This window comes from Rhinolophus ferrumequinum, chromosome 3 (genome assembly GCF_004115265.2).
Source record: "Rhinolophus ferrumequinum isolate MPI-CBG mRhiFer1 chromosome 3, mRhiFer1_v1.p, whole genome shotgun sequence".
Taxonomy (NCBI): Eukaryota; Metazoa; Chordata; class Mammalia; order Chiroptera; family Rhinolophidae; genus Rhinolophus; species Rhinolophus ferrumequinum.
The window spans coordinates 22,371,365-22,515,543 of record NC_046286.1 but is presented as its reverse complement, the minus strand read 5'-3'; the positions used below and the strand labels follow the sequence as shown (position 1 = coordinate 22,515,543).

At 34.8% G+C, this 144,179-nt stretch overlaps 1 protein-coding gene and 1 non-coding gene across 3 annotated transcripts; both read right to left on the bottom strand.

The window, feature by feature from the left end:
- Positions 1-23,055: 23,055 nt before the first annotated feature.
- HCRTR2 (hypocretin receptor 2) lies at positions 23,056-117,915 on the bottom strand. 2 transcript variants are annotated; one of them, XM_033102637.1, is made up of 8 exons: positions 117,329-117,804; positions 59,136-59,314; positions 50,410-50,653; positions 45,810-45,925; positions 30,926-31,146; positions 28,083-28,204; positions 25,800-26,025; positions 23,056-23,271 (listed from the first exon to the last, which is right to left on the bottom strand). In XM_033102637.1, the coding sequence occupies exons 1-8, from the start codon at positions 117,549-117,551 to the stop codon at positions 23,217-23,219; spliced, it is 1,386 nt and encodes a 461-aa protein (XP_032958528.1). In that variant the 5' UTR covers positions 117,552-117,804; the 3' UTR covers positions 23,056-23,216. The 2 variants fall into 2 exon arrangements, with proteins under 2 accessions (XP_032958528.1, XP_032958527.1); XM_033102636.1 differs by lacking the exon at positions 23,056-23,271 and having other exon boundaries at positions 25,498-26,025; positions 117,329-117,915.
- LOC117020958 (U6 spliceosomal RNA) lies at positions 56,026-56,128 on the bottom strand. The gene has a single exon (XR_004422782.1). It is a non-coding gene; the product is annotated as a U6 spliceosomal RNA (small nuclear RNA).
- Positions 117,916-144,179: the final 26,264 nt, after the last annotated feature.

Genomic DNA, 144,179 nt, shown 5'->3' with positions numbered 1-144,179 from the left:
CTAAATGTTAAAACAGAAATCCAAATAACTCAAATTCCACGAGTAGCACATAAAATAAACAGTTTGTCCACGTAGTGCCTTTTTTTTTTGTATGTGGAAATTACTCAGTTTTCTTTCATAATTATATAAGTAAACATATAATCATTGTTAAAATTTTGGAAACTACAAAAACTTATAAATAAGAAAATAAAAACAATATGTAATTTTACCCCCAGAAATAAATGATGTTAAGATTTGATGTACAACTTTCAAAATTTTCTAGGCATGTTTATAAATATACATCATATATATTTTACCATCATCTTCCACATACTGTTCTATAATTTGGTTTGTTCCCTTAATGTACCATGAACACTTTTTCACGTCGTATGTCAATATTACAACTATCATGTATGTCTAGCTAGTATTCTATTATGGGAATGTTTTACACTTTATTTAGTGGAATACTCATCCATTTATTTAACAAATATTTATTGAGCGCTACATTGCAGGCATAGCTCTTGCTTTTGAAAAAGGCAATTAAAGACCCATAGCTCCTGCCTTCATAAAGCTTATATTCTAGTTGAAAAATACAGGTGTAAAAAAATAAAAAGCAAATACATCTCTACCAGGTATCTGCACATCTAACAAGAAAAATAGAGAGGATAAAGGAGATAAGAAACACCTGAGTTGCAGGACAGAGAATAGCTATTTTATATAAGGTATGCAAGGGAAGAATAAGACATGCTGCCAAACAAATGGGAAGAGATTCCAGGCAAAGGGAGGAGCAACTGCAAAGGTTCCAGAAAGGTAAGTGTTTGGTAGGCTCACACATCAGCTACTAGGCCACTGTGGCTGGAGCCGAGTGAGCAAAGGGGAGAGTGACAGGGCGGGGGATCAGATGGGCTGTGGGGCCAGCGTAGGTGGGAATTTGTGGGCTCATGGTAAGGCCTTCAGGCTTTTTCTGTTTGGTTTTGTTTTGCTTTTTAACTTGAATTAACATTGGAGAATATGAGTAGAGTAGAGAATTTGGTTTATTTTATTTTTTTAAAAACGATTGCTATTGTTGCTGTGTGTAGACTACAGGGAGTGAAGGAGAAAATAGGAAGCCTAGTCTGGAGCCTAGTTCAGTATTGTGGGGTGCACTGAAATATGAGGTCAAGAAGACAACAGGACACTGAGCAGGAATGGCTACTGAAGTGAAAGGAAGTCCATGAGAACAGGGCATCCTAGAAGCCAAGGAAAAATGTTTCAACTACTAATGACTCAAGCACAGTGACAAGAGAGTATTAAGTTAGCAATGTGGAGGTCAGTGGTGATGATATTAGGAGAAGTATTTGTGGAATTTGGGGGGCAAAAACCGAGAAGGAGTAGATTCAGGATAAAATGGAAGCAGAAGAATTTCTAATAGGCATCACCTATTTACAGGAAATTTGCTTTAGAGAAGAAGAGAACTGGGGAAGAATCTGAAGAGGGATGTGAAGGCAAGGGATATGTTGGAGATATTAGATTATATTTGTTCTGTACCTAAAGCACTTTTCCTGACTAAATAAAAACCAGATATGTTTTTGAATCACAGCTATAATCACAACTATTTGGCTCTTTCCAATAGCCCTTCTGTCTCTAACTTAGAAGCACACATGTGAGGTTAGCTTTCTCCTGTTGTGTTATTTCTAGTTTTTCTTTCATCCATAGTCTACATTTGTCTGCTACTTTACTGAAACAGTTAATATGTTATTTCATTTTAAGCAGATCATTGTATCCTTACTTCCCTTTAATCCTTTCCTGAAAAAGACTTTGTCTCCTTAATGGAATTATCGTTAAAAAATAAAATATTTTCCAACAGCTTTTGCTCTTTCCCTCCTTTTATAGATTTCCAAATAAGATAAACTTCTTTGTTGACGTAACGTTCATTTTCCTAATAGTTGAATCGCTACAAATAGAGCCTGGAATTAATGAGACTTGAACCTGAAGCTTTCCATGTAATGTCACCCTTTATTCATTAAGATGCTGAGTATAAACTTTCCTTTGAGAGCCATTCCATTGCCTTTTTTTGCAGAGTACTGTATTATTTTTTTAGTTTTTTTTCCGCCATGTTCTTCTACTTTGCATTTTTCTCCACGTTTTCAATTCATCAGCTTTTTTTCTAATGCAATGTAAAAATCACCCCAAAACATAGTGTTTTAAAACAATAATAATTCATTATAACTTACTGTTTTTATGAGTCTGGAATTTCGTACTGTCTTGGCTCCATGGTTCTGTTGCAGGACTCTCTCGGTGCAGAGTTTTTTCAAAGGGAGGATCTCAAAAGTCTCTTCATCACGTGTCTGGTGTTTGACTTGAGAAGACTTGACCAGCTGGTACTCATTGGACATAGTCTCTGCCTCTACATAGTTTCTCCACAAGCTCTCTCCAGCATAGTAACTTCAAGATAACTGGGCTTCTTACATGTTAGTTAAGGGCTCTCACTACACATGACCCAAGAGAAAGCCAGATGGATGCCAGTATTTTGCATTTTGTGAGTTGAGTTAGCCTCTGAAATCATGCAGCATCACTCAAACTGCATTCTATCGGTCCAGGCAATTACAAAGTTCTCCTTCGTTTCCGGGGAAAGAGACATCGACCCCCACCTCCTAATAGAAGAATGTCAGGTAGTATTGTAAAAACAGTATGTGAAACCGGATGTATACTGGTGCAGCCACCTTTGAAAGATTACAATCTGCCACACTTTGCAAGCATACCAATCTCCTTTCCAAATCTTGTTTCTCTTTCGAATTATGTTCTTGTACTTCAACATAGTCTCCAGTTCTGCACAGTTTCCTTAATCTCTCATTATTCTCCTGGCTTCACTAACATGCTTCCCATCCTGAAGTCTCTGGTAAAGAATTTCTTCCACACGCTTTATTTTCCTCAGATGTCTTCTATTTGTGATCCTTAAATACACTATGTCAGTCCCCAAATCAAGTTATCTCTGTCTCTCTACCACTGAATCATATTGGAGAAAATTGTATTATTGTGTTTGTTATTATTATTATTATTATTATTATCATCATTAGTAATGTCTATACTTAAAGTATTTTACACTGCCAAGCACTACTCTTTGTCAACTAGTTAAAAATACTCCCCATTTTCAAAGATAGTTACAAACATTTACCACTTTCTACAACTCTCTTATAAGCAGAAATTTTGGTTGGTTTTTCACAGAAATTATCTTATTTTCTGATTTAATACTGCCAACATTTAATTTCTAAAATTCAAATATTAGTTCGCTTATTTTCACCATATTTGAGAAATAAAAACATGTAATACTCTAATTTTCTATACATATAGCTATTTTGTATTCATTGTTTTTGAATTGCCCTTTTTATTTTTGAATAGCTATTGCTATTTCAGTTTTAATGCTCACAACCTATGTATAGCACTGGTTTCATTTATACCTAATGTCATTAAATTATTACTAAATTGGCTTGTAATATCTCTACCTGCCTAGATATATTAAGGTTTATGACCGGCCAAATAAATTACCAACTATTTTAAATGTTTCATCCTCTTAAAAAAAATACTTTAGGGATTTCTAGTCAAGATGGCAGAGTAGGTAAACACTGTGCTTACCTTCTCTCATGACCACATCAAAATTACAACTAAACTACAAAATAACTATTATTGAGAATCACCTGAAGTGAAGCTGAACCAAAGTACTACAACTAAGGACATACAAAAGAAGCCACCTTGTGACTGGTAGGAGGGGCAGAGATGCTGAATGATCTGGTCCTACACCCGTGTGTGACCATTAAAAATCAGGAAGGATATTTCAGGTATGGAGGTTCCCCCAGGATGAGCAAGGGGCCCCAGCATCACACCAGGCTCCCCAGCCCAGGGTTCCAATGCCAGGGAAAGAAGTCCCAAAAATTTATGGTTGTGAAAACTAGGGGAGATTGTGGCTGAGTGAGACAGAGGGTGGCTGCACTCCTAGGCACATCTGTTGGAAGGCCTGTACATGGACTTACCTGCTAGTGGACTTACTCACTCTGAGCTCCAGTGCTGGGACAGCAGTTCCAAAGGCAAAAGGGAGATACATGGAAAAACTAAATTGTCTCGGGACAGGGGGAGGGCTAAAGGAGCAGCTTTCTCCCAGATAGAGGAGCTGATGGAAGCTATTGTTTCTTTGTTGAGCCCTCCCCCTTCCCAGCATGCAGATGCAGGGAGCCACCATATCTGAGTCTCCATCAACTTAGCTAACACTATTCATTTGTCCCATCCTAATGATTCTGAGGCTCTGCCCCATCAAACTTTCAAGCACAACCAAGCAGCTTCCAGTGTTTATTTTTGTACAAATCACCTGCCTTGGCTTATGCTGCAGACTTTCCTAATATGTCTCAAAGTTTCACAAAACCCAAACAAGCAGCATCTGGCTTGAGCGTGTCCCATACCACTGGCTGAGCAGTCCTAAACCTAGCACTAGCAACAGGTGGCCTTGGTTCGTGGCTTGGCCTCTCAAGGCACCTCTAGCACAGGGCACGTGGCAGCCATCTGTGTATTGCTTTGTGACTCTTGCCAGATAGCCCTAGGCAGGGCACAGACTGCGGCTGAATTTGGCCTGCAACGAGTCCCCACACAAGTGTTTTTGGGGCTGGCATGCCCAGTGGCCAGCTTCACATCGAGTTAGAGCATTACCTGGCTGCTTTCAAGGATGACACACCCAAAGGGCAAACTGGGCAGGCACCAGAGCCCTCCACAGCAAATCCTTCTGTGTAGAGTCAGTCCCTCCACAACAGCTCCTTCACTGTAATAATAACCAGTCCTTACAACCAATGAGCTCGAAGTCAATCCCTTCTATTGATGTGCAAACAACAGGAGGACACATACAACCCATACAATGGAAACACCTGAAGGACCCAGGTCTGGTGATTAGGAAGATTGCACCACTGGGCCCCATGGGACACCTACTACATAAAACCATTCTACTAAGACCAGGAGACATAGCAGCACTACCTAATGTATAGAAACAAACACAGGGAGGCAGCCAAAATGGGGAGACAAAGAAAAAAGTCCCAAATAATAGAACAGAACAAAGCCCCAGAAAAAGAACTAAACAAATTGGAGACAAGCAACCTATCAGATGCAGAGTTTAAAACACTGGTTATAAGGATGCTCAATGATCTCAGGGAGAATTTCAACAAAGAGACAGGAAACATAAAAATTGAGATAGAAAACATAAAAAAAGAACCAGTCAGAAATGAATATAATAACTGAAATGAAGAATACATTATAGGGAATCAACAGTAGATCAGGTGAAATAGAGGATCAAATCAGCAATTTAGAAGTTAAGGTAGCAGAAAACACTTTTTAAAATTCTTTTTCTTTTTTTCTGTTTTTTCCTGTTTTCTTTAAGTGTTTTCTGCTACCTTTGATTTCCTGTAATGTAGTCTTCATTTTTAGCTCCATTGCCAATGCCTTTGTTTATATTTGATCATTATTCTGGAAGGTGGAAGGTGCAAGTTGAATAGTTCCATGAAACCTTCTGCCCAGAATGCCTCCTCATCTCCACGTTCAAAATCCAGCAAACCCTGTTCCTTCCAAAGCTACATATTTTTTAGGCAGAGCCAAAAGTTTCATCCTGTCTGGTATCTAGCACTTTAAATTGATTTTCAAACTTTGTTTACATTCTTCCTCACAAATGAGTTAGTTTACTATGGGTGGGATTTAGTCCTACTCATTTGTATATCCCCTCTCAGTACAGTGTTTAGGTAAATAATACACACAATTTTTTCCCTTTTGCTCCTAACACTTTTTCACAGAATTTAGTGAAATAAAGTAGAATAGTGGATAGGTTATTTTTCATTAATTAATTTAGTCAACAAAGGTGTTTTGAGAGCCTACATCTTATAAGGCACTGTGCTAGTCCCAAGTGCCAGCATTCAAATTTTATGAATAAAGTCTGGTTCTTGCCTTTAAGTAATGTATGTGCTAATGGGAAGAAAATGCTTAAATTAAAAGACACAAATAAACAATTTATTGAAAAGATAACTGATACTGCAGGACTCTGAAATAGTATCTAGTAGATTACTGAATTAATAATTTTTGAGAGGACAGTTGTTATCCTTTCTAGAAAGTGTTTACATTTACAGTCTTAAAAAAATCATAGACCTGAAGCTATAAAACACCTGGAAGAAAATATAGGCAATAAATTCCTTGACATTGCTCTTAGCATTACCTTTTCAGATATATCTCCTTGAGCAAGAGAAACAAAGGAAAAAATAAACAAATGGTACCACATCAAAATAAAAAGGTTTTGCACAGCAAAAGAACCAATCAACAAAATGAAAAGACACCCTATTGAGTAGGAGAAGATATTTGCAAAAAATACATTCAATAAGGGGTTAACATCTAAAATATATAAAGAACTCATACAACTTAGTATCAAAAAAACAAATAATCCAATTAAAAAATGGGGAGGGCCTGAACAGACATTTCTCCAGAGACATACAAATGGGCAACAGACATATAAAAAGATGTTCAACATCACTAAACATCAGGGAAATGCAAATTAAAACCACAATGATATATCACCTCACACCTGTCAGAATGGCTATCATCAATAAATCAACAAATAACAAATGCTGGGGAAGATGTGGAGAAAAGGGAACCCCCTGCACTGTTGGGGGGATTGTGAATTAGTGCATTCAATATGGAAAACAGTATGAAGATTCCTAAAAAATTAAAAATAGAGCTGCCATATGATCCGGCAATTCCACTTCTGGGTATTGATTTAAAACACACACACACACACACACACACACACACACACAAAACACTAATTTGAAAAGATATATGCATCCTTCTATTCATTGCAGCATTACTAGTAATAGCCAACACGTGGAAGAAATCTAGATGTTTATTTATACATGAATGAATAAAGATATGGTATGTATATACAATGGAATATTATTAAGCAATAAAAAGAATGAAATCTTGCCATTTGTGACAATATGGATGGAAAACAATAGAGAGTATTATGATAAGTGAAGTAAATCAGACAAAGGAAGACAAATACCATATCTCACGTATATGTAGAATCTAAAATAAAATAAGTAAATGAGTAAACAAAACAAACAGACACATAGATATAGAGAACAAGTTGACACTAGACAGAGGGGAATGGATGTGGGAATGGAAAATAAAGAAAATATAGATATTAAGTCAAATATACTTAATTGCCCCAAAATTAGTTTTTTTAGGGGAAAATATCACTGAAATTAAAAACAGAATTAGATTTACTGCATAGCACTGTAAAAAAAAAAAAAAAAGTAACTGATATGTTCATCAGTAGTTCAAACCCGTCAGTTGGAAAAGGGTTTAAATTTATTTGATAGTTCAAAAATCCTTTCTGGGAGATATTTTTAAAATAATAATGATTAAAGATTGTCTCTGTGATGCCGAGGATTACCAAATTCCCCTTGGGGGTTCTAAGATATATAAAGCAGGGATGTTCACACTTCGGTTGTGACATGGGATGGGACAACTTATCCAATCAATAAGCTGTGGAATTTTGAGCCAGCACAATCTTTTCCACAGAAGCCACATTTAGGGGAAAATGGGACTCAAAATATGCATTTGTAACTAGCTCATACGTATATATTTTAAATTCAAGTTCTCCCTCTGTGTTATAGGTTATTAACAGAAATCATTTGCTAAACTATATAAACTTATATGCAGTTGTAGCTAATTTTCAGTTTTGCTTAACATTAATCTCTTTAATTTTTTTCCAGTTATGTTTATCTTTTGTGTTCTAAAACAGATATATTTATATTTATTTGTTTCAAAAAGAATTTAAGTACAAGGTAAATATTTAAAAATTAAAATGCCAGGGAACGGAGGCAAATAAGGAAGGGAGGTAAACAAAGTGGAGCTACTTGGGGATTAGTCCATACAATGTTATTCATGACATCCTGTATATTTGCTTAAGTATGAGTGGATAGCTTACAAATGTGCCTCTAACCTTTCTAGCAGACAATTTGAAAAGTGAGCACAATTTTTTAAAACTAGCAAATCGTTCAATGTTCTTAAGATGAAAGCAAGCATTCCTGGTATTAAGAATGCTTAAGTATTAAGAATCCTGGTATTAAGTACATAAGAAATTTTTCCTTATGTACTCCTTAATAAGATACCTTGGAACACCTTGAACAATGTCCTAAACACTGCTAAGTGGAAAAAGTAATGTATTCTTACTAGTGCTCTTCCTTGAAATACTTCTCAGTGACCAGCGTTATCATCACAACAATGAACACTAAGACATACAATGTTTATATCAGTGTGAGTGTGTGTGTGTGTGTGTGTGTGTGTGTGTGTGTGTGTACTACACTAAGAAGGAATGAGAGGACACAGCTCCACAAGGAGATAATATAAGGATGAATTTTAAAGTAACTGGAGGAAGAAAAAAAGACTGCCTACCTTACAGAAAATTCTCCACAGGTACTGTTTTCTGTCAAAGGTTTTGATATGCAAAAGACAATAGTGAGTTCTATAAGTTCTTCTAATTATCTTCTGATTATCTCCAGTTAGCTTCTGAAAGACCATTTGGAAGTCTATTTATAGGTAAGTCCAAAGTGACACCATCTGGTGATGGTAGCAAAAGTTTTGCTTCGGCTTATAACTTTTTTATCATCAAATGTTGTTAGTTAAAAATTTGTGATTTTTCCAGTCAAGATGGTAGAGTAGGTAAACTCTGTGCTCACACCTCCTCACAGGACCACATCAATTACAACTACAAAACAACCATCATTGAGAATCGCCCGAAGTCTTGCTGAACAGAAGCCCTGCAAATAAGGACATACAGAAGAATCTACCTTGAAAATAATAGGAAGGGCAGGGACCTGGAAGGGCTGGTGCCACACCCACGTGTGACCATTAAAAATTGGGAGGGATAGCTCAGCTATGGAGGTCCTCCCCAAGGAGTAAGGCATTTCAGGCCCTCCCCAGCCCAGGGTTTCAGTGCTGGGAAGAGCAGTCCTTGTAACTTCTGGCTGTGAAAACCAGCAGAGATTGGGTTGAGTGAGATGGAGGGCGGCTGCACTGCGAGGTGCTCCTTGTAAAGAGACCGCGCACAGATTTACTCGCTGATAGACTCACTCGCTCTGAACTCCAGCACTGGGGCAGCAGCTCAAAAGTTGCCAGGGATATACAGGGAGGAACTGAATTGTTTAGTTTCATGGTGAAGGCTGGAGGGGGCAGCTTTCTCCCAGATGGAGAAGGTGGCAGAAGCCATTGTTTCTTTGTTCAGCCCTCCCCCTCCCTGTATACAGACACAGGCAGATGCCAAATCTGAGTCTTCATCAAACTGGCTGTCACCTTTCATCTGCCTGACCCTAGTTATTCCCTGAGAATGTGTGCCTCCCAACTTTTGGACACACACAAGCTGCTCTCAGAGGCTTTTCCATATAAACAGCATGCCTTGGCTCATGCTACAGACTTTTCTAAAATCTTTCAAAGGTTCACAAAACCCAAACAAGCAGCATCTGGGTTCAGCATGTCCCGTACCTGTGGCTGAGCAGCCCTAAGCCCAGTACCAGCGACAGCTGGTCTTGTTTTGTGGCTTGGCCTCTCAAGGCACCTTTAAGCACAATGAGGGCAGTGGTCATATCTTGATTGTTTTGTGGCTCATGCTAGGTGGCCCCAGGCAGGGCACATACTGTGGCTAAACTTGGCCTGCAGTGGGTCATCTCTCAGGACGCCCCAGGGCTGGCAGGCCCAGTGGCCAGCTTCAGATGAAAAGGAACATCACCTGGCCACCTCCAAGGAGCAGACTGGGCAGGCATCAGAGCCCCCCTAAAGCAAACTCTGCTCTGTAGGGTCAGCCCCTACATGACAGGTCTTCCATTGTAGTCACAGCCAGTCCTCACAACCAATCAGCCTGAGGGTCATTCCTTCCTATTGACATGTAAACAACAATCAAGTTTCAAATACAACCGGGGCCACACAGCCTACACAATGGACACACCTAGAGCATCTGGCTCTGCTGACCAGGAGGACTGCACCACTGGGTTCCACACGACACATATGACATAAGACCACTCTGCTAAGACTAGGAGGAATAACAGCTTTACATAAAAACAAACACAGGGAGGCAGCCAAAATGGGGAGAGAAAGAAACATTTCCCAAGTAGAATAACAGAACAAAGCTCCAGAAGAAGAATTAAACAAAATGGAGACAAGCAATCTACCAGACACAGAGTTCTAAACACTGATTATAAGTATGTTCAATGATCTCAGGGAGAACATCAACAATGAGAAAACATAAAAATGGAGGAGAACCAAGATGGCAGAGTAGATAAACACTGTGCCTGCATCCTTCCCTGTACACATTAAAATTACAACTAAATTATAGAACAATCAAGCTGAAGAACCATCTGAAGTCTAGCTGAACAGAAGTCTTACTGGTGTAACTAAAAATGTAAAGAAGCCACTTCAAGACAGATAGGAGGAGTGGAGACATGGAATGGGCCCCAAACCTCCCTCTGGCAGTTGAGAATCAGGAGAGATATCTCAGATATGGAGGTTCTCCCGTAAGAGCAAGGGACTCTAGCCCCCCAAACAAGCTCCCCAGCCCAGAGTACTGGTGCTGGGAAGAGGAGCCCCTACAACATCAGTGGGGATTCTGACCATTTGGGTGGGACTGCAGGTGGCAGGAAACCCAAATATCCTCTTAAACGGCCTTTGCACAGACTCACTTGCTTGCAGGCACTCACCTTAGGCTCCAGTGGAGGATCAGTGACTCTTGAAGGGGCCTTGTGGACATACGGGTAGCAGGCTGAAGTGTGTGACTCAGGGGGAGGATGGGAGGACAGTTGGCATTTTCCTGGTGAGAGGTCCTTCTCCCATGCAGCCAGAAGGTGGACGCCATCTTTCCTATGTTGAGCCCGCCCCAACGGGCCAAATCTGAATCTCATCGGCCTGATGGTCTCCACTGCTCCAACCCGTGGACTCAGCTGGGACCCCACTGAACACAACTCTTGCACCTCTGCAAGCAGCCAGCCCCTCCTGCATTGCACTGTTTCTTGGAAAACTATTGAAGTTCATGGGTCTCAGGTGGGTGGCAACTGGCCTTGGTATGCTCTGAAACTTTTGCTGAGTTGTTCCAGGCTCAGCACTTGCGCAAAACCAGAGTCTACATTAACCTGGTGACCACACCTATTCCTACTCTGCCTCAACCAACTCGTGTACTACGTGAGGCTTTATCAGTGGCTGATAAAGCTGGCAGGTGGCAGCAGGACTCCGGGTGTCTTGGCTTTTTGCAGAGTTACCCCAGAACTAGTACTGGTGGCAGCCATCCTTGGTTCGCAGTGTGTTCTCTCCCACGCGCCTCCAGATTGAGCACAGGCAGCAAACAACTGTGGATCGCTTTGTAGCTCCTACAAGGTAGCCATCGGCAAGTCACAGGCAGTTGCTTACCCAGACTAGCACCGAAGCCCTTCCCAAGAGGCCTTAGGACCAACATGCTTGGAGCTTGGCTTAAGACCACAGCAGAGCACTGCCCAATTAGCTTCACAAATGACACATACAAAGGCTGGTCAACAGGAACCAGAGCCCACTGGGACAAATCCCACTCAGTGAAGTAAGCCTCCCGCACAATAGCCCATAAGCTGTAGACATGACCAAACCCTACAGCCAGTCAGCCTGAGGGTCAATCTCTCCCATTGATGTGTCAATAGCAATCAAGGCTCAACTATAACAGGAGAGCATACACAACCCATACAAGAGCCATTCCTGGAGCACCCAGCTCAGGTGACGAGGCAGATTGTGTCAATGGGCCCCGAAAGATACCTACTACATAAGGCCACCCAGCCAAGACTGGAAGACATATCAGATCTACCTAATACATACAAACAAACAAAGAAAGGCATCCCAAATGAAAGAACAGGAGAAAATTCCAGAAAAACAACTAAACAAAACAGCACCAAACAATCTTCAGAGATCAAAACAATGGTTATAATGATGTTCAAAGAACTTAGTGAGAACTTCAGCAAAGAGATTGTAAGCACACAAAAAAAGAACATGAAAACCATAAAAAGACCAGTCAGATGTGAAGAATGCAATAACTGAAATGAAGGATGCACTAGAAGGAATCACCAGCGGACTACGTGGAGCAAAGTATCAAACCAGTTATTTTTGAAGATAAGGTGAGAGAAAACACCCAATTGAAGGACAAACAAACAAACAAACAAAAAAACAGAATCCAAAAAAATGAGTATAATTTAAGAGACATCTGGGTCAACACCAAGCCTGACAACATTGGCATCATAGTGGTCCCAGAAAGAGAAGAGTGAAAGCAAGGGATTGAGAACCTATTTGAAGAAATAATAGCTAAAAACTTTCCTACCTGGTGAAGGAAATAGACACGTAAGTCCAGGGAGCACAGAGTCCCAAAAAAGATGAACCCAAAGAAGCTCACATAGACACATTATAATTGAAATGGCAAATGTTAAAGTCAAAGAGAGAATACTAAAATCAGCAAGAGAAAGGCAACTAGTAACTTATACAGGAGTTCACATAGACTGTCAGCTGATTTCTCAACAGAAACTTTGCAGGCCAGAGAAATAGAAATAGAAATAGTGATGAAAAGCAGGACCCACAACAAAGACTACTCTACCCAGCAAAGCTATTTAAAATTGAAAAACATATGAAGAGCTTCCCCAGCAAGAAAATGTTAAAGGAGTTCATTACCACCAAACCAGTATTACAAGGTATGTTAAAGAGACTTCTTTAAGATGGAAAAAAAAAATTTATGAATAAAAAAAAGGCAATAGCTATATATCTATCAACAATTGCTTTCAATGTAAATGGATTAAATTCTCCAATCAAAAGACATAGTAGGGCTGAATGGACAAGAAAACAAAATCCTTACATATGCTGCCTAAAAGAGACTCACTTGAGACTGAAAGATGTACACAAACTTAAAGTAAATTGATGGAAAAAGATACTTCATGAAAATGGAAAAAAAAAAGAAAGAAATGTGGGGTAGTAATACTTATACCAGACAAAATGGACTTTTAAAACTATAAGGCTGTAAGAGGTAATAATGAAGGACCCAGTAATCCCATGTCAGGGTATTTATAATATCTGAAGAAACCCAAAATGCTGCTTTGAGGGGACGATGTGCACCTATATGTTCATTACAACATTGTTTACAATGGCCAAGATGTGGAGGCAGCCTGGGTGTCTGTCGATGGGTAAGTGGATAAAGAAGAGGTGGTACACATGCTTATATACAATGGAATATTGCTTGGCCAGGGAAGGAAATCGGTTCTTGCTGTCTTGCTGACCTGGAGGGTGTTGTGCTGAGTGGAGTATATCAGACAAAGAGAGATGCAAGGTGATTTCGCTTATATTATGTGGAATCTAAGAACAAAACTAACCAACAAAACAGAAACAAACTCATAGATACAGAAAACATTTTCATGATTGCCAAATGGGAGGGGATTTGGGGGTATGGGTGAGAGAAGAGGAAGGGATTAAGTACAAATTGGTTGTTGCAAAGTAGTTATGGGGATGTAGTATATAGCATAAGGGATATAGTCAATAATATCGCAATAACTCTGTATGGTGTCAGATGGGTACTACATTTGTTGGGGTGATAGATGGAAGAATGCTGAAGGACAGGGTGAAAAATGTGAGGGGATTAAAAAGTACAAATTGGCAGTTGCAAAAATAATCAATGGGATGTAAAGCATAGGGAATATAGCCAATGGTATGGTAATAACTGTATTATGCTAGGTGGGTACTAGACTAGTCAGGAGTAGCACTTCTTAAATTATATAAATGTGTAACCACTATGCTATAAACCTGAAATTAATATAAAATAATAATAAATGTCAACTGTAATTGAAAAATTACAAAGAGGGAGAAGGGGAATATGAGGTCCAAATTTCCAGGTATAAAACAAATAAGTCATGGGGATATAATATACAGCATAGGGAATATAGTTAACAATATTGTGATAGCATAGTATGGTGTCAGATGGTTGCTGGATTTATGATGATCACTTCTTTAGGTATATAAATGTTGAATAACTATGGTGTACACTTGAAACTAATATAATATTATATGTTAGCTATATTTTTAATAAAAATCTTTTTTAAAAAAAGAAAATTTGTAATTGGGAGAATACCCATGAATTTTAATAAAAGCCCATGTTAACCAGAACAGAGCAGAGCTATATGATGTAGCTTTCATGAAATTGGTATTATTTTGACATTTTTTGAACATAAGAAGGCAAACAAGGATAACGGCTTAAATGAAATACTACTTATTCCAGTCAGAAGTGGGCAGAGAGACCCATGGATTACAAATATTCTCAAGATATGGTGGAGTCCAGTCTATTGATGTAGAGCTATTGATCCCTGTGGGGACAGAGCCCCAAAAAGCAGTTTCCAGGCTCTCAGCCTCACATAGAAAGGTGCTGGCTCAGGTAGTAAATGGCCATCAACTGTGATCAAATGGCCAGCAGCTGTGGCTAGTTGGCTGTCAGCTGTAACCAGTGAGCCATTGGCCACGAATATAACTGCTGTGGTTACGCTAGCAGAAAAAAAGGGGGAGCTAGCAAGAAGATGGTGCCTGAGTCTGCAAGCGGCACAGTGAGGGTTGAGAATTGTGTTGCTCCTGGTTCCTGTTTCTCCAACCCAGCCGCCAGCGAGAGTATAGAGATATGACTCCCCTACTTATGGCTCCGTGGGTGTTTCTTTTTGGCCTAGCCATGTCCTGCGTTTTTATGTGGGGAGCGGGAGCAGAGACCCCGCCGGACGCCCTGCACGACACATGGCAAAGTCGGCAGGATCCCCTGCACGACAATCCCCTAGTTCTAGGGTATAAATCAGTGGTTAAATGTCAGCCTAGAACAGCTGAATTAGAATTTCTGAGTTTTACCCTAGACCAACTAAAATATGGTATTGGATGTTGTCAGGGGGTCTGCATTTTTAACAAGAATCTCAAGGGATTTGAAACAGAGATGGGTTAGTAGTCCCTGCCATGAAAGTGTGGCCACAATAATTTTAGTTTGAAAATAAGGTATAATCAAACACTGCAACCATCTTAAAATGTCCCAGTAAATCACTCACAGAATGCCCACCTTTAAGCATCACTGTGTTGACATATCCTTAAAGATCATCTGGTTGAAAAATAAAACACAAACATGATTGGATGAGGTGTCTTGCCGTATGGGTGACCATGGTTTACACTAGCTAAAATTTGAGGTCAGAAGCATCACATTGTACAACTCTTGGTGGCCTTCTTGGGGCATATTTATACAAAATAATGATGTTTATTTAAAATATTTTATTTTAAGCTCTTTTTGATGGTAGTAGCTAGTGGTCTGTTTTGGATACCCCTTGCAGCGATGAGATTTTGTCATATGTATATAAAATATTAACTATCATTCTGTGCTATGTAACAAGGGAAGGTGTTCTATATCTATCAGATTTAAAATTGTATTAAATCAATTTTTTCAAATATTTAAAGGAGGGGTCAGCACTGTGTCATCCTATTGGAAAATATTGTTAGGGAACATCTTGACAAATCCTGACTCTTGAGAAAATATTGCGCTTCAGAGCCTGTATAAGCATCACTAGCAGGGCTTACCTGCACTCTGAAAAAGTCATAAGAAGGTCGTTTTGGTTTCCTGAACAAACTACATTCAGGACTGGCTTCAACCTGCATGTGAGTTGTTGATGTGTGGTAAGCATAAAGAATTTCCCAAAAGAATATGCAGAATGCTGTTAAATTTTGAACTGGATTTCTGCTAAGAGACTAAAATAAATATTTTATCTTTCTCAATCTTCTGAACTCCATGATCCCCCTTCATTCCAGTTATGTACAAAATAAGTCATTATAAGAACAGTAATTAGGGTAAAGAAGGTAAGAGAAGGCCCCTTTCAACAATAGACATGCAAAGACCATCGAGCATCATTTAAAGTTAAATATTCAGATTCTATTGGTAAAACACAACAGAACAAAAATATGCTTTATAGATGCTCCTTTACACTAATACATTCTAAAGGCCTAGACTGGACTTTCATATGAAGAAAGTGGGCTTCTAGGATTGGTAGAATATAGATGTAAGGGAGGATACTTACATTGTGAAGTAAAGAGAAAGGTACAGTTATTTAATAAAACATATTTTAATTAATTAAGTCAAGTCTTAAAAACCAAAACGTTTGACAAAGCATATGGAGAATTCTCCTCTTGGAAAGGAAAACTGCAATATGATTAGTTTTATAATCAAATGAAGGGAGCTTTGCTACACTTTCATGATGACAGAGAATAGGAAGGTAACTTCTCTTATTACAACAGCTCTCACAGCAGGAATAAAACCACTGAATTTGTAAAGTAAAAGAGTGCCAGCCACAGACACATTTGAAATGGAGAATTTACTATTTTTAGAAGATGAATAAATAAGGAAATTATTAATGGCCAGCCAAGAAAAAAAATGAGATGACCTACCGCTGCTCCCAAAAGCCAAGGTTGGACAATAAGAAGTAAGAGTTGTGGAGGATTTGCAAAATCAAATTAGGCAAATTTATATAGTATTAAAGAGAATTTGTAAATAATGAAATTATTTTCAGAGCAGCTTCTGACGCAGGAGAAGAAATATCATGGGCTGATGATAACAGAGTTAGGGTAAAGAAGTGCTATAATAATGCCGTAGCAGACTTTCCAACTGGAGATGTGAGTCTCTGGAGCGCAATCCCAAAGAAGAGCAGCATGGCTGGCTCTGCTGGCCTGGCAATCTAGCTCAATAAGGCCTGTACGCCTTGCACGAAGCATTTGTTTTCAATGCTGTAGGAGGGCGGCTTTTTGGTTGCATGTGGACTACCATGATCTTCATCAGGTCAAAGAGTAAAATTTTTTTTTTAAGTAAACAATGTCTAATAATGAGAGTAATACCACCTGATTGTCTTATTTGTCTCTGGGTGGGGAGCAAGGTAAGTCCAGGATGGGACTGATGAACTAGGATAAAATAAAAGGGGTCAAGAATCCAGTAGTTCTTTTGGAGTTGAGAAGGAAAGTTGTAGTAGGAACATAAGTATGACATTAAAGGATGGATAAGTGATTGTTGCCTCAGATAGACTATTAGAGTTTTTGTCATTTCAGAGGAGGATCTGTTGTCATAGGAGATAATGTACAAAGAGCAACCTAAGAGCTGCACTAGGCAAAACTATGAGAATGATTTGATAAAAAAGAGTGAGTACAAGTCTTTCATATTGAGACTTAGGAAGTGTAAAGATGGATTCTGGGAGCTTCATCCACATGAACCCAGGGCTGGAGGGTCTGACTTCAAGCTAGGTGCTAACATATGTGAGTGAAGGGAAGAGAGATCAACAGGCTGACGATGCTAGCGACAAAGAGAGGTTGATAATGGTAAAACCCCACAAAAGGGCCAGGTTTTACCTATGAATGAAAGAGTGGTCATCAGCGCCTAGGATTGGTGAGGAGAATGCTGGTGCTGTTTTTCAGTTTGACGGTGGTTGGAGAATGGGAATTGGTGTTTTCAATGTGTGGCTTAATTTTGGTAAAAAAAAAAAAAAAAAAAAAAACAAAGACGAAGAAGAAGAAAGTATGAGTGAGTGGTGTAAACTCTGAGAATATAGGCTGTTGGGTATTTTGTTCTCGGTGAAAAGGATGTTCCAGTGGGCACATGGAAAAAACTGGGAGAAAACAGGACAAAAGGGTGAAATGGGGAAATAACTGCCATGCGATTATTATCAATTCATTAATTCAAAATACATTTATTAAATGACTTTTATATGCCAGGCACCATTCTAGAAACCAGTGATATAGCAGTGAACAACACAGAGAAAGTCTGTGGCATAAAAAATACTTAGTATCTTATTGACTACATGAAATTTTGGAAGGGATAGGAAGTTTAGAGATTTCTCTTTTTCGTCCCAAATTGATATAACCATATGAGTATTAGCTAGTTAGCTAAATAAATAGAAAGAAAAGAAGGAAGAAAGGAAAGGAATAGTGTTAGGCAAAAGGCTGTCTGGAATAGCAGAAATATGGAACCTAGGTATTTATAAAAGCCTGAGGAAAACTAGTCACCAAACTAAAAGCTGTAATTTAAGAGAGGAGTAAACTAAATGAAAAAATAAATCTTTAAAAGACTGGGAAATAAAATTAATATACATTGTGAGATATTCTCAAACTAAATAACTGAGTGATTTTATTAATACACATACACACAAATACACATACACACACACACACACACACACACACAAAGGTGCCAAAAAAATGCACACACATTTTAAGAAAGGAAAAAACTGTAATTTGTAAAACTAAATATATAGCAATAACAAAAGGTGAATACAAGTTATCTGTATACGTTTTTTGGCACCCCCGGTATGTATAGTGATTATATATGTATATAATATACACACATGTATGTATATACATACATATATGTACATATATGTACATTATATACATATATATGTATACCATACATACATATATACGTATATAATATATACATATATAGTGATTTTATACATATATATATATAATAACTCGGTTATACACACAGATGCATACACATATGTCTATGTGTTGGTAATACTCTAAAATAATAATTTTTCCCATTCCTTAATGGATATTCTGCATGATCTAGACACAGTTTTATAAACAAGTTCTCCACTTTGTCTATCTGAACCATATAAGGAGAACATTTAAATCTGTGCCCCCATGAAAGGGAATATTACTTCTTTCTGGAGAGGCTCTTGTTATCACATCTGCAATAAATTAAGACTCATGTTGCCATGTACTGCTAAGGATTTCCCAGTCCCAAAAACATTTTGATTATACGATTCACCCTTTGGGAATTATCATATTAACTCAAACATTGTGAAATTAATTAGAAATTACATAATAAACAACAGTTTGTATTTTTTTAAATTGAGTATTATCTTTGTGTTATTGACTAAAGGCTGGACCTATGAAAAGTTATGAGTGGAATAGACGTTTTGTTTCCAAAAATGGCACAAACAGTATCTCCTCAGGTATATGTCTCTCGTGACATGCTGGGGCTTTGGCCTAAGGGTATCTCAAGGCAAGGGAAGTAAAAGCTAAAATAAATAAATGGGACTATATCAAACTTAAAAGCTTCTTCACAGCAAAAGAAACCATCGACAAAATAAAGAGGCAACCGACTGAATGGGAGAAGATTTTTGCAAACAGTATCTCTGATAAGGGGCTAATATCCAAAATGTACAAGGAACTCATACAACTCAATAAAAAAACAAACAACCAATTGAAAAATGGGCAGAGGACCTGAAGAGACGTTTCTCCAAAGAGGACATACAAATGGCAAATAGACATGAAAAAATGCTCAACATCACTAATCATCAAAGAAATGCAAATAAAAACCACAATGCGATATCACCTCACCCCATTTAAAATGGCTATCATCAACAAGACAAATAGTAACAAGTGCTGGAGAGGCTGTGGAGAAAAAGGAACCCTCATACACTGTTGGTGGGAATGCAGACTGGTACAGCCGTTATGGAAGGCAGTGTGAAGGTTCCTCAAAAAATTACGAATAGAATTACCATATGACTCAGCAATCTGTGTCCTGGGTATCTACCAAAAAAATCTGAAAACATTTATCCATAAAGGCAAGTGTGCTCCAATGTTCACTGCAGCTTTATTTATGGTGGCCAAGACATGGAAACAACCAAAATGTCCTTCAATAGATGAATGGATAAAGAAGTTGTGGTATATATACACAATGGATACTATTCAGCTGTAAGAAAAGATGAAATAGGACCATTTCTGACAACATGGATGGATGTTGAGATTATAATGTAAGCGAAATAAGTTAGACAAAAAAAGGAAAGAACCATATGATTTCACTGATATGTGGTATATAAACTGAAAACAACAAAAGAACAAGACAAACAACTGAAAGAACAAAAACTCGTAGACATAGACAACAGTTTAGGGGTTACCAGAAGGTATGGGGGGAGGGGGAAGCGGGGCTCTAAAAGAGAATAAAAGGGGTCTGATATATGGTCATGGAAAGAGAACTGACTCTGGGTGGTGAACACACAATGTGATATATAGATGATGTATTACAGAATTGTACACCTGAAATCTATGTAACTTTACTAACAATTGTTGCCCCAATAAACTTGAATTTAAAGAGAAAAGAAAAAGAGTATATCGAAATTGGAATCCTTTCCGAGTTGAGGCAGCAAGCTTAGCTGAAGTTTGAAAAGGGAGCTGACATAGATTCAGGAGACCACTGATAAACAGATATTCTTGGAAGAAAATAACTTTTTTTAGATGTAAAATTGTAGAAATTTTTGGATATAAAAATGTAAAGTTTCATCCTTTTTCCTTGAGCCCACCTTCATTTGTTCTCAAATCAGCCAACTTGTCACTGGTTCACCACTGGAGATAAGACCCTGAGGCAGTGAGGCTTACCAACTGGCTGGGGTTAGGAGGAAGGAGGATTAGGGAATTCTGTAGGGCAAGGCAGGTGGTGGAGGGGGGTCAGCCCATGCTTAGTTTGAAGATAGGACTAGGGGTAAGGATTACAGCTGGAGAGTGAGAAAACAGTGAAAAAGCAGGTCAAGGCCAGAGAGGTGCTTTAAGAAACTTTTCTCTGTTGCCCTACTTCCCATTCATGGTCACTGGTCTAGATGAATTGAAGATGGGTGTCCTTTCTTCAGGGCTGACCCCAGCAGGATGCGTGGCCAAATACCTGGTTGTGATAATGGATTACTCCAAGCGAAACATCCTTACCTCTGAAATAGCTAATCTTTCTTGGGATTTTACTCTGAGAGTTTTACTTTGTGTTTAGAAACCACCCCATCCTCAAAGCACAGTTCCCTAGAAGGTCTGGAGTATTTGCCTTGCTCAGTTACTTCAGCTCCATTTTTTATACAAATTTGAATAAGTAGTGCTGAATAAAAATGGATTTTTAAATTAAAATCCTTGGTAGTTGATTCTGTCATTCATCAGAATCTACGTAAATGAAAAGCAGAAAATATACATGTTAAAATGTGCCCTTGAATTGAAAATAGTCCTAAAAGTTTTATATATAAGGACCAAGAAAAAAATTTCATAATTATATAAATGCTGTACTTAATGGTTTAATAATAAGTCAAAAATCACATGGTCATCATTTACTTTTGTCAAAACAATATTAAATCTTGTCAAAACAAGATTAAATTTCTTGACTCAGATAAAAGCTCCAAAATTTACTGCTCTATGTACATATGTGGTTTTACATAATTTTTATAAAATATTTCTGTATTAATCTTAACTGTCTTATAGTACTGCTCTTAAAACAACATTAAAAATATTTTATATCATGATTATCCCTGGTTATATAAACTTATTGGTAAAAACATTTTGGTTAAGTATTGTACCAGAGGGCTTAATTGAATCCTTAACTGCAAAGATTTGACACTAGTTATGAGTGAATATCCAACTTATCGAATCAAGGACAACAACATTTTTCATGCAATAGAGAGGACAGTGTGAATGTGATTATCAAATTCTCAATATGGTTTTTACTTAAAAACTACATAATGAGCATCCTTCACAGTAGTTGGTGCGCTGTCACATTGGATTTCATAAAAAATGTCTTCATGAAGACACAGTAAATAACACATAAATAACTTTAAATGTATAAGATAATTGCTAAACAAGTGACAATATGTTACACACATGGGATACAAAAATTATAGAAATACATTTCATGAAAAACTTAAAGACACTCTAACTCCAAACCGTATAAAGAAAATTTAAAGTAATAGAAATATGTCACAAATGGGAGGAAGCTTTTTGCTCTCTAAAACTGCAGTAGTTCTCTAGAAAACAATTCCCTTTCAAGTTTGGGAGATAACAGTGTTTTTCATGCCTTTGCAGTTCATTTTCTGTAATAGCATAGACTTACAGTAACAGTGTTTTCTGTTTATATATTGTCTCAAAAAAAATCTATTGTTTTGCTTCATGCCATTTGAAAATTAACTGCATACAACCTAATGGAATTTACTTTTTTTTTTAATTTGTAGGAAGTAGAAAAGTCATCTGTTATAAAATTAACTAGAATTGAGAAGTTTTCTAAATTCTAATGAGTATCCAGATTTTTTTGAAATGCAATTGATTACTATTATGATTTATATCAAATGTGAAACATTCTATTATTACACTAATATTAAAACAACAGCCCTCCTCACAATTTGTGTCCATAAGCATCTTCAGGGTTTATCATTCTGATATTTCAGGTTTATGTGTATTCAAACTATATTTTATAAGCATATTTACCTCTATCTTCATTAAAACAATGTACACTGGGAGTGAAATTCAGTATCAGTGTGCCTAACACTTTGCAATTAACTCATCAATGATTTGTAACTGTTATTTAATAGCCAAGAAATTCTCCAAGGCTTGGAGATTATAGAAGTCATTTTCCTCAGAACCTGAAGTCATATTTTGCTAAGAATAAATAAATTCAACTATCAAACTTTTCATCGGTTTGTAGAAATTTGAAAATAATGAAATTCAAATGGATTTCATATTAGATAACATTATTATCTCATCCTGTTGATAACAAATTTTAGTAACATTAATGACATTTTTCATTTAATCTTTGAAATATAAAAAAGAGAGATACATATTTTATGTATAGCATAAAATAGTCACAATACTTTCTTTTTATAAGAAGCTTTCTCATTTGTGTTATTAGCACATAATGAGGTAAGTAGTTGACCCTTTGTTCCATAAGATTGGCAGCTTTGGGGAACACATGTTTCTTTACCATTTGTTCCATTAAGGTAACCAATAAGGTAAAAAGATTTAAACCTAGATCTCTTAGGAGTCCTGTATCACCATGCTGAGAGAAATGTACACAGTCGCTTATTCCATTCCTGCAATATCTAGTAAGTACTAGTGTTTGTTTTTCCTTCCAGTCAATATGCACTTAGAAACTGTCTGCTTCTGCAAAACTTAATCTTAGTAAGTGTAAATAAAATTAAAATTTGATTTTTTTTTTGTTTTGTTTTTTTTGGTTAGAAACTCAAGTCATCCAGGTAGCCATAAAGCACACAAGGGTTTTTTTTTAAAACCAGTCTTCCTTCACACTGCCCATGTAATTCAGGGACCATTGTTTTATAAACCATAATCTCTGAGTGAGATGACATTGAATGATATTCAACATTGATACTCAGCCTCTTCTTTTAGACCTCCAACCAGATTGACAGTAGTGATGACAGTGGTCCCTGTTGTAGATACCTGTGCAGTAAAATACTTTATTTCACATGGGCTAATAAACAGGTGCCAGGTTGTATTATTTGGAGGAGTGGTTCTCAAATTTTAAGGTCTCAGAATCACCTGTAGGGCTTATTAACATACAGATTCCTGGATACCACCCCCAAAATTTCTGATTCAGATCTGGGATAGGGTGGAAATTTGCATATCTAATTTGTTCTCAGGTGATGCTGATGCTGATGCTGATGATTCAGGAACAACACTTTGAGAATCACTAATTTAAAGCAAAGGAACTCTGACTTCTGAGTCTGTCCTCAGCACACAATCACAATCTCCTGCCTCTCTGAGCCTTTCTCTTTTTCTTTCTTTCTTTCTTTCTCTCTCTCTCTCTCTCTCTCTCTCTCTCTCTCTCTCTCTCTCTCTCTCTCTCTCTCTCTCTCTCTCTCTCTCTCTTCTTTCTTTCTCTTTCCTTCCTCCTTCCTGCCTTCTTTCCTTCCTTCCTTTTCTTCCTTCCTTCTTTCCTTCCTTCCTTCCTCTTCCCTCCTGTTCTCTCTTGCTCTCCCTCTCTCAATCTCTCTCCTTACATGATAAAGAACTAGATATATTAGGGTCTAAAGGATTTAACTCTTACTCTGAGATATTACTTAGCTATTAAGGCATATTATCAATATTATCTGAAGTTATCATCAAAGTATTTAAAGTGCTAGTTTCCATCACAATCTGAAAATTACAACTCTCTTTTCAAGCAGCATAAATAAGAAAAAGTCCTCAAATACACAAAGAGGAGAAAGAAGAGTTACACTACTTTGTTTTCATTTATATTGTTTTGATAATTAGCAATGTAATTTCAAAAAACCTCATATTCCAGAGTAGTTGTTGCTTTTAGTTGTAAAAGCACAAAGTAATCCCCAATTATAAGGTACGAAAACAAGTTGTGGGTAATTTGGCTCTATGATTTCTTTCTGAAAATGATGAGTTGAGTAAAAGCAAGAAAAGAACAAGATAATGTTTGTCTTCTATGATAATCTTTCTTAAATATTGTTCTCCATATCTTTTGTTTCAATAAAATAAGAACACCTGCTACTATAATATGCGAAGAGCAATTTTTCATGAACACTGGGAATGAACATATCTTTTACTTTCAGTTTAATTTTAACACGACTATTTGAATCAGAAAAATTTTGCAGAGGAACAAATGTGAAATATCTGCTGCTTTGAACTCCAGAGCTTACATTTGTACAAAATATACTATATTTCTATTCATTTGTGTCTAGGTTAAGAGCAAACCTCTCCATTCTCCTAAACACCTGGCTTTCAGCCCAAGGCCCAGGCGGAATTCGCTGACATCAACAGTGTCACTAACTGTTGTGTCACTAACTAAACAGAAACAAAAAAGTCCCAATGTCCAGGTAAGGAAGAGCATCGCTGGTTTCTTTATTGCTCTGTCCGTGTTGGAATCCGTCTCCCAGAATGCTTTGCTGTCCTGCAGACTCTTTTAAACTGTCTCTCTCAGTAGACTAAAGCTCTTTTAAAGGCACGTTTACATTCACCCCCAACTTATTTCCTAGCACCTAATACAGTGGGTGCTTTCTGATAGGTGTTTGACAAATAGGTGTTTATGAAATTTAAATAAAAGCAATTGTTTACCACTAAATCTCCATGGCATTAATCTGTGCAGTACAGGACCCAACTGTGATTTACTAGTCCACTACCCCCTTTCTTTGTAAATTGCATTCTTAATTTAATTCCCCAAAGCCAACTACATCATTTTTATTGGTTAATGACTATAACAGTGTCATTTTATCTCATTTTTTAAATGCCGAAGTCTTAGAGATGGAAATCATTATGTATTCATAGTTACTCTAAAAGTTTTATTTTAATACTGAGTCTTACTGGCCATATGTTGAGATGAGAAATGTTGGCAATAGTAAAGTTACAAACCTGAGAAAATTGTGTTGATGCATGATAAAATTAATGGAAAATAAAGTTTACTAGTATATTTATATATATATTTTAAAGGTAGCTTTTGAGTAATATAATATGCTATTTGTATATAAATATTCTCTCAGATGTCACATCATAATGACGGTCTTTTGTGATTTTCTTTTTTTTTGACTATAAACTAAAATGTCTGTTGATTCAGTTAGTGATTGCTATTTCTTTTAGTAGTCAAAAGAAAATCACTGGATAACTCTTGGTAATTTTTAGCAACAAATTTGAATTTCGAGATTGAAATAACAATTAGAATTGGAAATGTTTAACCATTTAATTGACACAAATCATAATACATGAAGCTAAAAGTGAAATAGCCTGAAATAAATTCAGTTGAAGGTTAAATGTCTAACATACTTAAATCAAAAATTGAGAAATTTTTTTTAAACTGACATTTTTATTTCCAAAGAGCAATAGATTTTTCTTTTTTTAAAAAAATGGGTCCACAAAGTAATTTTAGCTTTAGATCATTAGGATAATAAAATTTCTGTGCACAGAGATTTTTTTTAAAAAATAATAGTTTTACTCAGGTATCCTTCTCATATGAATAAATATTCTACCAGTTTTGAAGCGTCCCCGCTCCATTGGCTGCTGGGAGTGTGCTTATACTGGTGAGCACAACTTGCTCTGAGAGTTTTGATATGTTATCAAAGTTGCTGATCTGGGTGGTCAGCGACTTCCGGCTCTCTGTGCTTGTTCGCCCCCTGGTGAGCCGATCCTCCTGGCGATGGTGAACTCCAAGGCAACAGCAAGAAAATGCAGCTTTAAATTCCTCTCGAAATTTTCCTGGCAAACCAGGGAGAATGAAAGGAAAAAGAATTGTGGTAAATGTTTTAACAAATCATGAATAGGGTACAACTGAGTTGCTCCCTTGAGCCAAACTAACAACGAGGTGTAACATTTTGCAAAGATGGGGAAAATAGGAAAAGGAAATTGAGTTACTGGAAGCTTGGTAGACTCTTGAAACAATGAGGTATTTTTATAAAATAATGAGACTGCTTTTCATGTGCGATATTTGGAGTTTGTTTCATTCCTTTAGAGTCAAACTCATATATCTGTGAATATGGGTTATTTTTAACTAGTTAACTGTAATAAAAGTGATCATTAATAGAAGAAAGCCCAGAAATAGTTAATAATTTCAAGAATGATAAAACTTATACATAGCCAAAACTATACTGAAATTACCTTGCATTTTACTCTGAAGAAACTGTTCTACTGAAACAATCAATTGAAAATATCTAGAAAAACATCTTCAAATACGTAGAAAATCTCTAAATTTTCATAATTTGCATAGACAGAACAACAAACGAAATGGGAAAATAAACAACTTTTGAAGTTATTCCTTGTCTTTAGATAACTAATATGAATTTAGAGAAGTATGAAAATGAAACAATTACATTTTTTAAGGGTAAATGGCAGTGTTGGGAATAATTTCTTTTGTCCAAGCCTCAGTTACCAAACTGGGTTACTGAGTGATTAAATGAGAAGATGAAGGTTAAGGGCCAACACAATAGCAAGGACATAACAAGTCCCCAGTGATTATCAGCCTCCTTTTCTGCCTCAGTCTTAACTACATAATAGCACTTGGACATGGTTCTATGGCTTCCGGCTTCCGCTTCAAACACTTCTCCCTACTACCTCCTAGTAGGTTTTACCTGCTTGGTGCAAGGCTCAGGGCTTTAGTTACCCTTAACCCTTGGCAATTGCTTCCCAGCTGCTTAACAAGCCACAGCTCCATGTGGTCCCTTCTCCCTTCAAACACTGCACCTGAAGAGTCCTATCCATTGTCTCAGACCTAATGTAGTCTTTATTTTGGAGCCTGGAATTGGGTGTGGCAGGGGAAAGCATAAAAAGGGGCAGCTGAATACAAAACAAACCTCACACATATACAACCTGATTCTCTGACAAGTGAAATAAAACATTCTTACATATAGGGTGTATGCAAGGTTTGAATAAAGAGTTATTTTTAAAAAACCTAATTGATTAGTTGGCTGTCTTTTTCATTTTTATAACCCAGAAAGCCAAATATGAAGTTGGAAAATGCCCACACTTTATTAAGTATGCAATAAAATAAATCACTCCTCCATATATAATTATAATATATTTGGAGGTAGAAATGAAAAAGAAATAGCCAACCAGTTAGAGAAGAAAGCAATGCAAAGATGTAGCTAATTAAAACATATTTTTAAGTCAATCAGGCAAAATGTTTCTAAATAAAACAATAATTAGTTAAATGATTTTTATAATTGTATTGATGCCATAAACAGAGATAGATGAAATAAGTTACAGATGTGTGTGTCATTTAGTTGAGGTGTTATTTAGGAGTAATATTTTTTTGTGGTCAGTGAGAGATCTTGAGAAAAATCCAAGAGATGTTACCCACACAAAAAATGTAAATTTAGAAAAGTATCTAAAAGTGCAAAAGTTCCAATTCAATCTCAATTAGGCTACGAATGTTGGCCAAGGAAATAATATAGCAAAGCTGTTTTAGTTTCAGATAAAATTATCTAACATTTTTAAAATTTAAGTTTAATGTATGACAAGCAAGATTCTGTGTTATTCAGTTCACACAATTTTCACTTCCTTCCTATTTCAACATTTCTTCCAAATTTTAGGGGGGGAAAAAATCCCTTAGATAACTTTCTCTGATGACTCAGGTTACATGTATTCCTGTTCATAAGGGAAAAACCTGAAGACAAACCAGATCAGGGAAATATTTTTCTCATTGTATGGCATCTAAGCTCTTCACACAGTTCAAGAGTATTCAAAACCTTCGGGTCATTGGTCCCTCATCCTTGGTTAGAACTGTGATTTTCTATAGAAAAAAACAGTTGAAAACTCACCACTGAGAAAATTATAAATAATTGGGTTCGCAGCACTATTGGCATAGACAAGCCAGTGTGAAAATGTAAACCAGGCATATACAGTCTCTCTGTCTTCGGTGTGGGTAAACATCCCAAATACTCTGTAAGAAAACAATAACAGGATAACTAGTGTGATTCTGGAGAATACCTTTTAAATAATTCAATTCAAGGGTGAACAAAGCCCTTAATAGAAGCTGCCTGACTCCCCTCTTCCTCTGTGGCAGACATTGATGTTGGTAGATTTATGATACTACAGTGAGTTTAGAATAACTTCAGCTCCTAAACAGAACCTCTAAGGCACGATTAATAAATCAAAAGTCTAATCAGGTCAGAGAAGACGATCTCTGTCTTTCCTATACACAGCAGATGCAATAGTATGTCTTGTGGGCAAGAATACAGAAGTTGAATATGTAGCTATTAACATTTCTTTCATTTTGTCTGTAAATGCAATTGAGCAGTGTTTGTTATTATTCCATTAGCATTTACAAAGCACGCCTAAATTATTGTCTCTAGGTACTTCTTCCTACTTTTATTTGTGCATTGATCAAAGTATTAAATTTCTTCAACTCCAATCTTCCCATGCTGAGATTTACCTCTGGGATTTCTTTATACCCAGAGGAGAGTTAGTTTTCAGTAGGCAAAATTCTGGTAATTTCTTAAAATGTATGAGTTTTAATTATTTTATTATTTTTAACTCTGAAAAATCTCTCATTATGATACCCTTAACGATCATTTTTAAGATTTGTCTGTGTTTAGAATATCCTGTCTATGTAATTCTATTCACTAGCCAACAGCAGGTAACTTACAAGGACTCCATCAATTTATAGGCTGAGGATTATAGTGCATTTCCTGTCAGAGATTCCACCATTGATTGTGTGATTTGTGAACATGATAGATATGCATTTCCAGAATAAAGTGATGCTTTATGGATGACTGGAATTCTACAAAAACTACAATATGGTGTGAAACAACATGGACAAATGGAATTAGCAATATGTTATGACTCTCTACCACAATACATCTTTGAAATCCTAGACAAATCAGAACTGCTTTAAAAAAGTTGGTTTTGATAGTCAGGCAAAAAAAATAAATTAATTGATTTCAAGGAAATGAATGTAGAAATTTATATGAGAAAGAAAACAAGTATATGCAAGGGTAAACAAAGAGATACACATTTGAAGTAAATGCGTGTGGCAAAGAGAAAAACAACTTTTCAGGTTATTTAAAAATTTTTGTATTTTGTGAAAAAGAGCAGGATGCTCAAAAAATTGAAAATATTTTAAATTAAACATGGATTTTCTCCTTAGAAAGCAATTTTCTTTCCTTGGAGAGAAAGGTGTTTAAGTCAGAAGAAAAGTGAAATGTTATGGACAAGTAGGTATTTGGAAATAGCTAAACAACAGGTACAAGGGCTGACATGCTGGAAATCCAAAGGAGCAACCCAGAGAGCAGTAAACTTAATTTTCATTGAATTTAGACTGACTAAACTAAAAGTACAAAAAAGGAAAAAAAAAAAAAAAAAAAGAAGAGAAAAAAAAGAGAGAGGAGAAAACTCATCCAGTATCACAGGATATTTACTAAGTTCTTAAGGGCAGAAAATAACATCTAGCAAAAGACCACAATGCATTTGTATAGGATTTCTGTGGTCAAGAAAAATAAGGGGTATTATGAAAAGATATGGAAAGCAAAGTAGGTCATTTTCTTGTGAGCTAGTTTATGTTTCAAGGACCCAAGCTGCCAAAAGTCTTTTACCTTTAAGACCCTGTCTGCAGTAAATAATATTATTAAACGAAAGTGCATTTTCCATTTTTTCTCCATTTAAAAAGGCATGAAGCAATCAAAAACAAGGGCCAAAGACAATGAGAACTCTTTACAGCTGATTATACCACCTTTCATATGTGTGACTCCCCCCAAAGCTCTCTCCAAAGATCCCAGCTGTGAGGAACATGATATTGACTCTAAATCAACGAAAAGTGAGAGCAGCAATCCTAGTTTTAGTTCTAAGTCTATTATAAACAGAATTAGTATTACCTTGGGACTAGTCTATGTGCAACAGTTATGATAATTCTCCATAAAGTGGCTTGCCGTGAAGTTCAAATGTACCATCACCCAGCATCGGCTGTGTTGTGTTGGTCAATTGTTTGAACTTAACTGTGTGTCTACAGTGTAACCAATAACATACTTTCTCTGACTGAACAATTTTGTGCTGATTTTTATTAATATTCATCCTGAGTTTGATTCAATGACTTTAGGAAATGGATTTTCTTTCTTTCTGTTTAAACGTTCAAAACACGGTATGTGTCACAGTGTCATTTTTATGTGCCTGTGCTCACAAACACATTTTTAAGTATAATTAGAATACTAACAAAACATTCTTATCTCTTTTTTTTTTTTTTTTATCCTTTAGAGAGAATTCTGTCACAAATCCCTATGTCTTTGAAAACAAAGTTTGGGAAAACCCATTTGTTTTGATCAAAAGAGAACTCCAAACTGTAAATGAGATTTTTTTTTTTTTTTTTTTTTTTTTTTTGCATTAGAACTTTTTCCTGCATCTCAGGCTTAGTAATTAGCTTGAAGAGGTCAGGGGACCATCTGTTTTATGTTTGCCATTCAAAAGAGAATTTGCATGGACAAGAGAATTTACAATCTGAGCACTCTACAAGGCTGTTTGCCTTACCTGCTGGTAACAACAACAGAGTTATCTAGCCTGACAAGCTATCTAGACAGGGTTTAGATTTTTCTCAGGCTTAAAAAACAAAGCTCTTCATTAAGAACCAAGAAATAATAGGTCACTACATTTTCAAATAATAAGTGAACTTTACCTCTTTAGCACATTGAGGATGCTAATTGGTAGATAGCAAATTGCAAACACCAAAAGCACAACCATCAGCATCCGGGCTGTTTTCCTTCTGGCTCGGATCTGCTTTATTTCAGCAGCCACAGCGCTAATCCTGGACTTGGTCTGCTGTCCTGGTCCTCGAGGCTGTGAAACAGGCTGCAGGGGCTTCCATTTTCTCTGAACTACAGATGATGTTCCAGGGATCTGAAAGGAGTGGAGACCCTTTATTGTTACCTGACTGAGCAAAGTTCCATTTTGGAGAAGTGATTATAAGACACAGAAAGGAGAGCGGCCCAGACTCCTGTGGTCTGAGAGGTTTGAGGGCCTATTTCCCCAGAACATTTACTGAACAGAGTGTGCTTGAGTAATACATGTGAGTGCCAAATAGGAGATTGGATGGAAAACAAAAAAAAAAACAAGTTGAAACATTACAATTTTGTCAAGGTCTAAATTAGAGAGCTGCAAATGGAATAGATATCTCTTTATAAAAAGAGAAGTTGTAGAGACAATGGAATATTCAATGCTATACAGAGATGAGCTATCAATCCAGGAAAAAAAATAGAGAAAACTTAAATTTACATTTAACTAAGTAAAAGAAGCCTAACTGAAAAGACTACATATATGATTCTGACTATGTTAATCCTGGAAAAAGTAAAACTGAATACAATAAAAAGATCAGTGACTGTCAGGGGCTGAAGTGGGGAGGAATGAAATAGGCAAAGTACAGAGGACTTTTAGGGTAGTGAAAATACTCTATATGACATCATAATGATGGATTCATGTCATTATATATTATACCATGTATTTGGATACATTGCCCAAAGCCACAGAATGTACGACATTAAGAGTGAACTGTAAAATAAACTATAGACTTTGGGTAAATATGCTGAGCCAGTATAGGTTCATCAGTTGTAACCACTTTGGTGAGGGATGTCGTAATTGAGAAGCTGTGCATGATGTCAGCTGGGGAGTACATAGGAATCTCTGTACCTTCCAGTTAAATTTTGCTGTGAAGTTAAAACTGCTCTAAAAAAACACCAACACAAATAAAAAAAAAAACTCTTAATTAGAAAAAAAGAGAGAGAGAGAGAAATAAAAACTGGAGAAGAAGAACAGTAAAGGGATGGCAACCATATTATCTTTTTAGGAATTCTGTTTCGGCTCAGATACCAAAATTGAAAGAGAAGGAAAACCTAACAAGTAATTGCAAAGGGAACCTGAAGGATTTTTCGTGTATCAATACTGCCACCTGCTGCTAGGTGGCGAGATAGGCCTTAACTATTGCTTTTTATTAGGTTTTCTGCTTCTCTGAGTTGGCCAATGTAAACCTTTGCATGAAGGGAATAAAAAATAAAATATTCTCTGTTGTTTACTATGTATTGTTACGAAATAGCTTGAAACCAATTTTATGGTGTGTCATTTTAACATGCACACAAACACACTGAGAATCCCTGTGGTCTTACATGAACATTTCAAATACCTGGAATTTGTAAAGACAGTTATACAATTTTTCTTTTCAAGTTATTTGATAACAGCAAGGAGTTGCTCCAAAAATAATATTTTCTTAATTATAAGCTGATGGAGATTGATAGTGTTTAGTGAACAAAACAATAAAATTCAGCACGTGTAATTTTTTAAAAAAGAAAATGTGCCAGTAAGCTTATACATATGGCCATCTTAGTTCTATTAAGATCATTCAGCTGTTACTTTTATGTCTGGGCTGCAAACTGGGACAGACCACTGTGTCCCTGTGGTCTCTCAGAATGGATGTTCGATGGATTATCTTGCTTTATACATCAAAAGATTGAGGTCTGTTAGATGATCTTTGAGAGCAGAATTTTACTTTGATATTTACACAGATGAATTAATATAATGCTCCTTTTGAACATATCTATTCTCTCTCGAAAAAGAACAAATGAAGTTAATGAAACCTGGTCTTAAAAAACGGCCTTAAAAAAATGGAAAATGATTTATCTTTTTTTCTATAAGCCCTGCCATGTAGGCAGACCTTTTCATATAGTGGTAGCTCCACCCAGTCTTCTTATTGGCAGGTGATAGGAGCTGAGAATCCTTCCTCCTCTGTAAGTCTCTTTTTAAATAATCTTTAAAATAATTGAGGAGAAACTGCAATAGATGTTAGAAAGTTCCAGAAGGACTTCAGCATAGGTAACCCTGTAAATGTCTGCTAAATGACCTTGAACTGTTTTCTAAATGATCTCTGAGAGATCATTAGACTTTAGCAATTGTATTATTGAGTGCTCCCTGAAAGAAAGAATCAATACCCTGCATCTGATGACTTCTACAACCATCAGACACAGAGTTCCCATAAAGAGAAATTGCCACAGGGAATATGGCTATGGTCTCTGCAATCAGAAAGAAAGAAAGAAAAAAAAAGCCATGATCACATCCCCTTTTAGATGATGATCTAAATAAAGACAGAAGATATTTAATTCTGCACTTATGTTGAGGATACATGCAAATACCTCATTGATAAGTTGTCTCTGTCTAGAGAAAGTCAGCATAATATTAATAGAAATCAGTGATACTAACTGAGCACCAGGAACTATGCATAATCTTGAAAAATCTAATGCATTCCTGAAAGTAGATTATTATAAATTTCATATCCTAGATAACCAAGCAGGCATTGAGAAGAATGAAATAAAATATCCAAGTCTGTATCTTTAATAATTGATAAGCTGGAATTAGCACTCAGTTCTGTCTGACTATAAAGCTCATCTTTTCCCATCATGATGCAAGGTTTTCATTTATAAACCTCACATTATAAAAAAATGTGATATAAATGTCAGTAAAGTTTAAACATATGTGCAGTTATATGAAAGCATAAATAATATAAAAGAGCTTTGAGAGATCCAGCCTGGGAAACTGTCCACATGGACAGGTCTTTTTCCCTGCCATGTCAGTATCTGGAAAACACACACACATACACACACACCATATATTCCACCATTATAAATAAACTTTAAAATCATCTTTGACATGAAAATACATCCTGGAAGAGGTATGATTATAGCTTTGAATTGAAAATATCATATAAGTGATGGACCATGAAATCTGCTGTCTTAAGAAGTATTTATGGCCAGGATGAAGTTTTAGGTAAAGACAAACACATTGCAGACATTAAAAGGGAATAAAAATATATTATGAATAACCAATAAGTTTGCAAACATAAATGGATAAATACTTTGAAAATTAAAAATTACAAACACTAACATTACGTATTGTTATAAACCTTTCTACAAAGAAACTTTGGGTCCAGATAAATTCACTGATGAATTCAATCAAAGAGTACAGAATAAACAATACCAATCTTATTCTTACTCTTTCTGAAATTCAAAGAAATGATATTACTTCCAACTAACTATGGCCTCATTTGATTATCCTAATAATCAAAGATATGACAACAAGGAAAAGAACCCACTGACGAAATATCTCTCATGACTAGAGATGAAAAGCTCCTTAAAAATATATGATCGAATCAAGAAACATACAAAAAGGATAATAGATTTCACTCAATAAATCAATAAGAGTTATTACAGCAATGCAGTGGTAGTTTAATATTCAAAAATCAGTCAATGTAATTTATCTTATTAACAGAATAAAAGAAAAAATATGATCATTTCAAAAGATTAACGAAATGAATTTGAAAAATTCGATACTTTTTCAACATAAAACTCTCAGTAAACTAGCAAACCAGTAATAGAAGGAAACTTTCTCCACCTGATAAAATTATTGATGAAAAACCTTTAGTCATCATCCTACCTAGTGGTAAAAGATGAACACTTTCCTCTAAGATTGGAAATAAGACAATGAAGTCATTTGTCATCACTTCTACTCAATATTGTACTGGAGACCCTCACCAGTACAAGGACACCAGAAAAATAGATAAAAGGCAGAGAGATTGAGAAGACGTTATTGCTTACAAAGACAATTATAAGGAATCTACAAAAAAAGGAAACAGAACTAATACGTGAATTTAGCAACAGGACTGACACAAACTCAGTAAATAAAAACTGGTTCTACCCCAGCAATAAACAATTGGAAAATGAAATAACACAAGTTTCAACAGCAAAAGCATGTATTCTTGGGGACACATTTAACAAAATGTGGACAAAATATGTATCCAGAAAGTTAAGAAAATTGCTGAGATAATAAAGAAGAGCTAAATAAATGGAGAGACCTAAATAAACGTTCATGGATTAGAAAACTTAATATTGTTAAGTTGGTAGCTGGAAGAGTATTAAGAGTTTGAATGATGGCGTTTTCTTAGGACTTAACAGATGTCCAGGAGGACAGTTCTTTGTCTTTCCTCTATTCTTTAACTCATTAAGCACTTTATTATAATAGAGGGCAACTGATACTTGAGAGGTGCTGTCTCATATGAAACAATAACCTCCTTACATTTCTCTGTCTGGCAGGAACAGAGACTTTTTTCTTGTTCCTTACACGCAGTGCCATTTGAGGAGGATTGTGTTAGAAGACCAGTGACTTCTTTCTGTTTACCTCTGACTTCTTGACAATTTTTATTTGACCTTGGCACTGCTCTGTTAGCGTTTAGAGGCACATGCTAAGTTTTATGATGAGGATCATAACTGCTTTCTTTGTCCCAGCCCTTGACTTCATTCTCACAGTAAATAGCTTGACTTTCAGATGCTATAGAGAGCCCGATGGACTACAACTGCTCTCCCTGGCCTACTTGCCCAACCCCCACAAACCATGCTTCCTGTCCCTTGTCAGTCCCCAGATCTGTTATCTCTCAACATTATTCCATCATAAAGTCAATTAGCAATTTTTTGTTGTTGCTTTTGTTTCTAGAAATTGTTTTCCCCTCTTTCCTGGGATCCAACAAATGCTTTTCAAAGAATAGGCCCTCTTATGCTTCTAAACTCCTATGGACTTTAAAATCTATAGTTACAAACGACTTTTGGCCAGGTCCCATTATATATGCAACATGTTGAATTGTGTGTTTATCCTTTTTTCCTTCCCTAAAATTTCAGCGGAATTTTCTAAAAGAAATTTCTCTCTATTTTTAATGTTTGTGATTTTTTAAAAATTTTTTGAAACCCATCATTTTCTTGTTTTTTCTTTTTAAAAAACAGATTTATTGAGATCTAATTTATATGCCATAAGTGTACCCATTAAAGGGATACAATTAAATGGTTTTTGTTGTATTTACAGAGCTGTGCAATTATCACACCATCACTATCTAATTCTAGAACATTTTCATCACTCCAACATAAAACTGCAAACCCATTAGCAGTCACTCTCCACTGGCCCATTCTAGGACCCCGGTCAACCACAAATCTGCCTGGTGCTATAAAGTTGCCTATTCTCTATATTTCATGTAAATAGACTGTTACAACATGTGATCTTCTGTTGTAAGGTTTTTTTCACTTAACAATGTTTTCAGGATTCATCCATATTGAAGTATGTATAAATTATTTCTTTTTATAGTATGCATATATCACAATTAGTTTATCCACTCATAAATTGATGGACACTTGGATTATTTCCACTTTTTGGCTACTACGTATCAGGCTGCTATAAACATCCACATTTAAGTTCTTGTGTGAACATGTTTTCAATTCTCTTGGGTATATACCTAAGGAACGAATTGTCACATGGTAATTATTTGTTTAAGATTTTGAGAAACTGCCAACTGTTTTCCAAAGTAGCCAGCATCATTATTTTCTATTCCTACCAGCAATGTATGAGAATTCTAATTTCTCTATGTCCTCACCAACAGCTGTTACTATGTGTCTTTTTTCTTTTATTTTAGCCATTCTATTGTGATGAGGTATCTCGTGGTTTTGATTTGCATTTCCCTAATAACTAATATGGTTTTGATGTGCATTTCCCTAATAACTAATCTTTTAGTGTGCTTATTGGCCATTTATATATATATATATATACATATATATATATATATATATATATATACATATATATATATGTATATATATGTATATATATATTTTTAAGAACTGTTTATTCAAATCTTTGCCCATATTTAATAGGTTATTTCTTTTTATTGTTGAATCACAGGAGTTCTTTTTGAATTTGGGATACTAGTCCTTTATCAGATATGTGATTTGCAGTTCTCCCATTCTGTGGGATACCTTTTCACTTTCTTCATGGTATACTTTGAAACACAAAAGTTTCTATTTCAAGAGCACCCAATTTATCTATTTCTTAAAATTTTTTTGCTTGTGGTTTTGGTCTCATGTTTATGAAACCATTGCCTAAACAAAGGTCATAATGATATGTGACCAAGATCACGTAATAAATGTGATTTCTTCTAAAAATTGTATAGTGTTAGCTCTTATATTTGGATGTAAAGTCCATTTCAAGTTAAATTTTATATGTGGTGTAAGGTGAAGTCCAATTCTATTCTTTTGCTTATGTATATACCATTATCTCAGCACCATTTGTTGACAAGACTATGATTTTCCCGATTGAATTGTATTGGCACCCTTGTCAAAAATCAATTGATCATAAATATAAGGGTTTATTTGCAGACTCAGAATTCTATTTCATTGACCAGTATGACCATCTGCATTCAAATACCAGATTATCTTGATTCCTTTAGCTATATAATTAGATTTATCATTTAAGCAGTGAGTCTTCCAACTTTATACTTTTTCAAGATTATTTTGGCTATTCTCTATTCCTTGTATTTCCATATTAAGTTTAGTATCAGCTTGCCAATTTGTGCAAAAAATAAAATAAAATAAAATAAAATAAAATAAAATAAAATAAAATAAAATAAAATAAAATAAAATAAAATAAAATAAAAACACAGCTGGGATTTTGGTAGGTATTTTTCTGAATCCATAGACCAATTTGGGGAAATTTTCAGTCTTAACAATATTAAGTCTTCTAATCCATGAACATGGACCATATTTTCATTTATTTAGTATTTTTTAATTATTAACGATATTTTGCAGTTGTAAGAGAGAAACATGTACTTCTTTTATTAAATTTATTCCTAAGTATTTTATTTTTTGTGGCGCTGTTTTAAATAAAATTGTTAATTTCATTTTTCAATCATTCTTTGCTGGTATATAGAAAGAAATTGAATTTTGTATATAGATCTTTTATCCTCAAAACTTGCTGAACATGTTTATTAGCTCTAATATATTTTTGCATGTGGATTCTTTATTATGTTCTCTATACAAGATCACGTAATCAACAAAAAGAGATGGTTTACATTTTACTTTACAAACTTGATGCCTTTTATTTTATTATTATTAATATTATTTCTAGACTGGTTAATCTGGAGAATCTAGTTCTATTCAATATTGAGCAGAAATTATTAGAGCAGACACCCTTGTCTTGTTGCTGATTTTAACAGTCAAATATTCTGTCTTTCACCATAAAGTATCATTTTAGCTGTGGGTTTTTTTTGATGTCCACTGTCAAATTGAGTTGCTTAATTCTTTTATCTTGAAAGGGTGCTATGTTTTGTAAAATGTTTTTACTGCATCTATTGAGATGATCATGTGTTTTTGTCTTTTATTCTATTAGTATGTTGTATTACATTGATGATTTTCATGTGTTAAACCCATGTTGCTTTGCTGAGCTACATTATATTTGGTCACCATATATAATTATTTTTATATATTAAATTTGGTTTACTAGTAGATTGTTGAGAATTTTAACACCTATATTTATAAGCATACTAGTCTATAGTTTTCTTATGATGACTTTGTGTGTTTTTAATATCAGTGTAATTCTGATCTCATGGAATGAGATGGAAAGTATTCCCTCCTCTTCTATTTTTTGGAAGAATTTGTGAAGGTTTTGTGTTACTTCTTCTCCAAATATTTGGTAGAAGTCAATTTTGAAGACATCTGGGTTTTTCCTGTGGGAAGTTTCTTTATTACTAATTCAATATTTCACTTATAATGGGTCTATTCAGATATTTCTATTTCTCCTTTGGTCAGTTTTAGTAGTTTGTGTCTTTTTACAATTTTTTTCCATTTCTTCTATGTTATTTAAGTTGTTGGCATACATTGTTTTATAGTATCTCTGTATTCCTTTACACTCGTTTTTTTTTGTTGTTGTTGTTGTTGTTTGTTTGTTTAAATTTCCGTAGTGTCTGTAGTGATGTCCCTCTTTCACTTCTGATTTTTGTGATCTGGATCTTCTTTTTTCCTTGATAATTTAGGTAAAGTTTTGTCATTATCTCTGATCTTTTAAAAGGACAAACTTTCAGTTTTATTGACTTTTTTTATTGTTTTCTTATATTTTATTTATTTACACTCTAATCCTCATTATTTCCTTCCTACTATTTGCTTTGGTTGTTAGTACTTTTTCTATCTCATTTCTTTTCTTTTAATCTTTATTAAATTTATTGGGATGATACAAAAACAGGTTAGTATTAAAAAGGTTATATATAAAAGGTTAGTAAAATTATATAGGTTTCAAGTGTGTATTTCTATAATACGTCATCTATATATTGCCTTATGTCTCATTTCTTAAGGTAGAATGTTATGTTATTAATTTGAGATCTTCATTCTTTTTGAATAGTTATTACAGATGTCAATTTCCCTTCAAACACTTCTTTTGCTGCATTTCATAAGTTTTGCTATTGTATTTTCAGTTTCATTCATTTCAAAGTATTTTCTAATGTGTTTTGTGATTTCTTCTTTTACCTATTGAATATTTAATATCGTAATGTTTAATTTCCAAATACTTGTGATTTTCCCGATTTTATTTCTATGATAAATTTCCAGTATAATTCCATTGTAATGGAAGAATGTACTTTTTAAAGATTTCAATAATTTCAAGTGTTGTTAAGCTTGTTTTATGGCTTATTATATGATCTGGCCTGGAGAAGATTCCATGTGCACTCAAAATGAATGCACAGTCTCCTGTTTCTGACTGAGTATTTTATAGATAGCTGTAAATCTAGTCAGTTGATAGTTTTGTTCAAGTCTAGTTTTTCCTTGTTAATCTTCTGCCTAGATTTTCTACCTATTGCTGAAAGAGGAGTATTGGAGTTTTCAACTATTATTGTTGTATTGTCTATCTCTCCCTCCAATTCTGTTAATTTTTGCTTCATGTATTGTAGGTTTTCAGTTGTTAGATGAAGATAAGTTCATAATTTTTATACCTTCATGATGGATTGACCTCATTATGAAATGTTCCTTTTTATCTATAGCAATACTTTTTGTTAAAATCTCTTTTGTCTAATATTAGTATGGGTACTCCAGCTTTCTTTTGGTTACTGGTTGCTTGTCTTTTCCAATATTTTACATGTAACCTATTTGTCTTGAATATAAGATGTATCTCTTGTAGATAGCATAGAGTTGGAACACGGTTTATCGTTTGTTTTAAATATCCTGCCAATCCCTGGAGTGTTTTATTCATTTACATTTAATGTAATTATTGAGAAGCTATGATTTATATTTACTATTATGCTATTTGTTCTCTCCATATATTATATCTATTTAGTTGCTTTATTTTATATTAAATAGATAATTTCTAGTAAATCATTTTAATTATCTTATTCCTTTCCATACATTCTTAAAGTTATTTTCTTAGTAGTTTCCCTGGGGATTATAATTAAAAACTTAAACAATCTGTTTAGATTAATGTCAACTTTTAAAAATAAACTTTTATTTTTATTGTGGTGAAATCTATATAACAAAATTTACCATTTTTTTAATAGCTAAGACTTTTTTAAATGTATTTTTTAAATTACAGTTGACATACAATATTATATTACTTTTAGGTATACAACATAGTGTTTAGTCACATACCTTACTAAGTGATCAGCCTGATAATATGTCTAGTACCCATCTGACACTATAAAGGTTATCACAATATTATTGACTATATTCACTATACTGTACTTTACATCCCCGTGACTATTTTTATAACTGGCAATTTGTATTTCTTAATCTCTCAACTTTTTCATTGATCCCCAAACTCCATCCCATTTGGCAACTATCAATTACTTCTCTGTATCTGAGTTTGTTTCTGTTTTGTTTGTTCATTTATTTTGTTGTTGTTTGTTTGTTTGTTTTGCTTTGTTTTAATTCTACTAAAAATTGGTCTTAGCAATATTTTTTTGGATGTGTTTCCTAGGGCAAAATAAGCAAAAGCTAAAATAAACAAATAGGACTTCATCAATCTGAAAAGCTTTTGCACCACAAAGGAAACCATCAAGAAAACAACAACAAAAAAACAACCTACCGAATGGAAGAAGATATTTACAAACAATACATCTCATATGGGATGAATATCCAAACTACATAAATAACTCATATAGCTCAACATCAAAAAACCAAACAATCAATATAAAGTGTGCAGAGGAGAGGACCTGAATGGACAGTTTTCCAAAGAGGACATACAGATGGCCAAGAGACACATGAAAAGATGCTCAATATCACTAATCACCAGGGAAATACAAATCAAAGCCACAATGAGATACTACCTCATACCTGTCAGGAAGGCTATCATCAATAAATCAACAAACGACAAGTGTTGGTGAGGATGTGGAGAAAAGGGGACCTTCATTCATTGTTGGCTGGACTGTAAATTTGTACAGACACTATGGAAAACAGTATAGAGGTTCCTCAAAAAATTAGAAATAGAACTACCTTACGACCCACTAATTCCAGTTCTGGGTCTTTGTCTGAAGAAATGCAAATTACTAATTTGAAAAGATATATGCACCTCTGTGTTCACTGTAATATTATTTACAATAGCCAAGATATGGAAACAAGCTAAGTTTCCATTGATAGAGGAATGGATGAGAAAATACAGTACATATATACAATGGAATATTATTTAGCCATAAAAAATGAAATCTTGCCATTTGTGATGACATGGATGGATCTAGAGGGTATTATGCTAAATTAAATAAGTCAGAGAAAGACAAATACTATAGATTAATGCCAACTTAATCTCAATAGTATGTAAAAGTTTTCCTAAAATATGCCTTCATTCCTTCCTCTTCTTTTGAATTACATCTTTATAAATTATTAGCTTAATCTTCAGAGTTTTATAATCATTGCTTTATGCTGTTTTTTAGTCAAATATGAGAAGAAATTAATTACAAACAAAAATACATATATAATCTTTTACATTTACTTATGTAGTTAACTTTACTGACGCTCTTTATTTCTATGTGTAGAATTGAGTTACTGCCTTTTGATTCTGCCTGTGCAATTATAATTTTCTATTTCCTCACACTAAACTAGCTTGTCATCACCAAGTATTAATTAAGTTCTCTTAGAAGAGTGTTGAAGAATAAAGGTAAGTAGAAGAGACTGTAATAAAAATTGGGACAAGGAAGTGCTTTCAAAATTGGAAAGAACTTGGAAATGTTAAATTTAGTTTTAAATTAAAATGTCTGTTATAGTTCATCTCCAGTTCCTCACACAGTACCAGATACATAGAAGTTGCTTAATAAATATTTGCGGAATGAATTAATATGAGTCTACATGATGATTAAGATTAAAGTGTTGAATGAAATGAGGACTAGAACTGGAAAGATTGCTGATAGATGCATACAGGCCAAGCAATTGAAGAGTAAGCAGGTCTTAAAAAGAAGAGTTTTAGAGAAGACTGTAGAATTTCAAGACTGAGTTCTCTGAGTCACATTTTCAAAGAGAGATTTAATTAGATTATAGCAAAGCATAGAATAATTCTTTTAATGGGGCTTAAAGTTCTTGAGAAAGTCAGACTAGGACAAACATTTTGCTCACTAATAATGTTACACTTACTAATTCCAGAGTATGGAGTTGATTCCATGCATCTTCCTAATAATACGAGCAAACAGGACAGGCCTTCCATTTGATGGCTCCCTTGATTTAGCCTATGTGTGATTTAGCACACATAATGCCTTGGAACTCTGTATACAGACATTAACAGCTGGAAATTGAGAGTTGCTCCAGCAGAATTCTATATAATCACCCAATTGTGGTTAATTTAGTTTATTGTGGCTGCTAAAGTGAACTGAGCTGAACTTGCCATTTTCTATTCCAATATGTTTTGTAAATGTTTTTAGCTTCCCAGCCCAGGCATTTTACTGCAAATCTTCTGAATCATGCGGCTTAGATTCACCAGGACAATTCATCAAAGGAACTCAAAGAAATGTGGATTATTTCTGAACTTGTAGTATAATTTTGGACTTAATTTAGAGTTTGAGAAATGTAAAATTATAAGCTTACATAACAAAGTGGTAAATTGGTTTTGAGTACCTTCATTGTGCAAGTTACCATGTTAATGTTGGGGTACAATGATGAACAAGACAGACTCAGGTGCCCTCAAAGAGTTTTAAAGTTATGTCTATCTGTAAATAAATGAATAAGCAAATATGCGAATCTATGATATGTAACATTTCTCGTCTAAATCTAAAAAACATATTTCTATTTCTATAAGCTCATTAAACGCTTTTTCTCCTTCAAAAAAATTTTCAAATTCTATTTTTTCCTCTCAACTTCCTCACTGACTGGGCAATGGATTCTGCTTGTCCTCCTATATCTAAACTTTCTAAGTATTGGGTTGGTGCAAAAGTTATTGCAGTTTAAAAGGTTAAAAATAATTGCAAAAACCGTAATAACTTTTGCACCAAACCCATACTTTGTCATTATTTTACTCACTTTTTTCTTACAAAGTATTGATTAAGCAACTGACATGGGCTAAGCATGTACTAGTTGGAAGGATACAAGATGCTGGCAAGAGTGTACTGTCTTCAAGTTAGTAGAGGAGATAGACAAATAAAACGTCATTGTAATGTTATTTAAAAATGTATGAAAGAGATCTATTTAAGAAAGTAGTCACATACACCAATCTAACATATGCTTCTTATTTTAGAAATATAAGCAGAATTAGTTGAAAGGTTGAATAACAGCTTATATTGTTACAGTATTTTATTTAATAAACACTTATTATGCTCAAGGTACTTGAATGAATCTATCTAGTAACTGTAACAATGCTGTGTTGTAGATCTTTAAACCCCACTTTAAAGATGAAAGAGAGACAATTTAGACAGACATTTAAATAATTGAAAAAATTCATGTATCTATTAAGTTGTAGAGTTTGGGTTTAAACTCATACAGTTTGGACCTTGAATCTATGTTTTTTACTTCTCTGTACTATATAATTCCCTATTATTCACTCCCTAGCTTATAAGAAGATCCCCATTGCCCTTTGACTTGCAGGGTCTTCCTGTGATAAAAGGATGCCTCCCTTCTTCGTGGTCAAGCTTAACCACATGACTTGTTTTGACTAATGAAAAGTGAGGAGACATAACACTATGCCAGTTCAAAGCAGACATTTTAAGAGATATTACATATTTCTTCCAGCTGTATAACCCTTTCCCTCAGTCCCAGCATGGCATGTCCCAAGAAATGCTATTCCTTTAGACTGAGTTTTGGAGTGAGAGGACAAGTGGAGCACAGCCCGTCCTCACGACTGACATGGAAGACAAGTGAGACAAATTATTGACACAAGCCACATACTTTTTTTTTTTTTTAACAGCTGAATAACCTAGCAAAAACTGACCAGTATGATAATAGTCACCAAGAAGCAGGGTATAATACTAACAAACACCTGAAAAATACATGACACTGACTTCATGACCTGGTGAAGAGTGTTGAGGATATAATCATTAGGAATATCACTATTTATGTTTTGCAGTGGTACACATTTGTTATTTTAGTTAAAAGGATTGGGGAAAAGAATACTAATAAGGGTTGGTATTAGTCATATTTATTAAGTCATAAAAGAGATGACTTATTTGCAAAAATAGAGGAAAAGAAAAAAATTGGAATTATGAGACATATAGAATTGAAAACAGCAACTGTTGCTCATATCCAACCAGTAAAAGACGATCTTGAAAACCGCTTTGAATAACAAGGGTTGAAGAGGAACAAAATTAAGATTCATCCTCAGACAAAAACCAAAGGAAAGGTTTGTTAAATTATTTTAATGAATTAAAGTGGCCTAATAAATTCTTTCAATTGGATCAAATATGTCAGAGCAAATAGACTAAGGGCATGGCTTTCCACAAGACTGGAAATCTCAATGTACTGGCAATACGTTTAGAGAAAGAGAGATATACATCTTTAAGTAATGTGGCATTTTAATATACAGTTTACAAGATGCTGAGCTATTTCATGTGTACCTTTGTAAACCACTACATGTTTGTTGGTGATTCCCTACAAATCGTTATGGTTTAGCTTAAATATTACCTGCTCTGAATTAGATCCCCCTACACTAAGCCCTCCTCGGACTCCCTGTGCTTCTATTTGTTATGGTGATTTTTCGCTCGGCATCTGACTATTTGCCTCCTGTAGGCTATGAATTAATCAATGACTGACTGGAGCTTTTAGCTTTTACTCAGACATGTATGCAAAAAAAACATGATAAATATTTGATGAGTGAACAACTGAGTGAATGAATACATTCATTGACATAGTAAAATTATCTAACAAATTTCATTACTTTCAAATCAGCATTATCAATAGTTTCTCTAATTCTAAATTTTGCTTGATTCTTTTACTGTTCTAAAAAAATCTTTGAATTTGGAGATTTAACCCACAGAATAAAAATGTATTACATAAATCTCATAAAAAAATAATGTTCTTTACTTACAGTATCAGGAAACTTTAAAGGAATTTTTATTTGTTATTTCTCATAAAAAGTGAAATTTACAATATTAGTCCCAGACAAAAATTGTCAATTAATCACAGAGATTTGAAATTTACAGTTATTAAGGTCAGTTGACAAAATATATTCCTTAAATATATTATGTTGATTCAATCTACACTTAAATTTTGTTTTTAAGTACATCTCAAAGAAAACAAAAAAAAATTATTTGAAATACATACCTGTCGGCACCACAGTTTGCGAAATATTTGCAGATAGGCCAACACCATAAGACACAGTGGTGCCATGTATGTCACCAGAAAGAAACAGATATGATACATCTTGGGGTAAATTTCACCTGGAATGAAAGTGAAAACAATAAAATCTTATAATTCATAGATTCAAAGAAAACTGTAAGTGTTTTGCCTTCAGAGTACACATTTACTTTCTATATGATTTCATTGGCATGTATATACACAAAAGGGAAAAATAAGGCACAATATTATCTACTTACATTTACTCATATACATATATATAGATATGTGTGTGTATGTGTGTATATATATGTATGCGTATATATATGTGTTTGTGTATGGTCCGGCTAGGTCTTATTTTTGGGGAAACATAGTATATATACACACACACACACACACACACATGTGTGTGTGTGTGTGTGTGTGTGTGTATATAATACTAAATATGAAGGCTTAATTTCATTTAATGTACTCAGAGAGGAATAATAAGCCATTTCTTAAATTGTGCTGCCAGTCTATACAAAGAAGCGTTCATTTATCAAAGAGCCTTTCTTTTTGTATTGATTATATGTGGATAATTAATAAAAATTCCTTTGAATTATCCTATACTTGCACTTATAAGAAAGTACATGACTCAATTACAACCTAATTACTACTGCTTTTGATAAAACGGGAAGAAAATGTAAACTCAGTTGATTCCTTCTCATTAGAATATGTTTCCTGAGAAATGGGAAGCATTCCCAGTTGTACTTTCAAATGTGGAAAATATTCAGAAAAATAAATACAGCAAACATTCGATGATTCTTTTCGTTGACCTACTAGAATATATACAAAATTTCTCTTTAAGTATGTTGTGTATATATGTGTATATACGTATGTGCGCATGGCTAATTTCTTTTTTTATATATCTCACTTATTAGGTAAAAGCACCTCTAGGATTATAGTGATTTCTTATTTACCATTAAGTCTATGATACCTATCACAGATTAAGCATTTATAAAAGAGTCAATTAATAAATGAATACATGGCTTAACATTATTATTTTAGATTGCTCTAAAACATATCCATTACTGAATTTTTAAATGCTTTAAGAGATATTTTCCTTACCTGGAATTTTAATTTATTAAAGTGATCCCATTACTTTTATTTAAATGCGAAACTGAAAACAAAAAAAATATCTTACATGGATTCCATGAATATTACATTCAATAATTAAATATAATTCTAACTGAATGCTAACAAGGGTTTGTTTTCACTTCTAAAAATTACATAAGTTACTTTGACTTTGATTTTGACAATGGGTTCCATACTATCATTGAGGGATAATGCTATCACCTCCATGTATTTTATTCTTTTCATTATTTTAGAAAGAGCATCTAGACGCATGAAGAATTGGTTATGGGATCAAATGTGGTAAGGGCAATTTATAGGCAGGATTAACTAACAATAATTTTGATGATGACCAAACTAATGATAACATTTATTGAACAATAATTCATTTAATTCTTACTGAATATATTTTAAACATATCTACGAGTTGAATATCTTCCACTTTCTTGATTCCACAGCCTTATCTTCTGGAGTTAGTTGAGTTTAATATTCTCATTCTTCCTTCTAAAACTCTGTCTACTTTCTCTGATAGATGTTTTTCTCCACCATAATCTTCAGAGGGGACAACAGAACGCCTGTGTTGCTAGGTCTCAGAGACCAATTTGAGGTGTGACTTTTAGCTTGTTTGTGGCCCAAGACTCTCACACCTAGCTCATCAGTTTCTAACTTCCTTTCAAGTTTATCCTATCAAACAGGCTTGTTACATAAAAACTGATAGAAACCAAGCAGCCTGACTGGAGGAATAATAAACAGCCTTTCCCTTTGAAGTGCTACAGCCCTAGCAGCATTTGGTGAGCCAGATTCAAAGAAACTGGAGATTGACTTCAGCACTTTCCAGGGACCTGAGTGGCTTTGAACTTTTATTTGTTTTGAAGAAGGTGTCACATGAACCCACATAAAAATATACCTTTGAAGCTTACATACCTGTAAAGCCTTGATGTCTGCATTAGACTAAATTGAGTGAGTAGAGGAAGGTAGATTGATAAGTAATTTTTTTTTTAAAACTGCAGCTATGGATACCATCATGGTGATAACAGTTTGGTGTTTAAAACAGATGGGAAAGAAAACTCATTCAGCAGTCTGTATACTTATAAATAGTTGGAAAAATATGTAATTGGTTGGTAAGTGCATGTTATCATAATGAACACCCACCCAGAGAAAAATTGGCCAAGCAAAATCATACTTTCAGGCTACGATAGGCTGTTTCAATAAAGAGATTATTATAGATAATTGGGGAAACGGGATCATCTTAAATTCCTCATTTCATACTTAGCATCTGAGTTCATTGGAAACCTGGAAATACAATTGAAATTTTAAATTGTATGTGTTGTATGTGTTGAAACTATCTTTGAAGTCTCTCTGCACTTGATGAGCGATGTCTTTAGTACATTTAAAAACATTTATATATGTTTCACGTAGCTACATGAAATTTGTTGCACTTAAGGATTACCTAAATTAGAAAACAACATTTTGAATGATTGACACATATTAAAAATTGGTGTCTGGACTCAACTGATGAATAGGCATATCTGAATAAATTTTTGCACATATTCCAAACCAACAAATTAGGATCAAATGTGGATCTTTATTTAGGCTTTGAAATCAGAGATTAAAGAATAATATATATTAGACAAAACTTTATTAAAAAATAATATCATATATTAGACAGACAAATCTTAATTTCTTTCAGATGAGTTAAAGTCCATTATTGAGTCAACATGTTAATCTAATTATCTAAAAAAAAACTACCAACATTTTCTCCTTCGTGTTATACCTATCAGGGTCTTAATGGACAAGTAAGTGAAAATAATTTCCCAAATATTTAATTTGGATTATCTTTTCAAAGCTAATGGATTCATTAAAGTTTACTTGAATCTATAATTTAATATTGTCTGCCTAATAAATATTTTCAATAAATGTTCCTATTAATACACATACACACATATTTATATACTTTCAAAATCTCATAATAGGCCAGATGCCATCATCATTTCAAGAAATGATCCATTATGATTTTTTTCAGACCACTAAAGAACAATTTGGCAATAAAATCCAAGAGAGAGACTGTGAACTCCCGGTGTCCAGAACAATGTTTGACAAATAGTACACGTTCATTAATCATTGGATGAATGAATAGTTAGACAATTAAATCTTTGACTTAGTGCAAAAGAATGTTACTTTTCTTCCAATAGGATCCATCTGTAAAACTATGCATTTATAAACAGGGAATCAAGAGAGTATGGATATAATTCTAGAAGGATTTTTAAATTGTAGAAGCATGAATTGAGTGACTAAAGCAAACAATGAACATATACAAAGACATATTTTAATATCATTAAAATAAATATTCATACATTTTATTTCTGTTTGAGTGCCGAATGTGCCTGCCAAAATTATGGTTTGTGGTCTATTTGTATTTTTTAACAAGCCATAGGCAATGATGAATACAATGAGTTGCAGACGTAATTTATCCATAAAATATTACATCTTTCTGGTAATATTTTCAGTAAAACAGAGTTCTCAGTTATTTTATACCATGAGTGAGACAGCATTTACAAGACTTTCCCACATGTAATATGATAGATATGAATCAAGTGACCACATTGTTTACTGATTCTTTCTATAGTGTAATGTTGGTTGTAAGACAATTATGATATCACTGTCTGCTTTTATAACTATGTTACTGAATTAGGTCAAAGAGAAGAAACAGTTCATAAATCAATCTCAAAAAGAAGATATTTCACAACAAATTTTTAATAATCGGGCTAAATGGTATTCAGACTTTAAAGATGTTTGAACTTTAGAGAGCTGATATTGTAAGATATATTTTCTTATGATGTGTTTCAGTTGTGACTATCACACGTGTCCGAGTTTTAACACTTTATGTTGAACATGAACTTATAAATAGCCTAAATTAACCAAAGCTTATGCTATGCAAAATTATTATAATAAACTAAATATCTAATAAGCAAAATAAGAACGTGCTTTGAATTCTTTTATATTCTTCTTGAAAACATTAAGTGATTAACAATTCCACTCAATATTTGAAAACTGATTTCATAGATTTTATTGTTTGATTTTAAAGACGATCAAATTCAATTTGGTATCGCTTACTTTTAGCTTTTGTAATAACTTTAAGTAATTATGGGCTAATATAAAAACACTTGTAAATAGTTTTACTAAGTGATTTCTGAAGGCTGAGTTTAGATTTTAAGTTATTCAATAACAACTGCTTTTGGGGGGGAAATGTTCCTGCTAGAGGTAGATAACAAAAATGTTCAAGGTTGAAATCATTTTTATATATTTATTGCTCAAAGGTACTTAGAAAACGATGTGGCTATTTACTTAATCATAATAACTAACAAAATTCCCTATGTTTTCAAAGTTTTTCTTAATGGGAATTAATGCTACTTGATTATTCAGGGAAACATTTGGAACTCTAATATAAATGTTGGCTTGTGGGCCATCACGTACTTACCGCCCCAGTGCTCATCGCACACTGTAAAGAGGGTGGTTTTATTGGCTAAGCCAGGGAGCATGGTACTGCACTCCATGACAATGGCCTGAGGAATCATTATAATGCAGGAGACAATCCAGATGATGACGATGCTGTTCCGGGCTCGTTTGGCGGTGCTCTTGAACATCAAAGGGTGACAGATTGCGTACCAGCGATCCAAGGCAATGCAGCTCAGTGTGAGGACAGACACAGACACTGACACCGTCTGGAGAAACAAGGGCATAGTGAAAGAGACGCACCAGCGGTTCAATGGGGCACTCTTAATATTTTTTACCTGATTAGAAAAGCAGTCAGAACAAATAACCATTTTCGAAGTTGCCAAACAACATTTCATGCAGTGCTTTCTATTGAAAACAAACTTTGCCAAAAATAATATTAAAATGTTAAGGAAAAAAAACCCATTTCTCATTAAACATGAAAAAGATGCTCTGAAAACATTGTAACCTTTTATGCAAATGTTTTAATTTATAATATGGTATTCTTTGAAGAATTACTATCATTATTTTGTACTAAAACTTTTCCACTGATAAGGAAATCATATCCTCAAAGGGAAAAAAATAAAACACATACCTGTGCATAGTCTGAACTTGAAAACTCTCTTTCATTTAGAGAAAATAATGTGACACATCATTTTAAAAAAATGATGTGGGCATTTGATTGCAATTGCGTTTAATTACCATTTTTGAATTATGGATATCTCGTTTCATGTTTTCAAATAACAAAGGCCATTTGTACATCAATTCATTTCTAACATGTTACACACAAAGAAAGGCATGAGATATTTTAAAAGAGAGTTCTGTGTGTCAATCTCCTAATCGTAGTTTGCGCAGAGCAGTTATAAGCAACTTGCTTCTAAAATGCCAATAGGCTTATCTAGTCCAGATTTCTACATAACTAATAACACCACAAATGATACTTAAACTTGAAAGTTTAAGGAAATAGTAAGGAAACATGTTAAGCATGCCTATACCCACATGATCTTATAATATAAATTAAATATAATGTATACAATTATATTTAATGTAGTTTCCTGTACTGGATGAACCATTGCTTCTGAAACCCCTCTCAAAATTCCTTCTTTAAAACGAAGCCTCATTCTATTTTCTATTATTTTTTTATTACAAATTTTTATTTATTTTTTTCTCAGTACTTCTAATACAATTATTTTGTTTATTGATTTATTCTCTGTCTTCTCTTTTGAAACAAATCTCTATGGCAGGAGGAATTGCTATTATATTTTTCCCCATAACCGTGTCCCCAATCTGGCACAGTGTTTTCTGTGTTTAATAAATATATTTTTTTTAAATTAATGAATAGTTGCAAACCTCCATGTAAGGTAATAGATGCAGTCCAGTCATTCTTCTCTTTTTTCTTTCCTAGTTGTATCGCTCCATTGTTGTATTGTATGTAGAAGGAAAGGTATCTCTGTTTCTTCCATCAGGACCTTCCTTACCGATGCACTGACTATTGGTGATGATGAGTGAAAGGGACCGGAGAGCCCACACAGAACAGGAGAAAAGGCTCTGGGTTAAGCATCAGGATGACCCATCTATTCTCACTCTCCTGCCAGCTACGTATGCAGTGTTAGGTCACCCACTTTACAGCTTTTGGCCTAATGTGTACGTGTTGTCATTTTTTTCTGTTAAGTGAGCGAAATTGACAGGATAAGATTCTTGCCACTCTGATTGTTTTCATTCTCTCTGGAAAGGCGGCAGAGTATAGTTGGAATCAATTATGCAACCAAGTTTCCTGGGCATGAATCCCATCTCACTTGATAAATGTGACCTTGGGTAAGTTACTTAGCCTCTCTATGCCTCAGTCTTCCCATCTGTAAAGTGCATGATAATAGTACCCAACCATGGAATTGTAGGGAGAGTCGGTTAAGATGTGAAATGCCTAGACCTGTGCTAGCATATAAATGCTGTGTGTTTATTACTTACTGTGATTATGGCAATAATAATGATGATTGTACGATTAGTTTTTTCTTCCATTCTCAAGCGTGGAGTTCTAGCTTTTAATTGGAACAGACCACTTTTCCGTGAAGACTAGTCATAGAAATTACAAGTAAAGGCTTAAACTATGTTGAATTCTTGGAATTAAATTTCATTTTCACTATAATCTTAAAGGGCTGAACTCTATCAGAGGAGGCTTAGATTGGAGGACACCTGGGAATTCCCTGGTGCTACCTTAGAGTGCATTCAAGTCTCTTTCCCAAAACAATCCTCTTCTCTTCTCAACCTCCATTTCTTCCCTGTAAATATGCCAAGCACCCAGTGCCCCCCAGTACTCTTGCTATTTGGGAATAGAATTATGACAGTCTAGATCTGCACAGTTGAGGGGTTAGGGCTATATTTATCCAACTGAGAAATTAGAAGTGTAAAATGTTCAACAAGGATTAGTGATTTATTATCCCGGGATTCTAATCAATGTGGGTGAATACGATAGAGGTAGCATGGTTCAAACTACAAAGTGCAATGCCTCCTCTGTTACGTGCCGATGGGAGAGAATATGCTGCTATGGTTAATCTAACAGTAGAATCCACTAAATGGACCCTTGCCAATCAATGATTTAATCATTACTGTACTGCTACATATTTGCTGATGTATAACACACACTAGCTTCCAATTTCCAAGGTTTTCTTGGGGGAGATATAACATTGCATCTTATCCTAAGGGATTATAAATGAATTTTGTTGCTGCACTTTTGGGTGCATCTTTCACTTAGATTTTGATATTAGCTTAAATCAACCTGATAGTTAATAACTTGAGAAATGTATCTACTGGGTATTATAAATGTTGTGAATGAGAAGAAGTGAGATGATGTGAATTTCTGCTGTCAGATGCTTGATCTTTCATCTATGGGCACCCTGTGGCCAGGGTCATGTTTAGAGACTTCCTTTGGTAGAGAACTAGTCTATTGTATGTGTACATATAGATATGACAGAAGGACCTCAGAGATCCATGACAAGTAGAAACAGAAACTGTGCCATATCACAGATTTGGATGACAGGCTTTAATTGATTGCAAGATAATAACGTGTGACTAAGAGAGTGAGGGAGCCTGTCTGACCACTCAGCACCTACCACCTACATCTCAGTTGGCTTTTGTTCTTCTTTTCCTGGAATTTCATGTGCAGAGCCTTTTTTGCAGTTAAAAAAAAAATCACTCTGAAAAGTAGGCAACTGCTCTTGTAAGTGTGAGAAGAAAAATGAAACATAATTTTCCAAGAAATTGATGGTAATTATTCAGCAAATAACTCAATAAATGTTAATGGTCATGGATTTGTAGAATTATTAAAGAAATAAAAGTGTCATTTTAATTATTCATATAAAATTTGTTAAATTTGTGGGACTTCTAAGATTTTTGAACATTTGCCAAAGTACTATATCACTCATAAATCTAAAGGTTGTATTGTATTATATTTAGAAGAAAAAGAACCTATAAATCATAGAAAATTAGCAAATGTCCACAGAATTTTATAAAATTTTTTTTTCAATTACAGTTGACATACAATATTATGTTAGTTTCAGAGGTATAACATAGTGATTAGACATTATATAATGTGCAAGGTGATCACCCTGATAAATCTAGTACCCGCCTGACACCATACATAGTTATTACAATATTATTGATTATATTCCTTATGATATACTTTACATCCCCATGACTATTTTGTAACTACCAATTAGTACTTCTTAATCCCTTCACCTTTGTCACTCACCCTCTCAGCTCCAATTCCATCTGGCAACCATCAAACAATTCTCTATACCTATGAGTTTAGTTCTGTTTTGTTTGTTCATTTATCTTGTTCTTTAGATTCCACATATAAGTAAAACCATGTGATATTTGTCTTTCTCTGTCTGACTTACTCCACTCAGCATAATACCATTTAGGTCCATCCATCGTGATGCAGATGGCAAGATTTTAGTCTTTTTATGGCTGAGTAATATTCCATTGTATGTGAGTATGTGTACCTCCTCTTCTTTATCCATTCATCCATTGATGGACACCCAGGTTGTCTCTATATCTTGGCTATTGTAAATAATGCTGTAGTGAACATATGGATGAACATGTCCCTTTGAAGTAGTGTTTTGGGTTTATTTAGATAAATACCCAGAAGTGGGATTCCTTCTTTGTCTCTTATAATAGCCTTTGTTTTAAAGTCTATTTTGTCTGGTATAAGTATTGCTACCCCAGTTTTTTTTTTCATTTCCATTTTCATAAAATATCTTTTTCCATCCCTTTATTTTCAGTGTGTGTGTCTTTCCATCTGAAGTGAGTCTTTTGTAAGCAGCATATGTAAAGATCTTGTTTTCTTACTCATTCAGCCAACCTATATCTTTTGATTGGAGCATTTAATCCATTTACATTTAAAGCAATTGTTGATAGATATGTAGTCCTTGCCATTTTATTATTCATAGTTTTGATCTTTTTCTTTTCTTTTTCTTAAAGAAATCTCTTTAACATTTCTTGTAATACTAGTTTGGTGGTGAACTCCTTTTGCCTTTTCTTGTTTGGGAAGATTTTATCTGACCTTTGATTCTAAATGATAGCTTTGCTGGGTAGAGTAATCTTGGTTGTAGATCTTTGTTTATCATCACTTTGAATATGTCATGCCAATCCCTCTGGCCTGCAAAGTTTCTGTTAAGAAATCAGCTGGCAGTCTTATGGAAGTTCCCTTGTAGGTAACTAACTGGTTTTCTCTTCCTGCTTTTAAGATTCTCTTTCTGTCATTAAGCTTTGGCATTTTAATTATGATGTGTCTTGGTGTGGGCCTCTTTGAGTTCAACTCGTTTTGGACTCTCTGTACTTCCTGGGCTTGTATGTTTATTTCCTTTTCATCATTATTTGTTAGGAAAGATTTCCATCATTATTTGTTCAAATATGTTTTCAATTCTTTGATCTCTTCTGTCTCTTTCTGGTACCCCATGTGATGTGAATGTTGATATGCTTGATGTTGCGCCAGAAGCCCCTTAAACTCTCCTAAATTTTTTTAGTTCTTTTTGCTTTTCTGACTGGGTGTTTTCTGCTAACTTATCTTCCAAATCACTGATTTGATCCTCTGCATCATTTAATCTACTGTTGATTCCTTCTAATGTATTCTTTATTTCAGTTATTGTATTCTTCATTTCTGACTTTTTTTTATGCTTTCTATCTCCATTTTTATGTTTCCTATCTCTTTGTTGAAGTTCTCACTGAGATCATTGAGCACCCTTATAACCATTGTTTGGAACTCTGCATCTGGTAGATTGCTTGTCTCCATTTTATTTAGTTATTTTTCTGTAGCTTTGTTCTGTTCTTTAATTTGGGACATGTTTCTTTGTCTCCCAATTTTGGATGCCTCCCTACGCTTGTCTCTATGTATTAGGTAGGGCTGCTACACCTCCCAGTTATAATAGAGTGGCCTTATGTAGTAAGTGTCCTGTGCAGCCCTGTGGCACAGTTTCCCTGGTCATGTGAGCTGGGTACTCCAGGTGTATCTCTTGTGTGGGTTGTGTGTGCCCTCCTGTTGTAGTTGAGTGTTGGTTGCTGCTTACACATCAATGGGAGGGATTGACCATCAGGCTGATTGGTTGTAAAACATATGGAATGCTTCAGAATGTGCATGTTTTCCTTGCACCGGGGCCATGCTAATCTTCTCTGTATGGTTCCAATTTTAGCATATGTGCACCCAAACAATCTTAAGTGCCACCAAAATTTGGCTGGGCATTTTATAATATGTTTCTAAATATTCAGTAGGACATAAGTATCATATACAGGGAAAAAGCCATCAGTTTCAAAATAATACAATTAAGGAAAAAACTACTTTAGTTTAAGAATGGCTTGTTGACCATTTGTACTATTTATTCTTTTTGGGAAAAGTCTATGGAAAATAAATATTGTGAGAATTGGAGATACTAGTTTTACTAGTGTGCCAATATTTTTGTGCATTTACAACTGTCTATCAAGAAGTAATATTGAATGAGGTAATAAATGGACCTAGTCTTTTCCATCTGACTTAGATCTTATGGTTACTCAATAGTTTTCTCCTTGGCCTATGGAGAAGAGTATCAACTGAGGAGTTGATGAGACTGGACCCTGTTTATAGAGAAGCAGAATCTATCAGGAGGTAAAGATGTTCCTTTAACTGTAGAACCTGGTCAGTTGTACTATGTGAAAAAATAGTGCCAATAACTTTAAAAGAGACCAATATCCTACAGCACTCACTGTTTCACACTGCTTTCAGTCTGTCATCGAGTGTTCATAGGAGAATCTGGAATATTTTGTCTGTATAAAGTTATCACTGTGCATTAGAGCAGGACTGCACCAACCTCAAAATGATACATCCCTCCATCACTCATTCTCCACCAGGGAATCTTCTGTTTCATAGAAAGAGCATGAAATAGTCTCTCAGCAAAGAGAATTCTAAGCAACTAAAGCCATCTTGAAACTTAAGAGGATTCCTCAAATTTCGCTCTGGTTGGTTACTGGGACCAAGAGCAATGCAAAGGTTGTTGGAAGTACCACGGGGATAGTGAACTATTAAGACTTTTCTGCTGTTATGATTTCCTCAGGGTTTCCATGCAATACCATAAGACCCATTTGTTACAGATTTTTTTTTTTAAATGAGGATATTTTTTTTCTGTTGCCAATGTACTCTTTCTCTCAAAAAAAACATGCTAGTTTATTTTTGTAACCCATTCATGGTTTTCAGCCAAATGGAACAAGCTAATCTCATAGTTAAGCTTAATGTTTATAATGAAGCTTATAACTTCCATGGCATTTCCCACTTAAATATTCTATCAATAATGTCTGACATAAAAAAAAAATCATCATTTCTTTGTATAAGAGGTCTATTGAAGAACTAATGGGTCATTGAAGAACTAATCCCTGTAACATTTCAGATCCAAAAGACTAATTAATATAATTTGTATTAATGGGCTATTTGTGGTCTTCCTCAACTTTTGTTTTTATTAAGATTTTATTTTTTTGGAATAATTTTAAGATGACATCAAAACTTAGAAGAAAGTACAGAGATTTCCAATATATCCCTTGCCCCCACTATGCATAGCCTCCCATATTATCATCACCCCCCACCAGAGTGGTGTATGTTACAAGTGATGAACTTACATTGCCATATCACAATCACTCAAAGCCCACAGTTTACCTTATCGTTTACTCTCAGTGTACATTCTCTGGGTTTGAACAAATGTATAACACGGATCTACCACTATATATTATTGTTATACTGCTTTAAAAAACCTCTCTGCTCTGTCTATTCATCCTTCCCAATCCTTGGCAACCCCTGATCTTTTTACTATCTCCATAGTTTTGCCTTTTCCAGCATATCATATTATTGGAATCATACACTATGTAGTCTACTCAGATTGGCTTTTTTCCCTTAGTACTAATAAGCATTTAAGGTTTCTCCTTGTCATTTCATGGCTTGATAGTTCATTTCTTTTATATTTCATTTTAAATTATTTATTTATTTATTTTTATTAAATTTATTGGGGCAACATTGGTTAATAAAAGTATATAGGTTTCAAGTGTACAATTCTACAATACATCATCTGTCCATAGCATTGTGTTTTCACCACCCAAAGTCAAATCTCCTTCTGTCACCATATATTGGAACTTCTTTACCCTCTTCTACCTCCCTGCTCCCCCCTTACCCTCTGGTAACCATTAAACTGTTGTCTGTGTCTATGAGTTTTTGTGTGTTTTTTTGTCTTGTTCATTTGTTGCTTTCAGCTCATTTATTTTTCAGTGCTGAATGACATCCTGTTTTCTGGATGTACCACAGTTTATTTCTCCATTCATCTAGTGAATGACATCTTGATTGTTTCCAAGTTTTGGTAAATATGAATAAAGCTGGTATACACACTAGCTTGGTAACTTTTTTTTTTCAAAGATTTTAGAGCTATCGGAATATCAATCAGAAAATTACTCTCTGAAAGTATTTGTTCTTAAGTTCCTGTAGGGCAATTAGTTATAGGAAATTTTCTTTCACTACTGCTCAATAAAACATCTAATGATGATGATGACTGATATTTATTGAGAACATTATTATGGTTTTATAAGATCATCTTCCAGAGGGTAATCACTATGCCAAGTGATTTATATAAATTATGCAAGTACACTAACAATAACCATAGGTAATAGCTTTAATTAAAATTATTATCCTTTTAAAATAGGTGAATCACAAAGAACTTATGTATTTGGCTCAATAGCATACAATGTAGTGAGTGGCAGAACAGAGATTCTAAACCTAGTAGTTTGATTCAGAACCTACACTAAAACCTGTTCACTATACTGCTTTGATCACATAGTTCTTAATTTCTCAGTATGAAATGAAACCACTTCTAAAAACAGATAATCCTCAAGTATTTGTTCTGGGAGTGGCTCAGTCATTACTTTGTTCCAGTTGCTTATTTTATAATCAGAAAATTAGAGATCAAAAAAGTTAAAATTTTATGCTGCATTTAATAATGACTTGAGGATTCTGTTGCTTTATTGTTACCCAGAGCTTAACTTGTTTACCCAGAAAGTCTCAAGTACTATTTTCCTTAAGTTTGCCAACTCCTTGGGCAAGTATATTTCTTTCTTAACTCACTAGTTAACTTAAGAGAGCACCGTGACTATACATGAAAATGCTTTTTCAGTTGCTTCTGTGTTTGAACCCCACAAAATGTCAAAAACAATTACCTGTAAATAAGGAATCACTTTACAGAGGGACTGTCCAAAGAACCATGTCTCAGTGATGTCCACAACCAGAGTGGCTGGAAGGCAGGTGATGGTCACGAGCACGTCAGCCAGAGAAAGGTTAACTATGAAGTAGTTGGTTACTGTCCTCATGTGGTGGTTCTTCCACACTGCCACACAAACTAAATTGGAAAGAAAAAGGAATAGTAACTGTTGTGGACCAAATGTTTGTGTCCTCCCCACATTCATAAGTTGATGTCCTAATCCTCAATGTGACTGTATGAGGAGGTGGGCCTTTGGAAGGTGATTAGGCCATAAGGGTAGAACTTTCATGAGTCAGATTAATGTCCTTATAAAAGGGACCCCATAAAGATCCATTGCTCCTGCCACCATGTGAGGACACAGCAAAAAATCTGCTGTCTATGAACTAGGAAGTGGGCCCTCACCAGATATTGGATCTGCCAGCACCGTTATCTTGGACTTCTTAGCCTCCAGAACTGTGAGAATACATTTCTGTTGTTTGTAAGCCACCCAGGTTATGGTATTTTTTTTAATAGTAGACCAAACAGACTAAGACAGTAACTAAACAAAGAAAATAGGTACTGATGAAGAAACACTATCGAGCTAATTAATATTCCTACAAAGTCCACAAGTAAATATTGAGAAGGAAAGATAATTTAAGGCTAGGCTGTGTTTTCATTGAATTGGTCAATCTGTGTGAATGCATGCTTAAAATCAGTTTGTTTACCTTGTAAACATTTCTCAATGGATCATAAAGCTGTGTTTACGTTTACTTGATTTTGAATGGTTCTTTGCAGAAGTTAAAGAATAACTGTTTGTTCTTCTTTCTGTTCCCTCAGTGCTCAGCATGTAGTAGATACTCAAAAAATATTTACTGAATTGAGATGAATTAGTAGCTAGCTATTTTCAGTGAACTGTAGTGTCTGCCTCATCCATGACATTTACCCTTATCTGCTCCCAAACTCTGCATTTGGGACTTTAATAAATGAAGAGGCTTAAGAGACAAACATCAACAATTATTCAGCTCCTATTATTGCCAAATACTGAGCTAGATGGTTCATATACTCAGGTCATTTACTTTTGATAACGATCCCAAGGGAAGATGTCATTGCCAACATTTTACACGTGAGGTAATTGAGACACAGAAAATTCATGGAACTTGTCTAAGTTCCATGGACAGATGGCTCACAAAGCACAGAACAACTGGGATTAAACACCAAGTGAAGAGTCAGTTGACTTCTTCTGTGAAAATGAAGGAGTTATAATAAAGTACATATAAATTCTAGAAACTCAATGCTCCTTTCTATTATTCCCAATGGCCTCTAAACATCACCTTAAATCAAACATACTTTTCAGTACTTTTATAGTTGGGCCTTCTTCATTATCTTTCAGTATATCCTTATGTTTAAAAGCTGAGCTATATCATTGAGTTGCTCTTTATAGAAACAGCATTCAGTGCTGGTCTCTCTGCCCTCTCTCTGTCTGGTATATCCAAAGATTCCATAATCACTGGCTTCAGAATTATATAGGTATAAGCACTACTACCACATTTACTGATGTTTTGCTTCACTGAAAGTTACTGTGAATATGCCTGGAGTATCATTAATCTGTCAGAGCTGTCTCCTATGCACTCAAATGATGTAGTGATTAGTAACCCTACACAATGAAGAAATAAAAGCACATTTTGTTAAACTTAAATCACTGAATGAGGATTTATTTTTGACAATTATGCATCATTTATTAAGAGTATCATATACTGAAAAATACTTTTACTAACTCCTGAAGCTGAAATTACCCTTCAGTCACCAGCAGATGCTAATTTAATAAAATAACTGTATTTCTGAAGATTTAATTTTGAAAAACTTCATATCTTCCTCTAAATCCAGTACCTTAGTACCCAAAATCTCAGGTGAAGTTTATTAAACTATAGTTTTTATTATCTGAAAATGCTGCTGTTGAATGATTTATTTCTCAGAAACACTTGAAACACACACCCACACACACATGCAAGCACGCTTGTGCACAAACCCATCCTAGCAGTTGACTAACACACCATCACAGCTCGTTATGAGAAAATTTACAAAAGCATCATGCTGCTGGTACTTGGTCAATAAATGGTCCAAATGATGCAATTTTGAATCTACAAAAGAAAACAAGACCAAAAAATATAACAAGTTCTAGTTTGTCTCCCAATTCTCCATACTTTGGAAGTGAGAAATGGCAGTGATGGAAAGACAATGTTAATGCATTATGTCTCACCAATATGAAAGCAAGTATATTTTCAACCAACACTACTATACGACCTACTATGTGCCATACCCTGTTCTGAGCAATTTACGTTATTAAGTATCTTAATCCTCATAATAATACAATGAAGTGATTACTATTAATATCCCGGTTTAGCAGGTGGGAAGCCAAGGCCAAAGAAGCAATGAAATCTGTCAAAGGTCTAATAGCTAGTTAAGTGCTAGAGCTTAGATTTAAATCTTATCCAGCATGCTATGTGATTATATTGTGTCCTTTATTGAAGCAGAGGTGAAAATGAAGCTGCCAATGTCTATTTGACAGGACCTTAACAGGTTCATAGAATTTTGGAGATGGAGATCATTCAGTCTAACTTGCCATTTGATATATAAAGCACCTCTGTAAAATCCCCTTCCATCCACTTGAACAATTTCAATAGTAGGGAATTCATGACTTGCTAAAATCCCTGAGTTCATTTTGTGGTGGCTTTAAGTACTAGAAGGTTTTATTCATTGAGTTGATACCTGCTTCCCTTTCATTTCTGCTTAGGGGTTTTTAATTCTTCCCAGGAAGCAAAGAAATAAGCCTTACCTATTTCTCCACATTGTACCTATATTAGTTTCCTAGAGATGCTGTAAGAGAGTACAACAAAATGGGTATCTTAAAACAATATACATTGATTGCCTCACAGCTCTGGAGACTAGAAATCTAAAATCAAGGAGTCACTAGGTCCATGCTCCCTCTGAAACCTGTAGAGATACTGTTCCTCGACTCTTCCCTGCCTCTGATTGTTTGCTGGCAATCTTTGGCATTCCTTGGCATGCAGCTGCAATACTCCAATCAATCTACCTTCTTCATCATAATATGGTGTCCTTCTGTGTCTCTCTCTTCACGTAGCTGTCTTCTTTTAAGAACCCCAGTCCTATTGGATTAGGCACCCACTCTACTCTAATATGACTTCTTCTTAACTACTTATATGTACAATGATCCTATTTTCAATTGAAGTCACTTCTGAGGTATGGGTTGGCATACTTCAACATCTTCTTTTGGGGAGGGACACAATTCAACCCATAACAGTCTGCCCTCTGGTCCCTAAAAATTCATGTTTTCCCATATGCAAAATACATTCATTCCATTTCAACAGTCCCCAAATTCTTAACCCATTCCAGCATTAACTCTAAATACAAAGTTTCATCTAAACATCATCTAAATCAAGAATAGGTGAGATTTGGGGTAGGATCCTACCCAGGGCAAAATTCCTCCTCATTTATTGTCCAGTGATACCTAGAATACAAGTTAACTATCTCCAAAATACAATAGTGGGACAAGCATATGGTATACGTTCCCATTGTAAAAGTGAGAAATTGGAAAGAAAAAGGGGTCACTGGTCTAAAGCAAGTTTGCAAGTCTGCAGGGCAAATCCCACTAGGTTTTAAAGCTTAAGAATAATTGTCTGTGGCTTGGTGCTCTGTTCTTCTGGCCAAGCCAGGTGATGGCCACAACTCCTCAGCCGTGAGTGGTGCCCTGCCCTCTGGAAACTGTAGGGAAATCCTTCTATGACTCTTCCTAACTTCTGGTGGTTTGCCAGAAATCTTTGGTATTCTTTGGCTTGCAGTTGCATAATGCGAATCTCTGCCTTCATCATCACATGATGTTCTATGTTTTTATCTTCACATAGCCATCTTCTTAGAAAGGTACTACTCCTATTGGATTAGAGGTTCACCCTACTCCAGTACAACTTCATCTTGACTAATTATACTTGCAATGGCCTAACTTACAAATAAGGTCAACATTCTGAGGTACTGAGGGTTAGGACTTCATCATATCTTTTCGCAGAAACACAATTCAATTCATAATGGTAGTCATTCAAATATTTAAAGGCCACAGCTATGACCATTCCCCAAGCCTTTGATTACTCAGGCTAAATATCTCTTGAACCCTCATGTTCAACTGCAGGGTTTTGCATCCCACATCACCCTGTTCCCTTTATTCTGTACACACAAGATTATCAGTAATGGCTTGAAATGAGTTACTATAACGGCAAACACATTTACAGGTGTGATCTAACCAGGGCAGCAAGCAACAGGATGATTGCTTTGGTCAATATCACTCTAGCCTGAGATCTTGTTAGCTTTCTTAACAGCCAGGTAATACTTTTTTGGGTCATATATGAAAATAGTTACTAAAAATTTGTTCTGTTGTGTAGATGTTTATTTACTTTTGAATCTTGGGGAGAAAATGACAAAACAAAATCTATAATAAACATTATTTGGACAATTGAAGAAATTTGAATCTGGACTGCATGTTAGATAATACTATTGCGCCATTTTAAAATATCTTAAGTCTGGTCTTCACATTATGTACATTCAAATATTAAAGACTATGGCCAGGCCTATTTCCCAAGACTTTGCTTCTCTGGGCTAAATACCACCAGACCCTTTCTATATAATAGCAGGATTGGCCCTTTCATCGCCCTAGTCTTCTTACTGTGAAAACGCTTCAGATTAACAGCAAATATCTCTACATTAGCTATCAAGAACTACACAAACATCTTCTAGGGGCCAGGTTCATATTTCCTAAATCTGTGTTGAACAAATATCCATTTGTTCATTCATTAATCCATTCAAAGTATTATAGGTACAAGGTGAACACCACCTTCTCTTGAAAGCACATTATATTTATGCAAAGTTAAATTTACCATCTTTTCCTAAATTCTCAGCTTGGCCTTCATAGTTCTCTGAAGTATAATATCCTTTCTTTTTCTCCCCAGTACATATGTTTGAAATCTCCTACCTCTGGAATTTTATTTCTATACCTACTGCAAATATCTGTTCAGATTATGGTAATTATTAGCGAGAGTACTGCAATAACCTCCTAATAGTTCACCTTCACCCTGCCTATCTTTACTCCTATCCACTTTATCCTTTGATATCATTCTCTCCAGTTACAATATCTCTTTCATTTCAACAGGAGCTCTCCTTTTCTTCTTCTTTAGGTACAAAATCCTCAGGTGGCCATTCTACCATTAAATTCTAGTTGAACTTTCTTTCCCTCTACATCTTGCAATGCTGCCCATGAAATCTCAGAGCTACAAGATAAGTTTGATATCTCACTTTATAGCAAACGTATTCTATGGCCAGGCCATTGTAAATGCCATAGCTTTGTTAGGAAATGAGCAAACTTCAACCCAGTTTTTCAAGTAACTAAATCCTACCTAAAAACACCCAAAACCAATCAAACATAGAAAAAAAGTTTACTTCACAAAATCTCTTTTAATTAGCCTAATACAACATGACCTCTTTCTTCTTTAAAAGCCTATCAGATGGTGTACCATTCCTGGTCAGGAGTCACATTCTAGAAGTATTATAGATTACTATGGGTATTTCTATATACATATTTTCTTATTTCCCTACTGGTACAAAAGCTTTCTTAAATTATTATTATTATTATTATTTTTATATCATGTTGACCTGGCCTTTCTCTTTTCCTTGCACTTCTTGTTTTGTATAGCTTTTCTCCTAACACAAACATGGCCTAGAACATATTTTGCAATAAATAAATATTCATGGCAGTGATTTGTTCATAAATTATAGTATATTTCTGCCATTGGTATGGTACATTTAACCATGAGCTTCTTTAAAAGGAGAGAGAGAATTTTGTTGCTTGTCAATAAATCTTTTTGTTCACAATTCTCCATATATTACGTTCTGATAAGCTTTGATAGGTCCCAAGACATGAATTTGATACTACTTTTGAAATCAATTATTTGAATGATCATGATACACCAATGTTAAAGTTCATTTGCAGTGAGTTTGTACTTGAAAGTCTGCCTTCATTAACCAAGGACAAGGGAGGATTAGGTGATCAATTGTTGATACCAGAAAGTAGGAATACAGTCAGTGAAACTCCAGCTCTTAGAAAGATTTTATTGAAATAGAGATTTCTGAGATTCAGAAGTGCCAAGAAGCTAAAAGTCTATTTATTCCTTTCTCTCTCACGCCTCATTTCATTGACTTTCTCTTCTATAAAAATCTAATGATATATATCTCCTGTCTTTTCTCTGTAGGACTGACAGAGAAAAGTGTCAAAGATATATGACACTTTTTACAAAGTTATATGTAAAAGTGGCTCAAGATATATGAAAACATCTGCAGGTTGTGATGCAAAGAGGGATTTTTGAAATAATATATAGATAGAGTCTTTATAAACAACCTTAGTTATTTTCCTGTTATTGTATAGGCCAAAGGTGAAACGACTTTCAAATGGGAAAACAAAATATGAGTTTGAAAACACCTTTGTCATTTTATTCTGCACTTTCAATAAACTGATTTTTGCTTTATATCTATCAATCCCACATATGGAAAAACTACTTTCTCTCTCAAATCAATACTTGTGCTTGGGAAATATTTAAACTAAGACTATAATATAAAGTATTAATTTGTTAGTGATATGACTTTATTAAAAACATGAAGTTGCATAGGTGAGATTGTATCTCTTATTAAACATACATGTAGGTCTTGAAATATCAACGAATAATTGCTTTCATGATTATGCATTGCACATGGTGTATTACTGAGCTTCTTCAAAGCATTCGTACTAAATATATCAATTTATTTTAAGCATTTTCAAATTTATTTAATTTTTGTCACATTAAAACATGGTATAGATGTTATGCTAAGGGAAATAAGCCAGATGCAAAAGGACAGTAATCGTATGGTTCCACTTATATCAAGAATTTAGTCAAATTCATTAAGATGAAAAGAAGAATGGTGGTTACCAGGGGTTGAAAGGAGGGGAAAATGGAGTATCATTTTCTAAGGGGATCAGAGTTTCAGTTTTACAAGATGAAAAAGGTTATGGAGATGTAAAATGGTGATGGTTGCCCAACAATGTCAATGTACACTTAAAACTAATTAAAATGGTGATTTTTAAGTTATATATATTTTATTGCATTTAAAATCAGTTTAAATTACAAAGGGGGCTATAAAATGGAAAATAGAATTTTGAACTATAATGATGTCCCTCAAAAATCTTAAACACAGAATGAAAATGCCTGAGAGCAATCATAATTATCCATTGTACAATTTTTTAAAATTCACAAACAGCTAAAGTAGTCCAACAAAACACATTTAAAAATATTGTAGTTCCACAATATTAATGGCAGTGTTAAAGACAGTAATCACATAATTTTTATATACAGTTTTCATTATTTATAAAATCAAAATATAGTTTTTAGTAGGTTGTGCTATTTTAGTTTAGATATGTTAATGAAAGATTGTCCAGTTTTTTGGTGTTTTAAAAATTTAATTTGCAAATATATGCATACAGATATGTAATATATTTCCTTGACTGTTATTTATCATATTACACGTGTAAAATGATAAACATGTCGGGAAACAATTTGAGAGAAATACTGTAGTTCCACCCTTTGCCACAAAGTGTCAGTGAAAGCTTTTGAAACTGCTTGTCCTGTCACTTCAAGGATGAGTTCTACACTTTAATTATAATCACTATAATGTAGAAAGGAATATATTTGTTTCAAGTGGGATTTCCTAAACCAAAAAGTTTCTTTTTCAAAGGATAAAATGGCTAATATCTCAGTTAAATACAAACAAATGAATTAAGGTGAAATAAAAGAATTTTTCTCAATGCAAAACAACAACAAATAAAGCAATTGAATACACATGGAAAATAGCTTATAGCTTAAATTTAACTCCTGAAGGAAAACAGGTAGAAATGGAGTCATCCAGAATCATTACGGAATGTAGATTTTAGAAGCAGGAAAGTTGACTAGTAGTCATAAAAGGGTACTAAAATCTTCCCATGAAATCCTAAGTTTTTTTTTAAATCCTTTTTCTTACCTCTTTTGCACCCATCACTGTAGCATTGGCCCTCTTTTCCACTGTCAGTTTTGCCTCCTTCTCTTTCTGGGCCAAGATGCCAATATGCTGTGCTCAAGCCTATTCTCCACCTCCACACCTTGGCAAGGTTGTCTATAAATTTCTGACTGTACGCAGAACAACAGCAGGCAAATGTGCCACTTCTTGGTTTTTGGGTTTTTTTGTTCTTTTTTTAACATAAGTCTGCCAGATGGGACACTGCCAAGAACCACATCTGTAGTGTGAATTGTGCCACACAAAAGGTTACCTAAGATTAACAGAAAGCAAACTTTTACAAAAGTTTCTAGTATACATGCACATACAGCAATACATATGTCTAAAACGTTTCAGTTTTTGGCTCCCCAGGAAAATATAAACGCCTATAATTTGACAAATATATTTTCATTGGCACCTGCACATTATGTTAATATAAGCAGAACTTCTCAGAGAGACTAAATGATGTCACTGGGGTGTTGATATCAGTGAGGAAGTGTGGCGAATAATTAAGACACCATAATTAACAATTCATCTGCGAAGGGATTTAGCAAAGCAGTATCTTCCCAGACACAAATGGGCAGGGAGAAACTGCACAGAAGAATGTTATAAAATGGAAATACAAAGGAGATAATCATTTATAAAAATCAAGTTCAAAAATATTCTTCAAAGAGGAAAAATACAGGGAGAAAAGCCGGAAACCAGGTTTGACTTTTCACGCGTCTGTGAGTGGCATGAGTCCTCACAGGGAGGGGCTCAACCTCCTGGGCACCAAGAGTTCTGTATAGGAAGGAGCTGCCAGAGACCAAAACAGCGCTGTTATTATAATAATAGGTATTCCTAGGCATTTAACGCTGGCCTGTGAAGAAGGCGAGGCTCCATGATCTTAGCATCTGCACTTCTATGAGTGGCTACATTAGGTAGCTGTAATTTCACTTCAATGGACTTTGTTCAAGAGTGAAATATGAACTTCCTGGTTACCCATGTCATTTTACTCTTTACAGGTAAGTCACTATAGGTGCGTGTCTCCAGTGCCGCCTCTCAGAATTGCATCTGGACGTCCACCCTGCCCTCAGAACTCTTCATAGATAGGGTCAGTCTTCACCATTGTCCACTTTTCACTGATTAATACACACAAACACAAGCGACCTATCCTTCCCATGACATTTGACTTCTGTTTATTTTACTGCTTGCAATGAAATTATCTTTTTGTTCTCCTTTGCAAAAATGCTAATCCTCTTTCACTCATACATATCTTCAACCCTCTTGTCTTTTTCTTCCACACTTTTTCTTTATAATTTACTCTCACAACTTCAACTCTCAACTCTAAGAGACTAATTTCCAAAATAATAACTCTATTCCAGGGTTCTCTCTTGCTTGCCATACCAAAATTTCTAACTATATATTTTTTCATCTTCTAGATGGTTTATCTTTACTTCACACTCAACTCATGGATCATGAAATATATATACTACATATACAAGTATATATCCCATGTTAAACCATTTGGATACTTTCCTACAGATTATGAAGAGTCTGTGAAGGATTTTAAGCAATGGAGTAACAAAATCATATTTTTATTTTTCAAAGACGACTTGGGGGAATGTGAATATTATATATACTTTTAAACTGCAAGCAGGGAGACCAATTCTGATAGTGTTTTATAATTCCATGAAATAAGGTGGTAACAAAAGAAAGGAAAAAAATGAATGGTTTCTAGAAATAATAATGAGGATGAAACATGAAGTCTTGATGAGGGATTAGATATAAGGGTGAGGGAACGGGAAGAATGAGAGTGTTTATCAGGTATATTGCTTGGGATTTGAGTGGAAGCTCATGTTGCTCACTGACCTACGGTATAAAGGAGACTGAGGTGGCTTCATGTGGAAGTAGGGTAGAAGATGAGGAATTCTATGTTGTCTACATGAGTTTGAAATACTTGTGAGTGACCCTACTATCAATATCAGTTTGGCATTTGGGGGTTTATGGGTCTATATTTCAGGAGACATAATTCAGTTACAGGTAAATATTGGGGATTCATCAGAATAGAGATAGTGATTAGCAGAAGCCTGAGTGGTTTTATTGAACAGATGGGAACAACTGGAGTTCAAGGTCTGTCAACTAAATAAACAATCGGCTTTCAGCTGCAACTCCCAAGGACAAACTCTAGCAAGGATAAACTTGAAAGAGACAAGCTCTCCTAAACAATGAAGCCCAGCTTCAAATGCCTTCATTTACTGAGGAGAATGAGGTTTTCTTTCCCAATACTGTCTGCCAAAGCAAAGGAAAATACTTTGAGGAAGAACATAACCATCTAGAGTATCACATAATTTCTACAAGTTTTCATGCAAAATGTCACTCATTCAATTGCATGACAGAAAAATTGCAGAGCTTAAAATATCCATCAATAATAAGTGGCAATCTAATCATACATTAAAATACTATACAGCAAGGAAAATGATAGAACTATAGCATCACACACAACATGGATGATCTTACAAACATAATGTTGAGTGAAAGACACACAATAACATATGCATTTTGATTCCCTTTAAATAAAGTTAAAAATGGGTAAAAATTAGTCTATTGTATTACAAATCAGGATATGGTTTTCATTTTAGTTGCAGGGTGCATGTTGATAAGGAGAAAAATGTGAAGAGAGTTTCTGGTATTCTGGTAATATTACACTTCTTGGTCTAGTTATAAGCATCTGCACACTTTTTCTAGTGATCTATTTATGGCTTATATACTTTTGTACATATGATACTTCAATAAAAAGTATATTAAAGACAACAACAGCAACAACAGCAGTAACAACAAAGACCATTAAGTATAAGAGATAATTATGCAAATTAACCTTTCTCAAGTAAATACATTGGAAATATCTTCTCACACTGTGGCATGTATTTTCATACCCTTTGATGTATCGTAATTTTAGGGTTGTTTAATTTATCAAACTTTCCCTTTACATTTGATATTTTTAAAGTTATTTTTAATTATAGTTGATATACAATATTTTATTAGTTTCAGATATATAACATAGAGATTAGGCAGTTATTTACATTACATTACAATACAGAGTGATCACCACTATATGTGTAGTGCCCATCTGCACCATACATAATTATTACAACATTATAGACTGTATTCCCTATGCTGTATTTTACATATGTTAACTGGAAATGCAACAGACAGATTTAACAGTAGACAAACTCATCTAGTAAAACTATCCAAGCTAATAGAAAAATATTCAAACTAAAAAAGAGAGAAAAAAAGATCGAAAATGCAGGACTGAATATGAGCAATACATGTTGAAAATTCCAAAATACATGTAATTAATTAAATTCTCAATGTGTGAGAAGAGAAATAAAATGTGGCAGAAATAATATTTTAAAAGATATTAATCAAGAAGAGATATTATCCAATAATTTTTAAAAAACTAAATAAAGGTACCTATCCACAGATTTCAGAACTGCTACAACTATCAACTACCGTGTTTCTCCGAAAATAAGATCTAGCCGGACAATCAGCTCTAATGCATGTTTTAAAGAAAAAATCAATATAAGACCTGGTCTTATTTTACTATAATATAAGACCGGGTCTATAATATAATATAATATAATATAATATAATATAATATAATATAATATAATATAATATAATGTAATGTAATGTAATGTAATGTAATGTAATGTGATGTGATGTAATACCAGGTCTTATATTAATTTTTGCTCCAATAGACACATTAGAGCTGATTGCCTGGCTAGGTTTTATTTTCAGGAAAACATGGTATGGTAAATATAAGAAAAACAGTTACATTATAGTAAAACTATTGAAAATCAGTGACAAAGAAAAAAATCTTAATTCAGAGGAAAAAAAATACATCACCTTCAAAGCATCATAATGGAATTGACAGCTATTTTTTTTAAAAAGGGAAATTAAAGGACAATAAAATGTCATCTTGAACACAATGAAAGAAAGTAATAACAATCTCGAATTGTATATTCAATGAAAATATGCTTGATAAATGAAAGTGAAATAAAGATGTTTTCAGACAAATAAAAGCTGATAGAATTTGTCAACAACATCTCCAAACCAAAGGAAAAACTAAGGGGAATTAAACAAAAAGAAAATGATCTCAGTTGGAAATAGAAATGTAGAATAGAAATGATAAATATGTGATTAAATATTAATTATATTTGACTGTGTAGAATAATAATAAACATCATCATCATGTTTTATGGGGTTTCAATAACAATAGCAGAAAAAGAGGCATGGGTAAGCGAAGGTAAGTGTTCCAACTTTATCATAGTGTTCAGGAAATATTCAAAATACTAATTTACGCGGTCTTAAATTTGAGAACTTGTTCCAATGATGTTGCTAATCTCTTTTTTTTTTGGTGGATTCTCTTCAAACATTAATAGATTCTATTGCGGTAAAGATCACACATTTTGGAATTTAAAAACCCAACTGCAATTCCAGCTTCAATATCCTTTAGCCTTGGGCAAGTTACTTACCATCTCTGTGCTTCAGTTTTGACATATGTAAGATTGAGATACCTGTACCTATCTTCTAGAATTATTTTAGTGAACATAAAAGTACCTGGTACAGAGCTTACAAGATGAATGCACCATACATTTCCATTTAAAAATTGTGTTTTTCCACAGGGTGAAACTTAATAAAATTATCCACAAGTTATCTCTGTCATCTAAAAACAAAGACTTCTAACACTGGCTATTAAAATTTCACTTAAGATTCTGATCTTTATTCGATAGTAAAAACTTGACTGGAAATCAATGATCAAAAAAAAGTTCATAGTTTTAGGACTCACACTGAGTAAGGTAAAATAAATCCTTTTAGATAGCATGCCAAAGAAAGTGAGATTTTTAAATTTCAACTTGATGCAAGGAGAGAAAACAAAACAAAAAAATGAATGTCCACTTGGATCTTCAGGACAACAAGAACAATGGCATAAACAGCCACAGCTGTTCAAAATTCACATCCCATGGATTCAGTGAGAGCTCCCAAGAAAATAGGAATTGTGTGGTGCATTTTAATAAGTGAATATATAAAGATTGTATTAATTAATTGCCCATTTGACTAAGTAATATTCATACTCCAGTGAATGGGTATGAAAGTGAATTACATGCAAATTAATGTAAATAGTTGCACAATGACAAAGAGAGGTTGCTTCTGAAGCCACTATTAGTATTGTTAAGTTTTTAATTATATGCTGAAGCCAAATGTTTCTGTTAGACTGGCTCTTGGAAATTAAAAAAAAAAAAAAGGAAATAATTTGTTATACAAAACTGTGTTTAGAAAAAGGGGTTAGGGCACATCTGTTCTATGGAAGATGGTGATCAATCAACAGAGATGGGGAAATTAATCACAGTAGGAGGAGCAGGGTGGCGGTGAGGAGATTGTGAGTTTCACTTTGGTTATCTTAAATTCGATGTGCTTAAGGAATGTACATCAAGAAATTTGCTGTGGTGTACTTAAATTTAGAGAAACAGCAACAAAATGTATGATTAAAGATACTTGCCTAGGACGATAGGCATTTATTAAAGAGAAGACATGTCAAAATAGCCCATGTTGGCTTGTCTTTAGCTTGTCATTTTACCACCTCATAATTTTGCAAGATTTGACAATCTTTTTCCGATAATGTCTGAGTTCATTGCTTTTTCTTCTTTTCCTTTCATATTGTTTTGTCAAATAACACTTTATAATAAATGAACCTGCCATATTAGAGTCATACATTTCTAATTTAAAAAGACACAAAGTAGACACTTATTTTTACAAATCCTGGCTTCCTTTCCTTAAAAAAAATTGCAAGTACCATCGTTTAAATTAGAAATCAACAACCCTGACACTTTCAATTATTAAAGTGGGTGTTCCTTTGTTTTATTAAAACAAAGAGAATGATCCACTGTATAATTTTATATGAATATTTTATTCTTGCTTCTCTTCTCAAAAGAGAGTATTCTTTCCACATGTGTCTATCTTTTTTCCCAGTGACATTAAAAAATAATGAATATTGACTTTTTGCTGGTCAAAGATTAAAAAGTACCCTTAATAGAACATGCAAGTCTGTGTCTATTATTAAAATAATAAGGAATTGCTATTTACAAATTGTATGCATTTTTGCTTAAGTACTGAAATATGTGTAAATAACCAATATAAGTAGACTATTGACTGGATCATGTTCTTCAGGAAAAAAACCCACAAAAAAACAAAACAGTGTATTTTTCTTGGTGCTTACTCATACCACATCTCTGAATTTCCAGTCTGGAAATGGCATGGGAAAGAGCCTAAGGGCATAGGCATTATGGGAAGTAGCAATTATCTGCACTAATCATAGAAAATGTTAAATTACCTAATATTAATCACTGAGTCACAGACGTCAATAAAGGATTTTCTACAGAGGTGAAGCAAATTCTCGGTTATTCCAGGCATACATGCTGAAGTTTGGGTCAAGGATGTGTAGTTGGTCCTGAAGTCAGGAAATCACAGGGGCTAATATGTGGATGGGCCTTGGTCTTGTTGGCTAGAAATGAATTAGAAAGGAAGTATTTCCTTGTGTAATGATGCTCAGATGACCTGAATTCTGACTCATTAATTCATAGTTTCAATACATATTTATTAAAGATAACATTTCAGTTTGCAAAAAATAACTAACACATGTTTTAACATATGATCGTTCATTTTGTGCAAAATACAAAACAGTGCACTACAGTTTGGGTTTTTAAAATTTGTTTCCAAGTATTCATGTATCCTTTCATATTAAGTGAAAATTTATATGGTAACTAATATATGCTATTATGCTATGCATCACTATGCTAGGTGATGGTGAAAAGTGTTCTGATTTAATTCCTTCAATACTTCCACCCTCCACATCCTGGGATATATATTCCAGAAAAATAATGTAATTTCTCTAGCTCACCTTTTTGTTAATTCATATTACACACTTAAAAATTCACTTTCATTCATTTAAATGAATTTTATTTAAATTCATGCATAAATTCATTTTTTTCTTTAATTCATATTATACATTTTGAAGAAATTCTCAAAGTTTCTTTATTAGAGGGTTTCTGCTCCTGGCCTATGAACTATAGTTTGAGTAATGTGGCTCTAAGGATCCTGCCGTCTCAAGCTCTTTTTTGTTGCTCTTGTTGTTATTACTATAGTATTATTAGAGATATTACTGCAAGTACCACCCATAAAAATTTTTTTATTAAGTTTATGGTCATTGGTCAAATCTTAGTAGTTTATTATATCTAGAATTTAAAATAAAATGGAGAAAGCTTGGAAAAGTTTCAGTTGATATGTTGTTACATGAAGTCATTTTAGAAAAAAGAGAAAACGTCATTTAATCTAATAAGGTTTAAGAATACAGTGAATTTATTGTCTTAGAAAATTGTTTCCACTCGATACAGCAAGTTGAATGAGAGCTTAACAGAACACTGGAATGGGAAACAGATCTCAGAGGCTGTTTGGTGCCCAAGATTGGGACATGTTCTTGGAAAAACTTTGGGTTCACTTATAATGTCTATCAACATTATAACTAGTTTACTGAAGAAATCATTGAGGTTCCAATGAGAAAGAATGAATATAATGAATATTATGGCCATGACTTCTCAACAAACTGTAAGACGCAAAAGTCTTACATTTCAATCTATATTTCAAGATAAAAATGCTATGAAACAGCATCAAAAACTGAATTCACATGCTCAGGACGGCCAACACCTACAAATCATATATTGAACTTTTATATTTTGATTTTTGCTACTAAACTCTCTTTTTTATCCAAATTGGAAGGAAAAGTTCTTTGTTCTCCTGGTTTTAACTTCCTTCTTTGAACTTTTACAAACAAATTTCAAACCTCTTTTCCGCCCCCATTCTGCTTGACTTATTTTTCCCTGGTCCTACCATTCATTATTCATGTTATGATGTGACTTCACATGCTCTTTCTGCTGTGATTCTGTTAGTCATCACTGTCCTAGTAATCCTCTTACTGCTTCAACCATGACTTCTGTATTTGTTCTGAGTCTTAACTGACTCTTCCCGCACTATTTTCACCACAATGCCATAGGCCCAAACAAACTAACCTACTGAATCATCTTTCAGACACTAACCAGAGCCTAAAGAATCCCCTGTCTTTCAACTGTCAAGTTACTAGTTATTTGCCAAAAAAATAATTGTTATGCCCATCTTTATATAACTTCTCTGAACTCTCTGTCCCAGAATGTTGACATCTTCATTATATAGATTTATCTACACTTCTAAATCTCAATTTCATTTTTCGTTTAATTCCATTTATCTTTCCTTTTCCTTTTTTCCTTATTCACAATAGAAATTGACTCTTTGTTTTTAATTCCCTCTATGTTCTCTACCAAGTGTAACCTAGATCATCTATTTTGAATTAAGTATTATGTACCATGGGGAAACTAGAGAGGCATGTGTTGCAGTACCTGTCCTCAGACTAATAGGGTTTTCATATATAAACCAATTATAGGAACATTCAAGGACAGTCAATAGTCAAATATTTCGTTCTGTGTGACTGGCTAGGTATATTGCACCTGATAGATTTTTAGGCAGTACTAAATTCCCCATTCAAACACATCTTATAACATTAATGCTTTTCATGTTACAGAAAATGAGAACATATTTGTGTGTGTGTGTGTGTGTGCGTGCACGAGTGTGTGTGTGCGTGCGCGCACACACACACACACACATTCAAGAAAAACTGGTGTTGGACAGAACTGGATTCCAATTCAGATTCCAATATGGAACAGCTCTGTGACTTTGGTCAACCAATTTCAATGGTCTAAAACTAATGTGGACACTAATTTCTACTCTGTGGAATTAATGTGAAAATTAATTGAAATAACATGTTGATATCTCCATGCCTGACTCCCAGTAAACAATAAATATTTGACAACTGAGTGAATGTCAATGACTTATTACTAATGGATATCCTTGCCTCGTCACTTAAACCTCTCTTAAGCCCTGTGTGTAACACCAGGATAAAAATAGTACTGACCTAGTAGAAGGATTTAAGGGCTAAGTGAAGAAATCCTAGTAACAGAATAATGCCTGACATTTAATAGAAATACTCACTAACCATCAATTATAATTATTAGAGTATGCTGATTTCCCCCTATTTTACCTCACTCATATTTTAAAAATAAAGTCTGTCACTTTTATAAAAATAGATACATTAAATTTGAAATAGGAAAGTTACTTTTTTAATAAAAAGAAAAAGCTTCAGCATGTCATTTTCATGAGTTCTTTGATACTGCAAAGAATCTTCTGGGATTTGATATCACTCCACAGCTCATATATTTCAGAGGTTGAACATAAGTACAGTGAATTTAGGTGCCTTTACACTACCCTTATGCCATAGAGTTCATTTTTATTTCTTTTAGACTCCATCCTGAACAAATAGTTAGCACTTTAGAGCACTTTAATTCATCTTACATTGTAATATGGGTTTAATGAAGCTCATGAAGCCACAGAGGAAAAAAAGACAAAAAAGGAGGAGAATAAGAAAGCAGAAAATCAAGAATAATGGAGAAGACAGGAGGATCAACACACTCTAAAGATATATGCATTTGGTGACATTTGATAACTGCTCCTCTTATAAATCTCCAAGGATTCCATAACCCAGTGTCCCTGAACTTAAAACCATCTTGTATATTGCTCCTACTGCACATTGATACTCAATTAGGGTAGAAGCACAAAACAGTCTAGACGGTCTTTCTGTCAGTGTTGTGGTGAGTGCCGTATGAAAATGCTTTGTCAATGATAAGCAAATGACGTAGGGCTTACAAAACATGTCAAGTACATAGGCCCTTCCATAAGGCAAAGAATGACAATGGCCTTTATTAGCAGTTAGACTTCAAATAAGTTATTCTTAACAGAAATTATACTTTTAGTTTCTGTTAATTAAAATATTGTAATTTGGTTATAGTGAAGTGTTTAAATGCATGTACATTGTATGAACTGCAATATAATTCTTCATACATCTAAAACATATATGTATATGTAATAATAATACACTGTATTGGCAATTACTAGGTACTTGAACGTTGTTGAATGTATAAATGGGAGTGACTGAGTTGTGTTCACATTTTTATTCTCTATGCCTTGCACGGGTTCTAGAACATATCATAGTAGAAGCTTTCAAGAAGCACTTCTTTATTTGTTTGTCTTGTTATTTTGTTGTTTTCAGTTTTAAATCCCGCATATCAGTGAAATCATATGGTTCTCGACTTTTTCTGTCTGACTTATTTCACTTAGAATTAATAATCTCAAGATCCATCCATATTGTCGCAAATGGCACTATTTCATCTTTTCTTATGATAGAGTAGTATTCCACTGTGTATATGTACCACATCTTCTAAAGAAACAAAAAGTCATAGACACAGACAATAGTTTAGTGTTTACCAGAAGGTAAGGGGGTAAAGGGGTGGTAGATGAGGGTAAACTGGATCAAATATATAGTGATGGAAGAAGAACTGACTCTGGGTGGTGAACACACAATGTGAGATATAGATGATGCATTACAGAACTGTACACCTGAAACCTATGTGACTTTATTAACCATTGTCACCCCAATAAACTTTAATTACACACAAAAAAAGAAGCATTTTCTGAGTTATGTATTTTGCCTACACAGACCAAACTTGCAACAACTCATGTGCCTTTGGCTCACCATTGAGACTAGAGCACTGACACAGCTACTCTGGATTATGGTCAATAATTCAACTCATAGAGGTTTGGGAATGAGAATGCTATTCATGGAGCTAGATATGAATAATCTCCTTATTGATAATGAACAAAATTATTCTAAAATGGTCAATTAGGTAGAAGTGAGTATGTGACATATGTGAATTAAGTATGATTACATTTTATGTCAGGTAAACTGTCAAAGAGTCTTTCTTCAGCTTACCTCATAATAGCCAGATTTTTAATTGAACCTACAGTTTATCCTAAATATGGAGGGGTTCCACATCATATAGAAATTTGAAAAAATTATAGTATAAAAAGTATTCAAGTGATAAAAGATCACCAGGTAATAAACTTAGAATCAAATTTAGAAACCAGCGTTAACATAAGTAATAAAGTAATGACACATAGCTATAAAAAGATGCCCCTTGACTCCTGTCTCCCAAAATTTATTTTGCAAATATGGTTTGTTTCTAAAAATTAATTGGGATCAAAGAACCTCAAAGAGAGGTAATGCATCCCATCTAATGGTGTAAAATTTCTTTCAGAAATTTCCATAAAATGTTGTATTTTTAATTCATGCTTACAGAATTAATGATAATTCAGAGAAGGCATAAAGGAGGGTTGAGTAAAGGCCTATTCACCAAAGTAACCAGATGGACTGTTTTCATGAATTGACTAAATCTACTAATTGCTTGGCATCACATAGATACAGCTGAAAGCATTCCAATTGCTAATTGAGAATTTTAAAAAATGTCAAATATGGTGTCAATAGTTCAGGCAAATTAACTAGCAGTTCAGAAAAAAAAAAAAAAAAGGAAAATAACCCAGAAAAAAAAGGGGGTCATTAGAAGGAAAAAAATGCTTTATACACTCTCTTTCAGTAAAAATTCACTAAAATGACAATAGATATATACTTGTATTCACAAAATAAGTAAACTCTACTATTTCTTGTTTTTAAGCAGTATCTTACGTGAATTCAAGTTACTACAAGTATATTTGGCAAATTCTTTAGCAACTGGTTCTTTTTCTTTTGTCAAAAGATGCATAACATGAAATCCATTCTCTTAACAAAATTTTAATGTAGAGTGTTAACTCTATGCCCATGGCTGTACAGCAGATATCTAGAACTTTTTCATATGCATGACAGAAACTCTATATCCACTGAACAGAAAATCCTCATTCTTCCCTATCTCCAGCCCTGGTACCCACCATTCTATTCTCTGATTCTATGAGTTTACTTAAGAAACCTCATCAAACAGTATGTATCCTTCTGTGACAAGATTATTTCACTTAGCATAATGTCCTCAAAGTTTACCCATGTTGCAGCATATAATGTATATAAGGCTAAATAATATTCCATTATATGTACATGCCACATTTTCTTAATCCATGTATTTACTGATGGACACAGGTTGTTTCTACCTCTAGACAATTGAAACTAATGCTTTGAATATTGAGAATAATGCTGCAATGAATACAGGAGTCCAAATATCTCTTCTAGATTTTGTTTTCAATTTTATTGAATAAATACCCAGAATTGGGATTGCTGGATCATAGTTCTATTTTTAATTTGTTGAGGCATCTCCATACTATTTTCCATAGCAGTTGCACTATTTTGCACTCCCACCAACAGTGCACAAGTGTTCCAATTAACCTACAACCTTGCTAATCCTGATTACTTTCTGTTTTTGTTTATTTGTTTGTTTTGATAATGGCCATTTTAACAGATGTGAGGTGATATCACAATAATGGTTTCTGATTTGCATCTTTCTGATAGTGATGTTGAGTATCTTTTCATTTACCTGTTGACCAATAGTATGACTTCTATGGAAAAATGTCTCCTTAAGCTCTTTTCACATTTTTAAATTGAGTTATAGTTCATTTGCTATTGAGTAATAGGAGTTCCTTCTATATTTTGGATATTAACCCTTTATCAGATATATAGTTTGCAAATATTTTCTCCCAGACTTCAGGCTGTCTTTAAAAATAATTTTTTTTTTTTTAGGGAAGTTTAAGGTTCGCAACAAAGTTGAGAGGAAGGTACAGACGTTTCCCATATATGCCCTTCCCCCACCCACCCCACACACACTCACACAACATAGACTCCCCATTGTCAAGATCATTCTCCAGAATGGTATAATTTTGCCAGGGATAAACCTATATTGACATATCATAATCACCCAACGTCCATAGTTTACTTTAGGGTTCACTCTTGGTGTTATACATTCTAAGGGTTTCGACAAAAATATAATGACTTGTATCTATTATTATTCTACCATACAGAGTATTTTTACTGCCCTAAAAATCCACTGTACTCCACCAATTCCTCTCTCCCCCCTAACACTCCTGGAAACCACTGGTCTTTTTGATATATCCAAAGTTTTGCCTTTTCCAGAATGTCCTATTATTAGAATAATACAGTATTTATCATTCTCAGATTGGTTTCTTTCACTTAGGAATATGCATTTAAATTTCCTCCATGTCTTTTCATGGCTTTATAGTTTATTTCTTTTTAGTGCTGAATAATATTCCATTGTATGGATATACCACAGTTTATCCATTCACATGCTGAAGGACATCTTGGTTACTTTCAAGTTTGGCAATTATGTAAAGCATAAAAACACCCATGTACAGGTGTTTGTGTGGATATAAGTTTTCAGCTCCTTTGAGTAAATACCAAGGAGTGAGACTGTTGTATGATATGACGGGACTATGTCTAGTTTTTAATAACTGCCAAACTGTTTTCCAAAGTGGCTGTATCAATTTGCATTCCAACTAACAACATATGAAAGTTTCTGTTACTCCATATCCTCACCAGCTTTTGGTGTTCTTAGTGTCCCAAACTTTGACCATTCTGTTGGTATGTAGTGGTATCTCGCTGTTGTTTTATTTTGTATTTCCCTGATGACATATGATGTAAAGCATCTTTTCATATGCTTTGGTTGCCATCTGTATGTCTTCTTTGGTGAGGTGTCTGTCAAGGTCATTGGTCCATTTTTTAATTAGATTGTATGTTTTCTTACTGTGGAGTTTTATAAGTTCTTTGCATATTTTGGATAGCAGTCATTTATCATATGTGTCTTTTACCAATATTTTCTCCCAGTCTAGGGACTGTTTTATCATTCTTTTGACACTGACTCTTGAAGAGCAGACGTTTTTAATTTTTATGAGGTCAGTTTATGAATTATTTCTTTCAAAGATGGCATTTTTGTGTTGTGTCTAAAAAGTCAACATACCAAAAGTCATCTACTTTCGCCCTCCCCCTATATTATCCTCTAGGAATTCTATACTCCTATGTTTATGTTTCACATTAGTTCTGTGATCAATTTTGGTTTAATTTTTGTAAAGGGTATAAGGTCTGTGTTTAGATTAATATTATTTTTGCATGTAAACAGCCCGTTGTTCCAGCATCATTAGCTTATTTGCTCCTTTGTATTTCCTTTGCTCCTTTGTCAGAGATTAGTTAACTATGTTTATTTGAATCTATCTCTGGGCCCTCTATTCTGTTCCATTGATCTACTTGTCTATTCTTTTGCTATTATCACACTGTCTATATTATTGTAGTTTTATAGTAAGTCTTAAAGCTGGGTAGTGTCAGTCCTCCATCTTTGTTTTCCTCCTTTAATATTGTGTTAGTTATTATGGTCTGTTAGCTTTCCATACAAACTTTAGTATTAGTTTGCTGATATCCATAAAGTAATTTATTGGGATTTTACTTGGGATTGCACTCAATCTATTGATCAAATTGGGCTGAATCTGACATCTCCACAATACTGAGTCTTCTTACCCATGATCATGGAATAGCTCTCCATTTATATAATCCTTCTTTGTTTTTGAACATTATTGTAGTTTTTCTTATATAACTACTATATATATTTGTTAGATTTTCTTTTCTTTTCTTTTCCCTTTTTCTTTCTTTCTTTCTTTTCTTTTTTTTTTTTTTTTTTTTTTTTTTTGCATTTCTGCAAAAAGAAAAATGCTATTGGGATTTTAATAGGGATTTCCTTGAATCTGTAGATGACTTTGGGTAGTATGGGTGTTTTAACAAAATTAAGTTTTTACCTCTTGAACAAGGTTCTCTTTCCATTTGTTTGTTTCTGCTTTGATTTATTTCCTCAGTATTTTATCGTTTTCAGTATGCAAATCTTTCGCCTCCTTGGTTAAGTTTATTCCTAAGTATTTCTTCACTTTTGATGCTACTGTAAATGAGATTGCTTTCTTAATTTCCTTTTTGGTATATTTGTTATTAGTATTTTTTATTTTTGGTAGTGTTTTTATTTTCTGTTTGTTTCTTTCTTTCTTTCTTTTCTTTTTTTTTCAGTACTTTGAATATTCTTGTCTGCAAGGTTTCTGCTGAGAAATCCATCTATGGTCTACGGAGGCTCCTTTGTACATGATGAATTACTTTTTTTTCAAGATCTTTTCAAAATTCTTTGTTTCTGATTTTTGATAATTTGATTATAATGTTTTTCAATGTATTCTTCTTTGGGTTCTAGTATTTAGAGTCCTTTAGGCATCATGAATTCAGATGTCCACTTTCTAACCCAGATTTGGTAAGTTTTGAGCCATTATTTCCTTAAATTAGATTTTTGCCCCTTTGTCTCTCTCTGTTCCTTTTGAGACTTGCATATGTGTAAATTAGTCTGTTTGATGATGTCCCATAAATCCATTAGGCTTTCTTCATTCTCTTTCATTATTCTTTCTTTTTGTTTTTCTGATTGGATTATTTTAAATGACCTGTCTTTAAGCATGCTTTTTCTTCTGCTTGATCAAGTCTGTTGTTGAATGCTTCTTGCAATTTTTCAATTATTGTATGCTTTAGCTCCAGAATTTCTGTTTGGAGATATATATGAGGGGTTTTTTTTTTTCATGCATGGTTTTTCTGAGCTCATTGAGCATCTTTATGATGGTAACTTTGAATTTTTTCTCCAATAAATTATATACTTCTATTTCCTTAAGATCAGTTTTCAGAGATGTATTTAATATCCTTGATTGGACCAAGTTTTCCTGTTTATTCATGTGTCTTGTAACTTTGTAATGGGTTTCACACATTTGGGGAAAAAAACAGCCACCTTGCCCAGTCTTTATGGACTGACTTTGTACATGGAATGGCCTTCACCAATCAGCCCAGCTAGAGATTCTGGGGGCCTCTCAAACTTTTCTGTAGCTGAGTCTTCTCTGGACTTGTGCATATCAATTCCTAAATCAAGGGATTTATCATTTTCTTTGTTTCAGGAGTTTATACTGTCTTGCTCCTTTTGGTGTCTGCCTGTTGTAATGTGGGTCTTCTGGAGCAGTAACTAGCTGCCCAGCTCTCTTTTGTTCTCAGTGACCCTCAGACATCTAGATTATGCTGTGTTCCATCAGTTCCCTGAGACAGGTGAGGCAAAAACTAGTGCCTCTAGCAGTCCCTCAAAAAGTTGGAATGTTGATACATGCTCTAACTCTTCCCTTCCTCAGGGAGGAGCTGGGTGTTGGGGTTTTTTTCATGCTCATTCCCCACTGAGCCAGGACGAAGAACTATTGTGAGTGAGAGCACACTAGTCCAAATATTGCCTCTATTCTCAGCAGCTCCCAATCTGATGCCCTCGTCTATTAGTGGCTAGATTTAGGCAAGACAGAAACAAGTCCTGCGGGCAGCCCCCTAAAGTCTAAAAGTTGGGTGCAGGTTTCTGTCCTCTCTTCTCTCCCAGAGAGAAGCCAGAATCAGGGAATTTCCTTCCAATTACTCTGCGGTGTGCTGTGAGACTAAACCATGGTGAATGAGTGACACAGATTTTCCTATCAGCTTTGACATGACTCATTTCTTGCTTGCCTGGGCTGCAGGAACCTCTTAATTGGTTTCTAAATTCTCACAAAGGGAACTGGTCCATGTATTGTAGGTGAGTTGGTTTCTCTGTTGGGTAAAGAAGGGTTTGAGGCTTCCTATTCTGACATTTCGCTGATGTCACCATGAAGTTGCTGGTTCATTTTAAATTTTTCCCCAAATTTTAACAAGTGGCAAGACCTAAAGCAAATCATCTAAAAAACTGTTCTTTGTTTTATCAGTTGATAAGTTTAAGATGTCACAGATTGACTGTCACCTTATTGAAACCTGACCTTTATTAAACAGCCACAAACCCTCTGTTCTCCATGAGACTCTACATGCTGCCACTTCATGTTCTTTCTTTTTAATTTCATTCTACCTTCCCAAGTTCCCCAACACCTCAGGCCTATACATTCCATCCTGGCAGCTTCTGATTCCTGCCCAGGGTTTGACTTTGACCTGCTGTTTTTTTTGTGTGTGTCCTCTCACCCCCTACTTCTCTTTTCCTTTCATGTACTTTAATTTTCTTCTCTCCCCTGAAAGTCACCTAGCCACAATCTGATCCACAGTGAATGGGAAAGGAAAAAAAATAAAAAAATAAAAAAATAAATAAATATATATATATATATATATATATATATATATATATATATATATATATATATAATGCCAATGAAAAAGCATAGGAAGTTACCTGCATTGAACACATGAGCAGTTTTGCAGTATCTTTTTTGAGGCACTGACTTTATTTAGGATGCCTAAAGAGTTAGAATTTTAAACTAAGTGACCTCTTGTCAGGTACATCTTGCCTGGACCAAAGGAAGATGCATCATTTATGATGTGTTTATTTGTAGAGAGCAGCTTAAAATACAAGGACACTTATTATTTAACAATAATCCAAATACATTCTTTCTCAGGGTCAGGTCAGCAATTTGTGAAGTAAAAAGGACTCAGTCTCTTTCTATTCTGCCACGTTTAGCATATGGTTCTTTATTCTCAAGTTAGTCATCTGATAATTACAAAACTTCTACCTCAAATCTTGGTATCAGACTTTCTCATAACCAGCCAGGAAGAATAAAAACAGATCTTTCAAAATGATCTCCTGGTACTGCTTTTCTTTTTCATTAGAGAGCAGAATCTTTATCAGTATCTCCAAAACTGAATTCCCTTTAAATCACATTGGCTAGAAGTTACTGACATGTCTACCTCCATACCAATCATTGGGAAAGGGAAGTACGATTGACATGGTTGCTTTGGGAAAATCATGAATCATCACTGAAGTCAGGCAAATTGCCACTTATAAAAAGTTGAGATGCCTATAATAAAAAGGGGAAATGACATGGGTAGGTATCTGTGTCTACTTTAGTGTCATTTCCAAATATGTTGTAGCCTTGAGGGGACAAAATTCCTCCATTCACACTAGAAAGAAACCTTCTACTCAGGCTAGAACTACAGCCATGATGGGGTTCTTAAAACATGCTGTATTCATCTTTCATCCTCAGTATTGACCTAGGAATTTATGAATAAATGCTAGACATTCAGCATATTCATGGGATATCAGTAAAGACAGATATTGATGCGTGTGTGTGTGTTTGTGTGTGTGTGAGTGTGTGTGTGTGTATCAATTTGACATTTGTGGTTGTATCTGCTGTTGAGCACTTACAGAGAGACTCTGTACTAAAAAGGGGACAAGACAGCATTGTTTCTACTCTCAGAGTACTCATGGCCTAGCTAGTAAGACATCATTGAATAAACATTAACATTAAAATGAGGTAGGTATTGTGACACACAGTCCAGCACGCTGCGAAGTACTCATCCCAGTACCTTGGAAATCACACAAAGCTTCCCAGAAGAAGTGATGCTCAAGTTGAGACTTAAAGGAGAAGTGGGAGTAAGCCAAGAAGCTACACATCAAGAACACCATGTGTTTCAAGGCTCAAAGGTCAAGGGAAAATATCGAATTCAAGGACCTGAGGGGAATCCAATAAGGCTGGAGGGAAGAGTTGGGAAGGAAAGTCCAAAAAGATGGGGCTAGATCATGAAGGGCTTTTAAAAATACCAAGGTGTTTGGAATTTGTCTCGACTCCACAGCAGATAGGGACAGGCCACACATAACCCCAAATTAAAAGAAATACAAAGGAAAAAGGAAGTTGTAGGAATAAGAAAAAAGGTCCATCTTCTACTATCAATATTTAGGAAATAAGCATTTTTCAGAACCAAGCAGAGTATTACTCACAGGTATTACAGCAGTGATATGAATTATCATTTTATGCTTTCAAAAACTTGTATGATTGAAGGTCATGAAATTCATTGTTTGAAATTTACTGTACCTTTAACATTTTTATTTATTTTCAGTGACCTCATGATCAAATGAATGTTATAAAATAAAATAGACTTGATAATTCTCTTAAGAAGTAAAAACATCAGTTGCTGCCCAAAAGGGCTTTCAAATCCAGGAGAATGTGGCAAAGTCAGATTGTACTGGTCAAGTTCTTTTCATTGCAAGTGAAAGAAACCAACCCTAGCTTATTAAATAAATAGAAATAAGGATGCAAGCAAGTCTTTCAGAGCCCAGAGGCATGTTTATATCTGGCCACAGGAAAGGACTGTGATCAGAAAATGAAAACCATCAGGGCCATCTCTGTGTGTCTCGTTCATTCTCTTTCCTGTCCTCACTTAACTATTTTATTCTCTTTTTTCCCTCTCCCTGTGGTCTGGGTTTCTCAGATCTCCACTGCAACAGTGGAATATGAACGCCCACCTTATTCTAATGTAAGTGATGGCAGAGATGAAGTGGCAGAGCTACCACTTCCCGGCTGATACCATAAATTTTGTGAAGAAAATCTCTGAGGGCCTCAGGGCAGATATCCACGCCTGGTCTATTCAGTGTGGGTCAGAATTACAGGGTTACAGGGTTCATGTCTACTGGGCATCCAATCCTATGGTTTTGGAGAGCAGGTTCCCTCAAAATGTGTCATTTTGAGCTAGGAATAAACCCAAAAATTCTATTATAGCACTAATAAAATAAAGACTTCTATTCTAATAACTGTGTTATTAGTTGTGTTTAATAATTTAAGGTTTGCAGCCATGGTATATCTATTATCATACCAGCCTAAAAATTAACACATTTCTAATAATCCTATATATTTATTTTATTGGTTAACATCAAAGAAGCTGTGCTGAGTTAGATAGCTTTGAATGGTATCATTCTGTAAAAGAAACCAAAGGACATTTTGTGGGAAAACTATTCCATTCAATAAGGTAGGTATTCTACAGTCTTTTTCTAAGCAAATTTTCTTAATCAATAAACTGTTTTCAATGATACTTAAATAACGTGATTAAATCTCCCTTATTGTATGACTGTTTAGTATGTAACTTCAGGTAGACTAGAGATTAAATCATATCTCATGAAGCGTGCCACTAACATATGGTAGAACATAATTGTTTATAACTCCCTTAGAGACTCCACTTTAAGTGATTAACTTAAAAGACAGTCTAGATTAACTTTTCATTATGTTATCATAGCACACAACTTAATATGGCAAAGAGTTAACTTAGAAAATACATCTCTAATAAAAGAATTATGGTAAATAAAATAAACATAATTTTTCAATTTGCAAATATTTTTCAGTACTTCACATCTCCTTTCTGAGAGGTGCCTCAGCAACAGTACCCATATTAGGGACTTCAGTTAACACCCAGAAGACATAATTTAAGTAACAATGTAATTCAAGATAGTCCTTATATTCTAAATACTCTGCTTAGGACTATGTGAACTCAAGTAAGTAATGCTTTTGCACAGATGTCAGTTTATTTAATTTACATAGTTCATCTAAGACTGGTATTGATTAAAACACAGCTCATCATTGAGTCCATCTAATTATACCCATAAATATTTATCATGGCTGATTTCCATTACAGATTTCTCCTGGAGGTCCTGAAATACACGTCACAAAAGAAAATGGGAAGAATGACAGCAGCTTAAAGTGTGAGGTGCAAATTTATCCATATGTACCAGGGCAGAAATCAATAGATGGCATGGAAAACAACCTGGAATCACCTTCCTCTTTCCATCAAAGTATATGTCCCTGCATGTTTAGGTCTAATCAGCAATGAGACAAATTTAAATGTATGAGCAATACATTCTTAAATAGGGGTTTACAGATACGATTCAGAATTCTGCTTCTTTTGTTAAACAAAAGATAGCTCTTTTTTAAAAGATTGAATGTCTCGCCCCATTAAGGTAACGATCTGTGGTTGTTCAAAGCTTTTCCAAATATAAATCTCAAACCATATCCCACGATGATGTCATTAAAGCTCAGCTAGATCCAAGAAAGATACATTGAAACAAGAAAGTCTGGCATGATTTTAAAAGCTAAATTTGTTCTAAGATCACATAGATTACAAACTGTTTTTTTTTTTTCCCCAATATCTGGAGTTGTAGCAGATTATTTAATGAAAACAGATATATTGACCTTTCAGCAATCATTTATTGCATGTATTCTCTTGATAGTAAATACTTGTAGAGGACAGAAAAAAAGTACGTTGGGCTATTTTACTGTTAGAAGAAACTTTAGAGGTCACCTGTTTGATCTCCCACGCAGGGCAAAAATCTTCAGTACAATAGCGCTGTTACTGTGAACTGTTTAAACTTTTGAAGTGTTTAGGAGATGATGTCATTATTTCAGCCTATTACTGTACATCATTTACAACAATTCTTAGAAGTTCTTCCATATTGTAAGCTAAAATTTTCTCCCGATTGTTTCCACTTTTTTGTCCTGATGCATGCCCACAAAATTTTGTCCTCGTCTCCTACGTGGTCATAATATAACTGGATTTTCAGTGCCTTTCAAATGGCAAGTTTAAAAGAAATTACATCTATATTTTTTTCAGATTTGATATGGAAACCATTAAAAAGAGAGAAAATAATAATTAAATTCATAGAAAACTGAAAATCTTAACTTATTAATTTCTACATTTAACTGAGTTTAAGGCAAAGAAAACACTCCATTTTGTATGTTACATTTTTCATTTAGAATGCCAAGAAATGCTTTCATGATTGAGTGTTTTTATTCTACAAGCTAGGAACACATACCTGTAACATAAATTCTCCTTACCTTATTAGTGAAATGTGTTTATTTATTTACGAATATCAACTGAACTGAATTCAGAATTGATTTTCAACCCTCTTACTGCTATAAAGCACAGTAAGAGGACTCAATCTAAATAACCTGCGACTTTGAATATCTAAATGCAAGGGTTATTTGAGTTATGAGGTAATTTGGAAGTTATCTTCAATCCTCCCATTTTATACGAAAACATACCAAGTCCAAGAAGTTTAGCATGTTTTATATGATCACACATCAATTAGTTGTAAAGATAGGAATATAAAGAAGTCTCCTGTCTTCTAAACTTTTTTTTCATTACATGATAAATCCTGAACTTGAAAATTGACCCTAAGTCGATAATACTCACGAAAAATTGTTCAATACTAATCATTCAATTGTTTTTACTATTTTCTGATGTGATCTTTATAAAAGGAACAGGTGATATTAAAAAGTTTTTTAAATTAATTAAATGATAAAATCTTTCTGATGCATAATAATGCATATAAAACCTTTGTTGTTTTCAACAAATTTCACATGTCTTATTATTGCTGTCATTATTTTTGAACTACTTAGGACATGAAACTTAATTCTCAGTTTGTTGATATTTTTAAAAGCTTTGCTAATCTTGACAGGTAGTTTTTGTTTTTTCACCTTATTCTTTGTAGTCATTTTTCTTGTAAAACAAACCAAATGCTTATTAAATTCTTACTAATAACCTCACATAGTTTCCATTATCTTTAGATTCTGTTTGAAATCCAGTATCTTTTCTCAGACTTTATCTTTGGTCATCTTTTGAACACACAGCTAGTTTCATAAAAGAAATATAAATAAGAAGTTAAATATTTTTCTTTCAAACAAGGTGAAGAAAATTCCCAGGCATAATCTCAATCATGAGATCATTTTCTTGTTGATAGAGCATAGCGAAAGCCTTTATGAAAAAAGCCACAAAAATACAAGTCAGGATGGAGAGCAAATCATTGAGCAAATAAGGTAGAGTCAATATAGCATTTGATATATGCCCTCACCCCCTATGTTCAACCAAGCAACAGAGTGATCCTGTGAAATGTAAATCAGATCATTCACTTCTGTGCTCAAACCCTTCTAATGGATTCCCATCTCACTTGAAAAAGAAAAGCTTAAGTCTTAGCAATGGCTTACAAGCTCTTATCAGCTATTCCATATGGTCCTCAAATATATCTCTTTTCCCTGATACTAACTCCTTACTGTTCCTCACATACCCTGCGCATAATTCTATGTCAGGGCTTTTGTACTAGCTATTTCTTTGGGAATGTTCTTTCCTAGGATATCTGTGTGTTTGTTGTTTTTCTCAAGATGTTTCTTCTGAAGATCTTTGCTCAGTGAAGATGTTTTCTCAGTGAGCACTACTCTGACCATCCAGTCATAAAGTGAACCCATACCCATAAGACATTCTCTCTTTTCCCATTTTATTTTTTTCCATAGCACTTCACTCCATCTAAAATTTTAATGTACATATTTTACTAACTGCTTTTGTTCATTGTCTCTCAACTCGCAATAGAAATGAGCTCCACAAAGAGAGGGCTTCTTCCCAACTATTTAATTTTCTATTCTGTGTACTTATAACACAACTGGCACATGACAGGCCGACAAGTTAAAAAACAAAACAAACAAACAAACAAAAAGCAACATGAGTACAATATTGAATAACATTGATTATCATTGTTTAATAAGAGAGATAGCAACTAATCAGAAAAAACACAAACTAAGCTTTTTTTGAAATTCAATTAATATGTTACTTTATTTGAAAAGTTTTCTCTACTCTTATTCCCAAATATGAGAGGCTATGGATTCTCATATAACCTTGAACTTAACTCTACTGTGAATGCAGAAGCTTTTGTTTAATTGTTTAATATTGTTTTATCTCTAGATTTTTTAAATATCAGATATTAAAATTGCTTCTTAAATAAATTACTTAGATCTATGGTGAAAAAACATTTCAAAACCAACAAAATTAGTACTTATATTTGACCAACATAAGTAGATATTAGTAGATGTTTCTAGATATTTGCTTACTTTTCTAGATACTCGCTGTAAAATTTTAGCTTGTGAATCTAAATAATCTCATAAAAATGAGGTCAACCCAAAATTTTATTAAAGTATAGAATATTACATTAACCTCCAAGTAGGTAGAAGGTGAAATGTAATTCTTAAATTTATGTAAACTCTCCCTAAGCATTGTATATGTCCTTTATGGGTTCATTTATACTCATTAAATAAGTTTCACCTAGCCCTTTTTTCTGCTACTAATAAATCAATGTAGCTATGCAAGAAAAAAAAATTACATATTATATCTACTATTTAATAATGTATTTATAAATGCATAAAAATCATCTTGTTTTTCACATTATACATTAGAATTTTGTCATTGAAATTTACTTTTAAAATTTTATAAACATGTAGCTTTGAAGTGAACATATATGTATTTTGATATAGCTTCTCTAAGTGATCTGTTCATCATTGCCTCAATAATTAGTATGACCTAAACACAGAAAAAAGAAAAGAGTAAAAGTCTAAGTCTGAATGGAATTTACTAATTGCATCACTGATGAAGCTGGACGGAGATTCTTGGACTACATGTGATTCTCTGCCTAAAGTGGAATAGGAGAAATGGCACCAATTGGAAGACAGAGAAAGCCTGATGCATCTGCTCTCCCTGCATGCAATTCTAAGACACAAGGACCTTCAATGACCAAAGGAGAAAAGAAGATGCTCATCCTCTAAAATTTTAGAAAACTTACCAAATATGTTTACCTTAATTGCTACTCTTATCAGCTCAACTCTAGGATCTACACCCATTAAAGCATGTAAGGTGGAGACAAAGAGTAGGGTTATGAAAAAGTAGAAAAGTGCAAATGGCAGTCAAGAAAGAGGGAGCGAGGTGGGATCAATGTTTGCTGAATAAGACAATCTCGTTAGTCTTTTAGTCTCAACTTAATTTCAAGAATTTAAAAATGTAGCTATTTCTAATTGAGTTAGATTACCTCATACTTTGTAGAGAAAATATTCCAATACTAGTCCAGAGAGTTTGCCTCATGAATTTCATAAATTTAGATAGTACTGTGCTTATAAACTTGACATTGTGTATTAAATCTGGGAAGGAAACGCTGCCAGCACTCAAATTGGCAGGAAAGGAAGGTAAGCTCCTCTGAAGTTCACCATTAGGGGCTCCTGGATAATGCTCTATGAATTTAAATATGAATGACAGAGGCAGGGAAGGAAAGTTACATAAGTAAAGAAAACAAGACAAAGAAACCTTGGAAAGAAGACTCAAAAAGAGGGCACAGTTAAAAATTGTTCTAAGAAACATGAAAATCTTGGGAAACATTTTGCTTGAGTTTTCCAACAATGGAAGAGTACGGTGGTCTCTCTGGAAGAGTAAGGACTCATGAATGAAGTGACATGAAGGCAGAGAATAAAAGGTCGATGAATTAGAAATAAAGCAGTACAGTGAGACTTGAAATTCAAGGGAAGAATTTAAAAACACTCTAGAGGCACTAGAAACTAGAACTAAAGCTGTGCAGAGAAATATTCCAGAATTCAGTAGAAAGATAATGAGATAAAACTATGTAAGGGAAGGTAATAATAGAACAGAAATACAGCTTAAGAATTATATGCACTATTAAGAAAATTTGGTAAGGGCGGTGGGGGGTGGGAGATGAGGGTAAGGGAGATCAAATATATGGTGATGGAAGGAGAACTGACTCTGGGTGGTGAACACACAATGGGATTTATAGATGATGTAATACAGAATTGTACACCTGAAATCTATGTAATTTTTTTTAAAAAAGAAAATTTAGCACTAAGAAAAAAATAGAAATATTATCTAAACATAAGACTCATATCATATGAACTATATTCATACAATTTCATACGATTACCAAGGAGGAAGAAAAGCATGCTAATTCTCAAAGAGCAAAATGAGCAAGTCTAACTAAAATTATATTTTCACAGCACTAAAGTACAAAGATGTTAATAAAAATGTGTACAGAATCTGATAGTAAAACTTTATTACTAAAGAATTTTATGTACAGTCAATCTTATGTTCACTTGCAAAGCTAAGAAAATTATACTGTCTGGAATAAAAGGGGCATTTGGATCCACAAAACATATATATATGTTTCTAGTGATATCTATTTTATATATATATACACACACACATATACATATATATGTATATATGTATATATGTATATATACACATATATATATATCGAGATATCAACACTACAAAAATGAAATACAAATAACTATAGTTGAATTGTGTAATCAATTATATTATAGAACAATAAATAATTTGTAAATATGTATACAGAATTCAAAGAAAATACTGTAAAGTATTATAAAGAATAAGATTCATAGAATATGCAATATGTTATGTAAAATATATTGAGCCTATAATTGCAGACAAGAAGAGTAAAAATTATACTAAATGCCTTGCCAGAAATGGTAAATATTAAAAATTATAGATTTTAATTTTGAGAATAGGATCAAGGAAATTTTAAAGAGATATATGGAATCATGAAAATTATAAGCAGGGCAGAGGGAGAAGGAGCAGTGGATGTCTTTACTAAATAATGGACACATTTTAAAAAAACCATTGTAAAATTAAGCTTGCAAGTCTGTCTTTCAAAATCACTAGAAAAGATTTTCAGAAACAAACAATATAGTAAAATAAAAATAAAATAAAAACATTTTAAGGATAGATAACACATATTGTAAAAGAGCATCTAGATTCAGCTAAATGATCATGATCATAAATGATAGGCATTTTTATCTTGATTGTTATAAGCATGAATCTTCTAGGTGGAGAAATCAGGTGGATGGGAAGGTCCACCTGGGGCAGGGAGTGACAGCCCAGGTTAGTCAGCCACCAAAGACCAACCCTCAAGCACCACTGTACTCAGTCATGTTCCTGGCACACAATGTAGATTTTAAAAATGTACTCATTCAAGTCCTGAACATATTGACGGTATGCAGTGAATGAATAATGTTGTGATGGATTTAGATTTTTGACTGACTGATTAAATCCTTCCCTTATGAATTTTTCATTTGATTCACAGAAACAGGGGAGAAACCTGGAATTTTAATACAATATTTTTCTCAAATCATCAATCATAGTGAACATTTATTCCCTAGCTTTAAATTATCCCCTAATTACATCTCCTTGTCATTTTTTTTTAAATGAAACAAATGTGATTGTTTTAAAGTGCACAAAAGAAACATTGAACACTATTATTCTTAAATGTATAATTGTATTTTGTATTCACCTTTCCAATGTTTTTGTTTTTTAAATAGAATGTATTACTAGAAAAACCAATCTAATATATAAATTTGGATATGTGTACTCAGGGTGGATGGATTAGGAAAAGAAAGGAGATAATGTCACAAACTTAAAAAAATAATAATAATATTAAAGAGTTAGAAAGAAAACAAAGTCATGAGTCACCTTTTCCAAGTAAGCACCTACATTGCCCAAGATAGAAGGCTACTGTTTACATTTCTGAAAGTATTCAATCCTTCCTTTTCTAAAGATCTTTAGTTAAGTAGATATCAAATTTTCAAGATGCTGACCCATCCCCAACTTTCTACCATGTTGCATTTAAAAAATGGTCAAACCCACAAAATCCTCCTTGTTAAAATTAGAAAGCTGGGCTAGATGATAATGAAGGGAAATTCTTCCTCAAAATCTGTGGTGAACATTTGTGCTTTTTGCCATCCAGCATCCATTTCCTTTTCTCCTGTTAAGAGTAACCTGATTTTTCTTTTGGAACGCCCTCACACCCCCACCCCCAAGCCTCTTACTCTTCATATAAATGCCTCCAGTGGCCTTGCTCCCCTCTGTTCCTGTTTCTGAGAGCAGACATCATTTAAGAGCTGGCCAAATAGATTATAATTTCAATTGAGTCATGATTAATTAAGGATGGTAACCTGACCCTAGCAAAATCAACTAGATTAAATCTAAACTAATCTTGGGATTTAGGCTTGCACAACCAGAAAAAAGAAGACTCTTTTCCATTGAGGTTGATTTGGTATGTTAGACCCAGGAGTTGTCGGCAGCCATTTTGTCACAGGAAACTTGAAAGTGAAGCCACCAGAGAGAGGAGTCTGGAGTTGGAGACAGAACGGATCCGGACGGCAGTACTGGGACCTTTGAATCCAGGTGTCTATGAAATGTAATCTGGATTTTTCATTTCCTTGAGCCAGTTACCTCTGCCCCTCATGCCCCACCCCACTTCAAAACACACGCATTTATTCACTTTTTTGTTGAGCTAGTTTTTTGTGTCTTGTCACTTGCAGCAGAAAAAATCCTGATAATACGTACGATAGTTCTAAGATCCTGATTCCTCGGTGCTATTTCCTGATTCATTATGAAAATGCAGTGAGGAAAGTCTAAAGAATGAAGCAAAGCTCAGAACTCTAGCAGGTGGCTAAGAAAAGCTATGCATCAGGTTTGCAATTACTGTTGGGGTTAGGGCAGGATTTCAGCCAGTTATAGCGTTACAGGTACGTTTGGAGTTAAGGTTAGAGCTAGAGATAGTGCTGGAATGAATTTTAAGGTTAGGGTAAGAACTAGGTTTTGGGTTAGTTTTAGAGTTAGACATAGGGTTACAGATAGACTTGGGGTAAATGCTAGGATTAGAGACAGGTGTGGGGTTATTTGAGACTTAAAGTTCATGTGCAATTTAGGGTGGTGGGTATTCTTAGGGTTGAGGTAGAGACAAGGGTTTGTGTTATTGATGGGTATTGGTTTAGGGTTACAGGTAGGATTTGGGTTTTTGCAAAGGATAAGTTTTGAAGTACGTTTCACACTAGGTTTGGGGTTACATGTAGTTTGCATTTATAGTAGGGTTAGAAGTAGGCCTGAGTTGTTTGTAAGGGCTAAAGGTAGGTTTGGGGTTAGTTGTAAGTTTAAGTTTCTAAATAGAATTAGATTTTGGGTTAGTGGTAACATTCGGGTAAGAAAAGGGGTTAGGATTATTTTTAGGGGTCTGGTTTGAGGCAGGGTTGGGCTAAGGTTAGGATTAGAATTAGAATTAGAATTAGGCTTGAGGGTAGAGTTAGAGTTATAGATAATGTTAGAGATAGCTTTGGTGCCAATATTAAAGTTAGGATTATAAGTAGAATTGAGTGTAGTGAAATGGTTGGGATTTAAGGTAAAGTTGTGTTAAGTTTTAGACTCTTGATTAGAGTTCTATTTGGAGCTCTATTTAGGTTTAGGTATGGGATTGAAATTTGTGTGATGTTTGGGGTCTGAAGTCGATTTGGGGTTAAGAGTTAGTGTTGGGGGAGGCTAGAGTTTGCGTTATAATTAGAATTAGAGGTAAGTTTGAGTGTTAGTATTACAGGTAAGTTACTGTTAGATAGGTTTGGGGTTAGGATGGGTTACGGTTAGAGGCAGGCTTAGAGGTAGGTTTGGGATTAGTTAGCTGCAGAGCTCAAGTTACAGATATGGCTGGGGTTAGGTTTACAGTTGGGTATAGAGATAGGATTGTGGTTAGTTTTAGGGTTAGGCTTTAGAGTTAAGGTTGGGTTTAGCTTTACAGTTGGTTTCCAGGTCAAAGTTAGGGGTTGATAAAATCATGGCTATAACCAGACTCAGAGTTAGGTTTGGGGTTAATATTAAGTTAATAATAATATTATTAATAATAACGTTAACTTAATAACTTGGGGTTAATAATAAGTTAGGGTTAGAGGAAGTACTGTTAATGTTGGGGCACAGTTAGGGTTATAGGAAAGACCAGGTTTATTGTTAGGGTTACAGTATGGCTAGACTTAAAGGTAAATTTGAGGTTCCTGAGGGAAGAACATACTCCTTGACTCATTCAGTGAAGGCTTGCTGGAGGACCACCCAGGCTACAAGCATGTGTATCATCTTCATTCTTCTACTTAGAGAAGCACAATCTCTGAGGAGTGTAAACTATGTCAGAGAATAAAGGTAGTCAGAGCCTCTCACTTTCCTTCTCTATTTTTTCCTGTGTTTCTTTCTTGTACTTTCATTTTCTCTCTCCTTCTTCCTTCTCACTATCTGTATAATACAGGTTGGTTCCTATTTTAATCAGTACTTTTCAGTTCAACCATCCAAATCTATGAACGTAAACAAAATAAATCTCATATACCTGGGAAGGGGTGGTCTAACTAGATCTAGGGATTCCAACAATATCATTAGGGTTCTCTCCATCTCTTAGTCTGTATCTCTGGAGGCTGGTCTAATTCTCTTACTACAGATGATTTTCTTCTGTGTGGCAAAGGGAAGATCTTAGGCACCTTTAGGTTGAATCATCCCAAATAGCAAAGCTTAGGTAATAAAGCTGCATTTATCTCCCATAACTGATACATAAAATCTAACAGACAAACTCTAGTTATTTCCCTTTGGATCAAATTATCATCCCTTTGACAAAGACTGTGTTTGGAGAACAGGAAATTATTGGTCCTTTCTGTCTCTTATCTTAAGCAGTGGGGATGGGAGTGGTGGTGGAAGGTGGGGATGGAAGTGGTGGGGGTAGAACTGTGATTGATAGTTTCTTTCCTCTCTTCTCCACATTTTCATGAAATGTCAAAGGGACAGTTTCCTAAAAGAAGAGGTAATACTGATATGTGAAGAATGGGGATGTAGTTGTTGGCAAGGCAACAAGCAACAGGTATATATTATAGATTCCTATGCTATAAGTGAAATTTTAAATTCTTGACATGTTAGGCATTTTTGAGATATACAGGACTGTGTTCCTTTTTATCTTCTGTACTCTAATTAACTCCTCCATTTTTTTCTGATTTTAATTTAAGCCATTTTCTGTGTTTTGTGTTTTTTTTATCTGCTTTGGGTGCCTAGAACGGATTGATACAACACTTTCCTCATGAAACCTTTACCTAAATACGTTTTGAACTTTTCCTTTCATTTTAGTATTTTAAGTTTGTGTGGGGTGTGTGTGTGTGTGTGTGTGTGTGTGTGTGTGTGAGAGAGAGAGAGAGAGAGAGAGAGAGAGAGAGAGAGAGAGAGAGAGAGAGAGAGAGAGAGAGGTTTCCCTTTCTGAGGGTTTTATATTGTAATGTTTCTGTCTTTTTTTAAAAAAATCAATATGCTATTGATTTTTCATTTTATCTTCACTTACACTATCTGTACTATATTGTTACTGGGTATCTTCTTCAGTTATTCCTTTCTCTTCTTGCCTGTTATTCTGAAAGTTGATGACTTCATAATTATCATTTTCAAAGTGTTTTGGTGAGAATTTTACTGGAAAATATGACTAAAAGAAACATGTCTCTGTCTGCATTATTAGATTTTAAAGTACTTTATATGAATCATTCCACGTTTGTTTGTAATCTAATTTTGTCTTCCCATATGATTATATTATCATTAAAAGCATACATTTTTTGTTTTATAGAAATTCAAGAGGCCAACATCTCTTTTATTGAAAACATGATAAAGTGATAATGAGCTGTTATTAATATCTCATTGTTTTGGTGAAATTTCAATAGTCACACCACCAGCTCACTCAGTGACAGAGAAACATAATTCAATACGAAACTTAAGGAAACTGAATATTATGAAACAGAACAGAATTTCCCAAAGTAAGTCTCTAGTTTATTTCTATGACTTTGTTTATGTTTATTATAAAATTAGACTCTAATATTAATATTTTAAGTCCTATAGTGCTGATAGTGAAGTAGTAATGCTATATAATTAGAGATCAGTTATATTATATATATTAGATATATTTTAGGATTTGAAATTTGAAAATAATATCCATTTTCAATTATATATTGAGTCATTTTCAAATTCCTCTAACTGATCAGGGTTTCCAGATGACATACTTGTTCTTTTTAAAAAAGAAAATGTTTTATAATATGAATTCACATGTTTAAAATGAATTCTATTTCTTTTGCTATTGTTCAAATATGAAGCATTATTGTCTTTTAGAGGGAAGTCATAGTTACTTAACAGCATAAAATATTTTCTCCTATTAGCCTATTAGGATTTTAAATAAATAAACTTGCAAATCACCAATGATTCCAATAATATACATCCTGAAGTTACTGCAAATAAGCAAAACCTAAGCTTATAAGCAAACTATAGAAATTCCTATTCTAAGAAACTATAGAAATTCCTATTCTAAGATTTATAAGATTCTACTTCCCTTTCCTAATAATGTTAAGTCAATAATACAAATGTAGGAGATACTGTCCTTTTTACTCAGTTATCTATGACCATGAAAAATAAAGGGAATTTAGACAAATGAAACAAAAACCTTATTTAGAGCACTGTTTTTAAATCTGTTATAAAAAAAACAAAACTTTGCCCAATGTTACTGGGACAGAAAACCAAGTTGAGATTTTTCACCCATTTATGTTGCAATGCTGAGGTGATAACAAGTTGAGAACCAGTCTTTAGGCAGCAACAGAGGAAGAAAAGACATGCAGAAGTCAGAAAGCAAATGGTATTAGCATCCGTTAATGGAATTAACTCATATAGTCCTACGTCTATAAAATGAATGATGCTAACTCTAAATGACTTATTTTAAAAAATTAACTTAAAGGAAAGTAATAGTAAAACAACCATACTATTGATTTGATGAGAAATTTGGAGGTAATGATACCTTAGTCGAGTCTCATAGGTAAACAAGAGGATGAGATGGGAGCAGTAGAAACTCCTCCATAAACTGTGGTTTGCCAGAGAAGCGAATAAACCCTAAGATTGCTACTTGGAGTGGAGGGAAAAAAATTCTCAAGAACAAGGACTTTTTGTGTGATTCTCAGGATACTAAAAGCTGGAGGTGGCAAAAGTTTAGCTTGTTTGTACCCTGCCTCGATAGCATTATTTGCATCTTTTGTTACATCTGCCATTCACTTCCTTTATGTCTCTGTCGTATGTTTCATTCTCATCCATTAAGGTAATTTTATATATAAGATCCTATATTTCAGTACACTATTCATATCTCTTTAATAAGAGATACCAGATTATATTTTTCTTTAATATATGGCATTTCTGTCCTTTCCAGGAGACTATTAACTCCTTAAGGAAAATTATTATATATTTTTAATCTTTCTTCCTTCTAGTGTCAAGGATAGTATCTGGCAATAAATGGATGCTCAATAATTGTTGAATGAATGAATGGATGAATGAATGAATGAATGTTCTCTCATTATTAAGATTTCATTTATATCCATTCAACAGTAGCACACCACCAAAATTAGATCTTTGAAGAATGTCAGGATTCTGTCTGCAGGATGCTGACATTTTCTCTTGAGAAAATGGTAGTCCATGACCTTCCAAATGAATCAGTCCCTATAACCTTCTAATCATTACCCAGAAACCCTCAGTAATTTTTTTCTTAAATCTGCTCCCAGATCATGTTTTCTTATACTCATACAGCGCTAAAAATATAACTCTAAGCATTTAATTATAGCATTGAATAGAAAAATGAGCATAAAACTACAACATATATCCTGTTCCTGTGTTATATTCAGGGTATATAGATTAACATATAATACTTAGAGATTGCCTGCAAAACAGAAAGACAATTAAATTTAGTAAACAATGAGTTTTAAATGTTTTATCAATTAATACATAACTTAATTGGCTTTCTTAATAAAAGACAAGATAGATCCTAAATATTTTTCTCAAAATGAAAAGGGAAGCTTTAAATTTGAGTAGCTTGAACTGAATATAAAGGAGAATAAAATTATCTATAATTAATGTCACCAATAACTCTTTAAAATACAAGTGACTATACCATGGTTTTTATGTATATATACAACATATATTGTGGAGGAAAAAAATTAGACTTACATATTCCAAATCTGAATTATTTTAGTTCAAAATAAAAATGTCTCTTCTCTAATCTACTACTACCAAATATATCTCAAGTCTTACAAATCTTTCACTATATTTTTGTGACAGCTACTCTTTGGACATTGAATATTTGCAAACTCCAATATATTGAAGAAAAGGGTAGGTAACCATCTGTCTGCAGTGGATTTAGATAGAACTTGCTAGAGTCTTATGTTTCTTTCTTGTTCCATATAGAGGATTAAGGATATTTCAGTAAAAAAATTGCAGTTCTAAAATCTTAGTATGTACAAACCCTTGGAGAACAGTTTTTATTCCTTGTCTTAATCCTACCCATCCAGTATTTCCATATATTCAATATTATTGCCAAAATGTTTTGGATGTTCTTACAATTTCGCAGGATCCTAGTATCTATCCTGTGTCCAACAACTCCTAACATTTATAATTTAATAAATCAGAACCACTAGATCTAAATCAGAGCTAATCTTTCACATGCTTTTGTGTGGTCAAACACCTCTGATTCTCATAACAATGCTCTGATTCATTCCATGACATAACTGACTACATTTATTACGTAGAGCAAAACTCATGTAAATTTTGTTTAATGGGTCAAGGGACACACAGTACAAGGACGGAAATTTCATTTCAATCCTGAAATAACGACTTCATATAGAAAATACAGAAGAAAACTTTGCAGTACTCATTCTGTTTTTCTCTCGACTATTTCTTAATCTTTGCTTTACTAGTTCTTCATACAGTGAAGTCTACTTATCATGTCAGACTGCTAATATGTTCTTTTACGGTAAAGTTGTATAACAAAAAATGTGCACCGACTACTACAATGATTAATTGAGCCACTGTTCACACTGATATCTCTGCTTCAAATGTTACATAATTATCACTTGAAGTTATCACTGAGAAAACTTTTGGGACTCCCACAACTCTAACCCTTTCTTTTTTTCTCCTTTAACTCCTCTTGGTCTTTTTCTGCATTTTCTTGTTTTTCTGCCTAATCCCATTTCAAAGCAGGTCTTTTCATCTTCTCTCCTCTGTTGCTCTTCATGGACACAATTGGATTTGCATCAAATGTAAAAACACCTGGCTTTCAATTTGGCCTCCCAAAATAGGAGGCCTCATGCAATGGGAAGCTTCCCTTCACTTTTTCTTATGGCAGGAATTCTCAGATTCTGTGTATTGGGGCCCTATTTAAAATGTAGATTCTAGAGTTTCACCCTTTGAAATTCTAACTCAATAAGTTAGGCATGGGCTCTGAAATCATAATTTTCATCATGTACCTTGGTTTTTTGTTTTGTTTTTTTCACGCATAGCTCAAGGTGATCCTTTTCATGATTCAAGGAAATATAGCTGTGATGATTTCATACAGGAGAAAGCCAAGAATAAAATAACATGTAAGAAAGAATTTTCTATTCACTATGTAGTTCCTTCCACAGTCTTTCATATGCATGGGGAACATGTAAAACGATATGGACATAAAAGATGACACCAATTGTTAATCACAGGTTTATTTCACCTGGCTGGACCTGTTACTTAAACTCTTGACTTTCTATCCAAATGTTCACCATACACCTCTCTGTACTATCTCAAATGAAGAATACCTGACACCAAACTTGATTCTCTCCCTTTCCCTGCTTCAAACCAGCTCCTCCCCAGGATCCCATATCTCAATAAATGGCATCAACTTCCATTTACTTGTCATGAAAATGTTGATTCTTCTTTTTCTCACACCTATATGCAATGCGTCAGCAAATCCTGTTGGTGCTACTGTCAAAATATACCCTCAATATCACCACTAAAATATGTTTCCTAAGAGAAGGAGCTATGTGTATTTTGTTTGCCATTATCAAAAATATATAAATATGGGCCAGCCTGGTAGCTCAGGTGGGTGGAGCGCTGTGTTCCTAACACCGAGTTTGCCAGTTCAATTCCCACATGGGCCAGTGAGCTGCACCCTCTACAGCTAAGATTGTGAACAACAGCTGTCCCTGGAGTTGGGTAGCTGTGAGCAGCCGGAGGTTGGCATGAGCTGTGGCCGGCTACCATGTATTGCCGTGAGTAGCCGGCAGCCATTAGCAGCTGGTGAGAGCTGCAGTGGGCTACCGTGTGCTGCTGTGAGCAGCCGACCGGGGACTGGAGACTGACTGCCTCAGTCAGGGGGAGTGTAAGGTTCATAATACCATCATGGGCCAGGGAGCTGTGTCCTCCACAACTAGACTGAGAAACAATGGCTTGAACGGGGTGCGGGGGAGGCGGAAGAAAGGAGGAAAAAAAATATATATATATACACACATTTTTGAACCAATGAATTTATTTAGTGTTGCAAAATAGGTCTTGCTACTTGATGCACTTATAAAGAAATTTACAGTGCCTTGTATGCTTTCAATTATTCCAGAACACATAGTCTAAGTAATTCTCACATAAACTGCATATACTGCTTGCATAGCCACAAAGAAAAAATATCAGAGCAACAAACTAATTGTGAATGGCAGATGATTGATCAAGCTCTACTTCCTACCGAATACCTACACATGTGTACTCCTCTAGCAATTGTAATTCATCCTGCCTTGGCCAAATTCATCCTGACTCCTCTACACACAGCACTTGATTTTCTTCTAGAGGTCTTGTCTATATTAAGAAAAAGAAAAATGGACAATCAATATTCTTTCTTTGGGCAAAAATGTCTATTAATCATAAGAGTGTTTGCTGTTCTCATCAATTCCCTACATTTGATGAGTTGCCAATATCTATCTCCAGAATATCCTTTATTTGTTTCATCTGTTCAATTCCACTGCCTTGGTGTTACCCTCACAGTTACTCTTTCCTGAAAAGTCTCAACAGGATCCTAACTGGATTTCCAGTACCTGGTCTCACAACTTCCACTCATTCTTACCACTGCCACGGACTAATCTTCCTCTGGGAGTTCTGGTATACCAGGACTCACTATCGAAAAAATCCACAAGGATTTCAAAATTTTTACATTGAATCCACCATGAGATAACACAATAGGTATCTGTGTGGCAGAGATCTACAAAATAAAGACGCTCATAAAAACAATGCAAAGCATCAGAGGAAATTCCTTGAAGTCTCTATTACTTGAAGTTACCCAGGAAAGTTCATGAAGCCTGCGTTTTACAGGAATACCCTGAATGATATTTTCAGCAAAGTCATTTATATACCAGCAAGCAATCATAAATTCATTCTTGCTACTTCACCAACTAGGTGTTTTTTTCATCCTTTGGAGCTTTTCAAAATTAAACTCACATGCCAACTACACCTCAAATGCTACCTCCTCAGTGCAGGAGTACTTCCTACCCCAAGTCAGATCCAACTTTTATGTTTCCATGTTTTAACGTGTAGCGTATGCCTCTTCAATAATTCTCATGCTATGGTCTATTGTTTACATGTTAGTCTCTCCCACCAGATTAGACATTCCTCGTAAGCAAGGACCATGCCTCTTTCAGTTCTGTGTTTTCTCCACAGAATGTAATAGAACATATTACACCTTATGCGTATTCAATAAGTATTTGCTGAATGAAATAAGGAAATAGCGCCAAATTAGATAAGCCCTAGAAAACCAGTGTGTTCGGTTCAAGCTGCTTTATTTTTCTGTTCACCTTTTGCTGGTACAGTGAGACAGAGCCCTCTTCTTCTTTATAGTGTTTTTACCTCCATTTGGATGATGAAGATGTATTTGCATGACTTCAAACCAACAAACTGTAGATATTGTCATTGTTGCTGATGTGACTGAGAGAAGTCTTATGAACTCCTATATACCAGGAGAGAAAAATCTATGCCAGGTTTGACATTTGTTGCTGCTCCTCTTTCCCATTCTCTGGCCAGGTACCTACAATGAATTATAGATCATGGAGGGAGTGGTGATTAGTCATACAAACTCCAGTCCCTCACAGTTCAGTTTCCCAAAAAAGGTACCAGAGAATTTGTGTTTTCCTTAAATTACACATATTCTAGTTTTCAACTTGCTATGCACACTAGTAGCAGAAATGACGATCCACGGAGGAATTAAATGGAGAACAGAGCACTGTATTTATTTAGTGTTCAGGAATGGGGAAGCCGAGAAATAATATGTAAATCTGTTCAAACAACTAATACTAAATTTCACTACCTGGGAAAAAAGTGAATAGTAGACCAGCCACACAGGTTGTTGTAGGATTAACTATGATGGAAAATGACAAATACATATATTTGTTGAAGACTTATGTAAATAGGGCAATATAACAATTCCCAAAAGCCTAACATATAAATTCTACTGTAATTCACTTGATTCACAATAAAGAGAAATATCGATAAAATTGGTTCAATTGGTCTAGGGTCTACTACAATTAGCAATGCCTCACTTCTCTGGGCCAGACATCACTCTTACAAATTTTTAATTTGATGGATATTTCAAGATACTGAGGACCAGAGTTAGTCAAAAAGGTTTATTGTTTTCCTCCTTCCCCATTGAATGCAGTGTTAGAACCATCCAGTTATTATCAACACTGCTCTGCTCCATCTGAAAGTATAATTTTTCTTTAATTGTATGCATCATCTAGTGGGCCTATGAGCAGAATTGTCATAAGTCCCTGGCAGTGGGCAGAATAACAAAGGATTCCTAAAGCTGTGGGCATTCACGAAACATCCTGGGCTCTGATAATGATATGTTTGGCCCTTTTTATTGCTGAAAGTATGAAGTCATGGTAATATACAGTCTCAGTTTTCTTACTTCATTTGGGACACAAATGGTCAAATGTTTCCTTAGATTTTTATAAAAACATAAAAAACAACTAAGAATTACTTTGAAACAAAGAGGAAAGAGGGGTTAAGTAAGGACTTTTCACATTGCATGCTCTCCCTAGTTATTACAGAAATGCATTGTGTTATTTGGAAGGATCTTGGTATAACTTCCTTGAGGAAAAAAAGAAAACAAAAACTTTCACAATTTGTAAATCCCATTTGCTTTTCATGAGAAGAGCAAAATACTTTCATGATAATGTCAAGGGGATCTCAGTACTGGGGAGAGATTTCCGAATGTTCCCCTGAATCATTACTTTAATAGTTACGTAATTCTCATTTTAATGTGTGTATTCCTAAAGATATTGACTGGCAGTATCACAAACATAATTCAAATTACTGAGGTTTTATTTCAAATTTTTATATCAAAGAATGTTAAAGCCTGCAGTGACTAATTTAAAAAAACAAAATTCTTATAACTAAAATATTGCTGTTTAATGCCTGGTACTGTTCAGGACACTGAGGATACACCCACAAAAAAGAAAAATAAAGGATCTAGTCTCACGGAACTTACATGGTTCTTAGGGGAGAAAAACAGAAAAAAAAAAACCAACAACAAATAAACCAAGAATATAATTTCAAATAGTACTAAGTTCTATGACAAAATCAAATGGGATGGTATCATAGCACGTGAGGGGGATGATGTTTCAGACTGGGCCTCCTGCGAGTCTTTGGTGGGAGATCTGACATGTGAACTGAGAAGTAGCCAGACATGAGAGGCTCAGAGCGGGTTGGAGATTTGTGAAGATTCTAAAGCAGGAATATATTGAGTCTGATCAAGGAAAATAAATTATGCTACGATGATCAATGAGATCAAGAGATGCTCCTTCTTACGTGAATGTTAAATCAAGGACTTTCTCATCTCTAGTGAATGTATCTTTTTTGCTTCCCTAAAAGTTGGTTCACTTCCTCAGGGAATAGTTGAAAATATTTCAACCTTGGGAAAGTCAAGGCTTTATATCTACTTTTGGCATTTTTAAAGTTTAAAAGGTAGTTTCTTCATCCTGCATGAAAACAAACAAACAAACAAACCCACAAGAGTGTATTAAAATCCTATTAGCCGTACAATGCAATCCCCTAAATGTGTGTGTGTGGGTGTGTGCGCGCGCGCGCGCGCGTGCGCATGCACATGTTTTTATTTATGTGTTTTTAAGTTCTTAAGTTCTTATTCTCCTCTTTTCTACTGAGATAGTTTGGGTTTCTTTCAATGATTAGTTGCAAAGTTCATTATGCTAGGTGGGAGGGGAACACATGAATCCATAAAGTAGGGTAATTTTACTGACTTTCAGGAATCTATGAATCACCATCACCATCTCTGATGACTTCAGAGAACAAGGCCTTCCCAGCTTTCCTGCGTCTGAACTGTAAATCAAGCCTCAGCACACCAATGTCCCGATAACTGTGAAGAGCTTTTCCTGCACCAGCTGGTGAGATTTGTTAATATATTTGTTTTTAAGCTTTCCAAAATTGGGGAACTTCCATATTAAGTATTCTAATTGGAGAGATTAAGTTTTAAGCTATTTTTTCATAATGAAAAGTTGACTCAGTTTCACCCAATGACAAAATGGTCTCATAAGCACTTAACCACAACTCTCTACTTCTATCTCAGAAAGATTAGCACAATTTGCACATTTCAAGAAAGACAAATTGGCTTCAAAATAGTATTCATAGGCAATATAGTTCTCTACCAAAGTGGGTGACTCATAAAATTCATTCTGAACTGAGGAAATAAATTATTATAGACAGTGCTTTTTTGACCCCATTTATAGCATTGTAGTGATAAAATGAAGGCCCCATATGGTTGTAAGCCATGTGATTTCTAAATTCATTTTAGAGTCACTGAGTAGGAATAAAAACTCACTGAAAATCTAGAAAAGAATATTAAAACTTTTAATCACTGCCATTGTGAGCTAGTAATCCCATTGTGAGCTAGTAATAGCAAATATTTTAATTAATTTCTACTTTTAAAACTCCCTGTATATATATATATATATATATATATATATATATATATATATATATATATATATATATAGAAATTTTAAATTGAATTTATTAGGGTAACATTGGTTAATAAATTTCAGGTGTATACAACTCTATAATAGAACATCTGTATACTCCATTGTGTGAAAGTCTTTTAAACTCATCACAGGTTTATAAATTCTGAAGTGTTAACCATGTCAACTTGTAGAGACATGTTCTCTGTAATTCCCTAATGGTTGACCTAGAGTCAATGTGATATCTTCATTGATTATTTGAATGACAAAAATGCCATTTAAGATAACTTTTCAAATGACCATATTTGGAGAGTTGCAAGTAATTTAGAGTAAAAAAATTGGGGATTTCATTAAATCTCAAACTTTTCATTTTTGGGGTTTTCAATGTGAGGTCATAAAGTGATCTAAAGGTCAAAATGATGGATTAGTAAGAGTATACGTGACTGATTAAAACCCCAAAAATATGTTATTACAAAAATAATTTTAATGAAAACATTATAGAATATTGGAAAATGTTAATAGAACCATGGCATACAAGAGTACGACATACATCTTTCAGGAAAGAAATATGAAAAGTCATTTGAAGAGAAATTTCTTCTCAAATTTAAACATTCAGCAATGTGAAAATAGTTACACTTTCTCTCTATATTTTAGTCTTCCTTTTCCCTTTCTTTATTTTTTCCTCATTTTCTCACTCTCTTCTTTCCTCCTTATGCAGCATGTAGAAAGCCTCAAAGAAGTAATTATTTAGAGAATTTTGATTACATCTTTTCTTATCATTTTTTTTCCATTAAAGTAGGCTTGATTTAATGAGTCCCAAACAGGACACAAACTCCAGTGGGAAAACCTTCACACGTCTTTCTCCCTTTGGATTTATCCTTTACATTAACCCCAAAATGCTCTCATAAAAAATGCAAAGCAATGACGGCACTCTCCTTAAAATTTTCTAAGGGCTCCCTTTAAACTATAGTATCAAAGCCAGACAAGCTCTTCAGTGGGAAACACAGGTCTTTTGTAACTCAGCCCTTGTCTAATGCTATAGCTTCATCTCTAGACAAGCTTTATCTACAGGTACACTTGACTTACCCAACTGCTTAACATTCTCTTCACAGTCCAGGCTATTTCACGCGTCTTTGATTTTGCTCATGTGGTTTCCTCTGCTTAGAACATCCTTACCCAATTTTCTTCACCTGTATAACTTGAATTTATGCATTAAAACTCAATTTAGGTGTCGTTTCCTCCTGAGTCTTTCTCTAATCCTCCAAATGGAACTAAGTGTTCTTCTTATATACTTTCACTACACCCTGTAATCCATCTATCAGAGCACTTGCCACATTATATTGAAATAATCTATCAATATTTTTGTCTGTTCCACTGGCAAGTAGGTTCCTTAGTTTCTATTATCTTTGTACTCTAGATGCTTAGCACATTAATTACCACAGCATTTCTTAATATTATAAGTTACTTTGATTGGCAGAGATCCAAAATGCCGAGTGGATCTATCTATCAGCTTATTTTAGGCTTATGCCATTAGATACTTGATTCCTCTAAAGTCCCTTTTTCTGAGTCTATGCAAGTTAAAAATACTTTTAACTATTGTGTGGTTTCTGTGACAGAGACAGGTTTCCTTTACACTTTCAGCCCCACTTGCAGTTAGGGTGACACAATGTAATTGGTTTTAGCCGAATGATTATGGACATGATTGATATGTGTTGCTTTAAAAGTCAGTATATTTTTTCCAGTTCACTCTTTTTCTACCATGACAGCTTTAGAGACTACATAACTTATCCCCAAATTAAAAACAAACAAACAAAAAACTTAAAACAACAAATATTTATTATCTCACAGCTTCTAAAGAGTCAGGAATCTATGAGAAGCTTAGCTAGATTGCCCTGTCTCAGAATCCGTCATTAAGTTTCAGTCTAGCTGGGGGCTGGGGAACGGTGCTGTTACAGTCATCTCAAGACTCAATCTGGCAGAAAGATTTCCTTCCAAAATCAGATATGAAGTTGTTAGCAGGCCACATTTTCACGATGGCTGTTGGCTGGATATTTCAATTCCTTATTATGTGGGTTGCTCATAACAAGGAATCTTACTTTCTCCAGAGCAAAAATTACAAGAGCAAGAGTGTATGTGGGGTGGGGTGGCTGGGCTCAAGGCAAAAGCTGTAATTTTTTATAATGTAATCTTGAAAGTGACATACTCTCACATATGTCACGTAATCTTGTATGTTGTTGGTCACCCAAATCAATCCTGACACATTGTGGAAAGGGATTACACAAGGGTGTGAATGCCAGATGATGGGGGCACATTAAGAGCCATCTTATAGGCTGGTTACCACAAAGGCCACCTGTTAAGTTGGTACATAAAACATGGAGGGCCCCTGGATCATGAATTATTGGATGAAACACTCTCCAACTCACATTAGCTATTAAGTAAGCAAGGAATAAACTTTTGTGATCAGGGTTTATTTGGTACTATGGCATAGCCTATTTATTTAGACCAATAAAACTCTCATAAAGATATGTCTACAGAAAGAAACTATGATGATTGAAAGGACTTGAAGTATTCTAGGACTTGTAACAGTAACTTCTTATTTTACATTAAAACTTTGGAACTCTTTTGTATTTTCTTTTTTGTGAGGTTTGTGAATTTAGTTACTGTGTATCTATGGGCAGATGTTGCCAAAATCAGGTACTAGACATCATTGCTGAAGGCCAAAGATAGCTAGCCTCCCTTATCTTAACCTCTTCTAATACAGAAAACACAAACTTTCCACAAGCTGACACACAACCCTTTGATATGTCCATGTACTCAAATTTTTCTTCTAAAGGATTTTAAATCGCTTCAAGTACTTTAATTTTTTTCACTAAATAAGACCTACCTGAAAGATTGTTGTGAAGAGTAAATGAGATGATGTATGCCACATGTCTTCTGGAGAGTGAAATGCTACATAAATATTAAATATAATATTAATATGTATTTAATAATGAAAGCAAATTACTGGAAAATAGTCAATCACAATAATCCTAAAATATTTTAAAGAATGAAGTACATATTTATTCTGAACAGTTTGTTTTTTGTTTCTGAGAAAACAGTTCTATTGGCAAGGAATTTACTGCTATATGAAATTTATATCAAATATATTTACTTGGTTAAGAGGTCATCTCTCATTGAGAACAAAGGTGAAATGAATAAATTCACTCCTAAGAGTCAGCTATTTAAAATACAGGTTACATATGTCAGGTATTTTATCCAATAGCATCTCAAAAGATTCCACTGTCAGTATATAAAGGTCATTTTATGTCTACTGTGATAGGTTATGCCTTTTTGAACATATATAACACCTTATGTTTTAGGAACACTACTGTGTGATATAAAGATTGACTTGTTCAGTCCAATCAATAGAAACTGCTGATTGTTTTTTAAACATTAATTATGTTGGGAAAATAAAATAAAACGCATGTAGGGGCTTGAAAACTGAAAAAGAAAATAAAAAGATCATTAGATTATCTGAAATATTCAATGTTTAGATTCTCAGTGTTAATTGTGTCTAACGATTGCACCATAAATGACAAAATGATCCTCGGCCACAATTATCTAACATTTATCCAGTGAGTCACCCCCCTGAACCGGCAAAAGCATTTTTGGCAGCACCTATACTACCTGGAAATTTTCTCTGGTAAAGTAACTTTAGTCTGACCTTGACTAACTTATCAAATGAGCTCATACTCACAGCTGAACTACCACGAGAAATACCATGACGACATGCCAGAACAACTCCGTAAATTGTCTAGAGGGCACACCTAAGCATCATTGCCACTTCCTTTTCCTCTGTGTTTTTAATCAGAATTAGAAGCAAGGGAGAAAGTATGAAGTAATAGAACCCAAGGGGACCACAGAATCTGATAAATTTGTATATGAAACCTAGTGCTGCTATTTATTGTACGACTAAACTTTGGAATAAGTTAAACTGGCTTTTGGAATTTCATTTTTCTCATTTGTAAAAGAAAGCTATTAATCTCCTCATTAAACATTGGTTATGAGGCATCAGTGAAATATATATATTCACTGTGGAACGTGGCATATAGTACTCGATAAATTTTCTTCGTTCACCTCGGCAGTGAGAAAAGGAACTGGAGATGAATACCCTCAGCTTCACCTATCACAGGCCTTGACGGAACCTCCCCAGGGAGCCATTGCTTACTGGAGCCACATCACTAAGGGTGTGGCATATGTCAGAATGCTACAAGAAAAAAGATGGAAAGATGTTCCCTGAGCAGCGAAATAACACCGGCAGTGGATACTTGTGAAACTTGAGTTGCTGAGCGAGATTCAGGGACTTTGGAATGCTAACATCGCTGCAGTATCTGAGGATTTGCAAATACGTTCTAAAATATGAAAATATGAAATAATACAAATTCATATACATATATACAAAATTCATATATATATATATATATATATATATATATATATATATATATCTCCTAATAAAATCAAGAAAAAACTTGAAACTGGAATGCTGCATTTGTATTTGAATGTTATATTTGGCCTCTTTTGAAAATTGGTATCATGTTCATTATTTTACTTCTGTCATAATTTTTTTCAAATATAGGAAGCCTCCATTACATTCAAATTACCAGTAGCACATGTTATCTTATTAGTGTCTATCCATGATAAAGGTTGGTATTATCTATGAGACAGACATTTAAAAAGTTATCACTGAGATATTGTTCAAGTCGAAAACATGACTTGTTTTACCTGGTAAAACTAAGTTGTTATGGTTTTAGTAAAAATGGACAGGCATCAATTTAATTCTTATTCAGATAAGCATGTTTTGCATTCTGTAACTAAAAACATACCGGTTTAAAGCTTACTGGCCATATTTATACTACCTTTTACAGTCACTATTCATGACTTCTGTGGAGTCCTGGCAGAGATTAGTAATGTATTATCTCTAACCTCTTCCTGCTTCCTGTGTAGGAAACGGTGGGTTTACAAACACCCGCGAAGCTGAATTAGACATTAGATGAAGCAGAAAAAAATCTCTTAGGCTTAGAAGTAGTGAGAATTTGTAACTCTGCCATTTCCATGTCTGGGACATAAGATTAGCTCTGTAAGAAGCAATCTTATTACAGAGGTTCCTCCCATCCCACCCACCCAACTTAGCTTAACTGTTATTGGGTAAATCACTTAATAGGCAGTGTGCTTTAACTGAGTTAAATCAACATATTATCAGTGTGTGTGTCTGTGTGTATGTGGGCGGTATTTAAAACATTAACAGGGGTAGACCAACCAATTAACAATTTAAAAACTCAGTGAATGGTACCCAGTGCAAGCAAATTTAAACTGTGAGAGAGAGAAAAAAAAATATTATGATAGGAATGACTTTTACAGAGAGATGGGAAGGCATTATTAAGTAGTTAGTTAAAAGGCACTAAACACACCTGTTAGGGGATGGGGTGGGTGGAGGTGGTATGGGAAAGCAGAGTAATGTGCCAACTCCATTTTGCTAATAGCTTTTAGGAAAACACTCAATTGAAAAAAGGCTAGAACAGAGGCCATAAAGAGATACAGAAACACAGAATGGCCATGGAGACAGACGATGGCTGCAAACCACATCAGGGAGAGACTTCAACAGTACGAGTGAAGGACTAGAAATGGGCATTTAGTGTTTACTATGTATTGAGGGGGAAAATATATGGCACTATACATGTATATTTTTTCCCTCAATACACACTACATATACACACACACACTATATATATATATATATATATACACACACACACACACACAGTGCACTACATATATATATATGTATATATATATACATGCAAATATATATATATATATATGCATATATATATGCAAAAGATGAATACAAGTCACGTTTGACTTCTGTAATTACAAGAGGTTCTCAAAGTGGTTGCCATCAGTGTCCAGACACTTCTGATTATGGCGCTTGAGCAATGTTGACCAAAGTGCCCACTTGTATGCATTTTTTTTGCCATATGTATAAATATATATATTTCCACACATCTACTGCATGCATACATACATATATATTTGTGTGCATATATCTATATATTATATCTTCGTAAGGTCTCTACAAAGCAAGCATTATCAGAGTTAATTTTCAATTGAAAAAAAACTGACTTGGAGAGTTCAATAATTTATGAATGGTCACACAAGAAGGGAGAAGCATAGCTGAACTGATGTAATCTGTTGAATATTCTCATTTTCATATGGGATAACAACAGGAAAGATAGAAACAATCCAGGTAAAAATTAAGATTTTTTTGAATGCAGAAGTAAGAGAGGCAGAGAATTTCTCATTTCCTCCAAATGTTTAATGTTTGAACTGACTGGAATCCATCTGTATATCCAGCTTCAAATCAAGGAATAAGCAAGAATTACATTAAATATATTCCTTTTAGTGTCCCCAAGAGTTCTCTTCCCCCAAACACATTGATTTTAAAAATGTAATATTGTTCAAAATACACTGGTCAAATAATTGGAGGCATCTACTTGGCTATAGTGCAAGATATACTTAGGAATAGGCTGTATGGGGCATAATTTTAAAGATACTAGAAAAATACTGCTTCCAAAAATAACCATCTTCCTCCCTAGGACTTAAATTCTATAGTTAAAACTGTGTGCCTTTTATTAGAACACATATACCTATAAAATTCTATGTAGAGTAACATTTGTTTTATTTTGAAAATGCCACTTTTTTTTTTGCCAGGAAACTGCCTTCCATCTCTGGAAACAAACATCTGATAGTGGAGAGGGGGCATAAGGAGAAAGAGGAATTGTGGAGACAAGAAAATAAGGTGGGGATGAGCAAGACTTGGTCATTCTGCTCAGAGCGTATCCAGTTACATCACTTTACTAAAGGACACTGTGGGAGAAATGACTTCTAACTGGTATATTATATGTGTAAGTTCAATAAGGTTGAGATTTCCCAAGTAGTCAGTTACATGCAAGTGCAAATGGTGAATGGACCTGAAGGGTCAGTGATTACATCTGCTGCCTATACGGTGGTATTTCACCTTCAAAACTAACGATGCATCTTTATCTTGCACAAATAATGTGATTTCTTGTCCTGACACTTTTTGAATAAAATTATTTATACCAGAGCGGCAAAAAAAAAAAAAGGCAATTCTTAATCGAATCCATTTTGCAAATTTGACAGTGACATCAAAGAGCAGGAAGTGGCTTGTGAGTAATGACACTGCTCATTTGTTTAAATGTCAAACGTAACCTCATAAACTTTCAGGGAATATGTTTGTAAGAATGGGTATCAGTTTAGCCAGAGAGGATTTCAGTGTCAGTCAGTGCTGAGGAAAACAGCTGTCAGTATCTTAAGAGCAGAGTGTTTTGAGTAAATCTTTCTTTTTAAGCTAAACGGGATTGGCCATTTCAGCACTTAGGGCTGTGGACAGAGCTCTCTTTATTAACATAATGAAACAAGTTCGTCTCACTGTAGAGGTGTTTCCTTCTTGAGTTTAAAACACTCCCCAGACTAGAAAGCATGGACCCCTAAACCATTCAATTAAGATATAAAGACTATGCAGGTCTTTGCAAAGGTCTGTGCAAAGCCAGGATGAAACAACAGCAAAGAGGTACAAATTTTCTCACAGAGCATAAGCCTGAAAGAAAATTAGAGAAGGGAAATATAATGATTTGTAGTTAAACATGTCAAAATTTTACTGCAATGCAATAACATTCTTCTCTGGATAGGTTTTGGTTGGAGAGAATGATAGAGTCATTAACCCCTTGTGGTAATTTATTAACAGTGGACACAGATGCCGAAGAGAACAGGAAACACATTTAACAGCTTGCAGACAACCAGGAGCAAATAATTCATTTTTTATATGATTTCTAGCTCTAGAGTAGAATATCAATGGGGAATTCTGGAATCTGAGGTCAAAAGAAATGGAATTGAATCTGAATCATGTTCCTTAACAAGTCATTTCATTTCTCTAAGCCTTGCTTCTTTTTCTATCAAATGTGGGTCACTTTGAGGTTTAAGTCAGACGAAAGGGTCTGGCACACAGTAGGTTCTTAGTAGATTTTCAGTTTGGATCATTCACTTATCATTAAGTGTTGGCATAATGCAATGAAATGTTGCTATACAAGTGGTCATGTGTCTTAATAGTTGTAATGCTAAGGAATAGATAACAAGTAGAAGGGAAACAAGAAAGATATAACTATTAACAGACATATTCTTATAACAAAGGACCCTAATCATGTGTATTCCACCTTTTTTGCATCCTCAAAAGATTCTCTTTCTGTCTAACCTTAAAAAAAAAAAGAAAAATAGGCTGAAAACAGTACAGAAAGAGCAAACTAAAGTTCTCAAAGAAGTCTTAGCCCTCTTATCAAATACCATTCTACCAACTTTCTCCAGAATGCCTCTCAATCATATATATCCAACTACTCTGCCTGCTGAATTGGTGAGAGACTACTTTGAATGTTTCCTGCCCAGACTGACACATTTGGGGAAAGAAGGCAAAAATGAGGTTGGTGCTGAAAACCTGGTAAGTTTTTCCACTACAGCTACAAATTATTTGCTTTGGAATTCAAAGTCTCCCATCCTATCTCACCTCACTCATCTTCTTCCCTTTTAATAACTGAAAGTCCAGAGCATCTGCTCCTCACCTCCCCCACCCCCTTCTGTCATTTTCAACAGCCATTCCCACCACACTGCCCTCTACATTTGAAACACCTCCCACTCTCCATTCATCAAGGTACATGCTCCTTCCATTCACAGTTCATGGTAAGCCCTCCCGTCCCTCCCTTCCAAAACTCCTTTTCCTTAAGTGGATTCCTCAGCTGCCTTCATAAACTCCAGCTACCAAATTGCTATTGCATCCTCTGTCCAACCCTCAAAAATTATGCAGAGGTGGGGAGTGGGGAGGAAATGTATGTTTGCAAGCAAAGCTAGATAAGGACAAAGAGAGAGAGCCTACCATTAAGCTTGGTCTCCTCTTTGGGGAAAAAAAAATAGGTACCAATATTTCCCCAGCCTGGCAACAAGCACGCTCTGTGGGGGGGAGGTATATAGATATAGATATAGATATAGATATAGATGGAGTGGATGAATGAATGACGAATGAATGGATGAATGATTGGGATCTCTTTGGTACTTTTCTCAAATGCCCCTCCTTCCTCGTGCTTGCTCCCAGCACTGGCATAATTCAGCTTCACTGTGTGAGTGCACCTTCCTGCTTTGCCTCTGTCTCCACTCTCTGCCTTCTTTTCATGACAACCTCTAGACAGAGCCTAAACCTCCTCGCCAAAGGTCACTCTACCTCGCTCACAAATCCTTTGTGACTTCAACAGCCTCAGCAAGCTTGTTCCTTAGAGGTACAGCTTTGCATTCTGCCAGCTTTACCTCTGCCCAAACCCCAGAAACACCCAGGCACGTTACACAAAAGGATGACTAATTTCCCCGCACTCAAAATCCACCTGGAGACCGAGTCGCTGCCCCTCTCCCTGCACTTGTAACCTAGGTGCCCGCAAAAGAAACGCGATTCCCCGCTTCTCCCTGGGAAAAAAAAAAAAAGAATCACCCTTTCTGGGCTCAGTCCTGGTTCCTAATACCAGAAAACTTTTTCTTTCTTTCTTTCTTTTTTTTAAATAGAAAAACCCCACCCTGAGAGCTGCGACCTCTTTGTTTGCATCCCAGGAGGAGGGAGGGGTCTCAGACTCTGCACCCGGGAGTGGAGGGGACGCTCCAGTCCTTTGGAGGGCTGCCGGGGACCAGACTCACCCAGGACGTTCCCAACGAGAGCCACCACGAACACGATGATGTAGCCGGCGATCAGGACCCACTCATATTCTTTCGGGTGTAGGTATTCCCTCCACAGGTACCGCAGGAATTCCTCGTCGTCATAGTCGGTGGGGTTTAAAAAGGGCTCTTGAGTTTCATTGAGCTCCGAAGCAGATGACCAGTTGCGACAAGGGGGTGAGTCCTCCAATTTGGTGCCGGACATCACGGGCTCGAGTCCGGTTCCGCTCAGTGCTGCAAGCTGCTCTTCCCTTGCCCCATGAGCACTGATAATTCGCGGTGGCAAAGGCTGCTCGGAGAGGAGAGAAGGGGCTCCAGAGCAGAAAATGACGTGAAAAGTTACTGAGCCAATGCCTCCCGAGTCTTATGCCCGGCAACTTCTGCGGCGGCTTGGCTGTCTTTGCAGTGGATGTTGCACCGGGCAGAGCGGCCGTTGAGGACCTAGCACCTGGCTGCAGCAGTGACACCCGGAGGAGAAGCTACCTCTGGCTGGGCTCAAGCTCAATTACTCCTCATTCCATCAGAGTCCGCAGCCCACAACCTCCTCCCGCGGAGGGAGAGCCGAAGCTGAAGTAGGGGGTGGGGGAAAGTCATGAAAATTATTTTAACCTGTTTCTCTGTGAGTTAAATCTGCCTCTTTTCTACTCCCCGCCTCCCATTTCTCACGTGCAGTCTCTATAAACCATACACAGACATGTGTAGGTCTCTGGACATGACAAGCATGTCAACACTTGGTTAATATAGGATTTGTTGATGCATTTGTCTCTGTGTTGTAAATATAAAAGGAATGAGGAGGAGCTTCTGTTTTCCTCCGGCAGGACTATGCAAAAGTCATTTCAGGCAAATATTGCAACGTGTTTGGTTTTGCCAATTTAGCACTTGCTGAACCTTTAAGGCTCTCTTCCTCTCCCTCTCCTCCAAACTGGGGAATGAGACCTTGTTTGAATTGAAAGAGATATTCAGCTGGAATTTGTATTTGCAACAGCCATTGTCATATGAAACACAGCAACAAATTCTTGAAGGACACCAAGAGTCATAATAGTTCATGGTGTCAAGCCAAGGAGACAATAACATACAAAACAGCATTAAACATTCTCAGCAGGATGTAGCTCTAAACGCAGAAAGGCTCTCCCCTGCTGAATACCACACCCAGCTGGTGTTTCTTCTCATTGACTCAGGACTGATATCACCTGCCATTCTCTCAGTTATTGATTTTTGTCTCTAAGAAGAGTATTTTGGGATCTGTCTGAGGGAGAGTTCAGAATCCTTCCATTCTCAATAAGCGTGATAAGAATATCACATTTGATTCATTATAATCTTGGACTTGGGAAGGACCTTGGAATCACCTAGGCTGAACTTCAGATTGAGAGTAGAGCCTCCTGATAACATTGTGGATATGCCCCCACCTGGTTTGGTTGTGATCACCATAGTTAACTGCCTCCACCATCATGGGACTGCTTTAAAGTTTAGAAAACTGTTTCTTACATGAGAACAAGGTCTTAAACTAGCACCTGTCCCTCTTAGTCTTTTACCCCAACTCCTAGTTTGTATCATGGTGCTACATGGAATGAATCTTACACATGATAATTCTTCACATATTCAAAATAAGTCTCACTGCCCCCCTCCACCATCCATATTCCCTATGTTTACTTTTTCTCCAATGATTTTCACTATCTCTACAACCTATATTTGCCTGGTCTTCCTTTAGACAATTGTCAATATCTTGCATAATATGTTACTGAGAGGAAAAACAGCAATCTGTTTTGGGTCTTGCCAGTACACAATGTCTACTATTGTTTGGATGCAACCAATGTTTGTATCTAATTATTTTTTCAGAAGTCACAATACACTGTGGGTTCATATTGAGCATTTACTCAATCACCCACCCCCTCTCCCAATCATAATTCTTCACATTTGTTTTGCACACTGTGGTTTACAAAATTCTTTTATATACATTATTTTAAAACCTCTCAGGAGCTATCAGTAGCCTTGTTTTACAGATGAGGAAACTGTTCCTGGAAGAATTCAATAATTTACCATAAGTCAAGTAGTAACTCATCAGTGGCAAAACCACCCAGTTCTTCTGATCCCAGCTCGGTGCTTCTGTTATTATACACATATTGTATTTCACAAGAAATGCTATTATGGTATTTTCCCATTCTGCCCTCATCAAATTTCTTTTTAACAGAATAGGCATCTTATTTTTTTTGACAAATGTTGACATAGTTGTCCTATTCCACTTAAGTTATACAAAGTTACTACTTTCATGCATTTTACTTTCTAGAGAAGTTAGACAGAAAAAAAAATCAACTAATAAATACACACAAAAAAAGAAACATTAGGAAGAGATAAGAGCTATGATGAAAACCAAACAGGGCGAAGTAATAGTGGGTAGAGAATCCCAAAGACCAAATTAGAAATAGATGGTCAAAAGGGCCTATGTGAAGACGTGACATATAAATAGAATATCCGAATGAAATATGCATGTATTAATATAATTTTGTTAACTTGATGTTTAACCAGATCTTTTTAAACACTGACCTGTTATCCAAAGCATGAGCCATTTTTCCAGACCTCTTGTCATTGGTAAATTTGACAAGCAGGCCTCCTGTAGTTTCATGCAAGTTCATTGGTACAATTCTGCTAACTTTATCCTGTGGTATAATGTGTTCCTCTGATGTATTAACATCTGCACCTTCTTCTTTCCTATACTATAGTTTTCAAAATGGGAAAAGTAGTTGCAACTTTAGTATGAATCTATATTCATTAATGTCTGCAAATCCTTCTTATTGACAATTCATAAATATGGACCCAGTGTGCTATTTACTCAGTGCCCTTAGCTTTCCTTTTATGCCTCTTCAACTTGTCTATACTTTAATCTGCTCTTTTTAAGTCTTCATCTGCAATTAATCATCACTCTTTACCAAGTTTAAGTAAGGAGAAGTGAAACTATTTTCAAGATTTTGTTCTGTTATCTGCTTTATGTTGTGACAAGCATGGGTTTATCTTGATCCTATAAATATTCCATTTCCTTCTCTCTGTAATCGATCAGGTGATTTATTTTAAATATATGGTAATCCAATGCCATATAAAAATTCCACTCAAATCTTCAAATTATTATTGTTTTATCTTTTGCAAGTACCTTGTGAGATGATAACTATTACAGTAGTCATTTGATGTGATCTCCTTCCTTAGATCTTTTGATACCTTTTTGGACATCTGAAAAGAATTTTCAGTTCTGTGGGTATTATTATTCGCTTCAATTCAAAATCTCTCTGCTGGATGTAAGGAGAAGGATGACACCGATTATCACAAGACAGTAAAAAAACGTTCCAAATTTGTCTGGTGATGACCTCTTAAGGTTGTTGTAAGAATTAAAAGAATTGATATTTTTAGAACAGTATCTGGTATATAGAAAGTGATCTGAGAATGTCTGCTGTATAAAATTTAAAACTATATGATCTCATGGTGTGAATATCATTTGCTATACATATCAATTACTCTTTTTAAGTGTTAATATATTTTTTTAAAAAAAAGGGATGTACCTCACAATAGTCTGAGTAATTGTTTACACAGCTTATATTTTTGTCACTTTATTTTAGCTCTCCCACTAACCTGAAATATTAAAAACGAGAAAGAGAAGGAAAATAAAACTCAATACCAGATTTCTTCTTTCTTTCCGTGGTTGTGGTTAGGTTGCTCAGAGATCTCAGACTCTATGGGTTGTCTCAGATTTTACATTCTTATCTCTGATATGTAGACCATACTTACTATAGGATAACTTTATGGATCCATTTCAATAAATATTTTGAAGTATCTCAGCTGTGCCTAGGAGTTTAGCTAAGAGCTGGGGTCATAAATATCCCATAGTTCAGCCTCAATGATCTCACAGTCCACTAGTGAATTAGAAGAGTTGTAATTATAGAATCACGGTGAGTTTCCAGATCAGAGGGATGCACAGTGTCATAAAAACATGAAAGAACACCTAATTTTTAGCTTGAAGAAAATCTAACTGGATGGCTCCCTTACAGGGAAAGTCACTCCTGAGCAGGCTACTTGAAGAGAAGGAGAAGATTACTAAGTGGTTAAGTGTGGGAGTTGTTCAGATAGAGGGAACAACATCTCATAAAGACTTGGAAGCAGGAGAAAACAGAGTGTATGAGCAACAGCAAGGTAAAGAAAGCAAAGTCAGGCTTTTTCAACAATCTCTGGCAGTGATGTGGAGAATGGATTAGAGAAGGGGGAGACAGAAGATAAGGATTCTGTGTAGGTTAGTAGAATGATCTTTCTGTCACAAGGAAGGTAGTGGTTGTGGGGATTGAGGGGATTTGGTATCATTCAAAATTTAACAGTTTGAATATACATCATTTAGAATGCAGGCATCTTTTTTTGTGTTTTTTTTTCCTTCGTTGAGGAAGATTGACTACATGGAAATAGTATGTTTGAAGTTTATTGTTCTTTCTTTGTATATTTTGAAGAAAAATTGAAGAAAGAAACACAGAGGTGTTCCACTATTGACTTCCTGATATTTGAAAAGAAGTTGTTTTCCTTCCTTTTTATCTGTCAGAATGAAACAAAAGTTAACTTTGAGCAATCTCAGTAATGACTGTACTGAGCTTATTTATTCCCCAAATAAATGCATTAGTTTTGCAAGAAATTATCTGATATCTCTAGGCTTCAAACACCACATTTTCTTATAATATGGCCTAGAGCTAAATCTTTCTGGAAAAGTCTCTGAATCATGGGGTGCCTGGAAATCTATTTTTCAGACAAAAAGGGAGAAAGGGACTTCTTCTTCTCCTTCTCCTTCTCCTTCTCCCGCTCCCCCTCCTCTCCCTCCCCCTCTTACCTCCCCTCCCCACTCTCCTTCTTCTTCTTCTTCTTCTTTTTGGTGGAAAGAAAAGCAGGTTTATTCCAAAATGCCAGCGTTAAGGGAAGAGAGTGGACTCCATCTCACAAAGACTGCCTTCCCACTCTTAATACCACAAAAACGTTTCATAGACATGCAAGGAAGGGCAAAACAAAAAACAGGAGAGGTTGGTCAGGCAATTCCTGAACAAGGCACTTCCCAGAGGCTAGTGTGCCTCAGGGTCAGGAGCAGATTCCACAGGCATGCAAAAACTTCTCCCAAGTCAGCACCAGGCATGCACTACAGGCCTGGAATCGGCCTGAAATAAACAAAACCATTGAAATTGGTGGGTGTGCATAGTACATGTACAGTAAACACAGTCGTCAAAGTTTGGCGGGAGGGTAGAAAAGAAAGGAAAAAAAAAACAAGAAAGGGACTTCTGATAGCTTGTTACTATTAGGAGTAACTCTGGAGTACTGTTGCTAAGAATAAAATAACCTCCTGCCCTAAAAAAATCTTAAACATCAACAAAGTCATCTGTTGCAAAAATTCTATGAAATATTTCTGTTTCTTTTTCTTCCCACCCTTCTTTTACCCCCTCCCTTTTTTAATTATGTCTTATTTCAGATAAGGTTCTCTCTGCATCTCTTGTCTCCTATCCTGCACTATCCAGTCTGACATTTTCCCATCATGGTTCTTTGATTCAACAATATATGAAACTCCCTCTTTATTCCTATCCCATGTTGAGCACAGACAGACACTGCTTCTCTTTTATTCAGTTTTTGTCTCATGAAAAGCATAGAGGAGTGAGCAAGTACTTTATAATTCAGTAAAGCAAATGTCCTTAGGTGTACACCTAAAAGGGATTGAAAATGCAAAAAGAGACATCTACTCTATCAAAGTGGGGTCAAGAAGGCTATCCAGACGAGATATTATCTAAGCTCAGAACTGAAGAATGATAGTGGTAACCAGATTATGGAAGGGTTGGGAGAGACAGTTGGTACCAGATAGAAGCAAGTGACTTGTTTGGGAGACAACATGAACAGTCAGCACTCATAGAGGGCTTACTTAGGTCAAGCTCTGTGCCAAGCACATTATATGCATTAACAAAATTCACCTTCAGAACGCGAGGAGGCAGGTCTTATGAATTGTTATACCAATTTTACAGATGGACAAAGTGATATGTGGAGAGGTTAAGTAATTTGCCTAAGACCACACAGCTAGAAAGTGGCAGAGTCTTTGAGAAGAGCGTCATGATTCAATTACCGAAATGTTTTTTTGGCATTACTCTATTCTGTTTCCACAGTAAAGAAACAAAAACAGTTTAATATAATCAGCTATTTTCTCTATTAGTAGTAGTAATATCGCAAAGTTTTGATTCTTAAAAATCACATTTGTAAAGTTATATAAATTTCATATATATTTTTTAAAAGTTTTATTATATTTTAAGTAGTGTTGAAGAGCAGAATTACAGATGAAATTTATATATCCCTCAAGATGATATCTCCCCCAAAGTATATCCACCTCCTTCTCTGTTCTCTCAGGTATAAATGTTTTTGTCTATACTATACACTTAATGGCATAAATGTTGTCTAATTCGTCTATTCTCTCCAGAACTTAGCACAGCACTTTACATGTAGCTATTGGTCAATCTGTTGATCTGAACTGAATTGAAGGGAGGGACTCATTTTCAAAAAGTGAATATTATGTGAAAAAGTATCCATACCTGTCACCTTATGTAGAACCATGGAAATTCTCGAATGTGTAAGTATATCATGCATATTACTAAGTCTTTTGCCTGGAAAGAACTTAATTTTTTGTCTAATGTGCTACTCTATTCAATTACTCTTTCCATAGCTAAAGGTTCTTTTTCCTTGTTACAATGGCAAATGGTTAAAATAGAAAAAATAATACAGAATACAAAAATAATAATAATAATGAGTTTCAATGCAATCCTAAAGTGCAAAGTGAAACTTCTGGGGTGCTTGCCCATTCTAACACCCTTCCCTGAGAAAAAACATTAGCCTCCGCCACTCCGAACACTGGCCTCCCAAGGCAAGTGTGAGTGCAAGACCTGCCTTTCCAAATATCATTCCTTGGTCTGTATGAGATCCTGCTATACCTATGGGCCTGTGTTCATTGAGATATCCCTATGTTTTTTCCATAAATGTAATTTTTCCTTGAGCACATTTGAATGGGCTCTTCCTTGAAAATAACACTTGGATACCTGGCTGAGATAACAGAAATTTACTCTTAGTAGTAATCAGTGAGTTTGGCATATAACAATTAAGGCACACCATCTAATTTTCCATATAAAATAAATTTTCCATTTTATTGTGTTATGAAAATTAATTAAATTCTAATTTTTAAAGACTTTGATTTTTTTTTTTTTTAGAGTAGTTTTAGGCTCACAGCAAAATTGAGAGAAGTTTCACAGATTTCCCATATACCTCCGTCCCCCACACAAACACAGCTTCTTCCATTATCAACTCCACCAGAGTGGTACGTTGTTACAATTGATGAGTCTACATTGACACGTCATAATCGCCAAAGTTCATAGTTTACCTTGTGGTTCCCTCTTGGTGGTGTACATTCTGTGGGTTTGGACAAATGTGTGATGACCTGCATCCATCATTATATTATACAGAATATTTGCACTGCCCTCTGTGCTCCACCTATTCATTCTTCTGATTGTTTGGTTCAGGTGTACAAAACAATGTAATAGACATTTACACCCCTCACAATGTGATACCCCCAATCTACTACCCATTACCCATCTGACATCATATACAGCTGTTGTGATTCCATCGACTCTATTCCCTATGCTGTATTCCACATCCCATCTCTCTCTCTCCATATATAATATAGGAGAGAGTAATTATAGTTGACATTCAATATTATTCAGTTTCAGCTTCAGGTGTATAGCACAGTGGTCAGGCAAATACACAGCCTATGAAATAGTCTCCCTAATAAATCCAGTGCTCATCTGGCACCCTCTATAATCTTCACACCATTATTGATTATATTCCTCAAACTGTATTTCATATCCCCATGACAACATTGTGACTACTAATTTGTGCTGTATAATCCCATCTAGCAACCATCAGTTTCTTCCCCCTATATCTCTGAGTCTATTTCTGTTTTGTTTGTTCATTTATTCTGTTCTTCAGATTCCACATATAAGTGAAATCATATGGTATTTGTCTATCTTCATCTGACTTATTTCACTTAGCATAATATTTTCTAGGTAACTAATCATTAGAGAAATACAAATAAAAACCACAATGAGATACCACCTCATTCAATTCAGAATGGTTATCATCAATACATCAACAAACAACAAGTGCTGGTGATGATGTGGAGAAAAAGGAACCCCTGTGCACTGTTGGTGGGATTGCAGATTAGTGCAGCCATTATGAAAAACAGTATGGTGGTACCTCAAAAAATTGAAAATGGAACTACCTTATGACCCATCAATTCCACTCCTGGGTATGTATCCAAAGATATCCAAAACACTAATTTGAAAAAAAACACATGCTCTCCTATGTTTATTGCCGCACTATTCACAATAGCCAAGACATGGAAACAACCAAAATGCCCATCAATAGACGTTTGGATAAAGAAACTGTGATACATTTATTCAATGGAGTATTACTTGGCCACAAAGAAGAATGAAATCTTACCATTTGCAATGACATGGATGCACCTATTTATTCTTTCCTCCCTCCTAATCCCTGGAAACTACTGATCTTTTTACATTCTCCATAATTTTACCTTTTAAAAGAATGACAAGTAGTTGAAATTATATGCTATGTAGCCTTTTTAGATTGGCTTCTTTTTCTTAGGAAGATACACTTAGGTTCCATTATATCTTTTCATGGCTGACAGCTCATTTCTATTCTAGCACTAAATAATATTCCATTGTCTGGATGTATCAGAGTTTATTTTTCCATTTGCTTACTGAAGGACCTCTTGGTTACTTCCAAATTTTGACAACTTTGAAAAAAGCTGATAGAAACATTTCTACGCAGTTGTTTGTGTGGCCATAAATGTTCAAATCCTTTGGGTAAATATCAAGAAGGAGAATTGCTGGATCATATAATGGAACTATATTCAGTTTTGTAAGAAACATCAGAACTGTCTTCCAAGGTGGCTGCACCATTTTGTATTCCTACCAGCAGTGACTGAGAGTTTCTGTTGTTGTACACCCTCACCAGCATTAGGCATTATCAGTGTTCCAGAATTTAGCCATTCTAACAGGTGTGTAGTGGTATCTTATTTTAATTTGCATTTTACTGATGACATATGATGTGGAACATCTTTTTAAATGTTTCCTTACCACTGTGTATCTTCTTTAGTATGGTGCCTGTTAAGATTTGGGGCCCATTAAGTTGTATGTTTCCTTACTGTTGAGTTTTAAGAGATTTTTGTATATTTTGAATAACACTTCTTTATCAGATGTGTCTTTTGCAAATATTTTCTCCCATTCTGTGGCTTGTCTTCTCCTTCATTTGATGTTGTAATTCACAGAGCAGCAGTAATTAATTTTAATAAAGTCCTGTCAATGATTTCTTTTGTAGCTCATGCCTTTGGTGTTGTATCTAAGAAGTCATAGACGTATCAAAGGTCATCTAGGTTTTCTGCCATGTTAACTTCTAGAACTTTTATATTTCTGCATTTTATATTTAAGTCTATGATAGATTTAATTTTTGTGAAGGACATAGGGCCTGTGTCTAGATTCATTATTTTGCAAATGAATGTCCAGTTTTTCCTGCATCATTTGTTGAGAAGATTAACTTTGCCCCATTGTATTACCTTTGTTCCTTTGTCACAGATCACTTGACTATATAGGGGTCTATTTCTTGGCTTTCTATTTTGTTCCATGATATATGTCCCCCCTATTCTTTTTCACCAGTACCACACTTGGTTACTGTGGCTTTATAGTAAGTCTATAACCATTATAACTATTTTAAAATTCTTCTTTCCCATTGAATGGTCTTGGAACTCTTCCTGAAATTCAACTAGCCATAGATGTTATATGTTCATGTTTGAGCTCTGAATTCTATTCTACTGTTTTCTATTTCTATCATTTTACATGTATAACCATATTTTGATTACTGTAGCTTTGTAGTATGTTTTCAAATTAAGAAGTGTGAGTCCACAAATTATATTCTTCTTCTTCAAAATTGTTTTAGCTATTCAGGATCCCTTGCAGTTCCATATGAATTTTAGGATCAATTTATCCATTTCTGGGGAAAAAAAAAAAAAAGGAACTCTGATAGGGACTGCATTGAATTTGTAGATCAATTTGAACAGTATTTCTATCTTAACAATATTAAGCCCTCCAATCCAAAAACATGGGATGTCTTTCAATTTTTTTAGGTCTTTAATTACTTTCACCAATATTTTACATTTTTCAGTCCCTTCCTTGGTTAAATTTATTTCTAAGCATTTTATTATTTTGGATGCTATTTTAACTTGTGTTTAACTTGTGTTGATTCCATTTTCAGAGGGTTCATTGCTAGAGTATAGAAATATAACTAATTTTTGCATATTAATCTTCTATCCTGCATCTTTTCAGAACTCATTATTAATTGTAGCAGTTTTGTGTGTCTGAAATCTTTGGAGCTTTCTATTTATAATATTATGTCAACTGCCTAGCATAGCTTTGCTTCTTCCCTTCCAATCTTGATGCCTTTTATTTCTTTTTCTTTCCTAATTGGCTAGAACTTCCTGTACATCATTGAATAGAATAAGTGGAGTGGACCTCCTCGTCTTTTTTCTGATTGTAATGGGAAACTTTTTTGTCTTTCATCATTAAGTATCATGCTAGCTGGATGATAGTGGATTTTCATAGCTGTTTCTTTGTCCAGTTGAGGAAGTTCCATTCTATTCCTAATTTGTTGATTTTTTTTTATCATGAAAACATATTGGATTTTGCCAACTTTCTTCTATGTATGTTGAAATAATCACATGTGTATTTTTTTACCCTTTGTGCTATCACTATGATTGCACTATGATTGTATTGCACTGAATGCTTAAATTTAACCAATCTTGTTTTCCAGGGATAAATCCCACTTGTCCATGGTATACAATCCCTTTAATATTTTGCTGAATACAGTTTGCTAATATTCTGTTGAAGATTTTTTCATCTACATTTATAAGAGATATGGGTCTGTAGTTTTCTTTCTTGCAATATCTTTGTATGGTTAATATCAGAGTAGTAATAGCCTCATAGAGTACTCTGGTTTTGATTTCAGTTTTACTAGTTGCTAGCTGTTTGAAACTGAGATAGTCACTCAATAACTTAATGCTTCAGACTCCTCAATCTCTGGAACTACATACAAATTTTTGTGAGGGTTAAATAAGATTATGTGTGCTTTGTAAACTGTAAATCATAGTATCTATATTAAATTATAAGAAGTGTTGGTGTCAGTGTTAAAAATAATAGCAGGGAGTAGAAGGGTAGATTTAGAAACATATGTACCTTAACTAGGATTATTACAATTGATTTCCCTTAGTTTTCATCACAGTATCTATAAAATGAGTCACAATAATTCTAGTTGTGCTACAATAGCTACATTAACAATAATAACATAACTATAATGATATAATAATAATAATAATACATTACTAATACTACACATATTGAGTACGTATTGCTCAAGCCCTTCACATATATTACTTTAGTTATCATCACAATACCGTAATGAAGGTGTTTTATCTTCCCTCATTTCCTAAGTGAGGACGGTACCTAAAGTTTGGATAATTTTCCAAGGTCACACAATTTGGAAGTCATGGAAAATCAATTAAGTCTGTGACATAGTAATACGAATAAAGTTAGTCATTTTTTACTCTCCCCTAGGAATTGTTCTCATGTTTATGTAAATAAGATGAGTCAACTTTTGTTCAGATATTCTTCCAAAACTTTATATATTTTCTGAAATAACCAATGGGTTTAAAATAAAATAAGAGTGAATCAATCTATTTTTTTCTATCACCTTGAAAAGCAACTTCTTTAAAAACTTTTTTTCCATAATGTTGGAATGAATTAACATTATGCCTGTTGAAAATGTCTAACCACCACCCTTGCACACATCTGCAGTGAATAGCTCTTAGGCCTTGGCAATTCAGACAAGTGTTTCTGAAATAAAACACTACACATGTATAGAAAACATTTAATACCAATGGCTGAATATCTACCCATAAAGACAAGAAAGATAGTATCTTTTTTTTTTTAAGAGCTCTAGTAATGATGTAAAATAGGATTTAGACATCCTTGACTGATTTTTGTGCTAACATATAAAACATTATTCAAATACAAATTTGACAATTAAAAGAAACTCAGAATTGTAAGATATTTCTGTTCTTTAACTGAGTTCATTATTTGGTATTTTGCATAACAATTAGAGACCAGGCTTTGAAATTTAGTAGAGGCAAATCAGCAAAAGAAAACCCATTAAACCTGGCAGCAAAACCATGGATTGATTTAATCAATTTAAACACATAGCATTAAATATACGTAATCAATGTGTTGCTAACAGAATGTGAGTTAAGTGTGCTTTGCGGTTGCATCCTGGACATGGAGGTGAGACATCATAACTGGTAATGTTCTTTGGTGCTTTTATAAAAGACATGCTTCTTATTAGATTGCAATCACTATTTTTTAAAAATATTTTTATGAAAGATAGTTCTCCGAATTAAGAAACTCAAAGTTTAGCAAAGTGTAGCATTGAAGTGCTCTAATTTTTTCAAATATTCTAAATGATTTCCAATTCAAATTTCTGAGAGCCAAGTACATTTGTCTTGCTTAAGTAATATATTACAAACAATTTCTGAAAATAAGATACAAATTTTATATTGATATGATTAAAGGTAGAGATTCAGGACAGGTAAATTCCCTCCTCTCTTAGAATATACTGTAAATCATTTAAATGCATTTTCATCACTAGAAAAAAATTTAAATTGCTCACATGATTGAGGCATTGATATCATGATGTCTAAGTGTGAATGATAGCTGACATACTTTATTTAAAACTTGTGTTTAAAGAGTTTATGCTTAATTTCTGATTTATTGTTCATTTACAGATTGCATGTTTGGCTTTGTCAAAATATTTTCCTATATCCTCATTTGATCTGTTTTGTATTTATGCTTAATAAAAAGAAGAGCAAACACAGATAAAAAAAATCATAATAACAATTTCCCCATCTCAATTTGTATCCTGTTATGTCCACTTGCATTTGTTGGTAAGATCCTGAAAAATAGTGGCCACATCTGCTCTATCTCAGAGAAAAGCCCTCCTATGTAATATTGAAGCCTGTTGGGTACCCACACTAGTCTAAATGTTAAATGCATTGATGACCTCTTTTGAAATAAAATAACAATTATGAACAAATAGATTTTGGAGTCTTAGCATTAAAGTGATTTTTTTTCTACAAATAAATTCTGTATTTGGTTGAAAGAAAATAAAGCAGAACTTTAGAAAAATTACAAATGTAAGACATGACAGGGAACAAAAAGCTTTGAAGGTCTATATAACAGGGAAATTTTCTTTTTTATAAAGTCTTCTGGCTATGTTCACACTGGTATATTCAACTATGTAATTGTTCTTAGGTTGTAAGTAGCCATGCAAACATTTTTAAATAAAGATATTAACTTTCCCCACTCACGACAATATCTAAGCTCACAACTTAGTTGTGAATGAAACATGGGAAAAAAATGTTTCTACAAGAAATGGGCATTTTGTTTTCTAATATTTCAGTTTCCCTGTCTGTAAAATGGCATTTAAATGCAGTTATTCCTCTAAAGTGGAGGTTCTTAAAACTTGGTGATCCCCATACATATTTAAGCATTGAATTAAATGCACTAAATCCTAGTCCCATTGAAATGTTCATATAAACATACATACACACTACCTGAAACCCATCCATGAACTACAAAGTTCAGAACCCCAGACTTATAAAGTCTTAGCAATTGGAAGCATCTCAGAAACACACCATTTTCCTGCCATAAATTAAGGAGCATCCATAAACTAAGACTGAATAGGAGGAGGGAGGTTGCTTCCCATCACATCTCAGAGTGAGGTTTCTCTAGCCACCATCCTGCAGTCTACCCTAGCCCTCTACTTATTGAACAATTGTTTCATTCAAGTATTTGATGTAAACACCTGGAGAAAAAGGTGGTAGGTAGGTGAATGGTGAGTCATGCCCAATGGTCACTTGATAGAATGTCTTTCCCTATAATCTCCAACCAACAAATGATATTCTGGTTAATAGCTATTTGTGTGTGCATGTGTATGTGCAAACCTAACATAACGTTTTTTATTAAGCTAACAAATGTAATTATTAGTCAAATTAACATATATTTCCCAGTACATTCACTATAAGACAACCAGGATATAGTATTTATTTTCATCAATTATGTAGATTTTTAGTGAAATATTATGAACTCATATTTTATACTTTAATCCAAATATTGATATAGATATTCTTCAAATATAACTAATAAATGAAAATAACCAAAATAAAGAATTAACTTATAGTTTTGAAGAAAATAAATATGCAATGGTTTTAAATATCTTTGAAACCGGTGGTATCCAAATTGCTTCCCTATTAGAAATATCTGCAAATTTTAAAAATCACAATGACCCAGACAGAAAAAGTCAAGAGCCATATGATTTCACTGATATGTGGGATATAAAACTGAAAATAACAAAGGAACAAGACAAACAAAGGCACAAAAACTCATAGACACAGACAATAGTCTAGTGGTTACCAGAGGGGAAGGGGGCAGGGGGTGGTAGATGAGAGTAAACAGGATCACATACCTGGTGATGGAAGGAGAACTGACTGTGGGTGGTGAACACACAATGTGATATATAGATGATGTGATACAGAATTGTACACTTGAAACCTAGGTAATTTTACTAACCATTGACACCCCAATAAATTAAAAGAACAAACAAACAAAAAACAGAAAAAAAATCACAATGACCAGGTAAATCCCCTATCATTTCAATTAAATCAAATTGTTTTGTAATGACAGCCAGGTACCAGTACGTTGGTTTTTTCAAACTGTGTTTGTTTGGTTTTTTTGTTTGTTTGTTTTATTTAGGATTTCTGTATTTATTAATGTGTTTGCAACTAAAATGGATCCATCTTTTAAAAACATATTTGATATATAACATTGTGTAAATTTAAAATGTATGTGTTAATTTTATACATTTATATATTGTATATGATTGCCATTTTAGTGATATTTAGCACTGCTATCATATTGCATAGTTATACTTTCTTTTTAGTGGTTGGGATTGCCACGCGGGGTGTCATGCAGGGTCTCTGGTCCCACTCCCCACAGAAGAACGCAGTATATGGTGAGGCCAAAAAGGAACGCCCACGGAGCCATAGATAGAGGAGTCATACCACCATAGTCTTGCTGGTGGCTGGGTTGGAGAAACAGGAAACAGGATCCCCTCGATCCACAACCCACACTCTGCCGCTTGCTAGCTCAGCCACCATCTTCTTGCTAGCCCCCATTTTCTGCTAGCATAGCCACGGCAGTTATATTAGTAGCCAATGGCTCACTGGTTAAAGCTGACGGCCAACTAGCCACAGCTGATGGCCATCCAGTCACAGTTGATGGCCATTTACTACTTGAGCCAGCACCTTTCCACGTGAGGCCGAGAGCCTGGAAACTGCACTCCTGGCTCTGTCCCCACGGGGATATTTTAGTTTTAGTCACTCAACAAGTTTGATGATTGTAGTACAACACTGTTGTCTATATTCTTTATACTGTGCATTGTGTCTTTATGGCTTATTTATTAATACTACTCATTGCAAGTTTGTACCCTTAAACATCAATCTTATCCTCACCACCATCCCCTGATAACCACTATTTTACACTCTGTTTTTTATGAGTTTGACTTTTTTAGATTCTATATATAAGTGATATCATGCAGAACTTGTCACTCTCTGACTTATCTCTGTTAGCATAATGTGCTCAAGGTCCATCCATTTTCTCTCAAATCGCTGAATAATAGTCCAACATATGTTTTTTATCCATTTTTCTGTTGGGTATTTAGGTTGTTTCCATATCTTGGCTCTTGTGAATAATGCTGCAATTAACATGAGAGTGAATATCTTTTCAAAGTGTTATTTCATTTCCTTTGGATATATACCCAGAAGTGGAACTGCTGGATCTTATGGTATGTATATTTTTAAATATTTGAGAAACCTCTATTTTTTTTCATAATGGCAGACCAATTTAAATTCCCATCAACAGTGTATAAGTGTTCTCTTTTGATGACATCTTCACCAGCACCTGTTATCTCTTGTCTTCTTGATGATAGCCATTCTTACAGGTGTGAGTTGGTATTTCATTATGGGTTTGATTTGCATTTCTCCAATGATTTGTGATGCTGAGCATCTTTTCACGTGACTGTTGGCCATTTTGATGTTCTCGTTGGAAAAAAAAAATGTTTGTTTAGTTCTTCTGCCTATTTTTAATTGGATTATTTATATTCTTGCTATTGACTTGTGTCATGCAGGGTGTCATGCGGGGTCTCAGCTTCCGCTCCCCACATAAGAACGCAGGACATGGTGAGGCCAAACAGGAACACCCATGGAGCCACAGATAGGGGAATCATACCACTATATTCTCACTGGCGGCATCCACCTTTCTGCAATCCGTTCTTGCTAGCTCAGCCACCATCTTCTTGCTAGCCCCCATTTTTGTGCTAGCATAGCCACAGCAGTTATATTAGTGGCCAATGGCTCACTGGTTACAGCTGACAGCCAACTAGCCACAGCTGATGGCCATGCAATCACTGTTGATGGCCATTTACTACCTGAGCCAGCACCTTTCCACGTGAGGCTGAGAGCCTGGAAACTGCACTTCTGTCTCTGTCCCCACAACTTGTATGAGCTCTTTATATATTTTGGATATTAACCTTTTATGATATATGGTTTAAAATATTTTCACCATTCCATAAGTTACTCTTCATTTTGTTAATTGTTTCTTTTACTATGCAGAAGTGTTTGAATTTGATGTAGTCCCAATTTGTTGAGTTTTGTTTTTATTGTTCAGGCAGTAGTAGTTTTTAAAGATCCTCCAGTTATACCAATGTGTCACAAAATTTGGAACCACAGTCCTAAATCTTCTCAATTTAAAGTGCAGTTTTCAGACCAGCAGCATTGGAATCTCCTGGGAGCTTGCTGGAATTGCAAAAACATGGCCTACCCCAGACCTACTAAGTCAGAGCAGCCTATATTATTAACAATATCTCCACGTGATTGATATGTGTGCTGAAGTTTAAAAACACTGGTTAAATTGTGAACTATAAATTAAATAAAATTCATAAGTAGAGTAACATATACAGAAAATAGTTTGAGCAAAAATATTGCCATCAAATATGTCTGTAACAGTAATCTTAATGAAAAAAGATAAAGCTTCATTTTTTTTTTCCCACTGACATTTGCCCTAGCTGATATTCTGATTTTATTAATCAAACATCAGGTACTTTATCTACAAGATTAATTATTCCAATTTCTTTCTAATAAGACATCTTGCATTTGCCAAAGACTCAATTAGCAATTTTGACTTTAAAATGTCAATTTTGTTGTAGATCTGTATTGTGAAAATTAATGACTGCAAGTCTTTTTCAGTGTAGCAATAAGAATTTTTTAACAATGTGGCATCTTTTGCTATTATGTGAATAAATTACTGCTTTTGCATTGATGCAAGTATCCTTTCCTCAGATTATGGTATATAAACTAAATATCTTACATTGTATATCATTTTCTGAGATGAATATTGAATGTATGGCAATTCCATACAAATCATAATTATTTTCCACTATTCAATCATTTATTAGTTTGGTAATATTTGCTGCTTGTCTACTGTGTACCAGAACACTATTACAGAGGAAGTTTTCACAAAGTACATACAATTACTACCATATTCTGTTCATCTTTAAACTTAGGTTTATATAAAGCAAATATTAACAGATCCAAAGTAAGAAATAGACAGAAATACATACTATCGGTAGTATTGAGGATTTCAATACCCTACTTTCATCACTGAGTAGGTTATCTGGACAGAAAAATGCATAAGAAAAATTGGACTTAAAAAACCTGTTAGACCAGATAGACTTAACAGACATTTACAGACATTCCATCCGAAAGCAGAATTCACATTCTTCTCAAGTGCACATAGAGGTTTCTCCGCAATAGTTCATATATTAAGTGATGATACAAGTCTCAATAAATTAAAGAAGATTGAAATCATATCAAGCATCTTTTCTGAACACAATGGTATGAAACTGGAAATGAATTACAAGAAGAAAACTGAAAAATTCACAAATATGTGGAGATTATACTACATGCTACTAAATAACCGATGTGTCAATGAAGAAATAAAAAAGAGAGTTTTAGAACTATCTTGAGACAAGTGAAATGGAAATACAACATAAGAAAACTTTTGGAATGAAGCAAAAATAGTCCTAAGAGGACACTTTGAAGTGATAAATGCCTATATTAGGAAACAAGATCTAAAATAAGCAACCTAACTTTACACCTCGAGGAACTAGAAAAAGAACAAACTAACCCCGAAGTTAATAGGAGGAAGGAAATAACAAAGAGAGCAAAAATAAATGAAATAGAGACTAATATGACAATAGAAAAGATCAATAAAACTGAGAGCTAGAGTTTTTTTTTGAAAAGATAAACAAAAATAGAGAAACCTATAGTCAGACTCACCAAGAAAGGATGAGAGAAGACTCAATTAAATAAATCAGAAATAAAAGAGCAGATGTTACAACTAATACCACAGAAATATAAAGGATCCTAAGAAATAAAAAATACTATATAAACAATTACATGCCAACAAATTGATCAACCAAAATGAAATGGATAATTTCCTATAAACATACAACCTACCAAGACTGAATCATAAAGAAATAGAATCTCTGAACAGACCAATCACTAGAAAGTACATTGAGTCAGTAACCGGATACCTCCCAACAAACAAAAGTCCAATACTAGATACCTTCACAGGTGAACTCTACCAATATTTAAAGAAGAATTAATACTAATTCTTCTCAAACTTTTCCAAAAAACAGAAGAGGAAGAAGACTTCTAAACTCATTTTATGAGACTACTATTGTTGTGATATCAAACAAGAAAAAGGACAAGAAAATTATAGGCCAATATCCCTGATGAACATAGGAAAAAAAAAAGAAAACAATAAACTTATGTTGGAAAAATCAATTTAGAAAAATATTAAGCATGCCAACTGCAACAGTAGATAGAAGAACAGAGTGCTATCAAACAGAGAAGAGGGAGTAATTTCCCTACCAATGGCTATTCTTCTATGGAGGGGTCACAATTTATATGAAAGATGTAGGATTTTTCTAAGTTAATGGGGAGAGAGAGTTCAGAGAAATTGGATACTAGTTTTTTTTGTTTAATTTGTTTAATTATGTAGTAAAATTATGTAGGTTTCCAGTGTACATTTATATATCATCTATATATTGCATTGTGTGTTCTCCTTCCATCACCATATATTTGACCCCCTTTTCCCTGTTCTACCACCTCCCCCCACGACCTTACTCTCTGGTAACAACTAGACTGTTGTCTGTGTGCATGAATTTTTGTTTCTTTGTTTGTTTGTTACTTTCAGTTTTATATCCCACATATGAGTGAAGTCCAATTAAAAAAGTAATAATGAGAAAGGGATATCATGTTCAGGGAAAAGAAAGAAGTTTAGTGTGGCTATAATACAGTATGAGAGGAGATGAGGTAAAGGCAGTTGGAAAAGATTGTTATGAGACCTTATATGCCGCATGAAAGAGCCAGACCATTTTTCTTGGCATATGGAATTGTCAGAGGTTGTAACATGTAAGCAACATTACGAAAAGTGCTTTTGTTTGTTTGTTTGTTTGTTTTAGAAAGAATGCTAAAGTGAAACATGAAAACAATCAATGAAGACCAAGTAGGGGTTTATTCCAGTAGTCTACATATGTATCAGAATATAAGAACATAAATTACATCAGTAATAAAAGAAATGGGAAGGAGGGAGCACATTAAAACAGCATTTGGGGAATTATATCTACAGGGCTTAATTGCTGGGAGAATATGAAAGGAAAATGTAGTGAGACAGGCAACAAATCTACTAGTAGTGTTTCCATGGGGTAAATGCTGGTGATAAGGCTAATAACTGAAAGAGAAAAATAAGAAGAAAAGGCAGTTTTGGCTAGGGAAGGCATTAGTGAGTTTAATTCTCGTATCTTATCCCTGTGGAAGTTCTTAGTATTGCTCCTAAGGAGACAATGGTAATTACTAATCCAGAGCTCATAGAAAAGCATGGTCTAGCCAGAAGAATTCAGAAGTCATTAATGGACACAGATGGCCATTGATGCTGAATGGTTTGTATCACTTAGAAATTGATGAAAAAGAGACCTCAGCCTAAGATCCTATAGACTATCAATATTTGAAGAACACATGGAAGAAAATGATTCTGCAGATGACATTGAGAAAGAGCTATGATAAAGTGAGAGAGACAGGAAAGAGTAATGTCACAAATAAATTTTTATAAGAAAATTGAGAGGATATGTGTGCCAGTCAAGATCCGTTGCTGTTTGGTGTTCCCAAACATGATACTTGACTAATTTGTGAATTCTATTCCTATTTTTAAGAGCCTCATAATTACACAAAAAGAATACAAGAGCCTAGATTTGATAACAAAAATTGTTAGTGAAAAACTCTGTGCTGTTTAACTTGGCTTTAGTCCCTATCACAGAACAGTTGGTGTGAGGCTTTTAGGCAAGAAGACTGGTTTACCTGGGATCATAACTTGGCTCTACACATTGTATGTAGTGATCCTGAGTATGGTACTTACATCCAGGTCTCATTTTCCGCGTTAAGTGGATATCATTGTTACCAACCTCCATACAATTATTTTGTGGATTAAATGAGATGCTAAAGGTCAAGCATTTAGAAAGAGCTGGTACAAAGCACATACACTAAATAAATGTTAGCTATTATTATAAACAAAATGTTTCTTTAGGTTGGCTAGGATCCTCAAGTTTATATCAGTCACACAATTCCCCCCACCAAAAAAGGAAAAGAAATGGGAAGCATTTTTGAAGCGAGTCAGTAAGTTTCTGGCAAACACTCTTTGTTGAATGACTTGTTTTTGTTTTGTTTCTTTTGTGTGTGTGTTTTTCTTGTAGTTTTTTTAATCTTGCATTAGGAAAGGCACTAACATTTGGGATGAAAATGGCAATAGCAGAACCCAAAATGTGGGTGTGTGAGCTTTATTGTATTGAAATAATTACAGAAACTGGAGGAAACCATTTTATTTTGCCTTCTAAGGAAAATATATAAGGAACTCATACAACTCAACAACAACAAAAAACAAACAATCCAATTAAAAAAGGGGCAGAGGGCATAAAAAGACATTTCTCCAAAGAGGACATACGTACAAATGGCCAATAGACCTATGAAAAGATGCTCAACATCACTAATCATCAGAGAAATGCAAACAGAAACCACAATGAGACATCACCTCACACCGGTTAGAATGGCTATCATCAACAAGACAAATTATAACAAGTGTTGGAGAGGCTGTGGAGGAAAAGGAAACCTCATAGACTGTTGGTGGGAATGCAGACTGGTGCAGCCACTATGGAAGGCAGTGTGGAGGTTCCTCAAATAATTACGAATGGAATTACCATATGACCCAGCAATCCCTCTCCTGGGTATATACCCCAAAAATCTGAAAACATTTATCTGTAAAGATGTATGTGCTCTGATATTCATTGCAGCTTTATTCACAGTGGCCAAGACATGGAAACAACCAAAATGTCCTTCAATAGATGAATGTATAAAGAAGTTGTGGTATATATACACAATGGATACTATTCAGCTGTAAGAAAAGATGAAATAGTGCCATTTGTGACAACATGGATGGATCTTGAGATTATTATCCTAGGTGAAATAAGTCAGATAGAAAAAGTCGAGAACCAGTATGATTTCACTGATATGTGGGATATAAAACTGAAAGTAACAAAGGAACAAGACAAACAAATGAAGAAGCAATAACTCATAGACACAGACAATAGTTTAGTGGTTTCCAGAGGGTAAGGGTGGGTGGTAGTAGATGAGGGTAAATGGAGTCAAAAATATGGTGATGGAAGGAGAACTGACTCTAGGTGGTGAACACACAATGTGATATATAGATGATGTATTACAGAATTGTACAATTGAAACCTATGTAATTTTACTAACCATTGTCACCCTAATAAATTCTAATTAAAAAATTAAAAACAATAAAAGTAGGGAAAAAAAGAAAGAAAATAAAAATAAAAAATAAGTGATGATAGACAAGGATGGCAGTGTTCCTAAACTAAAAATCTGAATGTCTAGCAGGGGTGTCCAAACTTTTTTCAACATTTTTTACCAAGGGCCACATGCGGTAAAATACACAAACAGCCGGGCCACTCACTCAAGGTGAAGTACGTATTGCCTCACCTGGTTTATTTGTGTAAACTAAATATATTTTTGGACTTTGCTGAGGGCCAATTAACAATGGATTGCGGACCACAGTTGGCCCGCGGACCGCAGTTTTGACACCCCTGGGACTCTAGAGCATACTGTAAGAAATTCAGAGATCCAAACTCATCAAACTGTATACATTTAATATGTATAGTTCTTTGTATATCAGTAATACCTCAGTAAAGCTGTTTTTGTTTTTTTTAAGATAATTTGAGGGATGACCTTTTAAGCTATTTAGAACATTCTTTAATTACATGGTAATTGACAAATCATGGAAACTGCTGTTCTGCTAACTTAAAGTATTTCTGAAGGGGCACATTTTGCCCAATAGTTTTAAACTCCTGCTATCTAGCAGTAATACGTTTTATACATAATGTTTTACATGTAATGCCAGGGCCTCTTTATTCATCTATATATCTATCATCTATCAATCTACTTACTTACCTAACTACCTACCTACCTATCATCTGTCTCTATTTATTTGTAGATTGTGCACAGGTTGTGAAATGTTATGGAAATAGAAGTATGTGCACTGCAAAAATGTTATCTTCTTACTTCAAAATATTCTGTTGATCACTTTTAATGGGTTTAGTCTTAGGTGTTTCCTTGATTAGGAATAATGAAGATGACTCAGAATTAGAGTTTGGATAGCACACACAGCTGGAAAAATATACTTTATTATTTAATCTTGGTGCGTCCATTTTAGTTCAGTGCTACCTCTTTAATTTAAAAGATGCAAAATCAAACACTTGGAGAACTGTGCTACAAAACCAAAAAATATTAAATATTTGTCTTCTATCAACTGCTTATATATTAATGTTTTCAAAAGCCCTTGACACACAGGTTTGTGTCTAAGAAAATAAATGTGCACTAATGTTACTTTAAAAAAATTATATGATCCAGCGAAATGTACTCTAATAAATGCCATCATTTCTCTTAAAGATTCTTTAGTTAATTGTCTTTATTAATTCTTTTAAGCTTTGGTGATGATAAATCTCACCATTTAATTTACTTTATGTACTATTTTGACATCTATCATATCTTGCTTCTATTCCTTCATTAACCACATTGGACTTTTCTGTCGTGTCTTTAATGATTATAATGTAAAACATTTCACTGACATAATTTTACAATACATTTTCCCCTCTTGGTATTCTGTCTTGTAAGTTATGAAGAAAAATTCTTGGATGTATTTTATATGGCTTTTGGTGACTTTTTACTCTTGTTTTGGCAATAGTTTATTTGTATATATCTCATATTTGCAATCTTCTAGAAAACGTGTATGTATAAAAGGCACCACTAATATGTTACCTGTTAAAATAATTTTTATTTCCTGCCTTAGTTTTCTAACTTCATCTACTTGTGGTTGTTTAGGAATAGATACTATGTTGGGAATAGATGTTATAGATTTTTATACACCCAACAGCTTGATTCCATAAACTATTTTATCCTTTTGAAATGTATCAATTTAAAGAAATACTAAGCTCTTCTGTAGGAATGAATTTTGCAGAAGTCACATTCTTTAAAAAACTAAAATCAGTATATCTATTAGCAATTGGATCACAGTATGACATAATGGACAAAGAATTAAACTGGAATTGAGGAGTATTTCCTTCTCCAGACTTTACTTTGTACACTTAGCTAATTTGCTTTCTTTTCTGATTTTCTCATCTAGAAATGAGAGTCTTAGCTTTTTCTGGCACATGTTTCTGTCACAATGCCCATCACTTGATAAGTGACCAATAAATATTATTTTGAATAAAAAAGCACATGTCAAACAGCTATTGAGGGAAGGGGCAGGAGAAATTCCAACCCAGATGCAACCACCTCCTTAAACCGTCCTTTCCTCTGTGTTCCTCATCTGTCTGGGCAGATACACCTGTGTCTAATTTAAAATATTGAATTCCTTGTAAATATACATTTGCAAGACAATACTAATATACTTTTCCAAGGCAACTGTGATTCAGTAGAAAAAGATTGAAATGAAAGTTGAAAGATATAGGTTAATTTTCTGATTCTATAATTTACTTCTGTATACATGCTTCGGTTTCTACATCATAAAATGATGTTAGCTCTTTCACAGTGTGTGTGTGTGTGTGTGTGTGTGTGTGTGTGTGTGTGTGTGTCCATGTTTTTTAAAAAACAAATAACATATAACAGCATTTCATAAAATCTAAATCTTCATAAATATGAGTTGTGATTGCAAATAATGTATTGTGATGCTACCCAAAAAAGTGTGATGGGAGGGAAGGGCAACATTTGAAAAAATGGTTTTCTCTCTCCTCCCTTCCTCACCACTGCCTGTTTCTAAAATGAAAGCTTTCCATTGTGGAGTCATCTCCCCGGAAACCACGGCAAGAAGATCTGAGTGAGGAGAGCTTGGAGAAAGGACTGAATCTAATTCGGAGGGAAAAATTAGTCAAATACAGAGCAATGGACACCCTAAAAGACTAAACTCTTTAAAAACAAGCTATAACTTCTTAACCAGTCATTTCAACTTTTTGTAGGCCTTCATATTTTCAATATAGTGAGGAAAAAAAAAAAGGAGAGTGGATGAATAAGATGAAAGAAAGGATGGGGAGACCATGAGAAATATCCTGTTTGTTCTCTGGTGACTCAAAAAGAGTTAGATTAGATTAAATTCTTCAAAATCAAACGCACCGATTTATGATGCTTTGTTGTTTGTCTAAACAGAAGGTCAGGGTGCCCAGGCATAGACAGGTTTCTGAGTGTTCTGGGAGACAGCTACAATTTCAATATAGTCAATGAAACCACTATGGCTCATTTTTATTTTTTTGCTTGCAAACATTCATTTTTATTTTATTTTATTTTATTTATTTTTCATTACATTATTGGGGTGGCATTGGTTAGTAAAATCATATAGGTTTCAAGTGTGCAATTCTGTACACATCATCTATATATAGTATTGTACTGTGTGTTCACCACCAGAGTCAGTTCTCCTTCCACCACCATATATTTGACCGCTTTTTCCTACCACCCCCCTTACCATGGCTCACTTTTATAATGATAACGGTGACATTTCACAGAGGTACTTTTTAAAAGTTACCCCATAAAACTGGTCAATTTTGGCCTCCCGAATTTCAAGGAAAGATGTCCTTTCTAAAAAAAATCTTTAATGACCATCTTCAGATTCCACTTACTCTTCTTGGGGTACTAGGTAACAAGATTTACTTGTAGTTTAGAATGAGGTTTGGTTCCTCTTTGACCAATCTAGAGAACACAAACAGTTCTTTAAAAATCAAATCAGAACCAATAATTATGCATAATAATACCCTGCATTTGTAGAGCACGATGCTTTGAAGTTTACGGTTTTCCCAGTGCTTTTATTATACATTATCTCCTTTGATACTGTCACAATTGCATAGGGAGGGAAAGTCAGTTATCATGCTGTTTATTAATACATGAAAGTGAGAATTTAAAGATTTCAGTACTTGTCAACGTCCTCAAATAGTATTAAACGAGTAACCAGAGTCATAAAGTTCAGCCATATCAAAACTGGGCTTCTTGAGCTTCCAGGCTTTACGTAATTTCATATATTAATTTGTCCCTTAAATAACAACTATTAATGCCTTCTGGCTTGCTTCAATTGTCTTCTAACAGGCTTCTTTGCTTGCACACTAATCCTTTTTAGTCTTCAGATTATGACCAGGATAGTTCTTTTTTTTTTCTTTTTTTCTTTTTTTAAATTTTATTGGGGAATATTGGGGAACAGTGTGTTTCTCCAGGGTCCATCATCTCCAAGTCGTTGTCCTTCAATTCAGTTATGGAGAGCACAGCTCAGCTCCAAGTCCAGTTGCCATTTTCAATCTTTAATTGCAGTAGGCACAGCCCACCATCCCATATAGGAATTGAACCGGCAACCTTGTTAAGAGATTGCACTTTAACCAACTGAGCAATCTGGCCGCCCCTCCAGCAGCTCAGCCTCAGCTTGTTGTTTTCAATCTAGTTGTGGAGGGGGCAGCTCAATGGCCCATGTAGGAATAGAACTGGCAACCCTGTTGTTCAGACCTCATGCTCTAACCAACTGAGCCATCTGGCCACCCCTGACCAGAGTAGTTCTTAAAACAAAAGTTAGTCATGTCACTCTTTCCAATCCCAAAACCTTCAATAGCTGCCATGATATCTAAAAGTGAATCCACAATTTTCATTCTATGAAGTCTTCTTATGAGGCCCTCCAGGATCTAACATTAAGGACACTTCTTTCATTTCCTTATGCCAACGTAACTATATTTGCTTCTTTGTCAAATGCACCAAGGGCACTTTGATCTTGGTCTTTTGTGTAGAACACTCTCCTTCCAGACACAAATGCAATTTGCACTTCCAATTTTGTATGGCTGATTGATTTAGGTATCTGCTTCCTCTCAACTCCTCAGAGGGCCCTCTGTCTTTAAAGAGCTCCCCACATCCACA

Coding starts and splice junctions, on each gene's coding strand:
- HCRTR2 (XM_033102637.1), bottom strand. CDS start 117,551: ATGTCCGGCACCAAATTGGAGGACTCACCCCCTTGTCGCAACTGGTCA. Junction 31,147..45,809: donor GCAAACTGTGGTGCCGACAG/GTATGTATTTCA, acceptor CACTCCTTTCAG/ATCCCTGGAACATCATCTGT. Junction 26,026..28,082: donor TATTTATAATTTTCTCAGTG/GTGAGTTTTCAA, acceptor CTGGTTTGCCAG/GAAAATTTCGAGAGGAATTT.